This window comes from Bubalus kerabau, chromosome X (genome assembly GCF_029407905.1).
Source record: "Bubalus kerabau isolate K-KA32 ecotype Philippines breed swamp buffalo chromosome X, PCC_UOA_SB_1v2, whole genome shotgun sequence".
NCBI lineage: Eukaryota > Metazoa > Chordata > Mammalia > Artiodactyla > Bovidae > Bubalus > Bubalus kerabau.
The window spans coordinates 88,660,355-88,770,088 of NC_073647.1; the positions used below are offsets into that span (position 1 = coordinate 88,660,355).

The window sequence follows — 109,734 nt, forward strand, 5'->3', positions numbered from 1 at the left end:
AACACATGTCAGTGATACTTGCTTCCAGCGTCCCTCCCTCCCCACAGCACGACTGAACATGTGAGCCTAAAAAAGTGTCCACCACCGCCCCATTGTGTCAGGGAGGAAATTAGACACTGAAGAGACCAGCAAACAGAAGGTAAAACAGAAGGACCCTCCTCGGAAGTGACAGGTGCAAAAGATTAAAACCCTGAAGATAGTACCGACTACATAGGAAGGGGCCTATAGATCTTGAGAAATATAAGCCAGATCAAGGAACTATACGAAAATGAACTGACTTCATACTGCCCACAACACCACCAGAGAAAGTCATAGATATATTTTTACTATTTTTACTATCATTCTTTAATTTTTTTTTAATTTTAAGTCCTCTATTGCTCCTTTAATTTTCGTTTTTATAACCTACTATTATTTTGAAAAGAGAGAGAGAGAGACCCTATTTTTTAAAGCAAACTTTATATATATATATATATATATATATATATATATATATATATTTATAATTTTTGTGACTTTGGGTTTTTTCTCTCTCATTTTATTTAATATTGTATTTTTGAAAATCCAACCTCTATTTTAGATTTTTAATCTTTGCTTCTTGGTATTTGCTATCAGTTTTGTACCTTTAGGAACCCAAGCTTCAGTACTCACATTTACTTGGGAGTGAGATTATTGGCTTGACTGCTCTCTCCCACTTTGTACTCTCCTTTTTATCCACCAAGTTGCCTCTGTCTCCTCACTCACCCTTCTCTTCTTTACCCAACTCTGTGAATCTCTTTGTGTGTTCTTGGCAGTGGAGAACACTTAAGGAACTGATTACTGGCTGGATCTGTCTCTCTCCTTTTGATTCCCCTCTTTATCTTCCTGGCCACTTCTGTCTCCTTCCTCCCTCTTCTTTTCTCTGAATAACTCCGTGAACATCTCTGAGAAGTATAGACTGTGGAGAGCACATAAGGAAGTGATTACTGGCTAGCTTGCTCTCTCCACTTTTGATTCCACCTCATCTCATCCTGGTTACCTCTATCTCCCTCCTCCCTCTTCTCTTCTCCATGTAACTCTATAAACCTCTCTGGGGGTCCCTGAATGTGAAGAAACTTTTCATCTTTAACATAGATGTTTTATCAAAGGTGCTGTATAGATGGAGAAGTCTTGAGGCTACTGTAAAAATAAGACTGAAAACCAGAAGCAGGAGGCTTAAGTCCAAATCCTGAGAACACCAGAGAACTCCTGACTCCAGGGAGCATTAATGGACAGGAGCTCATCAAACACCTCCATACCTACATTGAAACCAAGCACCACCCAAAGGCCAACAAGTTCCAGAGCAAGACATACCACACAAATTCTCCAGCAACACAGGAACACAGCCCTGAGCTTCAAAATACAGGCTGCCCAAAGTCACTCCAAACCCATTGACATCTCATAACTCATTACTGGACACTTCATTGCACTCCAGAGAGAAGAAACGCAGCTCCACCCACCAGAACAACAACACAAGCTTCCCTAACTAGGAAACCTTGACAAGCCACCCATACAACCCCACCCACAGCGAGGAAACTCCACAAACTGCCAGAATACAGAAGGGCCACCTCAAACACACCAATATAAACAAGATGAAGAGACTGAGGAATACCTAGCAGGTACAGGAACAAGATAAATGCCCACCAAACCAAAAAAAAAGAGGAAGAGATAGGGAATCTACCTGATAAAGAATTCTGAATAATGATAGTGAAAATGATCCAAAATCTTGAAAATAAAATGGAAACACAGATAAATAGCCTGGAGACAAGGATGAGAAGATGCAATAAAGGTTTAACAAGGACATAGAAGAAATAAAAAAGAGTCAATATATAATGAATAATGCAATAAATGAGACCAAAAACACTCTGGAGGGAACAAATAGTAGAATAACAGAGGCAGAAGATAGCATTAGTGAGGTAGAAGATAGATGGTAGAAATAAATGAATGAGACAGGAAAAAGGAAAATGAATTAAAAGAAATGAGGACAATCTCAGAGACCTCTGGGACAATGTTAAATGCTCCAACATTCGAATCGTAGGAATCCCAGAAGAAGACAAAAAGAAAGACCTAGAGAAAATAGTTGAGGAGATAATAGTTGAAAACTTCCCTAAAATAGGGAAGGAAATTATCACCCAAGTCCAAGAAACCCAGAGAGTCCCAAACAGGATAAGCCCAAGGCGAAACACCCCAAGACACATTTTAATCAAATTAAAGATCAAACACAAAGAACAAACATTAAAAGCAGCTAGGGAAAAGCAACAAATAACACACAAGGGGATTCCCATAAGGATAACAGCTGATCTTTCAATAGAAACTCTTCAGGCCAGGAGGGAATGGCAGGACATACTTAAAGTGATGAAAGAAAATAACCTACAGCCCAGATTACTGAACCCAGCAAGGATCTCATTCATATATGAAAAAGAAATCAAAAGCTTTACAGACAAGCAAAAGCTGAGAGAATTCAGCTCCACCAAACCAGCTCTCCAACAAATGCTAAAGGATCTTCTCTAGACAGGAAACACAAAAGGAGTGTATAAAGTTGAACCCAAAACAATAAAATAAATGGCAATGGGATCATACTTATCAATAATTACCTTAAATGGAAATGGGTTGAAAATGGAGAGATCACAACAGACAACACAGAAATACAAAGGAACATAGGAGACTACTATCAGCAATTATATGCCAATAAAATGGACAACTTGGAAGAAATGGACAAATTCTTAGAAGAGTATAACTTTCCAAAAATGAGCCAGGGAGAAATAGAAAATCTTAACAGACCCATCACAAGCACGGAAATTGAAACTGTAATCAGAAATCTTCCAGCAAACAAAAGCCCAGGTTCAGACAGCTTCACAACTGAATTCTACCAAAAATATAGAGAAGAGCTAACACCTATCCTACTCAAACTCTTCCAGAAAATTGCAGAGGAAGGTAAACTTCCAAACTCATTCTATGACGCCACTATCATCCTAATACCAAAACCTGACAAACGTGCCACACAAAAAAAGAAAACTACAGGCCAATATCACTGATGAACATAGATGCAAAAATCTTTAACAAAATTCCAGCAGTCAGAATCCAACAACACATTAAAAAGATCATACATCACGACCACGTGGGCTTTATCCCAGTGATCCAAGGATTCTACAATATCCGTGAATCAATCCATGTAATACACCACATTAACAAATTGAAAAATAAAAGCCATAATTTTATTGGATGATAATAGATGTGGAGAAAGCCTTTGACAAAGTTCAACATCCATTTATGATGAAAACTCTCCAGAAAGCAAGAATAGAAGGAACATATGTCAACATAATAAAAGCTATATATGACAAATTCTCAGCAAACATTATCCTCAATGGTGAAAAATTAAAAGCATTTCCCCTAAAGTCAGGAATAAGACATGGGTGCCCACTTGCATCATGACTATTCAACACAGTTTTGGAAGGTTTGGCCACAGCAATCAGAGCAGAAAACTAAAAGGAATCCAAACTGGAAAAGAAGAACTAAAACTCTCACTGTTTGCCAATGACATGATCCTCTACATAGAAAATCCTAAAGATTCCACAAGAAAATTACTAGAGCTAATCAATGAATATAGTAAAGTGGCAGGATATAAAATAAACACACAGAAATCCCTTGCATTCCTATACACTAATAATGAGAAAACAGAAAGAGAAATTAAGGAAACAATTCCATTCACCATTGCAACGAAAAGAATAAAATACTTAGGAATATATCTACCTAAAGAAACAAAAGACCTATATATATAGAAAACTATAAAACACTGGTTAGAGAAATCGAAGAAGACACTAAGAGATGGAGAACTATACCGTGTTCATGTAACAGAGGAATGAATATAGTGAAAATGAGTATACTACCCAAAGCAATCTATAGATTCAATGCAATCCCTGTCAAGCTACCAATGGTATGTTTCACAGACCTAGAACAAGTAATTTCACAATTTGTATGGAAATACAAAAAAACTCGAATAACCAAAGCAATCTTGAGAAAGAAGAATGGACCTGGAGGAATCAACCTGCCTGACTTCAGGCTCTACTACAAAGCCACAGTCATCAAGACAGTATGGTACTGGCACAAAGACAGAAATATAGATCAATAGAACTAAATAGAAAGCCCGAGGATAAATCCACGCACCTATGGACACCTTATCTTTGACAAAGGAGGCAAGAATATACAAGGGAGAAAAGAAAACTCTTTAAAAAGTGGTACTGGGAAAACTGGTCAATCACTTGTAAAAGAATGAAACTAGAACACTTTCTAACATCATACACAAAAATAAACCCAAAATGGATTAAAGATCTAAACATGAGATCAGAAACTATACTATAAAACTCCTAGAGGAGAACATAGGCAAAACACTCTCCGACATAAATCACAGCAGGATCCTCTACGACCCACCTCCCAGAATATTGGAAATAAAAGTAAAAATAAACACATGGGACCTAATTAAAATTAAAAGCTTCTGCACAACAAAGGAAACTATAAGCAAGGTGAAAAGACAGCCTTCAGAATGGGAGAAAAATAATAGCAAATGAAGCAACTGACAAAGAATTCATCTCAAAAATATGCAAGCAGCTCATGCAGCTCAATTCCAGGAAAATAAACGACCCAATCAAAAAATGGGCCAAAGAACTAAACAGACATTTCTCCAAAGAAGACATACAGATGGCTAACAAATACATGAAAAGATGCTCAACATCACTCATTTTCAGAGAAATGCAAATCAAAACCACAATGAGGTACCATTTCACTCCAGTCAGGATGGCTGTTATCCAAAAGTCTACAAGCAATAAATTCTGGAGAGGGTATGCAGAAAAGGGAAACTTCCTACACTGTTGGTGGGAATGCAAACTAATTCAGCCACTATAGAGTACAGTGTGGAGATTCCTTTAAAAACTGGAAATAGAACTGCCATATGACCCAGAAATCCCACTGCTGGGCATACACACCAAGGAAACCAGAATTGAAAGAGACACATGTACCCCAATGTTCATGGCAGCACTGTTTATAATAGCCAGGACATGGAAGCAACCTAGATGTCCATCAGCAGATGAATGGATAAGAAAGCTGTGGTACATATACGCAATGGAGTATTACTCAGCCATTAGAAAGAATACATTTGAATCAGTCCTAATGAGGTGGATAAAACTGGAGCCTATTATACAGAGTGAAGTAAGCCAGAAAGAAAAACACCAATACAGTATACTAACACATATATATATGGAATTTTAAAATGATAACCCTGTATGCAAGACAGCAAAAGAGACACAGATGTATAAAACAGTCTTATGGACTCTGTGGGACAGGGTTAGGGTGGGATGACTTGGGAGAATGGCACTGAAACATGTATAATATCATATGTGAAATGAATCGCCAGTCCAGGATTGATGCATGATACAGGATGCTCAGGGCTGGTGCACTGGGATGACCCAGAGGGATGGTATGGAGAGGGAGATGGGAGGGGGTTTCAGGATGGGGAACACGTGTACACCCATGGGGGATTCATGTTGATGTATGGCAAAACCAAAACAATATTATAAAATAATTACCCTCCAATTAAAATAAATAAATTTATATTTTAAAAAATAATAAAATAGCAGTTCATTATGTAACTTGCTCTAGAAATACATGGAAGAAGTAATAAATAATGATCTGCCATTAAATTTGCCAGCTTTCAGTGTCTCTAAAATCTTAACATAATCTGTGTATGTGTTGGCTTTTACCTGTTTTTGTTTGTTCTGCTATGATTTATATTTAGACAGGCATCTGGTCCAACGACTTCATGGGAAATAGATGGGGAAACAGTGGAAACAGTGTCAGATTTTGTTTTGGGGGGCTCCAAAATCACTGCAGATGGTGATTGCAGCCATGAAATTAAAAGACGCTTACTCCTTGGAAGGAAAGTTATACTAACCTAGATAACATATTCAAAATCAGAGACATTACTTTGCCAACAAAGGTCCATCTAGTCAAGGCTATGGTTTGTCCAGTAATCATGTATGGATGTGAGAGTTGGACTGTGAAGAAAGCTGAGCGCTGAAAAATTGATGCTTTTGAATTGTGGTGTTGGAGAAGACTCTTGAGAGTCCCTTGGACTGCAAGGAGATCCAACCAGTCCATCCTAAAGGAGATCAGTCCTGGGTGTTCTTTGGAAGGAATGATGCTAAAGCTGAAACTCCAGTACTTTGGCCACCTCGTGGGAAGAGTTTCCTCATTGGAAAAGACTCTGATGCTGGGAGGGATTGGGGGCAGGAGGAAAAGGGGATGACAGAGGATGAGATGGCTGGGTGGCATCACCGACTCGATGGACATGAGTCTGAGTGAACTCCGGGAGTTGGTGATGGATAGGGAGGCCTGGCGTGCTGCAATTCATGGGGTCGCAAAGAGTCGAACACGACTGAGCGACTAAACAGAACTGAACACCTAAAGCAACTAGAAAAGGAAGAAATGAAGAACCCCAGGGTTAGTAGAAGGAAAGAACTCTTAAAAAATTAGGGCAGAAATAAATGCAAGAGAAACAAAGGACACCATAGCAAAAATCAACAAAGCCAAAGCTTGTTCTTTGAGAGGATACATAAAATTGACAAACCTTTAGCCAGACTCATCAAGAAACAAAGGGAGAAGAATCAAATCAAGAAAATTAGAAATGAAAATGAAGAGATCACAACAGACAACATGGAAATACAAAGAATCATAAGAGACTACTATCAGCAACTATATGCCAATAAAATGGACAACTTGGAAGAAATGTACAAATTCTTAGAAAAGCACAACTTTCCAAAACTGAACCAGGAAGAAATAGAAAATCTTAACAGACCCATCACAAGCACAGAAATTGAAACTGTAATCAGAAATCTTCCATAAAACAAAAGCCCAGGTCCAGATGGCTTCACAGCTGAATTCTACCAAAACTTTAGAGAAGAGCTAACACCTATCCTACTTAAACTCTTCCAGAAAATTGCAGAGGAAGGTAAACTTCCAAACTCATTCTATGAGGCCACCATCACCCTAACACCAAAACCTGAAAAGATGCCACACACACACACACAAAAAAAAATACAGACCAATATCAATGATGAATATAGATGCAAAAATCCTTAACAAAATTCTACAAAACAGAATCCAATAACATATTAAAAATATCATACACCATGACCAAGTGGGCTTTATCCCAGGGATGCAAGGATCCTTCAATATCCACAAATCAATCAATGTAATAGACTACAGTAACAAATTGAAAATAAAAGCCATATGATTATCTCAATAGATGCAGAGAAAGCCACTGACAAAATTCAACATCTATTTATGATAAAAAAAAAACTCTCCAGAAATCATGAATAGAAGGAACATACCTGAACATAATAAAAGCTATATATGACAAACCCACAGCAGACATTATCCAAAATGGTGAAAAATTGAAAGTATTTCTGCTAAAGTCAAGAACAAGACAAGGGTGCCCACTCTTACCACTACTCTTCAACATAGGTTTTGAAGTTTAGGCCACAGCAATCAGAGCAGAAAAAAAATAATAATAAAAGGAATCTAGATTGGAAAAGAGGATGTAAAACTCTCACTGTTTGCTGATAATATGATCCTATACATAGAAAACCCTAAAGACTCCACCAGAAAATTACTAGAGATAATCAATGAATAGAGTAAAGTGGCAGGATATAAAATAAACACACAGAAATCCCTTGCATTCCTATACACTAATAATGAGAAAATAGAAAGAGAAATTAAGGAAAAAATTCCATTCACCATTGCAATGAAAAGAATAAAATACTTAGGAATATATCACCTAAGAAACTAAAGACCTATATATAGAAAACTATAAAACACTGGTGAAAGAAATCAAAGAGGACACTAATATATGGAGAAATATACCATATTCATGGATTGGAAGAATCAAAATAGTGAAACTGAGTATACTACCCAAAGCAATCGATAGATTCAATGCAATCCCTATGAAGCTACCAACGGTATTTTTCAGAGAACTAGAAGACATAATTTCACAATTTGTATGGAAATTCAAAAAAACCTTGAATAGCCAAAGCAATCTTGAGAAAGGAGAATGGAACTGGAGGAATCAACCTGTCTGACTTCAGGCTCTACTACAAAGCCACAGTCATCAAGACAGTATGGTACTGGCACAAAGACAGAAATATAGATCAATGGAACAAAAGAGAAAGCCCAGAGATAAATTCATGCACCTATGGACACCTTATCTTTGACAAAGGAGGCAAGAATGTACACTGGAGAAAAGACAATCTCTTTAACAAGTGGTGCGGGGAAAACTGGTCAGCAACTTGTAAAAGAATGAAACTGGAACACTTTCTAACACCATACACAAAAATATACTCAAAATGGATGAAAGATCTAAACTTAAGACCAGAAACTATAAAACTCCTAGAGGAAAACATAGGCAAAACACTCTCCGGCATAAATCACAGCTGGATCCTCTATGACCCACCTCCCAGGTTATTGGAAATAAAAGCAAAAATAAACAAATAGGACCTAATTAAAATTAAAACCTTCTGCACAACAAAGGAAACTATAAGCAAGGTGAAAAGACAGCCTTCTGAATGGGAGAAAATAATAGCAAACAAAGCAATGGACAAAGAATTAATCTCAAAAATATACAAGCAACTCCTGCAGCTCAATTCCAGAAAAATAAATGGCCCAATCAAAAAATGGGCCAAAGAACTAAACAGACATTTCTCCAAAGAAGACATACAGATGGCTAACAAACACATGAAAACATGCTCAACATCACTCATTTTCAGAGAAATGCAAATCAAAACCACAATGAGGTACCATTTCACGCCAGTCAGAATGGCTGCTATCCAAATGTCTACAAACAATAAATGCGAGAGAGCGTGCAGAGAAAAGGGAACCCTCTTACACTGTTGGTGGGAATGAAAACTAGTACAGCCACTATGGAGAACAGTGTGAAGATTCCTTTAAAAACTGAAAATAGAACTGCCATATGACCCAGCAATCCCACTGCTGGGCATACACACTGAGGAAACCAGAACTGAAAGAGACACGTGTACCCCCAATGTTCATCGCAGCACTGTTTATAATAGCCAGGACATGGAATCAACCTAGATGTCCATCAGCAGATGAACGGATTAGAAAGCTGTGGTACATATACACAATGGAGTATTCAGATCAGATCAGATCAGTCGCTCAGTCGTGTCCGACTCTTTGCGACCCCATGAAACGCAGCACGCCAGGCCTCCCTGTCCATCACCAACTCCTGGAGTTCACTGACACTCACATCCATCGAGTCAGTGATACCATCAAGCCATCTCATCCTCTGTCGTCCCCTTCGCCTCCTGCCCCCAATCCCTCCCAGCATCAGAGTCTTTTCCAGTGAGCAAACTCTTCGCATGAGGTGGCCAAAGTACTGGAGTTTCAGCTTTAGCGTCATTCCTTCCAAAGAAACCCCAGGGCTGATGTCCTTCAGAATGGACTGGTTGGATCTCCTTGCAGTCCAAGGGACTCTCAAGAGTCTTCTCCAACACCACAGTTCAAAAGCATCAATTCTTCGGCACTCAGCCTTCTTCACAGTCCAACTCTCACATCCATACATGACCACAGGAAAAACCATAGCCTTGACTAGACGAACCTTTGTTGGCAAAGTAATGTCTCTGCTTTTGAATGTGCTATCTAGGTTGGTCATAACTTTCCTTCCAAGAAGTAACCGTCTTTTAATTTCATGGCTGCAATCACCATCTGCAGTGATTTTGGAGCCCAGAAAAATAAAGTCTGACACTGTGTCCACTGTTTCCCCATCTATTTCCCATGAAGTGATGGGACCAGATGCCATGATCTTCGTTTTCTGAATGTTGAGCTTTAATCCAACTTTTTCACTCTCCTCTTTCACTTTCATCAAGAGGCTTTTTAGTTCCTCTTCACTTTCTGCCATAAGGGTGGGGTCATCTGCATATCTGAGGTTATTGATATTTCTCCCGGCAATCTTGATTCCAGCTTGTGTTTCTTCCAGTCCAGCGTTTCTCATGATGTACTGTGCATATAAGTTAAATAAGCAGGGTGACAATATACAGCCTTGACGTACTCCTTTTCCTATTTGGAACCAGTCTGCTGTTCCATGTCCAGTTCTAACTGTTGCTTCCTGACCTGCATACAAATTTCTCAAGAGGCAGATCAGGTGGTATGGTATTCCCATCTATTTCAGAATTTTCCACAAATTATTGTGATCCACACAGTCAAAGGCTTTGGCATAGTCAATAAAGCAGAAATAGATGTTTTTTTTACTGGAACTCTCTTGCTTTTTCCATGATGCAGCGGATGTTGGCAATTTGATCTCTGGTTCCTCTGCCTTTTCTAAAACCAGCTTGAACATCAGGAGTTCACGGTTCACATATTGCTGAAGCCTGGCTTGGAGAATTTTGAGCATTACTTTACTAGCGTGTGACATGAGTGCAACTGTGTGGTAGTTTGAGCATTCTTTGGCATTGCCTTTCTTTGGGATTGGAATGAAAACTGACCTTTTCCAGTCCTGTGGCCACTGCTGAGTTTTCCAAATTTGCTGGCATATAGAGTGCAGCGCTTTCACAGCATCATCTTTCAGGATTTGAAAGAGCTCAACTGGAATTCCATCACCTCCACTAGCTTTGTTCATAGTGATGCTTTCTAAGGCCTACTTGACTTCACATTCCAGGATGTCTGGCTCTAGGTCAGTGATCACATCATCATGATTATCTGGGTCGTGAAGATGTTTTTTGTACAGTTCTTCTGTGTATTCTTGCCATCTTTTCTTAATATCTTGTGCTTCTGCTAGGTCCATACCATTTCTGTCCTTTATCAAGCCCATCTTTGCATGAAATGTTCCTTTGGTATCTCTGATTTTCTTGAAGAGATCTCTAGTCTTTCCCATTATGTTGTTTTCCTCTATTTCTTTGCATTGATCACTGAAGAAGGCTTTCTTATCTCTTCTTGCTATTCTTTGGAACTCTGAATTCAGATGTTTATATCTTTCCTTTTCTCCTTTACTTTTCGCTTCTCTTCTTTCCACAGCTATTTGTAAGGCCTCCCCAGACAGCCATTTTGCTTTTTTGCATTTCTTTTCCATGGGGATGGTCTTGATCCCTGTCTCCTGTACAATGTCCCGAACCTCATTCCATAGTTCATCAGGCATTCTATCTATCAGATCTAGGCCCTTAAATCTATTTCTCACTTCCACTGTATAATTGTAAGGGATTTGATTTAGGTCATACCTGAATGGTTTAATGGTTTTCCCTACTTTCTTCAATTTAAGTCTGAATTTGGCAATAAGGAGTTCATGGTCTGAGCCACAGTCAGCTCCTGGTCTTGTTTTTGCTGACTGTATAGAGCTTCTCCATCTTTGGCTGCAAAGAATATAATCAATCTGATTTCGGTGTTGACCATCTGGTGATGTCCATGTATAGAGTTTTCTCTTGTGTTGTTGGAAGAGGGTGTTTGTTATGACCAGTGCATTTTCTTGGCAAAACTCTATTAGTCTTTGCCCAGCTTCATTCTGTATTCCAAGGCCAAATATGCCTGTTACTCCAGGTGTTTATTGACTTCCTACTTTTGCATTCCAGTCCCCTATAATGAAAAGGACATCTTTTTGGGGTGTTAGTTCTAAAAGGTCTTGTAGGTCTTCACAGAACCGTTCAACTTCAGCTTCTTCAGCATTACTGGTTGGGGCATAGACTTGGATTACTGTGATATTGAATGGTTTGCCTTGGAAACGAGCAGAGATCATTCTGTCGTTTTTGAGATTGCATCCAAGTACTGCATTTTGGACTCTTTTGTTGACCATAATGGCTACTCCACTTCTTCTGAGGGATTCCTGCCTGCAGTAGTAGATATAATGGTCATCTGAGTTAAATTCACCCATTCCAGTCCATTTCAGTTCGCTGATTCCTAGAATGTCGACATTCACTCTTGCCATCTCTTGTTTGACCACTTCCAATTTGCCTTGATTCGTGGACCTGACATTCCAGGTTCCTATGCAATATTGCTCTTTACAGCATCGGACCTTCCTTCTATCACCAGTCACATCCACAGCTGGGTATTCTTTTTGCTTTGGCTCCATCCCTTCATTCTTTCTGGAGTTTTTTCTCCACTGATCTCCAGTAGCATATTGGGCACCTACTGACCTGGGGATTTCTCTTTCGGTATCCTATCATTTTGCCTTTTCATACTGTTCATGGGGTTCTCAAGGCAAGAATACTGAAGTGGTTTGCCATTCCCTTCTCCAGTGGACCACATTCTGTCAGATCTCTCCACCATGACCCCACCATCTTGGGTTGCCCCAAGGGCATGGCTTAGTTTCATTGAGTTAGACAAGGCTGTGGTCCTAGTGTGATTAGATTGACTAGTTTTCTGTGAGTATGGTTTTAGTGTGTCTGCCCTCTGATGCCCTCTTGCAACACCTACCGTCTTACTTGGGTTTTCCTTACCTTGGGCATGGGGTATCTCTTCACGGCTGCTCCAGCAAAGCACAGCCATTGCTCCTTACCTTGGACGAGGGGTATTACTCAGCCATTAAAAAGAATACATTTGAATCAGTTCTAATGAGGTGGATAAAACTGGAGCCTATTATACAGAGTGAAGTAAGCCAGAAAGAAAAACATCAGTACAGCTAATGCATATATATAGAATTTAGAAAGATGGTAATGATAACCCTGTATGCGAGACAGCAAAAGAGAAACGATGTATAAAACAGTCTTTTGGACACTGTGGAAGAAGGCGAGGGTATGATGATACGGGAGAATGCTATTGAATCATGTAAATTATCACGTGTGAAGCCAATCGCCTGTCCAGGTTCAATGCATGATACAGGGTACTTGGGGCTGGTGCACTGGGATGTCCCAGAGAGATGGGATGGGGAGGGATGTGGGAGGGGGTTTCAGGATGGGGAACACATGTACATCCATGGCGGATTCATGTCAATGTATGGCAAATCCAATACAATATTGTAAAGTAAAAAAAAAAAAAAAAAACTATTTCCCCAAAATGTATTATTGAGTTCAACAAAATTTAAAAGCCACAATATCCAAAGAGAAACCATAGGTCTTTTTGAGAACTAAACATAATTTTTAAACTATGATAATTTTAGTAATAACTTTTCTTGGGTCCTTAACTTAAAAAAAAAAAAAAAAAACCTTTTAACGTAAGTATTTCTTTATGAATATACTTTTCGGTTAGAAATGCCATAGTACTTCAGCTGATGACCATGCATTTCCTGTATTCCATGATTTGTAGTGATACCAAGACACTTGATAAAGTATATAGTTACCTCCTCTGACATCATCCTCATCAGAGTGGATATTAGGCCTCAGCTTTCATTAATAACCCAGTATTAATTGGTCATCTTGAAATTTTCTATAGTTCCTTCTCAAATCTATTTATAGACTATATATTCACATTCTCTATCACAAATTATATATACTATCTTGACTAGAAGGACTACTTGTTGATATTTCCTGTAGGTTTCTTTATGTCTTTAAACCATTTATTTGTCCATCATGTGGGCAAGAGGAGGATCTTGATTCTGGTATTCCAATATTTCTTTACAGACGCCAATTTGTCCTAGACTTAGCCTCTCATTTCCTCTTTTTATGAAATAATGTGCTTTACTTTCAAAGATTAATAGAGTAATTTCAGAAAATTTTTTAAAATAGAGAAAATTTATCTTTAAAAATACAAGTCACTTTGTAATCCCACCCAATCAGAGACAGCCATAGGTAAAATCCTAGTATATTTCCATCAAGTCTATTCTCTATGCATATATGTAATCTTCTTCTTCTTCAGTCACTATGTCATGTCTGAATCTTTGCAACCCATGGACTGAAATACACCAGGCTCCCTTCCTTCACTGTCTCCTGGAGTTTGATACTATCTAACCATCTCATCCTTTTATACATATATGTATATATGTACAAAAACTATTAGTCATAATTGGATGCATGCTATATATAATTTTATATTCAGTAATATTTATCCAACAGTGTATCTTGTGTATTTTTTCATGTATTCAGAATTTATTAAGTTCCACTGTTATTCATTACTCCTCATCCTTTGTCTTCCTATACTGAAGTTCTAAACTTTTAAATCAGTCTCTAAGTAGCTTGCTTTATTGAGATTTGGAATCATTTTTGTATTTCAAATGATGTGTTACTTCTCTGTATATTACATTGGTGTGCAATGGAGTCTGCTCAAGGGTTACTTGTGTCTCTTTTGTTTTAATACTGCCTGTTTCAATTAAGTCATCCATCAGGATGGGGAATACATGTATACCTGTGGCGGATTCATTTTGATATTTGGCAAAACTAATACAATTATGTAAAGCTTAAAAATAAAATAAAATCAATTAAGTCATCCAAAAATATTTTCATTTTATACAGAAGTCTAAAAAAAATACTATACTTTGTATCTTCAAAATGTCCCTTTTTCAGATATTAACCAGAACTTCTTTAAGGGTTTTAACTTTAAAATTCTCTTTTCATTCATATAAGTGATAACAGCATATTAAATTTCTGGCTTTTAAAAATTCACTCTTTACATTTATTTTTTTAACTTTTCATTGAAATAAATTTGACATGCAACTGTGTAAATTTAAGAAGAGGTGGCAAGAATACACAGAAGAACTGTACAAAAAAGATCTTCATGACCTAGATAATCACGATGGTGTGATCACTCACCTAGAACCAGATATCCTGGAATGCAAAGTCAAGTGGGCCTTAGGAAGCATCACTATGAACAAAGTTAGTGGAGGCAATGGAATTCCAGCTGAGCTATTTCAAATCCTGAAAGATGATACTGTGAAAGTGCTGCACTCAATAGGACAGCAAATTTGGAAAACTCAGTAGTAGCCACAGGATTGGAAAATTTCAGTTTTCATTCCAATGCCAAAGAAGGTCAATGCCAAAGAATGCTCAAACTAATGCACAATTGCACTCATCTCACATGTTAGTAAAGTAATGCTCAAAATTCTTCAAGCCAGGCTTCAGCTGTACATGAACCATGAACTTCCAGATGTTCAAGCTGGATTTAGAAAAGGAAGAGGACCCAGAGATCAAATTGCCAACATCCACTGGATCATCAAAAAAGCAAGAGAGTTTAAAAAAAAAACATATATTTCTGCTTCATTGACTATGCCAAGGCCTTTGACTGTGTGGATCACAATAAATTATGGAAAATTCTGAAAGAGATGGGAATACCAGACCACCTGACCTGCCTCTTGAGAAACCTATATGCAGGTCAGGAAGCAACATTTAGAACTGGACATGGAACAACAGACTGGTTCCAAATAGGAAAAGGAGTACATCAAGGCTGAATATTATCACCCTGCTTATTTAACTTATACACAGAGTACATCATGAGAAATGCTGGGCTGGAAGAAGCACAAGCTGGAATCAAGATTGCCGGGAGAAATATCAATAACCTCAGATATGCAGATGACACCACCCTTATGGCAGAACGCGAAGAAGAACTAAAAAGCCTCTTGATGAAAGTGAAAGAGGAGAGTGAAAAAGCTGGCTTAAAACTCAACATTCAGAAAACTAAGATCATGGTATCTGGTCCCATCACTTCATGATGAATAGATGGGTAAACAATGGAGACAGTGGTAGACTTTATTTTCTTGGGTTCCAAAATCACTGCAGATGGTGATTGCAGCCGTGAAATTAAAAGACGCTTACTCCTTGGAAGAAAAGCTATGACAAACATAGACAGCATATTAAAAAGCAGAGACATTACTTTGCCAACAAAGGTCCGTCTAATCAAAACTATGGTTTTTCCAGTAGTAATGTATGGATGTGAGTTGGACTAGAAAGAAAGCTGAGCACCAAAGAATTGATGCTTTTGAATTGTGGTGTTTGAGAAGACTCCTGAGAGTCTTTTGGAGTGCAAGGAGATCCAACCAGTCAATCCTAAAGGAGATCAGTCCTGAGTGCTCATTGGAAGCACTGATGTTGAAGTTGAAACTCCAATACTTTGGCCACCGGATGCAAAGAACTGACTCACTGGAAAAGACCCTGATGCTGGTAAAGATGGAAGGTGGGAGGGGAAGGGGATGACAGAGGATGAGATGATTGTATGGCATCACCGAGTCGATGGACATGAGTTTGAGTGAGCTCCAGGAGTTGGTGATGGACAGGGAAGCCTGCCGTACTGGAGTCCATGGGGTCACAAAGAATCAGACATGACTAAGTGACTGAACTGAACTGAACAGCATGTTAGTTTGATACCTTTATATATTGTAATATGATTGCTATTTTAGCAATAAATAACATTTCTACTGTTATATAAATATCATTGATTTATAATGGTTAGAATAATTAAGTTTCAATTAACAAATCTGGTGATTATTATACAATATAATATTGCTATCTATGTACACTATGCTGTGAATTGTGTCTCTAGAACTTATTTACTAATCACTGCAAATTTGTACCCTTAAAGAATATCAGTCCTATCTCTCCATCTCCTATTCCCTGGAAATCACCATTTTACTCTGGATTCATGAGTATGGCTTTTTAAAATTTCAGGTATAACTGATATCATATCGTACTTGTCTTTCTTATCTCTGATTACATCTTACTTATCCCACTTAGCATGATGGTCTCAAGGTCCAAAACATCCATTCTTTATAACTGCATATAGCAACTTGAAAAGCAAAAATATTTTTGATTTTGTGAATTTTTCCATTTTATTCTCCATTATTACCTCTTGTGTCCATTTTTGGGAAAATTTCAGTGATATTTATTCTTTCTAATTCTCATCCTAACTATGTACAGTATTTTTACTAGAATATATTTTTCTCAACCTAAGTATTTCATAGCTTCAGAATGAGAAGATGGCACAATAAATGATAAAATGTTTATATATGACTTCTTTCTCTTAACAGACAATTATCCTTCCTTCAAAATCTTAAAACTTTATCAAATCATGATTATTCAAATGTTATGAATAAGCAGTTCCAGAGTTAAGTAGTTTTGAAAATCTTTTATCTCATAATAGGTGATATATATGCATAGCAGCATAGTGTGTGTATATCTGGCCTGTGTCTAGGTTGTCTATGTGTCTGTGTTATTGATCTTCCACATTCTCCCAGGACTGACCTAAATTCCAGCAGGGGTGGTGGTGGGTACTTGAATAAGAGTAACTCCATTCCTTTGGAAGACTTTATTCAAAGGCAAGTAGTACTATTAAAACAAGAAGACAATTATTAATAGGCCTCCAATTTTATGAAAGGAAATTTTATAGTTAAGGACATTAATAATTGCTCTATTTAACAATAAAAAGGGTTGAAACTTTGCAGAACTCTCACTTGTATCCTGTGGCTTCAGTATGTAAAAGATTATTTTGTTTAAAATTTCTATATATTATCGCTTGTTTTACATTTGTAGTCTGTATATTTATATACTTATTTTCTATCCAAATTCTATTCGTTTTTATTTATATTGTATATGATGTGCCATTCTAAGTTGTTTCAGTCGTGTCTAACTCTGCGATCCTATGGACTGTAGCCTGCCAGGCTCCTCTGTCCATGGGATTCTCCAGGCATGAATACTGGAGTGGATTGCTGTGTGTCCTCCTCCAGGGGATCTTCCAGACCCAGGGATCAAATCCACATCTCTTACATCTACTGCCTTGGCCAGCAGGTTCTTTATCACTGAGCCACCTGAGAAGCCACTATATTATAGATAGATAGAAAGATATAGATAGATATAGATATATTATATAGATAGATAAATATGCTTCATATATATCTCCTAACCTAATTAAATATTCATAAGATAATGAAAGACCTTTGAGGTTAGCTACTATATATTTCCCAGCTCACTTCAAGTTTCAGCTGTCTGTAATAGTTTCAAACAGCATTGATCTCTCCCTTCCCTAGCTAATTCTGGAATTTATTGTCTGTTTCAAATATTTTAATTTTTTATTATATTCAGTTAAGCATTTTGTTTTATATAGGTGACTCCCTTCTTTTTATTTTTTTGATGAATTTTATTATTATTATTATTATTTAATTTTATTTTATTATTTAACATTACAATATTGTATTGGTTTTGCCTTATATCAACATGAATCTGCCACAGGTATACACGTGTTCCCCATCCTGAACCCTCCTCCCTCCTGACTCCCTTCTTTTTAATGTGCAGGCTTATTAATCTTTTTAATAAGATTAATCTTATTAACTAATCTTTAATAATCTTTTTAATGAGATTTAAGTGAATCCTTTTGGATTTTCCACCAAAAAAAAAATTATAATAATGTTATAAATGGTAGTTAGAGTCCAGGGCCAGTACTGGAAATTTATTTGACACGTCATGTAGCTGAAAAGGGCTTTATCTGCAATGACAAAAAATAAGAACATAGCATTCTTATAATTTTAACTAAAACACAGTGACCAAAAACTACATTAAAATCCTTTTTTATTGAAAAGGGTCCTAAGATGGCAGAGGAAAAGGACAGGGAGACCACTTTCTCCCCCACAAATTCATCAAAAGAACATTTGAACACTGAGTAAATTCCACAACACAACTTCTGAATGCTGGCAGAGGACATCAGGCACACAGAAAAGCAGCCCATTGTCTTCGAAAGGAGGTGGGAAAAAATATAAAAGACAATAAGAGAGACAAAAGAGGTAGCTTTTGTCTGTCGGAGCTCTGTCCCAGGAAGGGAGTCTTAAAAAGAGAAGTATCCAAACACCAGGAAACACTCTCACTGCCGAGTCTGTGGCGAGCCTTGGAATCACAGAGGGCAACATAATAGGGAGGAAAAATAAATAAATAATTAAAACCCACAGATTACAAGCCCAACAGTAACTCCCCCAGTGAAGAAGCAGTGCAGATGCCTGCACCCGCCACTAGCAAGAGAGGACTGGGCAGGGAGGCGCGGGCTGCATTGCTTAGAGTAAGGATCGGGCCTGAATGCCCCAAGTGGTGCTGGGAAAACTGGTCAACCACTGGCAAAAGAATGAAACTAGAACACTTTCTAAAACCATACACAAAAATAAACTCAAAATAGATTAAAGATCAAAACTTAAGACCAGAAACTATAAAACTCCTAGAGGAAAACATAGGCAAAACACTCTCCAGCATAAATCACAGCTGGATCCTCTATGACCCACCTCCCAGAATATTGAAAATAAAAGCAAAAATAAATAAATAGGACCTAATTAAAATTAAAGCCTTCTGCACAACAAAGGAAACTATAAGCAAGGTGAAAAGACAGCCTTCTGAATGGGAGAAAATAATAGCAAACAAAGCAACGGACAAAGAATTAATCTCAAAAATATACAAGCAACTCCTGCAGCTCAATTCCAGAAAAATAAACCACCCAATCAAAAAATGGGCCAAACAACTAAACAGACATTTCTCCAAAGACATACAGATGGCTAACAAACACATGAAAAAATGCTCAACATCACTCATTTTCAGATAAATGCAAATCAAAACCACAATGAGGTACCATTTCACGCCAGTCAGAATGGCTGCTATCCAAAAGTCTACAAGCAACAAATGCTGGAGAGGGTGTGGAGAAAAGGGAACCCTCTTACACTGTTGGTGGGAATGAAAACTAGTATAGCCACTATGGAGAACAGTGTGGAGATTCCTTAAAAAGCTGGAAATAGAACTGCCATACGACCCAGCAATCCCACTGCTGGGCATACACACTGAGGAAACCAGAATTGAAAGAGACACATGTACCCCAATGTTCACTGCAGCACTGTTTATAATAGCCAGGACATGGAAGATGAATGCATAAGAAAGCTGTGGTACATATACACAATTCATCAGCAGATGAATGGATAAGAAAGCTGTGGTACATATACACAATAGAGTATTACTCAGCCATTGAATCAGTTCTAATGAGGTGATTGAAACTGGAGCCAATTATACAGAGTGAAGTAAGCCAGAAAGAAAATCACCAAAAGTTCTAAAATCTCGTCTTTTCAATAATAGCCATGCTAACAAGTGTGAAATGATGCCTCCCAGACTTCCATAATTGCACACTTGACTGTGAGTGATTGTCAAAAAGGGTGATCTTTGGGTCAGATCAGATCAGATCAGTCGCTCAGTTGTGTCTGACTCTTTGCGACCCCATGAATCGCAGCACACCAGGCCTCCCTGTCCATTACCAACTCCCGGAGTTCACTCAGACTCACGTCCATCGAGTCAGTGATGCCATCCAGCCATCTCATCCTCTGTCGTCCCCTTCTCCTCCTGCCCCCAATCCCTCCCAGCAATCTTTGGGTCAGGGGAAGTGAAATAGTGAAGTGTCTCAGTCGTGTCTGACTCTGCAACCCCATGGACTGTAGCCTACCAGGCTTCTCCATCCATGGAATTTTCCAGGCCAGAGTACTGTAGTGGGTTGCCATTTCCTTCTCCAGGGGATCTTCCCAACCCAGGGACCAAACCCAGGTCTCCTGCATTGCAGGCAGATGCTTTACCTTCTGAGCCACCAGGGGCAGGGGAAGGATAGTAAAAAAAACTCTAAGTCTGCCATGTTGGTGGCATCACTCCATCAAACATTTCTAAAGTGCCTACTATATGCTCACCAATGCAGAATACAAAAATAGGAAGACTTGCATAATCAGGGGTAAAGCAGGACTTTGACCTCAGGTCCTTAGACTCAGACTTATTGCTATGAAACAATGCAATTTTACATTATTTAGAAAACTAAAATAATTATAATAAGATCATATGTCTTCTTGCAGAAAGATTCAGTTTACCTTATTGGTGGCTTACCCAATTAATATTTATTTCAAGGGAATAAAAAATATACCTTTATCAAGCTAGAAGTTAATTTTAAAAAGCAGCTCTTGGCAAGAGTATATTGTAGAAGACTTTTAATAACTTATTTCCAGTTTTAAAAATATTTGTGACTTTGGAATTGGAATTTAAAAAGGCTGTAGTTTTTCAGTTGCTCAGCCATTTCTGACTCTATGTGATCCCATAGACTGCAGCATGCCAGGCTTCCCTATCCTTCACTATCTCCTGGAATTTGCTCAAATTCATGTCCATTGAGTCAGTGATGCCATCTAACCATTGCATCCTCTATCAACCCCGTCTCCTCCTGTCCTCAATCTTTCCCAGTATCGATGTCTTTTCCAAAGAGTTGGCCCTTCATATGGAAAGGTTGTTTTTGAACCACGAAAAGACGCTGGGATTCTTGGCCTCCGGAGGAGAGGAATTCAATCCAGGGCCAGAGAAGGTTTGATCACTCAGAGCTTTTGTGTAATAAAGTTTTATTAAAGTATAAAGGAGATAAAGCTTCTGACATAGGCATCAGAAGGGGGCAGAAAGAGTACCACCTGCTAGTCTTCAGCTGGATGTTATATAGTCACTAGCAGTTTGTTAATGAAATAAAGGAATGTCTTAAAACTCAGAATGGTACCAGGCCCCTCATCCATAAGATGTATTTGGGGATAATCTTGGCACCAGACGAGTCATCCCAGGCCATAAAACGATTGACTTGAATCTTGTAGAAGGGCAGATTACCATACAAATAGTTTCGTTTACATAGATTAGGGGAACAATGTCTGAGTATAACATAATGGTTTGTCAAGTAGGTTCTGAGCCATTAGGTGGAACTTATTTGAAGACAGCATCTGGGGTAAATGCATAGTACATTAACATAGCTTTAGACAAACATTTCCATAAGAAAAATGCGTTGGTTAACTCAAGGTTTGAGAATAGTTAAGTTCAAATGGAACCAGGTGTCATTATGGCAAAACAGTATTTTAAGAGAAACCTCCTTTTAAATTTAAGAGAGAGAAAAATGTCTGACACTTGCAGCCTATTTCCTCTGTTTGGAGACCCCTGGTCTTCCTGCCTGTTACCCTCACATTCCCCCCTTTTCTTTTAGGAGAAATTGTTGCCTAGGGAAAAGGGGCATTGTTCTCATTCCACAACTGTTTCTGAGCTGACAAGGGGCATTGTCCCTAAATTGGTGAGGCAACATATTCTCCTAACCCTCATACCGAGGATTTCTGATCCAGGGGCCCCAAGTAGTAGTTGGAAGACGCTGTAGCAGTAGCAGGAGTTTGAGCAACCATTTGTAACTTAAAAGCTTTCATGTGACTAGAAACAAATCAGTTACACAGTTACAGATGCATGGAACAAACAGAAAAAAACAAAACAATCAGAATTATTATTATTAAGATAGTTTTCCACCATGGGGAACTAGTTAATGTCTCCCAAAGTGAGGCAATTGAGGCTTCAAAAATATCCATAGCCCCAATCATCTTGTTCATGTGTTTAGTAAAATGAGTAACATTAGTGCTCATATCAGGTATATATGTACAGCATTGGGTATGAATAATGGTACAAGTTTCTCCTTGCACAGTTGTCAGAATATATAAATCCAATCTGTTTTGTAAAACCACCTTTTTAATTTGTGCTTGTCCAGCATTAGAGCTGAAATAACTTTTTGAGAATCTTGTAATGCCTGTTGAGTAAAATTAGTCAAAGCATCCACTCGTAGCATAACATCTGTAGTTCCCAAAGAGGGAACAAACACTGCAGCCAAATAATCATACCAGTGAAATACGGACCTTGCCCACTGAGTTTTAAGGTGGGGTGAATTAGCAGGCTTTTCTGGAAGCTCTGAAAATATAAAGCCGTGAGTAAAGGCTAGACCGAGGGTGCATCTCCCTGTCCAACCAGGGAGAAGCCATGTTCATAGGTAAGAGCCACATGTCCAATAAGTCCCGTTTGGACCAAGCCAGCGTGGCTGAGATAGCCAGTCCCAATTAGTGCCTGGCCAGACAAAGGGAGGACCTGAACTGGGGTTGGAAAACATGGGAATGATTACGTTGCATATTTCCTAAGGCAAAAATCCCAATTGTTTCCAATCATTGTAATTAAGTTGTTGGCTAACTTTTGGGGATGGCGCTGTTTGTTCCCAGCATATAGGGGCAGTAGATATTAGACGTCCTTTTTCAGGAGTTAGCAGTATAACCTCATCCCATATTTGATAAACATCCGGTAAAAAACCATTAGGTATAGACCTATTTGCCTTATGTGTAGCAAAATAGTCATTAAACCGAGACAATGTATAATCAAAATTAAAAGTCACATTATGTCCATAATTAAAGTACAAAGTGTTGCACCAGTCCATTTTAGGGTTGTTAGATGTCATCAGATGAAGAAGAGGCATCACATATGATTGTTGTCAAAGATATTCGCAGACTTGGAGAAAGCCTTTTCCTTGAAGAGGAGATGTCCACCACGGGAAGCCTTCCACTGATGAAGAGGAGAGTGCTCCGCAGACCCAGAAGTTAGACTGATTGTGGAATGCAGCGTAGGAGTGAGCCCAGGAAAGGAAGGCATTGTCTTGAGGATCAAGCGGTAGATTCAGAATTTTTGGAGTCAGCAGAAGTAGGCTCACATAGATTATCAGGCCCATCTGAAAAGTACAAAATCAGAGCAGAGAAAGTAAAGACATAAAATGACATCACTTAGTTCTGGTCAGGGTGCCACCTCTTAACTCAAGTGTGATGTACCCATGAATCAATTCCTGGCACTTTGACAACTGTGGGAGAAGAAAGAATAACCTGGCAAGGGCCTTCTCAGAGGGGCTTAAGGGATGGGCCCCCAGACTCCAATGTTTTTATGAAGACCTTGGTTCCTGGTTCTAATAGAGGCTTGCTTGACTCAGAGGCTGGGTCAGGAGTCGTCTCCCAGAGTTCTATTAATGCCTGTTGGAAAGCTGAGAGATGAGTTACATAACTAATTAATTCCAAGGCTTCAGGGTCTATAACAATGTCTGTGCATAAGAAAGGCCTTTCATAAATACATTCAAAGGGGGACAGTCCCTCCTTTTGGGGGGCAGTTCTAGCCCTCATTAAAGCTATGGGTAGGACTTTAATCCAATTGTCCTGCATCTCTTGAGTTAATTTGCACAGATGTCTTTTGATAATGTCATTAGCTTTTTCAACCTTCCCTGAGGATTGGGGTCTCCAGGAACAGTATAAGTGATATTCTATTCCTAGAGCTTTAGACACCCCCTGAGTTACAGCAGCTTTAAAGGTGGAGACATTGTCGCTCTGAAGGCTCCATGGCAGCCCAAGCCTGGGGATAATTTCATGGATTAAAATCTTTATAACCTCCTTAGCCTGTTGACTATGACAGGGAAAAGCCTCAATCCACCCAGTAAAAGTATCCACCCAAACATGTAAGCAAGAATATCCATTAGCTTTTGGCATATGAGTAAAATCAATTTTCCAGTCCTTTCCAGGATACTTCCCACTTCGTTGTAATCCAGATTTTGTTAGCTTTTCAGTCTTTGTGCTATTTTTCTAACAAACCTCACACCTTTTGATAATGTTCTTTAAAGTATTTATTACATTTTTACCTTCAAACAAATGAGAAGCCATCTGGTAAGTACTCTCTGCACCCAAATGAAAACTCTGGTGTAAACCCTTAAGAATTTTCCACTGAGCATTTTCAGGAATTTTTAATAGTCCATCCTCAGACTGTAACCATCTTTTATCAGTAATCTTTGCTCTTCTTTTCTCATATCTTTATAATTCTTCCTCAGTATATTGTGGTTTTTCCTGTTCCACAGGACCTGTCCAAATCAAAGGCATCTGCAGTGAAGGGGTTTCATAAAGTGGCGCTTTTCTGGCTTGACAGTCAGCCAACTGATTACTTTCCGCTACTCTACCAGGTCGCACAGAGTCGGACACGACTGAAGCGACTTAGCAGCAGCAGCACTCTACTCCCATCCCTGCTGTGTCCTTTGCAATGCACAACAGCTACTTCTTTAGGACAATATATAGCAGTTAAAAGTCTCTCATCTCTCTGAAATGCTTAATAAGTTCTCCTGTTGCTGTTTTAAACTGTCTTTCTTTCCATATTGCAGCATGAGCATGTAAAGTTAAATAAGCATACTTAGAATCAGTGTAGATATTCACTTGCTGCCCTTTGCTTAACTCTAGAGCTCGGGTCAGAGCCACAAGCTCTGCTAACTGAGAGCAATGGTTCCCTAGGGGAGAGATTTTGCTTCTAAAACCTCTTCAGCAGTCACCACAGCATAAACTGCTTTATGCTTTCCATCCAGAACAAAAGAACTGCCATCTGTAAATATTTCCATGTCAGGATTGTCTAATGGAGTATCCATTAGATCTTCCCGAGCTGCATAGTTTAAAGTTAGAAATTGGGAACAATCGTGATTGGGTATTTTATTTTCCTTCTCAGGAAGGAAAGTGGCAGGATTTAAATTTCCACAAACTTTAAGCTTAGTTACTGGTCCTTCTAACAACAATGACTGATATAAGAAGCCAACTGTCTGGCATCCAAATATTAACCCTAAGAGTTTAAGATTCCACTCACATGAGAAGTCAGTACAGTAAGGGTTCATCCATTAATTATTTTTAAAGCTTCAGGTGCTAATAAGGCCACTGCCCCAATTACTCTTAGGCAGTGGGGCCACCCACGTGAAATTATATCTAATTCTCTGCTTAGATAAGCAATAGGTTTCTGGTGAGGCCCTCAGGGTTGTGTCAAAATTCCTAAGGCCATACCTTTTCTTTCAGTGACAAATTAAATTTTGACCCTGTGGGCAAGCTCAAAGTGGGAGCTTATAGGAGAGCAGTCTGAAGAACCTTAAAAGCCTTTTGAGTATCTGGAGCCCAAACCAGTTTGTCGGTTTGGGCCTGCTGAGTCTCAGCTATAAGTTTATATAAAGGCAGGGCAAGTTCCCCATAACCTGGAATCTAAATGTGACAGTAGTCTGTGATTCCCAAAAATCTTCTCAGTTGTCTTAAAGTCATAGGTAGGGGATGATTTAGTTTAGGTTGAATTTTCTCAGAGCCTATGGCCCTAGTCTCTTTTGATATGATTAGGCCCAGATATCTAACAGATTGTTGACAAAGCTGAGCCTTTTCTCTTGATGTCTTGTAAGCGCAGCCTGTCAGAAAGCTTAAGAAATCTTTTGAGGCTCATGAATAAGCTTTTTCTGTCTCAGCACAGAGCAGAATATCATCTACATATTGTAACACCACTATTTCACAATTATTAAAGTTTTGTAGATCTCATTACAAACTTTGTCCAAATATGTGAGAACTGTCACGAAATCTCTGGGGCAAAACTGTCCAGGTTAACAGAAGCTGGCTGTGTAGGGTCTTAAAAGGCAAGTAGAAATTTACTTTTTTCCGCCAAAGGCACTGAATAGAAAACATCTTTCAAATCAATTACTGAGATATATTTTAGCTCGTTCAGGAATTTTAGACAATAGAGTATAAGGACTAGGCACTACAGGGTGTAAAGGAACTACAGCCTCATGTATTATTTGTAAATCTTGAACTAGTCTGTATTTATCATTTGATTTTTTTATATCTAAAATAGGAGTGTTGGATGGACTGTTAAAGGGAATTAATAGTCTCTGTTCCTTTAAATTTTTGATGATGAGTTTTAACTCTTTTAATCTCAGGTTTTAGTGAATACTGTTTCTTATGTGGAAATAAGTGTGGGTCTTTGAGCTTGACAACTACAGGAATAGCATTTTGTGTTCGACCCACAGATCTTTCATCAGCCCACACTCTAGGATTTACATTTTGTTCAATTAAAGGGAGAGAAAGGGAGGGCTCCATATTCATGAAACCAGAGGCATGGACCTTGTTCAGTATATCACTCCCCAAAAGGGGTGAGGGAGACTCTGGTGCAATCAGAAACTCATGTGAAAATAGCACAGAATCTCAGTTACAACTTAAAGAATAACTGAAATAATATCTTTTGGCTCATCTAGACAGTCTCATTACGGAAGCGGATCAGGAAGAAAGTGCGCCAGGGGCTTCAGTAAGCACAGAGTAAGTTGCCCCAGTATCTAAAAGGAAATTGATGGATTGGCCTCCCACAGTTATTAATACTCGAGGTTCCTCAGGTGTAATTAGGATGGGAGCTTGTGTGTAGAACCCCGGGCACCTTCAGTCCTGATTGCCTTGAGAGTCCCACCCCGGAGACCTACGCCTCTGGGGGCAGTCTCTCTTCCGGTGTGGTCCTTTGCAGACTGGACATGGAGCTGGGGGGCGGCTTGGATGCCTGAGGGCAATCCCGCTTGAGGTGTCCCTCCTTTCTACAGTAACAGCAAGCCCATCTCTTTTTACCTGGGTCGCACTGGGCATTTTTTTCAGGCTGTTTAAGAATGGTTTTCATAGCCATTGTGAAGGCTTCTGCCTGTTTCTTTGTCTTTTTTTTTTTTGTCTTTTTTTCTTTTTCTTATATTCCCTACCATAATAGATTGTCTGAGCCAGTTGTAACGAAGTATCTAAAGACTAATTTGGTCCATACGCCTGTTTTAAGAGCTTATGGTGGATATCTGGAGCGGACTAAGTGAGAAATCTATCTTTTAAGATCTCTTTTTCCTCTTCACTTTCGGGATCAATTTCAGGGAATCTGAGAAGGGCTTCTCCCAGTCTATCTAGGAATTTACCAGGAGCTTCCTTTTCCTCCTGTTCTATGTTTGTCAATTTGCCATAGTAGAATGTGAAGTCAAGTGGGCCTTAGAAAGCATCACTACAAACAAAGCTACTGAAGGTGATGGAATTCCAGTTGAGCTATTTCAAATCCTGAAAGATGATGCTGTGAAAGTGCTGCACTCAATAGGACAGCAATTTGGAAAAGACAGCAGTGACCACAGGACGGGAAAAGGTCAGTTTTCATTCTAATCCCAAAGAAAGGCAATGCCAAAGAATGCTCAAACTACCACACAATTGCATTCATCTCACACACTAGTAAAGTAATGCTCAAAATTCTCCAAGCCAGGCTTCAGCAATATGTGAACTGGGAACTTCCAGATGTTCAAGCTGGTTTTAGAAAAGGCAGAGGAACCAGAGATCAAATTGCCAACATCTGCTGGATCATCAAAAAAGCAAGAGAGTTCCAGAAAAACATCTATTTCTGCTTCATTGACTATGCCAAAGCCTTTGACTGTGTGGATCACAATAAACTGTGGAAAATTCTGAAAGAGATGGGAGTACCAGACCACCTGATCTGCCTCTTGAGAAACCTATATGCAGGTTGGGAAGCAACAGTTAGAACTGGACATGGAACAACAGATGGGTTCCAAATAGGAAAAGGAGTACGTCAAGGCTGTATATTGTCACCCTGCTTATTTAACTTATATGCAGAGTACATCATGAGAAACACTGGGCTGGAAGAAGCACAAACTGGAATCAAGATTGCTGGGAGAAATATCAATAACCTCAAGTATGCAGATGACACCACCCTTATGGCAGAAAGTGAAGAGGAACTAAAAAGCCTCTTGATGAAAGGGAAAGTGGAGAGTGAAAAAGTTGGCTTAAAGCTCAACATTCAGAAAACGAAGATCATGGCATCTGGTCCCATCATTTCATGGGAAATAGATGGGAAAACAGTGGAAACACTGTCAGACTTTATTTTTCCGGGCTCCAAAATTACTGCAGATGGTGATTGCAGCCAGGAAATTAAAAGATGCTTACTCCTTGGAAGTAAAGTTATGACCAACCTAGATAGCATATTCAAAAGCAGAGACAATACTTTGCCAACAAAGGTCCGTCTAGTCAAGGCTATGGTTTTTCCAGTGGTCATGTATGGATGTGAGAGTTGGACTGTGAAGAAAGCTGAGTGCCGAATAATTGATGCTTTTGAACTGTGGTGTTGGAGAAGACTCTTGAGAGTCCCTTGGACTGCAAGGAGATCCAACCAGTCCATTCTAAAGGAAATCAGTCCTGGGTGTTCATTGGAGAGACTGAGGCTAAAGCTGAAAGTCCAATACTTTGGTCACCTCAAGTGAAGAGTTGACTCATTGGAAAAGACTCTGATGCTGGGAGGGATTGGGGGCAGGAGGAGAAGGGGATGACAGAGGATGAGATGGCTGGATGGCATCACTGACTCAATGGACATGAGTTTGAGTGACCTCCGGGAGTTGGTGATGGACAGGGAGGCCTGGCGTGCTGCAATTCATGGGATCACAAAGAGTCGGACATGACTGAGCAACTGAACTGAACTGAAAGGCTTAGCATGTGCCTGCCTGAGTCCTTCAAGAATACATCTGACAAAATGACTCTGATCCCATCTTCCTTTAGCTGTGTTGTAGTCCCATTCTGGTTCTGTAATTGGGGCTGCCTGATTTCCAGTGGGGAGGGCAGTTATCTCGTCCTCCCTCTTTCTTCCTGATTCATTACCAAGCCATTTATCTCCATCAGTTCAGTTCAGTCTAAGTTGCTTTTCACAGTTGAGTAGTATTTAAGTTTGTAACTATTTCTTATAATCCTAAGCTAAGAGAATATATGCATTTTCCTGCTAGATGCATTCCATACTTCTTTAAATCTTTCATTTTTGGAAAGCTATATTCACAAGTAAAAAGTCTCCAAAGACTGCATTAAAAAAAAAAAAAAGAAAGAAAGAAAGAAAAACTTGGTAAGGAAATGATGTAAGCAGTGACTAGAATTTTGACATAGTGAAAATTCTTTTGCATCAGTAGTTACCATGGAGATGTAGAACCACAGCAACACACTTCATTTGGAGAACTTGCCTAGCTCCAAGAGGTTTCTTCTTGAGTATCCTCTTTCTCCACCTTCAAAAACATCACATTTTTCTTTCTGATTTTTGTCCAGGTGTATATGGACCCAAGGATCTGGACTGTTACACCATATTTTATCACTTGGTTCCATCTACACATGAAGTATTTGAACCTGGAAAGTATTCTAAGTTTAAAGGTTTGGATTTAAAGCTTTGAGCCATGTTTAAGATACTTGATTTTAGTATCTGAAACAGTTAAGATAAATATCTATGGTCCTATCATTTTAAAAGGTATCTAGTTAATTTTTAAAGCCTTCTACGCAATATGAAGTCTTATTTGGCAGTTATCATAGATTGGAAATTAACTGAACTTGATCTGAGTGAATCAAATGACCAATAACTTGTTTAAATCATTCTTCACACTGTAAAATGCAGCTATCTTTATTTAATGAGTGAAGAGTGAACACTCAAAGCTCTACTCTTAACACTATTCTTTCATTTATGAAAACAAATGATTATTTTGAAATGTTGCCATAAAACAATTTCAGTTAAGTAAACATTTCTGGAGAGAAAAATTATTTGATGGATTTTCCTAGGAATATTTTATCAGGTTTTGTCATTTAAAATCACTGTGATTTAATTTGATTAATCTAAGTTTTCGCTTCCTTTTTAGAAACATCACTTTTTGTGAAATCCAAACTTTTTAGACATGACTGAACATGGGCTTGCATCTACTCTTACTGAAATGCCTCTTTTAACTCCACTGATCAATGGAGATCCTATACATCAGGTAAGGGTAGTTTTGCTTTTTTTTTTTTTTTTTTTCATTAAAACTGTTCAAATTTTTATTGAATTCAGTATTAGCTTTTATTTAGAAAAACTGTGTCACTTTTAATGACTGGTCACTTACTTTGCAAGTTTTTAGTCTTTTTATCAACATCTACTTATCTTCTTAACATTGCTTGAGTGATATTTAACACTACCTTAGGTCCCACATAACCTCCTTTAGTGTGGATTTAGATTCTTTTGTAGCCTTTATTGGTAGGCTCAGAAGTCCTGGAAATGTGTCTTAAAGTTATACGACCCAGAGTTTATTCTGTTGAATGATTTTAAATATGACTCTAAAGCAGATTCAACTTCCTTCATAGTCATTCATAGCTGTAAGTTCAACTTGCTAATATTTAAAAGTATCATTTTGAGCAACAATGACATCTACCCACAGACTTGATCTCCAGAAAGAAAGGGGGTGTGATTCAGATTTAGGATTCACCCATTTAAGATAATCTACTGAAGAAAAGTCATCTACATATGTAATGTAATTTCAGACTTAAATTTAAGACAGTAGGGGAAAATCACTACACCATTCAGGTATGACCTAAATCAAATCCTTTTTGATTATACAGTGAAGTAAGAAATAGATTTAAAGGACTAGGTCTGATAGACAGAGTGCCTGATGAACTATGGACAGAGGTTTGTGACATTGTACAGGAGACAGGGATCAAGACCATCCCCAAGAAGAAGAAATGCAAAAAAGCAAAATGGCTATCTGAGGAGGCCTTACAAATAGCTGTGAAAAGAAGAGAAGTGAAAAGCAAAGGAGAAAAGGAAAGCTATACCCATTTGAATGCAGAGTTCCAAAGAATAGCAAGGGGAGATAAGAAAGCCTTCTTTGGTGACCAGTGCAAAGAAATAAAGGAAAACAATAGAATGGGAAAGACTAGAGATCTCTTCAAGAAAATTAGAGATACCAAGGGAACATTTCATGCAAAGATGGGCTCAATAAAGGACAGAAATGGTAGGGATCTAACAGAAGCAGAAGATATTGAGAAGAGATGGCAAGAATACACAGAAGAACTGTACAAGAAAGATCTTCATGACCCAGATAATCACGATGGTGTGATCACTCACCTAGAGCCAGGCATCCTGGAATGTGAAGTCAAGTGGGCCTTAGGAAGCATCACTATGAACAAAGCTAGTGGAGGTGATGGAATTCTAGTTGAGCTATTTCAAATCCTAAAAGATGATGCTATGAAAGTGCTGACTCAATATGTCAGCAAATTTGGAAAACTCAGCAGTAGCCACAGGACTGGAAAAGGTCAGTTTTCATTCCAATCCCAAAGAAAGGCAATGCCAAAGTATGCTCAAACTACCACACAAATTCACTCATCTCACACACTAGCAAAGTAATGCTCAAAATTCTCCAAGCCAGGCTTCCAAAATACTGTGAACTGTGAACTTCCAGATGTTCAAGCTGGTTTTAGAAAAGGCAGAGGAACCAGAGATCAAATTGCCAACATCCGCTGGATCAAAAAAGCAAGACAGCTCCTGAAAAACATCTATTTCCACTTTATTGACTATGCCAAAGCCTTTGTGGGGATCACAATAAACAGTGGAAAATTCTGAAAGAGATGGGAATACCAGACCACCTGACTTTGGCCACGTGATTGGAAGAACTGACTCACTGGAAAAGACCCTGATGCAGGGAAAGATTAAAGGCGGGAGGAGAGGGGGATGACAGAGGATAAGATGGTTGGATCACTGACCCGATGAACATGAGTTTGAGTAAACTCTGGGAGTTGGTGATGGACAGGGAGTCCTGGCATGCTGCAGTCCAGAGGGGTCGCAGAGAGTCGGACACGACTGAGTGACTGAACTGAATTGAACTGAATGTGAAAAGGTCTCTGTTTTTCTTCAGAGCTTAAAAAAATGAGCAAATATTATACTTCTAGCTTATCACTTTGACATGTCAAAAGCAGCCAGTATAAAAATGACCTTATTAAAATTAAAATTACTTTTTACTAGATGGAGAGTTATCTGGATACCACTGTTGGAACACAGTGTACTACTAATTATTCACAAATGATGACTCATCCCAAGAGATATACCAGATGGCCTTCTTGTCCTCAATACTGGGTACAACAAGTATGTCTGAACTTTTCCTTCAGATAAGTTTAGTTTTCTGTTTTTTATAGTTTTGCAGAATTTTTTTTTTTTGAGGGATGGAATTTGTGTCCTCCATCTCAATAAACCTATTTCCTATGATCCTATTATATTAAGTTTTACTTGGGTGAGGGAGGACCTGCTCTTACTTAGTGCCTAGTTGTACTCTACTCCTTGAGAATTTTGAGACCCCAATTAGTGATTTTGAATATTTTTTTCAAAAAGATAATGATGATTTTTTCATAGATTAATAGAAAATATGCCATTAAAGAATGGTTTATTTCTAGATTATACTGGTGCACGTTAACCCTGGGGAGATCCTCACCATCAAGTCCAACGATGGGAGCATTCAAAATATTCAAGGTCAGTAAAAGTATGTATGTTGTTCGATATCAAATAGAGGTGAATTTAAATATTAGTGTGAGATGATTTTACTAGTAATCTAATCCCCTAATATCCTTTCTTGTTTGAGCCATATTGAGTGCTCTTAAGTTTATATACTTCTCATAGGAGCATAATATCAACAGAGCAACCAGGACTCATCTTGCTAGTGTTAATACAGACCTTCATGTAAAGTACTTATAAAAATTAACAATTAATTGAAGAATTACATTTGAAAAAGTCCAGATTTTGGAACTACTCAAAGCCTTTGACTGTGTGAACCACAATAAACTGTGGAAAATTCTGAAAGAGATGGGAATACCAGACCCCCTGACCTGCCTCTTGAGAAGCCTGTATGCAGGTCAGGAAGCAACACTTAGAACTGGACATGGAACAACAGACTGGTTCCAAATAGGAAAAGGAGTATGTCAAGGCTGTATACTGTCACAAGTTGGAATCAAGATTGCCAGGAGAAATATCAATAACCCCAGATATGCAGATGACACCACCCTTATGGCAGAAAGTGAAGAGGAACTAAAAAGCCTCTTGATGAAAGGGAAAGAGGAGAGTGAAAAAGTTGGCTTAAAGTTCAACATTCATAAAACATTCATAAAACATTCATAAAAGATCATGGCATCTGGTCCCATCACTTCATGGGAAATAGATGGGGAAACAGTGGAAACAGTGTCAGACTTTATTTTGGGGGGCTCCAAAATCACTGCAGACGGTGATTGCAGCCATGAAATTAAAAGACGCTTACTCCTTGGAAGGAAAGTTATGACCAACCTAGATAGCATACTGAAAAGCAGAGACATTACTTTGCCAACAAAGGTTCGTCTAGTCAAGGCTATGGTTTTTCCAGTAGTCATGTATGGATGTGAGAGTTGGACTGTGAAGAAAGCTGAGTGCCGAAGAAATGATGCTTTTGAACTGTGGTGTTGGAGAAGACTCGAGAGTCCCTTGGACTGCAAGGAGATCCAACCAGTCCATTCTAAAGGAAATCAGTCCTGGGTGTTCATTGGAAGGACTGATGCTGAAGCTGAAACTCCAATACTTTGGCCACCTCATGCGAACAGTTGACTCATTGGAAAAGACCCTGAGGCTGGGAGGGATTTGGGACAGGAGGGGAAGGGGACGACAGAGGATGAGATGGCTGGATAGCATCACCAACTTGATGGATATGAGTCTGAGTGACCTCTGGGAGTTGGTGAGGGACAGGGAGGCCTGGTGTGCTGTGATTCATGGGGTCGCAAAGAGTCGGACATGACTGAGTGACTGAACTGAACTGAACAACCACTGATAGTTTTAGACTATCCTCTGATAGGAGACTGGTGAGTGCTTCAGACAACTCATTAATTCATACATTCAACAAGTATTTCATTAATGCCTAGCCTATTCCACCACTAAGCTAAGTTGCTTCAGTCATGTCCAACTCTTTATGACTTTATGGATTGTAGCCCACCAGGCTCCTCTGTCCATGAGATTCTCCAGGCAAGAGTACTGGAGTGGGTTGCCATACCCTCTTCCAGGGGATCTTCCCTAACCAGGGATCGAACCTGCTTCTGCAATTCCTGCATTGCAGGCAGATTCTTCACCACTGAGCCACCTAGGAAGCCCATTCCAGCACTACACTAAACATTTAAGATAGAAAAATGTATAAGAAGGGGGAAATTATTTATATATAACTATTAAAAGTTTGATATCTATATACATGTGTATATAGCAAATGTGCAGCACACAGAATTATTTCAGTAGTAGTACAAAGTTAATAAATATTTACTTCATTTAATATTTTTTACTGGGACTTCCCTGGTGGCTCAGTGGTAATGAGTCCGCCTTCCAATGCAGGAGACAGGTTCAATCCCTGGCCCCAGAGGATCCTACATGCCACAGGGCAACTAAGCCCATGCACCACAACTACTGAACCTGTGCTCTAGAGCTCGTGTGCTGCAACTACTGAAGTCTGCACACCCTAGACCTTGTGCTCAAGAGAAGCAACCACAATGAGAAGCCCACACACCTCAATTATAGAGTAGACCTTGCTTACTACAACTAGAGAAAAGCCTGCATAGCAACAAAGACCCAGAACAGCTAAAATAAATAAATAAATGATAAAAAAAATTTTTAAGATTTACTATTAATTATTTCAAAGTGCAGTGATTGTTTCTGGTTTTATGCCAATTATTTTTCATCTGAAGGTGATTTTGAGCTATGTCTCAAAATGCTTAGAAACATCATTTAGCATTGGGTTCCATATGGCTGCTATATACAGTTTACCATAAACTCATCTTTATTATTTTCCCCCTTATTAACAGCAAATTACCATTCTAAGCCTTGAAAGCCACATATATTTTTACAACTAAGCACTAATTATAATAATTTCAGATAAACAAAAGAATGATGACATATAAATGCCTCTATTCTGTGTTGTATTTTTATTTCCTATGCAATGTGTCTTTAAGATAGTGAGAATAAGTGAGAATACCTGGTACAAATATAAGGTATCACAGTACATCATGAGGAAATGCTGGGCTGGAAGAAGCACAAGCTGGAATCAAGATTGCCGGGAGAAATATCAATAACCTCAGATATGCAGATGACCCCACCCTTATGGCAAAAAGTGAAGAGGAACTAAAAAGCCTCTTGATGAAAGGGAAAAAGGAGAGTGAAAAAGTTGGCTTAAAGCTCAACATTCAGAAAACGAAGATCATGGCATCTGGTCCCATCACTTCATGGGAAATAGATGGGGAAACAGTGGAAACAGTGTCAGACTTTATTTTTCTGGGCTCCAAAATCACTACAGATGGTGACTGCAGCCATGAAATTAAAAGACGCTTACTCCTTGGAAGAAAAGTTATGACCAACCTAGATAGCATATTGAAAAGCAGAGACATTACTTTGCCAACCATAGTCAAGGCTATGGTTTTCCCAGTGGTCATGTGTGGATGTGAGAGTTGGACTGTGAAGAAGGCTGAGTGCCGAAGAATTGATGCTTTTGAACTGTGGTGTTGGAGAAGACTCTTGAGAGTCCCTTGGACTGCAAGGAGATCCAACCAGTCCATTCTGAAGGAGATCAGCCCTGGGATTTCTTTGGAAGGAATGATGCTAAAGCTGAAACTCCAGTACTTTGGCCACCTCATGTGAAGAGTTGACTCACTGGAAAAGACTCTGATGCTGGGAGGGATTGGGGGCAAGAGGAGAAGGGGAGGACAGAGGATGAGATGGCTGGATGGCATCACCGACTCGATGGACGTGAGTCTGAGTGAACTCCGGGAGTTGGTGATGGACAGGGAGGCCTGGCGTGCTGCAATTCATGGGGTCACAAAGAGTCAGACACGACTGAGTGACTGAACTGAACTGAACTGAACTGTGTAGCATTGGGTCCTTTATGTTATGTTGTTCCTTCCAAATTATTTCACTTTGCTAATATTAGCTAAAAGCCTTCATGTGAAAATTGATTTAAGTTTTTTATATAATATCACTATAAAATATATTTTATGATACAGAGTAAAACTTCTATTATTCAACATTCAACTATGATAGGTGAGTAAAATGGGTAAGTAAAAGACAACTATGTGTTTGTGCTAAGTCGCTTCAGTCATGTCCGACTCTTTGCAACCCTATGGACTGTAGCCCACCAGGCTCTTCTGTCCATGGGTTTCTCCAGGCAAGAATACTGGAGTGGATTGCCATGCCCTCCTCCATGGGATCTTCCCAACCCAGGGATCAAACCCGTGTCTCCTGTGTCTCCTACATTGGCAGGCAGATTCTTTACCACTAGCGCCACCTGAAAAGTGAAAAAACAATTATACTGGAAGTAAATACACTAGCTGTGTATTTGGCCAAAATTTTTATGATATAAATTTCACCCAATTCCCGTTATGTGCCTTGGTTATATTTCACCATTTGTGATGAATTTTTATTGATTTATCTGCATTCCTACCTAGTCTCCTATGTAAGTAAACAAGACACAGTTTCAAAATGTCTGACTTGTTAACACTTGGAACTAGTTTTCACTGTGCAAAGTTAAATGGATTTTTTTAACTTATTTAAAATTTTATTAACAATAATTCTCTTTTAGGGCCTGCTGATGTACCTTTGATGTCGCCAAGTGGTACTTTGCCACCAATATATCTTCCTCCTGGTTACATGTCTCAGGTATACTACTGTAGCTTTCTTTGGTATTTAGCACTAAGCCACCATTTAACAGTTCTTTTTACATTACTGTATGATAAGAGAACTTCTAGAATACCACTTATTTATTCACTTTATTGTTATCACGAATGCTAAAAAGCAATTGCAGTGATGTTTAACCAAACCTACCTAGTTCAGTTCAGTTCAGTCACTCAGTCATGTCCGACTCTTTGTGACTCCATGAACCACTGCACTCCAGGCCTCCCTATCCATCACCAACTCCCAGAGTTTACCCAAACTCATGTCCTGTGAGTCTGAGATGCCATCCAACCATCTCATCCTCTGTCGTCCCCCTTCTACTCTGGCCCTCAATCTTTCCCAGCATCAGGGTCTTTTCCAATGAGTCAGCTCTTCGCATCAGGTGGCCAAAGTATTGGAGTTTCAGCTTCAACATCAGTCCTTTCAATGAACACCAGGGCCTTATCTCTTTTAGTATGGACAGGTTGGACCTCCTTGCAGTCCAAGGGACTCTCAAGAGTCTTCTCCAACACCACAGTTCAAAAGTATCAATTCTTCTGCGTTAAGCTTTCCTTTTAGTCCAACTCTCACATCCATACATGACCACTGGAAGTACCATAGCCTTGACTAGACAGACATTTGTTGGTAAAGAAATGTCTCTGCTTTTTAATATGTTGTTTAGGTTGATCATAACCTCCCTTCCAAGGAGTAAGCTTTTATGGATGCAATCACCATCTGCAGTGATTTTGGAGCCCCCCAAAAATAAATTCAGCCACTGTTTCCACTGTTTCCTAATCTATTTGCCATAAAGTGATGGGACCAATGCCATGATCTTCGTTTTCTGAATGTTGAGCTTTAAGCCAACTTTTTCACTGTCCTCTCTCACTTTTATCAAGAGGCTCTTTAGTTCCTCTTCACTTTCTGCCATAGGGGTGGTGTCACCTGCATACCTGAGGTTATTGATATTTCTCCCAGTAATCTTGATTCCAGCTTGTGCTTCATCCAGACCAGCATTTCTCTGCATAGAAGTTAAATAAGCACGGTGACAATATACAGCCTTGACATACTTCTTTTCCTATTTGGAACCAATCTGTTGTTCCATGTCCAGTTCTGATGTACCCTGCATAGAAGTTAAATAAGCATGGTGACAATATACATCCTTGACTTACTCCTTTTCCTATTTGGAACCAGTCTGTTGTTCCATGTCCAGTTCTAGCTGTTGCTTCCTGACCTGCACATAGGTTTCTCAAGAGGCAGGTCAGGTGGTCTGGTATTCCCATCTCTTTCAGAATTTTCCACAGTTTATTGTGGTCCACACAGTCAAAGGCTTTGGCATAGTCAATAAAGCAGAAATAGATGTTTTTCTGGAACTCGCTTGCTTTTTCAATGATCCAGCAGATGTTGGCAATTTGATCTCTGGTTCCTCTGCCTTTTCTAAAACCAGCTTGGACATCTGCAAGTTCACAGTTCACGTATTGCTGAAGCCTGGCTTGGAGAATTTTGAGCATTACTTTGCTAGCGTGTGAGATGAGTGCAATTGTGTGGTAGTTTGAGCATTCTTTGGCATTGCCTTTCTTTGGGATTGGAATGAAAACTGATCTTTTCCAGTCCTGTGGCCACTGCTGAGTTTTCCAAATTTGCTGACATTTTGAGTGCAGAACTTTCACAGCATCATCTTTTAAGATCTTAAATAGCTCAACTGGAATTCCATCACCTCCGCTAGCTTTGTTCATAGTGATGCTTCCTAAGGCCCACTTGACTTCATATTCCAGGATGCCTGGCTCTAGGTGAGTGATCACACCATCGTGATTATCTGGGTCATGAAGATCTTTCTTGTACAGTTCTTCTGTGTATTCTTGCCATCTCTTCTCAATATCTTCTGCTTCTGTTAGGTCCCTACCATTTCTGTCCTTTATTGAGCCCATCTTTGCATGAAATGTTCCCTTGGTATCTCTAATTTTCTTCAAGTGATCTCTAGTTTTTCCCGTTCTATTTCTTTGCGCTCATCACTGAGGAAGTCTTTCTTATTTCTCCTTGCTATTCTTTGGAACTCTGCATTCAAATGGGTATATCTTTCCTTTTTTCCTTTGCTTTTCACTTTTCTTCTTTTCACAGCTATTTGTAAGGCCTCCTCATACAGCCATTTTGCTTTTTTGCATTTCTTCTTCTTGGGGATGGTCTTGATCCCTTTCTCCTGTACAATGTCACCAACCTCTGTCCATAGTTCATCAGGCATTCTGTCTATCAGATCTAGTCCCTTAAATCTATTTCTCACTTCCACTGTATCATCAAAAGGGATTTAATTTAGGTCATACCTGAATGGTGTAGTGGTTTTCCCCACTTTCTTCAATTTATGTCTGAAGTTGGCAATAAGGAGTTCATGATCTGAGCCACAGTCAGTTCCCAGTCTTGTTTTTGCTGACTGTATAGAGCATCTCCATATTTGGCTGCAAAGAATATAATCAATCTGATTTCGGTGTTGGCCATCTGGTGATGTCCCTGTGTAGTCTTCTCTTGTGTTGTTGGAAGAGGGTGTTTGCTATGACCAGTGCATTCTCTTGGTAGAACTCTATTAGCTTTTGCCCTGCTTCATTCTGTACTCCAAAGCCAAATATGCCTGTTACTCCAGGTGTTTATTGACTTCCTACTTTTGCATTCCAGTCCCCTATAATGAAAAGGACATCTTTTGGGGGTGTTAGTTCTAAAAGGTCTTGTAGGTCTTCACAGAACTGTTCAACTTCAGCTTCTTCCGCATTACTGGTCAGAGCACAGACTTGGATTACCATGATATTGAATGGTTTGCCTTGGAAACAAATAGAGATCATTCTGTTGTTTTTGAGATTGCATCCAAGTACTGCATTTCAGACTCTTTTGTTGACTATGATGGCTACTCCATTTCTTCTAAGGGATTCTTGCCCACAGTAGTAGATATAATGGTCATCTGAGTTAAATTCACCCATTCCAGTCCATCTTAGTTTGCTGATTCCTAGGATGTCAATGTTCATTCTTGCCATCTCCTGTTTGACCACTGCCAGTTCGCCTTGATTCATGGACCTAACATTCAAGATTCCTATGCAATAGGCTGTAAGCATCGGACCTTATTTCTATCACCAGTCACATCCACAGCTGGGTGTGGTTTTTGCTTTGGCTCCATCCCTTCCTTCTTTCTGGAGTTATTTCTCCACTGATCTCCAGTAGCATACTGGGCACCTACCGACCTGGGGAGTTCATCTTTCAGTGCCCTATCTTTTTGCCTTTTCATACTGTTTATGGTATTCTCAAGGCAAGAATACTGAAGTGGTTTTCCATTCCCTTCTCTGGTGGACCACATTCTGTCAGACCTCTCCACCATGACCTGTCTATCTTGGGTGGCCCCACACAGCATGGCTTAGTTTCATTGAGTTAGACAAGGCTGTGGTCCATGTGATCATATTGGCTAGTTGTCTGTGATTGTGGTTTCAGTCTATCTGCCCTCTGATACCCTCTCTCAGAGCCTACTGTCTTACTTGGGTTTCTCTTACCATGGACATGGGGTATCTCTTCACAGCTGCTCTAGCAAAGCGCAACCGCTGCTCCTTACCTTGGACGTTGGATATCTCCTCACAGCCGCTGCTCCCGACCCTAGACATGGGGTAGCTCCTCTCAGCTGCCACTCCTGACCCTGGACGTGTGGTAGCTCCTCTCAGCCACTACTCCTGACCATGAACACTCTCTAGACTGTCTTGTAAATAATGCCTTATTCGTCTAATGAATTTGTATCTCTTCATATTCATTAATACTTCATTGCTTTTGTTTGTTTCTATACATTTTAACCAGTCTTAATTATCTACTACAATTGCTACTATAAAGGTTTCTGACAGTGTGTGGGCATTATTCCCTAAAATTACTTAGTATTTTTAGTTCAGTAGTATTTCATTGTCGGTTGTCAGACTACAATGGGCACTTTTTTAAAAATTCATTTATTTATTTTATATGGAGGCCAATTACCTTACAATATTGTGGTGAGTTTTGCCATACATTGACATGAATCAACCATGGGTGTACATGTCATGTGTCCCACCATCCTGAACCGCCCCCCAACTCCCTCCCCACCCCATTCCTCTGGGTTGTCCCAGAGCACCAGCTTTGTGTGCCCTGCTTCATGCATTGAATTTGCACTGGTCATCTATTTTACATATGGTAATATACCTTTCAATTCCATTCTCTCATATCATCCCACCCTCGCCTTTTCCCACAGAGTCCAAAAGTCTGTTCTTTACATCTATGTCTCTTTTGCTGTCTTGCATATAGGGTCGTCATTGCCATCTGTCTAAATTCCACATATATGCATTAATATACTGTATTGGTGTTTTTCTTTCTGACTTATTTCACTCTGTATAATAGGCTCCAGTTTCATCCACCTTATTAGAACTGACCCAAATGCATTCTTTTTTATAGCTGAGTAATAGTCCATTGTGTATGTGTACCACAACTTGCTTATCCATTAGTCTGCCAATGAACATCTAAGTTGCTTCCATATCCTAGCTATTGTAAACAGTACTTCAGTGAACACTGGGGTACATGTTTCTCTTTCAGTTCTGGTCCTTGGTGTGTATGCCCACCAGTGGGATTGCTGGGTCATATGGCAGTTCTATTTACAGTTTTTTTAAGAAATCTCCACACTGTTCTCCATAGTGACTGTACTAGTTTTCATTCCCACCAACAGTGTAAGAGGGTTCCCTTTTCTCCACACCCTCTCCAGCATTTATTATTTGTAGACTTTTTGGTGGCAGCCCACAATGGGCACTTTTTTAAACTTCCTCAAATGTTTATCAAGTACCTAAAATGGGCAGAGAGCTTTGACTCCTATAGAGATTAATAAGATATTACATGGTCTCAGAAATTTTATAATTGAGAATATGTCTTTTTCTATTGCTTGGCTGTGGAGATCAAGAACATAGTAAAGTCAATATGTGTATGTGTGCTTAGTCACTCAGTCATGTCCGACTCTTTGCGACCCCATGGACTACAGCTTTGCAGGCTCCTCTGTCCATGGGGATTCTCCAGGCAAGAATACTGGAGTGGGTTGCCATGCCCTCCTCCATAGGATCCTCCCAACCCAGGGATCAAACCCAGGTTTCCCACATTGCAGGTGGATTCTTTACCATCTGAGCCACCAGGGACGCCCAAGAATACTGACTGGAGTGGTTAGCCTATCCCTTCTCCAAGGGAACTTCCCTACCCAGGAATCGAACTGGGGGTCTCCTGCATTGCAGGCAGATTCTCTACCAGGGAAGCTCAAAAGTCAATATAATATGGTTTAATTCTAAATGGAATTATCTATTTAAGCAATGTCTAACAAAAATATAAATGTATGTGCCCTTTCATCCAGCAGTTCTACATTGAGGAATTTATCCAAAGATGTATTTTTATAAATGTGGAATAATAAATGTACAAGAATTATTTGTGTTTATTTTTGTGTATGGTGTTAAAAAGTGCTTTATTTTCATTCTTTTACAAGTGGTTGACCAGTTATCCCAGCACCACTTGTTAAAGAGATTGTCTTTCTCTTTTTTTTTTAATTTAATTTTATTTTATTTTTAAACTTTACATAATTGTATTAGTTTTGCCAAATATCAAGATGAATCCACCACAGGTATACATGTGTTCCCCATCCTGAACCCTCCTCCCTCCTCCCTCCCCATTCCATCCCTCTGGGTCGTCCCAGTGCACCAGCCCCAAGCATCCAGCATCGTGCATCGAACCTGGACTGGCAACTCGTTTCATACATGATATTTTACATGTTTCAATGCCATTCTCCCAAATCTTCCCACCCTCTCCCTCTCTCACAGAGTCCATAAGACTATTCTATACATCAGTGTCTCTTTTGCTGTCTCGTACACAGGGTTATTGTTACCATCTTTCTAAATTCCATATATATGCGTTAGAATACTGTATTGGTGTTTTTCTTTCTGGCTTACTTCACTCTGTATAATAGGCTCCAGTTTCATCCACCTCATTAGAACTGATTCAAATGTATTCTTTTTAATGGCTGAGTAATACTCCATTGTGTATATGTACCACAGCTTTCTTATCCATTCATCTGCTGATGGACATCTAGGTTGCTTCCATGTCCTGGCTATTATAAACAGTGCTGCGATGAACATTGGGGTACACGTGTCTCTTTCCCTTCTGGTTTCCTCAGTGTGTATGCCCAGCAGTGGGATTGCTGGATCATAAGGCAGTTCTATTTCCAGTTTTTTAAGGAATCTCCACACTGTTCTCCATAGTGGCTGTACTAGTTTGCATTCCCACCAACAGTGTAAGAGGGTTCCCTTTTCTCCACACCCTCTCCAGCATTTATTACTTGTAGACTTTTGGATCGCAGCCATTCTGACTGGTGTGAAATGGTACCTCATAGTGGTTTTGATTTGCATTTCTCTGATAATGAGTGATGTTGAGCATCTTTTCATGTGTTTGTTAGCCATCTGTATGTCTTCTTTGGAGAAATGTCTATTTAGTTCTTTGGCCCATTTTTTGATTGGGTCATTTATTTTTCTGGAGTTGAGCTGTAGGAGTTGCTTGTATATTCTCGAGATTAGTTGTTTGTCAGTTGCTTCATTTGCTATTATCTTCTCCCATTCTGAAGGCTGTCTTTTCACCTTGCTAATAGCTTCCTTTGATGTGCAGAAGCTTTTAAGGTTCATTAGGTCCCATTTGTTTATTTTTGCTTTTATTTCCAATATTCTGGGAGGTGGGTCATAGAGGATCCTGCTGTGATGTATGTCAGAGAGAGTTTTGCCTATGTTCTCCTCTAGGAGTTTTATAGTTTCTGGTCTTACGTTGAGAGCTTTAATCCATTTTGAGTTTATTTTTGTGTATGGTGTTAGAAAGTGTTCTAGTTTCATTCTTTTACAAGTGGATGACCAGTTTTCCCAGCACCACTTGTTAAAGAGATTGTCTTTAATCCATTGTATATTCTTGCCTCCTTTGTCAAAGATAAGGTGTCCATATGTGCGTGGACTTATCTCTGGGCTTTCTATTTTGTTCCATTGATCTATATTTCTGTCTTTGTGCCAGTACCATACTGTCTTGATGACTGTGGCTTTGTAGTAGAGCCTGAAGTCAGGCAGGTTGATTCCTCCAGTTCCATTCTTCTTTCTCAAGATAGCTCTGGCTATTCGAGGTTTTTTGTAGTTCCATACAAATTGTGAAATTATTTGTTCTAGCTCTGTGAAGAATGCTGTTGGTAGCTTGATAGGGATTGCATTGAATCTATAGATTGCTTTGGGTAGTATACTCATTTTCACTATATTGATTCTTCCAATCCATGAACATGGCATATTTCTCCATCTGTTAGTGTCCTCTTTGATTTCTTTCACCAGTGTTTTATAGTTTTCTATATATAGGTCTTTAGTTTCTTTAGGTAGATATATTCCTAAGTATTTTATTCTTTCCGCTGCAATGGTGAATGGAATTGTTTCCTTAATTTCTCTTTCTGTTTTCTCATTATTAGTGTATAGGAATGCAAGAGATTTCTGTGTGTTGATTTTGTATCCTGCAACTTTACTATAGTCATTGATTAGTTCTAGTAATTTTCTGGTGGAGTCTTTAGGGTTTTCTATGTAGAAGATCATGTCATCTGCAAACACTGAGAGCTTTACTTCTTCTTTTCCAATTTGGATTCCTTTTATTTCTTTTTCTGCTCTGATTGCTGTGGCCAAAACTTCCAAAACTATGTTGAATAGTAATGGTGAAAGTGGGCACCCTTGTCTTGTTCCTGACTTTAGAGGAAATGCTTTCAATTTTTCACCATTGAGGATAATGTTTGCTGTGGGTTTGTCATATATAGCTTTTATTATGTTGAGGTATGTTCCTTCTATTCCTGCTTTCTGGAGAGTTTTTATCATAAATGGATGTTGAATTTTGTCAAAGGCTTTCTCTGCATCTATTGAGATAATCATATGGTTTTTATTTTTCAATGTGTTAATGTGGTGTATTACATTGATTGATTTGCGGATATTGAAGAATCCTTGCATCCCTGGGATAAAGCCCACTTGGTCATGGTGTATGATCTTTTTAATGTGTTGTTGGATTCTGATTGCTAGAATTTTGTTAAGGATTTTTGCATCTATGTTCCTCAGTGATATTGGCCTGTAGTTTTCTTTTTTTGTGGGATCTTTGTCAGGTTTTGGTATTAGGGTGATGGTGGCCTCATAGAATGAGTTTGGAGGTTTACCATCCTCTGCAATTTTCTGGAAGAGTCTGAGCAGGATAGGTGTTAGCTCTTCTCTAAATTTTTGGTAGAATTCAGCTGTGAAGCGATCTAGACCTGGGTTTTTGTTTGCTGGAAGATTTTTGATTACAGTTTCAATTTCTGTGCTTGTGATGGGTCTGTTAAGATTTTCTATTTCTTCCTGATCGAGTTTTGGAAAGTTGTACTTTTCTAAGAATTTGTCCATTTCTTCCCTGTTGTCCATTTTATTGGCATATAATTGTTGATAGTACTCTCTTATGATCCTTTGTATTTCTGTGTTGTCTGTTGTGATCTCTCCATTTTCATTTCTAATTTTATTGATTTGATTTTTCTCCCTTTGTTTCTTGATGAGTCTGGCTAATGGTTTGTCAATTTTATTTATCCTTTCAAAAAACCAGCTTTTGGTTTTGTTGATTTTTGCTATGATCTCTTTTGTTTCTTTTGCATTTATTTCTGCTCTAAGTTTTAAGATTTCTTTCCTTCTACTAACCCTGGGGTTCTTCATTTCTTCCTTTTCTAGTTGCTTTTTAGGTGTAGAGTTAGGTTATTTATTTGACTTTTTTCTTGTTTCTTGAGGTGTGCCTGTATTGCTATGAACTTTCCCCTTAGGACTGCTTTTACACTGTCCCACAGGTTTTGGGTTTTGTGTTTTCATTTTCATTCGTTTCTATGCAAATTTTGATTTCTTTTTTGATTTCTTCTGTGATTTGTTGGTTATTCAGCAGCGTGTTGTTCAGCCTCCATATGTTGGAATTTTTAATAGTTTTTCTCTTGTAATTGAGATCTAATCTTACTGCATTGTGGTCAGAAAAGATGCTTGGAATGATTTCTATTTTTTTGAATTTACCAAGGCTAGCTTAATGGCCCAGGATGTGATCTATCCTGGAGAAGGTTCCATGTGCGCTTGAGAAAAAGGTGAAATTCATTGTTTTGGGATGAAATGTCCTATAGATATCAATTAGGTCTAACTGGTCTATTGTATCATTTAAAGTTTGTGTTTCCTTGTTAATTTTCTGTTTAGTTGATCTATCCATAGGTGTGAGTGGGGTATTAAAGTCTCCCACTATTATTGTGTTATTGTTAATTTCTCCTTTCATACTTGTTAGCATTTGTCTTACATACTGCGGTGCTCCCGTGTTGGGTGCATATATATTTATAATTGTTATATCTTCTTCTTGGATTGATCCTTTGATCATTATGTAGTGACCGTCTTTGTCTCTTTTCACAGCCTTTGTTTTAAAGTCTATTTTATCTGATATGAGTATTGCTACTCCTGCTTTCTTTTGGTCCCTATTTGCATGGAAAATCTTTTTCTAGCCCTTCACTTTCAGTCTGTATGTGTCCCCTGTTTTGAGGTGGGTCTCTTGTAGACAACATATGTAGGGGTCTTGTTTTTGTATCCATTCAGCCAGTCTTTGTCTTTTGGTTGGGGCATTCAACCCATTTACGTTTAAGGTAATTACTGATAAGTATGATCCCGTTGCCATTTACTTTATTATTTTGGGTTCGAATTTATACACCATTTTTGTGTTTCCTGTCTAGAGAATATCCTTTAGCATTTGTTGGAGAGCTGGTTTGGTGGTGCTGAATTCTCTCAGCTTTTGCTTGTCTGTAAAGCTTTTGATTTCTCCTTCATATTTGAATGAGATCTTTGCTGGGTAAAGTAAGTATGTCTTGCCATTCCCTTCTGGCCTGAAGAGTTTCTATTGAAAAATCAGCTGTTATTCTTATGGGAATCCCCTTGTGTGTTATTTGTTGTTTTTCCCTTGCTGCTTTTAATATTTGTTCTTTGTGTTTGATCTTTGTTAATTTGATTAATATGTGTCTTGGGGTGTTTCGCCTTGGGTTTATCCTGTTTGGGACTCTCTGGGTTTCTTGGACTTGGGTGATTATTTCCTTCCCCATTTTAGGGAAGTTTTCAACTATTATCTCCTCAAGTATTTTCTCATGGTCTTTCTTTTTATCTTCTTCTTCTGGGACCCCTATGATTCGAATGTTGTAGCGTTTAATATTGTCCTGGAGGTCTCTGAGATGGTCCTCATTTCTTTTAATTCGTTTTTCTTTTATCCTCTCTGATTCATTTATTTCTACCATTCTATCTTCTAATTCACTAATCCTATCTTCTGCCTCTGTTCTTCTACTATTTGTTGCCTCCAGAGTGTTTTTAATTTCACTTATTGAATTATTCATTATATATTGACTCTTTTTTATTTCTTCTAAGTCCTTGTTAAACCTTTTTTGCATCTTCTCAACCCTTGCCTACAGGCTATTTATCTGTGATTCCATTTTAATTTCAAGATTTTGGATCAATTTCACTATCATTATTCGGAATTCTTTATCAGGTAGATTCCCTATCTCTTCCTCTTTTGTTTGGTTTGGTGGGCATTTATCCTGTTCCTTTATCTGCTGGCTATTCCTCTGTCTCTTCATCTTGTTTAAATTGCTGAGTTTGGGGTGTCCTTTCTGTATTCTGGCAGTTTGTGGAGTTCTCTTTATTGTGGCATTTCCTCACTGTGTGTGGGTTTGTACAGGTGGCTTGTCAAGGTTTCCTGGTTAGGGAAGCTTGTGTCGATGTTCTGGTGGATGGAGCTGTATTTCTTCTCTCTGGAGTGTAATGAAATGTCCAGTAATGTGTTATGAGGTGTCTATGGTTTTGGGGTGACTTTGGGCAGCCTGTATCTTGAAGCTCAGGGCTGTGTTCCTTTGTTGCTGGAGAATTTGCTTGGTATGTCTTGCCCTGGAACTTGTTGGCCCTTGTGTGGTGCTTGGTTTCAGTGTCGGTATGGAGGCCTTTGATGAGCTCCTGTCAATTAATGTTCCTTGGAGTCAGGAGTTCCCTGGAGTCAGGGTTTGGACTTAAGCCTCCTACTTCCAGTTATCAGTCTTATTTTTACAGTAGTTTCAAAACTTCTCCTTCTATACAGCACCATTGATAAAACATCTACATTAAAGATGAAAAGTTTCTCTACTGTGAGGGTCACTCAGAGAGGTTCAAAGCGTTACATGGAGAAGAGAAGTGGGAGGAGGGAGTTAGAGGTGACCCAAATGAGATGAGGTGGAATCAATAGTGGAGAGAGTGGGCTAGCCAGTAGTCACTTCCTTATGTGCACTCCACACCTGGACCGCTCAGAGATGTTCACGGAGTTATACAGATAAGAGAAGAAGGAGGCAGGAGACAGAGGTGGCCAGAAGGATAAAAGGGGGAAATGAAAAGGAGGGAGACAGATCCAGCCAGTAATCAGTTCCCTAAGTGTTCTCCACCGTCTGGAACACACAGAAATTCACAGAGTTGGGTAGAGTAGAGAGGGGTTAGGGAGGAGATACAGGCGACCTGGTGGAGAAAACAGAGAGTCCAAAGGGAGAGAGAGCAGTAAAGCCAGTAATCTCGTTCCCTAGTGAAAAATGGGTCCTGAAGATTGGGTTCTTAAAGGTACAAAATTGGTAACAAATACATAAAAGCAAAAATTAAAAATCTAGAGTAGAGTTTGGAATTTCAAAAATGTGATGTTAATGAAAAGAAGAAGGAAAAGAAAGAGAGAAAAAACGAACAAAGAAAAACAAACAAGGTTGTGAAAATTATAAAGAAACTACAGGTACAAAATTGATAACTATTGTCTTTCTCTATTGCATATTCTTGCCTCCTTTGTCAAAGATAAGGTGTCCATAGGTGCGTGGATTTATCTCTGGGCTTTCTATTTTGTTCCATTGATCTTTATTTCTGTCTTTGTGCCAGTACCATACTGTCTTGATGACTGTAGCTTTGTAGTAGAGCCTGAAGTCAGGCAGGGTGATTCCTCCGGTTCCATTCTTCTTTCTCAAGATTGCTTGGCTATTCAAGGTTTTTTGTAGTTCCATACAAATTGTGAAATTATTTGTTCTAGCTCTGTGAAAAATACCATTGGTAACTTGATAGGGATTGCATTGAATCTATAGATTGCTTTGGGTATTATACTCATTTTCAAAAATAAACTCAAAATGGATTAAAGATCTAAACATAAGACCAGAAACTATAAAACTCCTAGAGGAGAACATAGGCAAAACACCTTCCGACATAAATCACAGCAGGATCCTCTATGACCCACCTCCCAGAATATTGGAAATAAAAGCAAAAGTAAACAAATGTGATCTAATTAAAATTAAAAGCTTCTGCACAACAAAAGAAAGTATAAGCAAGGTGAAAAGACAGATTCAGAATGGGAGAAAATAATAGCAAATGAAGCAACTGACAAAGAATTCATCTCAAAAATATACAAGCAACTCCTGCAGCTCAATTCCAGAAAAATAAACGACCCAATCAAAAAATGGGCCAAAGAATTAAATAGACATTTCTCCAAAGAAGACATACAGATGGCTAACAAACACATGAAAAAATGCTCAACATCACTCATTATCAGAGAAATGCAAATCAAAACCACAATGGGGTACAATTTCATGCCAGTCAGAGTGGCTGCGATCCAAAAGTCTACAATAAATGCTAGAGAGGATGTGGAGAAAAGGGAACCCTCTTACACTGTTGGTGGGAATGTAAACTAGTACAGCAACTATGGAGAAGAGTGTGGAGATTCCTTTAAAAACTGGAAATAGAACTGCCTTATGACCCAGCAATCCCACTGCTGGGCATACACACTGAGGAAACCAGAATTGAAAGAGACACATGTACCCCAATGTTCATCGCAGCACTGTTTAGAATAGCCAGGACATGGAAGCAACCTAGATGTCCATCGGCAGACGAATGGATAAGAAAGCTGTGGTACATATACACAATGGAGTATTAGTCAGCCATTAAAAAGAATACATTTGAATCAATTCTAATGAGGTGGATGAAACTGGAGCCGATTATACAGAGTGAAGTAAGCCAGAAAGAAAAACACCAATACAGTATACTAATGCATATATATGGAATTTAGAAAGATGGTAACGATAACCCTGTATGTGAGACAGCAAAAGAAACACAGATGTATAGAACGGTCTTTTGGACTCAGTGCGGGGGGGGATGATTTGGGAGAACGGCATTGAAACATGTATAATAAACATCATATAAGAAACGAATGGCCAGTCCAGGTTCAATGCAGGATACAGGATGCTTGGGGCTGGTGCACTGGGATGACCCAGAGGGATGGTATGGGGAGGGAGGTGGGAGGGGAGTTCAGGATGGGGAACACATGTACACCCATGGTGGATTCATGTTGATGTATGGCAAAACCAATACAATATTGTAAAGTAAGAAAAAGAAAAAGAAATTTAAAAAAAAAAGAATTATTTGTTATAATACTGTTTGTAATCACAAAAGGCTGGAAACAACCCACAAGCCTGTCAATGGAGGACTGTTGAAGTATATCCATTTAATAAGATAATGGGGAGCACTAAGCAAATAAGCAGCAATGCAAAAAAAAGAGGGGGGGGAAGCCCTATGTATGATATAGAAAGATCTTCAAGTTATATTTCTACGTGTAAAAAACAAACTACAGAATGTGCAAATAATGCTCCCTGTATGTAAAAAGGAGAAAAAGCAAGAATCTCTATTCTTATTTGCTTGCAAGGCATAAAGAAATTCTGGAAGTTTTCATAAGAAACCAAGAACAGTAGCAATCTACTGGAGGGAAATAAGGTTTAGGAGGGAAACTCTTCATGTATTTTTTATACATTATGGTTTTAAACCATGACAATATATTATCTATTGTCAAAAGTTATATTTTTAAAAAATGTACAGAAAAGGAAGAAATATCTTGCCTCCCGCTTGACATAGTTTTACTTCATTATTGGTGTTTGATCCTTTATGGTTTTACAGCACAGAATAAAAATCTAAAACATAGTAGGAAAATGCTGATTTTTATGGATTCTAATATGTTTATGACTCTGTTTTCCGTCTTAGGTGGTGGAAGAAAATGGGATTCGAAAAATTATCATTGTGCCTCAGACAATCGACTACTACACGACCATGTCTGCTCCTATACAAGTATCACACTTCACAGCACCAACTTTTATGTATCCACAAGCCACTCAACTGATATATCCCACATCTCAAGGGGAATTTCTGCCACCTTACATTCAAGAGCCTGTGCCACAGCAGCTGCCACCACCACCACTGCTGCCACCACTACCACTGCTGCCACCACCACCACTGTTGCCACCACCCCCACTGTTGCCACCACCACCACTGTTGCCACCACCCCCAGCAGCATTTATGTATCATGAGCAACATGGTAGTATATAATATTCTTAAACAGGGGAATTTTTTAGTTTGTTAAAATTAACAGCTGTGGGCAACTATTAAAATTTTAAAAATAGAAGACATATTTCAGTAAATGATTGCATTTCATGCATATATATTATAATGGATAATAAGAGGCATTGGTTTATGTCTTATGCAAAATGCCCATAAACAGAATTTTCTATAAATTTTTTGTACTTTGACATAGCATGTGATTTATGATATTTATTTTACTGACTGGATCTATAGAATCATATTGAAAAATCATAAAAGAATGTTTTCATTATTAATGGCATACAGTGGTATTATAAAAGACACATTATAATCATCTTAAAAACCTTAAAATTTGGAAGTAAAGTTACTCCCTAGGAAAACACTATCTGTATTTGCTCATGTTTTTCTTTCTGTATATTTCAGTACCTAATAAATACACACATTAACCTAACATCTGTATTAAAGCAAAGTAGATTTTTTTAAGTAAAGCATGGTTTATGAGTGCTTTTGGTGGTTTGAAAAAGATTTTAAAGATTTAGAGATATGTAATTATTGTAATTATTAGGCAGTATTTGTTATTTCTTTTAGAAACCTATTCCCATGGAACAGCTAATTATAACCAACTTGATGAAAGGGCTGGTAAAATGGAAGAACATATGAAGAAAGAAATGCAAGAAAGCCAGATTGATGGACACAGAAATAGCTGTATGATTACCAACACCTCACTGCTTTTGAACCAAGCTAATGATTATTCCAGTATTCCTGGTACTTTGAGCACTTACACTGTGGACTATGCTCCAAGCACCTGCACTGCTGACAGTACTTCAAGTACCTACACTGTGGACAATACTTCCAGCACTTACACTGTAGACAATGTTCCATGCACCTACACTACCAAAGACACTTGGAGTACCTGCACTGTGAATAATGCTCTGAACATTTACACTGCTGACAATACTCCCAGTACTGACCCTGTTGACCACCCTCCAAGCACTTATATTACTGACAATACTCCCTTGAATTCTTCCATTGACCATGCTTCTAATATTTCCACCACAGACACTGATCTGCACCCTTCCACCAGTGAAAATAGTGTTCAGAGCCCTTCCAGCATTAATTATGCCTCCAAGACTTCCACCTCTGACAGCACTCCCACACCACCACCTATTGACAGTACTCCAAGCTCTTCCATTCCTGACAGTGCTCCCAACCCTCCCATCTCTGAAAGTGCTCCAAGTATGTCTGCCACCGATGTTGCTCTCAATACAGCCAATGCGACCAGCACTTCCAATGCTGCTAGTGCTCATGTTGAAATTAGTCATGGAAACAAATGCATCAACCCAGGAAGTGAAGACATCAAGCAGAAACCAGGTGGAAAACGAAGCAAGAGTCCATCATCAAATACTGCAGAAAAAGGTAAGGTGAGGATTTTGGTTTTGTCACCAGTGAACAGACATCCTAATGTTAGGAGTCTCAGGGCATTTTAAATATCTAGGTGCCATTTTCTGCTTCCATTTCTGGTTGCCTTTTTTGTACCCTTACTTCCCAATTCTTAATAAAACCACAATTAGGCTGCCTTTTTAAATTATGGAGAAATGACCATCTTCATACAAAACATGTCAGGTATCTTATATACATATCACATAATTTTTTCTAGTTATCTTCCAGTAAAACATTGAAAATTACTCTATCATCCTAAAAAGTTCACATGATTTTATTTTATTTTTTTTTATTTTTAAACTTTACATAATTGTATTAGTTTTGCCAAATATCAAAATTGAGGACTTTAGTTCACCTTTTGTTAGAGTTTATTTAATGGCATACGTTTTAGACTGCTTTCTTATTTTAAAACTTTTAATGTAAAATGCTAATAGGTGTTAGTAGATCTCTTGGGGATGATATATTTGTAGTTGGGTAATGGGCATCTACCTTTATCTTGTTTTTGCCAATGTAATATTTTGTTTTGGGTTGCTTTTCTACTTTTAGAATGCAGAACAGAACATGGAAAGTCTTGCTGTTTCAGCATTGAGAAACCTGTAGTAAGTAACTAAAGAGAATATTTAAGTATTTATTTTCATTTGCTTTGTCACTGTAAAACATGAAAATTCACTGATATTGTTCCCTAGCACAATTTTAATTTGAAGCCTTTACCTGGATATAATTTCATAATCTTCTTTAGCTGTTAAGTACATAAAGATCCAGTGTGGCATTGTTAAAGATAATATTAATGGCTCATTGTTTAGTCACAGTATTTAAGCACCTAATATGAAAAGAATGATATACTTAGCATCAAACAAGGTTTAGGGAAAGATTACCCCATAAATTACAGATTATAATTTTTAAGTATCCTACTTGAATTCTTGTTATTTGTTTTAGGTTTCTGATATTCAGACAAGCTCTGCTGTTATTTCATGGAAGACACATGGCTCTGAGAAATGCAATCATACTAAATCTCCTGTAACATTTGAATTAGAAATATCTAACAGTGGTAAAAATGGAAAATATATAAATGTATATATGTAAGTCTCTTTTTAATCATCTCTCATTTCTCATAATTCAATTCAAATATGCTCTCTAAACCTTAGCTTATACCTAAGCTAAGTACTAAAGATTTTTCTGCAGTTTTTTTCAAGCTTTGGGTGTAATTTTCTACAAAAATAGTTTTATAAGTGGTGGTAGGTTGCTGGGTCGGTTCACAAAATTCACTGAACCATAGGTATTTTCGAGCTGAAGGGAACCTTAGATATCAACTGCTCCATTCTCTTCAGTTTACAGATGTCGTATATGACAAGTTTAGACTTGGGAAAGAAAGATTTCCTCTAATTCTCCCTTCTCTTTTTTCACTTAAGGAAACATGATGGTAGGCCTTTATGTACACAAGAGAGGTATTTGCATTGCAATGGAAATATAAGACTCGGGCTTTCCCAGGAATTTCATTACAGGAGCTCATTATAATGCAGAACTATGATAGCATAAGGAGAAGGAAATGGCAACCCACTCCAGTCTTCCCGCCTGGGAAATCCCTTGGACAGAGGAGTCTGGTGGGCTACAGTCCATGGGGTTGCAAAGAGTCAGATATGACTGAGCGACTGAGCACTTGGCACATGGTAGCAGGAGAATGAGTTTAGGTATGTGCTTAGAAGATAGAAACAGGACTAGAGAGAATACAATGGAGGACACAGTAAGAGCATAACCAAACACTTCCAACACCTTCTCAACTGGATAGGGACATGCAATCTGAAAGAGAACAAGCTGAGAGAAGCACAATGGAAAGGAAATCCTACATAGGAAAGAAAGAGAAGTTCTTTTGCCTACTAAACAACTAAGCAAGAAATAAGTCAGAGATCTCGAGCTGTCTTACAGCACTTTAAAAATCATAAACATCTTAAATTTTATTTGCTAGAATTTATCATCTTTATTCAGAGACGAAGTGAAAATTTAAATGTAATTATGTAAAGTTTTATTTCTTTTATAATTAACAACTAGAAATTTTAATTTAAAAATTATAATACACAATCTTCTATATTGAGTACAGTGATGAAAAGATGTAAAATGTGATGAAAAGCTATGTATAAAATTAAGTTTTGCATGAATTTACATAATAGTCTTTTTCTGGTATTATGTATTCCACAAAAGTCATTGTTTTTTATAAAAATATACTTTGTCTATTCCTCTTATCACCCTACAACCTTGAGAGACCTTCGCTTAGAAGCATAGGTCTTTGCTTAGAAGTAACAATCTTTTAGCTCTTTTCAGAGGCTATTTCAGGGTTTAGAAGCTCAGGAAGCTCCTTGAGGTGGTAGAGTACACCAAAGTACTTATGAGTATTTACTCAGGAAGATGTAGGTATAGGAGCACAGCCACTTTATCCACTGTAGCAGATAGGTGGCCACCCCCAAAAGACTGCTCTGTGTGAACAAATAAATTGCATGATGCACAGTGTCTTTGAGGCTTTTCATATGAACATAATTTAAAATAAGCTAGTTAAAGACAAATCTGTATTATTACAGTGTGAAGAAGCTGTAGCAATAAAATAAAATTCCACTTCCTAGAGGTATATTAACTTGGCATGCAAGTAAAGAATTTTGAATTATTAATATCACATATTTTGCATTCTTATAAAATCTGTTAAAGTTATCTAAACTTAAAGGAGAATTGTGCTTCTTTATCAGTTGAATATATAAGATTAAGATTGTTACTTAGCTTTTAAATGTGTGTGAGATCTGTTATAATCAAAGGTTATCTCCACAGCGGTGATGAATTTACATTTACTCTACTTGATCTACAGCCATTCATGGCCTATTTTGTAAGGTAAGTACTCCATCCTACACAACCTCCCTCCATCATATAGCCAGTCCCACTCCTGAGTCTGTATCAGTTCACTACCTATGATTCCTATAGTCAGTCTTGCTACTTGCTAACAGAGTGGTCTTTCATTCAAGTTTCAAAACAAGCCCCTACAAATCCAGCATTAGTTCACTTTCTTTCATTTAAAACAGGTAAGAGGGTGGTTTGGGAGCCATTATTTGCAAAGATACAGCTTCGTTCAATTGGAAAATTTTTTATTATTAGCTCCTAAGAAATGTATCTGGAAACTCAAGTGTGCAATTTAGTACATATGTTAGGATAAATATTTGAATGCTTACAACAATTGTCATTACATTTTTAGAATTACAACTGTAAGAGGCTCAGCACACAGAACTGTGTCTAAAGTGGTTAGCTTCACAACTCCAGGTTTCAAACCAGACCCTCCACTTGCACCCAAACTGATTAACCGATCCAAGAGCAGCCTGAATTTACAGTGGAAAGTAAGGATTTTACTGCCAAAAGTACCTCAAAATGTTTTTTAATTTAAAAACATTCTTTCTACTTTGTCTTGAATGTTAAATATGAAATTTTGCATGCTTCATCTGACCTATTTCCCTAGCACTTTTCCATCTCCATAATCATCTTTCTCTTTCTGTCTATATAAAGCATCAAGTAAATGATAAATGTCAATCAGAATTTCAATAACTAATGAAAGTTGAAATGTCAATTTCTATAACCTAAATACATTTGTAATTGTGGCTACCAATAAGTCTTCCTCTCAATTTACTTTGAGTACTAACTTTCTTCCTTGCATAAAATTTAGGAAGCACAACAAAACATAAAATTTGGCATGTCCTATAGACTGTAAAAAGTACATTTTAGCTTTAATATCTGAATTACTTCAAAAATAAAATGCAAACAGATTAATTTTACAGTGATTTACTTTAGTTGTATATATGTGTGTGTGTCTGTGTAAAAATAGCTCATCATAATTTTATCTTTCTGATATTTTTAGGGTTCCAATGGTAATGGTTCCAAAATAAACAGCTTCTTTTTGGAATGGGATGAGGTAAGCAGTTTTACTTTTTTAAAGCACTTATTTGTAAATTATTAATATTATGAATTTTTATTTGAAACATTTTATAATGTTCTAATATTTTATATATATTATTAAGGGCAAAGGTGAAGACTTCAAAAGTTGCTATATAGGAACCATGAAACAGCACAAGATCCTTAAACTGAATGCTTCTACAAAATATTCATTCAGATTAGCTGCAAAAAATAAGTTCGGCTTGAGGTACATTGAACTACTACAATATTTAAAAGTCTATACTTCAGTAAGAACTTGAAACTAATTTTTCCGTCTTCATTTATTTTTCAGTGATTTCAGTGAAATAGCAGTCTTCCATACATCAGGAATTCTGCCTCCAACACCTTCACCCCCTAAGCTGAAAGAAGCAGGAATCTGTAATTTGTCCCTAGAATGGTGTGCCCCAACTAACACAAATCCAAATGACAGTCTTACTTATGTACTAGAAATGGAGGAAGCAGGATTTGTAAGTTTTTCTTTCATATCCTTTAGTCTTCAACTTCAGTCTTAGGTATATTTTATATGCATTTTACTCTGAAAAAAATAAGATTTTATTAATTTAATTAACTTACTTTGATCAAAGTACATGATTCCTGAGTCTCAGTGTTCTGGATGGGACCAGTGCAGAGCCAAGGTTAAGCAAGCCTATACAGGAAGATCTTAAGGTATCCAAGTCACTACAAATAAGGTAGAAGCAGCAACAGCCGTAACAACAGAACAGAGACTCAGAGAAGTGTGTTAGTTCTTCAACTTTGCACCTATCCTGGACAAACTTGCATGGTCACACAGCTGTCCTACATACTTCACCAGGGCAAGCCATTTCCTCATCTCCCTGAATCTTTGATGTGGGTGGAGGGCAAATTGTTTCATTCCATTCCAAACTTTCAAGTCTATACTGAATAGACTAGTCAACTTAAAAAGCAACTGTAACTTTTATGTTATGTATATTTTACCACGTTTTAAATAAAACAACTAATTAGATTTTTTGTGTAAGTAATATGTTAAGTGTAAGTAATATGTGTAAGTAATATGAAAGTGCCTTCATAGGCCTTTACAGAGAAGTAAAATACGCTACCTGTCCAGATAAGCCTGGATCCCCTAAAAAACCATATATAAAGGGAAAGATCCATGCACACAGAGTAAAAATTGGATGGGGTAAGTAATGTTTTTCTATTGTAAAACTTACTCTAAATATTAACTATTGAAAAAAAAATCTTCCTCTAATTGCCCTCAGCTTTACAAAGTAGTAAAACATTAAAACATTATCTCATTACATCCTGAAAAAAGGAGCCCTTTAAAGTAGAAATTATCTCTATTTTTTTTTATACAGAGAAACTGAATTTCAGAGTCTAAGGGGCTTTCTCAGGACCACCCAGATGGAAAATAAGTTGAAGTTGGAACTGGAACCCAGGCCTATCTCATTCCTAAATCCATTGTCTTTCATTTCCAGGGGTTAGGTTTTAAACCTCAATACAATGGAGAAGATCTTTCATGCACTATAAGAAATCTTCAGAGAAGTACTACATACAAATTCAGGGTATGTGGCTATAATGTATAACTTGTATCATATTTTAATATAAAAGTATACACTTCACTAAAGATAAAAATGAGTGTCCTATGGGGTTGAAATGAAACCTTTTTGTATTTAGTTCTCAGAAATTTTCAAGTAACTTGCTTTACAGTGTTATTTACAAACTGCACATTTTCAAATCACACATTTATTTCCAATGGTCAACCAAAGTATTCTCTTCTACTCAAGCAGATCTTTGCCTGCAATGCAGAAGGAAGAAGCAACCCCAGTAGAGAAGTAAAATATGCTACCTGTCCAGATAAGCCTGGATCCCCTAAAAAACCATATATAAAGGGAAAGATCCATGCACACAGAGTAAAAATTGGATGGGGTAAGTAATGTTTTTCTATTGTAAAACTTACTCTAAATATTAACTATTGAGAAAAAAATCCTCTAATTGCCCTCAGCTTTACAAAGTAGTCTCTTAATCATTTGTATATTAAATATTTTACCATATAAATGTTCCATTATAAACTATGTTCTTTTTTCTAGTTCTCTATTACTATCTCATTAATTCATATATGAACAAATTACTGAACTTTATATGAGCCTTTAAAATTATGGTTATTACAAGTAAGATTATATCTAATATAGAGGCTGTAATTAGGACACCCTGATGATAAATATCAACTTGACAGGCTATTATACAAATTATTTTGCCTCTAAACTGGAAAAATCCACTTTAAGGTACATACAATTAGCATTTCAGTCTCTTCCAAAGAACTTTAAAAAGTTACTTAAGTAACATTCTAACAATGTAATTTGATTATGCTCTTATGATCTTTATTAATATCTGAATATTAATATCCTGTTAAGTTCCATGTTTGCATTTTTCTTCCATGAAAAATCTTACTTTATGAGATAGCATTGCAATGAAAGACTTTTAAGTTTACTCAAGAATAATTTTAATTTTATTTCTCTTTTTCAGAACCACCCGAAGATAATGGTGGGACAAACATTTCAAGTTACAGTTTAGAAGTTAGGGAGAATTTGGATGGTAAGGCATCATAATTTTTTAATGTTTCATTCTGAAATAATTTTAGACTTTCCTAGAAGCTGCAAAAAATAGTATAGAGAATTCCCATGTGCAACCTTCACTTAGCTTCTCCTAATATTAATATATTAGTGCAATATCATAGAGCAATTATCAAAGCCAGGAAATTGTCACTGGTATAATACTATTAACTAAACCCCAGAACTTACTTGGATTTCTCCAGGTTTTGATAACAAATCATATTTACTAACTGATCTAGTATGATTTTATGGTTAATTCTATGGGTAATATAATTAATTACTGTAAGTAGGTGATTGGACAGTAGTTAACTTCCAAAATGGTATATACATGAGATAAGATTTAAAAGCTACCTATAAAAATTGGACAAATTTGCTTCTATCCCTTCAGTGAATTTCTGGAACATAATCTACAATGGAACCACAAGGGAATTTCTATACAATCACCTGCAACCTGGTACTACATATAAATTAAGAGTCTTTTGCACTTCACCTATAGGCCATAGCCAGGTGAGAAAAGAGAGAAAGAAAAGTTTTTAAATTGAGTATTGAAATGAATTCTATAATATTACTAAACGTTTTACAAAATTAAACTTGAATTCAGTAGCCATAAGGTACTTTGTATTTTTCTTAGCCTTCAGATATATTGACTGTTCAGACACCTAATCTTTCTCCTGCATCTTGCCGTCCTCCACCCTTGAATGGTAAAGTGCAGTCCAAAGAAACCAACATCCAATGCAGTAAGGCTTCTTCTGTGATTTGAATTACTGACTTAAATTTCCTGTTTTGTAACTTCTGATTTTTATATTGATATATTCAGTTGGCCAAAAAGTTTCTTTGGTTTTAAGTAAAAATTAAAGACACATTTTTCATTTTTACCAAGAACTTAATTGAACAACATGTTCACAGTTTTGTTCCACTGCCTTCTGCCATTTTTCAGGCAACTTCATAACTCCATCTTCCCAAAACTTTCTTTTTGAGCAAAAGACTGTTCCAGGTGCCTTTTACAGTATTCCAGGGAATTGAAATTTTTTCTATTAAGAGAATTTTATAAACACTGAAATAAATGGAAATCTCAAGGTGAAATGTCTGGTAAATATAGCAGATGAATTAGGACTTCCCTGACAAGCTGTAACTGTTTTTGCCTGGTCACCAAAAAATGTGCAGTCTTGTATTATACTGATGGAAGATTATATGTTTTCTGTTGATTAATTCTGGTGCTTTTCATCAAGTGTGGCTTTTAGTTGGTCTAATTGAGAGCAGTACTTATTGGAATTAATCATTTGGCTTGCCAGAAGGAGCTCATAATACAGGACTCCCTTCCAATCCCACCATGTACACATCACCTTCTTTGGATGAAGATGCCTTTGGTGTGGTTGGTAGTGGTTCATTTCACTCAACTCATGATCTCTTCCATTCCACATTATTGTACAGTATCCACTTTTCATCATCCATCACAATCTGTTTTTAAAACAGAATGTTTTCATTATGTTTAAATACAGAATCATGTGAGGAATTATGATCAAGAAGGTGTTTTTCTGCTTAACTTTTGTGGACCCCAAACATCAAAGTGATTAACATAACCAAGCTGGTGTGATTTTCAACACTTGATTTGGATATTTGGAGTATGTCAGCTATCTACCACGTGGTATATAACATTGATTGTTCTCAATGTTTCAATTTGATCCCTATCAACTTCAGCTGATCTACCAAATGTGGAGCATCATGGAGGAAGAAATCTCAAACAAGAAACTTCACAAACCACTTTTGATATGTTCAATCAGCCACAGAATCTTCTCCATATACTTCACATATCTTTTTTGGTGTTTTTACCTTTTTTGAAATAATAAATCATAATATGCTGAAATGTTGCTTTTTTTCTTCCATCTTCGACATTAAAATAGCTACAAAAACTCACCAATTTCATTGTCTTATTAAATGCATGCTGATATGATAGCTGTTACAATACAAGCTTACAAAATTGTTTTCAATGAAGTTAAAGGCAACTAAGCTCTTGTTCAAGCTGGTTTTAGAAAAAGCAGAGGAACCAGAGATCAAATTGCCAACATCCATTGGATCATCGAAAAAGCAAGAGAGTTCCAGAAAAACATCTATTTCTGCTTCATTGACTATGCCAAAGCCTTTGACTGTATGAATCACAATAAACTGTGGAAAATTCTGAAAGAGATGGGAATACCAGACCACCTGACCTGCCTCTTGAGAAACCTATATGCAGGTCAGGAAGCAACAGTTAGAACTGGACATGGAACAGCAGACTGGTTCCAAATAGGAAAAGGAGTATGTCAAGGCTGTATATTGTCACCCTGCTTATTTAACTTATATGCAGAGTACATCATGAGAAACGCTGGGCTGGAAGAAGCACAAGCTGGAATCAAGATTGCTGGGAGAAATATCAATAACCTCAGATATGCAGATGACACCACCCTTATGGCAGAAAGTGAAGAGGAACTAAAAAACCTCTTGATGAAAGTGAAAGTGGAGAGTGAAAAAGTTGGCATAAAGTTCAACATTCATAAAACGAAGATCATGGCATCTGGTCCCATCACTTCATGGGAAATAGATGGGAAAACAGTGGAAACAGTGTCAGACTTTATTTTTCTGGGCTCCAAAAGCACTGCAGATGGTAATTGCAGCCAGGAAATTAAAAGATGCTTACTCCTTGGAAGGAAAGTTATGACCAACCTAGATAGCATATTGAAAAGCAGAGACATTACTTTGCCAACAAAGGTCCATCTAGTCAAGGCTATGGTTTTTCCAGTAGTCATGTATGGCTGTGAGAGTCGGACTGTGAAGAAAGCTGAGCGCCAAAGAATTGATGCTTTTGAACTGTGGTGTTGGAGAAAACTTGAGAGTCCCTTGGACTGCAAGGAGATCCAACCAGTCCATTCTAAAGGAGATCAGTCCTGGTGTTCATTGGAAGGACTGATGCTAAAGCTGAAACTCCAGTACTTTGGCCACCTCATGCAAATATTTGACTCATTGGAAAAGACTCTGATGCTGAGAGGGATTGGGGAAAGGAGGAGAAGGGGACGACAGAGGATGAGATGGCTGGATGGCATCTCCAACTCGATGGGCATGAGTTTGAGTGACCTCCGGGAGTTGCTGATGGACAGGGAAGCCTGGCATGCTGCAATTCATGGGGTCACAAAGAGTCAGACACGACTGAGCAACTGAAATGAACTGAATTGAACTGAACTGAACTGAAGCTCTACTAGAGCCATCTTACAGAAAATAAATGAGCATTTTGGCCAGCTCAATATTAAATCTATTAAAACAGAATAAACGGTTTTCTTTTAGTGCAAAATCAAATAATGTCTAGAAAGTTATTTCTTGGTAATTAAAATCAGAAAAAATTTAAATGGGAATTAAAAAGTTAACTAACACAAATTGGTATAATTTGAACTTTTTGTTACTTTAGCATAAAGTAACTTTTATATGTTTAACATATCTTCTTAAATTATATTGTGTTTTTAAGTACCATCCTTAAAATTTGCAATTTTTAAGTTAATTTTGTATATTTTTCAGATAGTAGGAAGTTGCTAAATAACACAGGGAGCCTAGTCTGGCACTCTGTGATGACCCAGAGAGATGGAATGAGGGTAAAGAGAGAGGGGAGACAGCAGGAAGGTATACATATGTGTGTGTGTGTGTATATACATATATATATATATATATATATATACACACACATACATATATGTACATGCATAATTATGCTGAAGCCTGTCATGCTGCAGTCCATGGGGTCGTGAAGAGTTGGACATGACTTGGCAACTGAAAAACATATAATTATGACAGATTTGCATTGTTATATGGCAGAAATCAACACAAAAATTGTAGTTTTTCATCCATTAAAAAAGAAAAATTTAAAAAAATGTATATTTTTACAGACAATTCTCCTACAAAAGGAAACTCTGAAGCACTTACAAATGTCAAAAAGGCAAATGGCAACCAAGATGATGCACAAGGGCACTCTGGCTCAGAAGTGAGATGCACAGTGAGTAAATTCATTCCTAGAGAATTCAGTTTCTGGTTAAAAGCAACAAATAAATCTGGGGAAACTAAATTGTTCAGCTAATCATTTGTAGTTCATTTCACTTTGGATGAATACATGCTTCTACTTCTTATCAAGGTGGGGAGTGAACATACCTGCACAATCATTTGTATGTCTGCTTATTTGTTTGTTTGTGTTTATTTGTAGTCTGGATCTCATTCAGTGACATGTGAAACTGCTCCAGTCCCAAGCCCTCCTACTCAATGTGGTATACCTGTTCTAACCTGCAAGAGTCCAACCTGTGTTGTTGTTAGTTGGGAAGTAAGATCTCAGTTTATTAGTTTTGATGATATAAAAGCACAGTAATTGGTTTAGAAATTGCTTTTAAAGTCTATAACTCCCCAAGGGTTCAGAGTCTAGATTAGGGTTCCATAAATCTTGGACCATGATTTTAGAACACACCTAAGACCTGTTGCTAGTGCTATTAGAAAGGCAAAGGCTATAGTAATCCTGCTTTCCAAATCTTATATTTTTGAAGGATAATAAATTTAGAAAACCAAAGATACAATCAATATGCAACCAATTGAATTTTTAAAACTAAAATAAAAGATAGTAAAATTAAATCTATTTATAGTTTTTTTAAAGTTTCATTGGGAAACCTCTGGTAGTTTGTTTGCATATAACCACAGTATGACACATAAGAAATGTGACTGTGAAGTAATGAAGATTTTTTTTTAAATGTACATCCATTTGAATATCTTCCCCTTCAAACTAATCAAACTCAAAAAGAATTGGCCTAGTTATTAAGCCCCCTAGGTGTCTTTGATTTTTTTCTTCCCTTTTCCCCAAATTCTAGTAGAGAATTTTTAGCATTAACAAAAAAACCTTTAGTCTGATAATAATAAATGATTACCTATAATGAAAGAGAATGCAAAAATATAAAGAGAGAGATATGAATCACTTTACTGTACACCTTAAATGAACACATTATAAATCAACTATATTACAATAAAAAATGTTAAAAATAATAATAAGTGATTGATCTGTTGACACCCCTGTATAAAAGCCAGACAGTACTGGGCTTTGTGTTTGATCCCACTAGTATGTTGAATTATCCAATCCTTTCTCTTAATTTTATTTGAGCCATTTAACATTAATTACAGTGTTCAACATTATGTTTATTTCTGTACTTGTCTATATTTCATTCCATTTAATAGATTATAGGCTTTGACACTGAAAGGATCATATTGTTACTTTCCATAGTATTGAGTAGTGACTCCTTATAAAAAGAGCTAAATTTTTTGTTTTTGTTGCATTTTTCAGATTCCTGTAGGTAATGTTGCTGAAATCACTGATTACAGATTAGAGTGGGGACAAACTGAAGATTCAATGCACTTGATTTACACTGGCCCTTGTCTGAGCTATGAAGTTAAAGGTCTCATTCCTGCCACTATGTATTTTTGCAGAGTTCAGGTAATCCTAACAGTTCTTCCAATGTAAGCAAAGTATTAAGCTATGTTATTCACATTCATAATATACCATTTCCAGTGTAAAGACCAGAAGGGAGTCTTTACAGACTTCCAAATCTTAAATATTCATCATATCCAGCAACAACATTCTGGGTTCCTTTACCTTGCTTTTAAAGCCTCACATGATCTGGCACCTACTTTCTCTTTTTAAATTTATTTATTTTTTAATTGAAGGATAATTGCTTTACAGAATTTTGTTGTTTTCTTTCAAACATCAACATGATGTCACCTACTTTCTATTTCAACTTGATTTGACATTATTTTCTCTTCAGTTCTATATTCCCCAAATTTCCCTGAACTCACTTGAAATGCTTTTATAAAACACTGAATTCTGAACCTCCACTCAGACCTACTGCATCAAATTTTTTAATCCAGAAATCTACTAATCTGTATATTATAAAAGCACCCAAAGTGATAATTATCATTAATTAGGAAAAACTGCACAAACCATACCAAACAAACAAGTCTACTGCCACCCCAAGTATGTTTTGTACATTTGTTCATACTGGTTGTTTGGCTATCTTGTTCCATAAAGCCAAGCTTCTGCATGAATGCTTCCCTGAATACCTTAGGTGGAAGTGATCCCTTCATCTGCTACTAGAATTTAAAAAATTATAACTTTAAGGTTTGGGGAAACAGCCTACATTTAGAATTACCTGATATGTTGTCCATATAGTGTTAAGCCATCAAATCCTAGGAACCCTAATTCTGGTACCTGAGCTGCATGTTCCAAATTGCCTTTCATAACTGGAAGTTGAGGGGTTTTTTAAATATTTTTTTAGAAAAGAATCTTTTGTAATATTTTTGGATACCCTTATTATTGTATTAGAAAAATGCTCTCACAATATATATTTATTAGACAGCCACCACAATAGTTCAAAGAATAGGGGAGTTTATGAACATTAAGGTTGCTTTAGTGGGTCAGACATTAATGGTGAGACATTAATTAATTTAAAAGATATTAGAGAGGTAAAAATCAATGGATTAGCTTCTAGCCAAGACAGAGTACCCCCATAATTCCCAGGTCTTCCCTCTTACAACCAAAAAATCCTGAGCATAATACAACAAGCAAACATGGGAAAACTCTGAATGGTGGAAAGAAAGAAAAATGTGGAAGGAAAAAAATCCTGGGGAACTCACAACTTGAATAACACAGTGGTGAGCCCTTGGACTTCCTTATCATCTCCCATATAGCCCAAAAAGGGTGTGAGAGAAGTCTCCAACTCAAAATTTCCAAAAGGGACAGACAGAACAAAAACTCCAAGAAAAGCCTCTTTCACCTAAGCCCCAGCAAAATGACTGGCAATAGGGTAGCCTAACAGAAGAAAATATTGTTCACAATACCCACTTTACTCCACCCAAACATCAACAGAAAAATTACACATATCCCTATCCTTCCCCACCCCTGAAATTTCAACAGGCCAAGTAGGAAGCTGACTATCCAATTTACCCCAGAAGCAAGCAGCATGCTCTAATTTCTCTAGCCAAAGTTATCAGTTTTGGCAGGGCCAAGCAGGTAATTAATCTTCCATCCTCTGCCTGGCAGAAGCAGGCAGTACTCTGCTTCCATTCCCCTGCTAATTGGTGTCAGTATGGCCAAGCAGGGAGCTTCCAGTCTTCCATACCTCTCTCATGGAAGCAGGCGGCAGCTCTCTAATTCCCCTGTAAGAATAGTGTTGGCAAGCTCAGCCTCCACCCCCACCCAGCAGCAACATACTGAACAAAGTGGTATGATTCAGGCTAGTTAGCTCTCTACTTTCCTCCTGCCTCTGTGTCAGTGAGACCCAGAGTGAAGCTGAACTTACATGTCCACCTACTGGCACTGAGACTGAAAGACAATATGGGAAGCAGAGCTAGTCAGCACTCAGGCCCACCCGCCTTCACCTGCTGTCAATAGGTTCCAGTGGAGACCTCAGTCTCCATATCTTCTCACCCATTAGAGAGGGATCTAGGTGTTGAGAAAGCTATGCTATTTGGTGCCTCAGCCTCCCCATTCTCTTCCCTTGGTGTCATTAAGACCCAGCTGGTAGCTGAGTTTACACTTCCACCCTTAATAAAGACAGGTGTTAGTGCTACACTTCCCTTCTCCATGGTATTGGCACAACCCGATGAGGAGTTGAGTTTATACCCACACTCAGAGACAGTGATGCAGTATAAATAGTTGCCCTACTTTTCCTGGAAAGAAATCAAAGGGGCCTAGACAAGAGCTGAACTTACACCCTACCCAACTTTTGCACTATACCTCTGGAAGGATACAGTCTACTAAATTCTGTTCAATTTAATCAGTCAGTCATGTCTGACTCTTTGCAACCCCATGGACTGCAGCATGCCAGGCTTCCCTGTCCATCACCAATTCCGAGAGCCTACTCAAACTAATGTCCATTGGGTTGGTGATGCCATCCAACCATTTCATCCTCTGTCATCCCCTTCTCCTCCTGCCTTCAATCTTTCCAAGCATCAGGGTCTTTTCCAATGAGTCAGCTCTTCGCATCAGATGGCCAAAGTTTTGGAGTTTCAGCTTCAACATCAGTCCTTCCAATGAATATTCAGGACTGATTTCCTTTAGGATGGACTGGTTGGATTTCCTTGCAGTCCAAGGGACTCTTAAGAGTCTTATTCAACACCACAGTTCAAAAGCATCAATTCTTTGGTGCTCAGCTTTCTTTCTAGTCCAACTCTCACATCCATACATGAGACTGGAAAAACCATAGCTTTTGACTAGACGAACCTTTGTTGGTAATGTTTCTGCTTTTTAATATGCTGTCTAGGTTGGTCATAGCTTTTCTTTTTTTAATTTCATGGCTGCAGTCACCATCTGTTTTTTGTTGTCTTTTTTTAAACAGTCTACTAAAATATGATTAAATGAGATCCAGGTCTCATAGTATAATATTCAAAATGTCCAGAATAAGTAATCATTTGTCATAACAAGAACCAGGAATATCACAACTTCAATGACAAAAAAACAACAGACTCTGTGAAATAAGTCAGAGGTTTAAGTTATCTGAAAAGGGCTTAAGCAGCCATCAAAAAAATATTCTGACCAGTATTTATGAGTTATCCTGAAACAAATGAAAAAATATTAAAAATCTAAACAAAGAAATAGAAGTTGTAGAAGAAAACCAAATGGAAATTACAGAACTTAACAATACAATAACAAAATAAAAGCTTGATTGGATGGGCTTAAGAGTAGAGCGGAGATGATGAAAGATATAGTCAGTGAACTTGAGGACAGATAATAGAATTTACCCACTCTGAACACCAGGAAGGATTTAGAAAAAAAGAAAAAAAATTAATGATTTCAGAGATATATGAAATAACAAAATACCTAATGTTCATATCATTAAACCCCAGCAGGAGAGAAGAGAAAGAGTAGGAATGAAAAATTATTCAAAAAATAATAAAAAGCATTCCAATTTTGGGAAAAACATAATCCAAAATATTTTAAAAGATGGACAAATCCAAAATAATATAAACCTGAATAAACCCACACAACTAAGCCACATCTTAACTAAATTCTGGAAACAAAAAAGAAAGAAAAATATCTTAAAAGTACCCAGAGAAAAATGGTATATTACTTATAGGTGAACATCAATCCAGATGACAAAGGATACCTCATCTGAAACCATGGAGACCAGCAAGAAATGGCACAACATTTTTCAAGTAGATAGGAATTGGCAACTGCAAACTATATCCAGTAAAAAATATTCTTCAGGAATGAAAAGAAAATAAAGACATTCTCAGATGAAGGAAAACTAAGAATTTGTTGCCAGCAAAACTACCCTAAAAAATATCTACAGAAAGTACTCTAAATAAAAAGGAAAAGATAACAGAATAAGGTTTAGAACTTCAGGAAATAAATAACATTGGGATTTTGACTCAAGATGGTGACATATGAGTCCTGAGCTCACCTCCTCCCACAGGCACACCAAAACTATAGCTATACAGTAACAACTCCCTCTGAAAGAAGTCCAGGAATATTCTACCCAGCAAAGTTATCCTTCAGAATTGAAGGCAAGATCAAGAGTTTTCCATGGGAAAAAAAAAATTCACAGGATGGGAGAAAATATTTGTAAATCAAGGGACTGAAAAGGGATTAATTTCAAAAATATACAAACAGCTCATGCAGCTCAATATCAAAAAAGCAAACAACACAATTAAAAAATGGGCAGAAGATCTCAATAGACATGTCTCCAAAGAAGACATACAGATAGCCAACAAGCCCTTGAAACGGTGCTCAATGTGGCTCATTCTTAGAGACATGCAAATCAAAACCACAATGAGGTATCAGCTCACACCTGTCAGAATGGCCATAGTCAAAAAGTCTACAAACAATAAATGCTGGAGAGGGTGTGAAGAAGAGGGAACCCCCCTACGCTGCTGGTGGGAATACAAACTGGTACAACCACTGTGGAGAACAGTGTGGAAGTTCCTTTAAAAACTAAAAACAGAGCTACCATATGATCCAGAAATCCCATTTCTGGACATATATCCAGAGAAAACCATAATTCAAAAGGATACATGGATGCCAGTGTTCACTGCAGTAGCCAAGACATGGAAGCAAACTAAATATCTGTCAACAGATGAATAAGATAAACAGGATGTGGTAGATAGATAGATATAGATATAGATAAAATGGAGTATTATTAACACTGAGTCATCAAAACAAATGAAGTAATGCCATTTGTACAACATGGATGGACCTAGAAGTTATCATACAGTAAAGTAAGTCAGACAAAGACAAATATCATATGATAACAGCTACATGTGCCATCTAAAAAAAATGGTACAAATGACCTTATTTACAAGACAGAAACAGACAGACTCACAAATTCTGAAAACAAACCTATGTGTACCAAAGGGGAAAAGAAGCAGAGAAGGATAAATTAGGAGGTTGGGATTAACATATACATACTACTATATTTAAAATAGATAACCAACAAGTACCTACTATATAGCATAGGGAACTCTACTCAATACTCTGTAATAACCTATATGGATAAAGAATCTGGAAAACAATGAATATAAGTATATGCATAATTGCATCACTCTGCTGTACACCTGAAACTAACACACATTATAAATCAGTTATACTCCAATAATTTATTTTGTTTTTATTTTATTTTTATTTGGAGGATAATTGCTATACAGTGCTATGTTGGTTTCTGCCACACAACAACATGAATCGGTCATAAGTATACATATATCCTCACCCTCTTGAACTTCCCTCCCGCCCCCTCATCCCACTCCTCTAGGTCATCAAAGATCACCTGGCTGAGCTTCCTGTGTTACACAGCAACTTCCCACTAGTTATCTATTTTATGCATGATAACATATATGTTTCAATGATACTCTCTCAATTCATCCCACTCTCCCCCTTCCCCACAGTGTCCACAAGTCCACTCTACATCTGTGTCTCTATTCCTGCCCTGCAAATATGTTCATCAGTACCGCTTTCTGGATTCCATATACATGTGTTAATATACAATATTTGTTTTTCTCTTTCTGACTTACTTCACTCTGTATAACAGTCTCTAGGTTCAGGAGCCTCAATTCAACTGACTCAAATTCATTCCTTTTATGGCTAATATTTCATTCTATATATGTACCACATCTTCTTTATCTATTCATCTGTCAATAGACATATGGGTAGCTTCCATGTCCTGGCTATTGTAAATAGTGCTGCAGTGAACATTGGTGTCCATGTGTCTTTTTGAATTATGGTTTTCTCAGGGTATATGCTGAGGGGTGGGATTGCTGGGTCATATGATAGCTTTATTGTTAGTTATTTAAAGAATCTCTATACTGTTCTCCATAGTGACTATATCAATTTACATACTTACCAACAGTGCAAGAAGGTCCCCTTTTCTCCAAATCCTCTCCAGCATTTATTGTTTGTAGATTTTTTTATGATGGCCATTCTGACTGGTGTGAGGTGATTGTAGTTTTGATTTGCATCTCTCTAAAGCTCAACATTCAGAAAACTAAGGTCATGGCATCCAGTCCCATCACTTAATGGCAAATAGATAGGGAAACAGTGGAAACAGTGGCTGACTTTATTTTGGGGGGCTCCAAAATCACTTCAGATGGTGACTGCAGCCATGAAATTAAAAGATGCTTATTCTTGGAAGGAAAGTTATGACCAACCTAGACAGCACATTAAAAAGCAGAGACATTTCTTTACCAACAAAGGTCCGTCTAGTCAAGGCTATGGTTTTTCCAGTAGTTGTGTATGGATGTGAGAGTTGGACTAGAAAGAAAGCTGAACACCAAAGAATTAATGCTTTTGAACTGTGGTGTTGGAGAAGACTCTTGAGAGTCCCTTGGACTGCAAGGAGATCCAACCAGTCCATCCTAAAGAAAATCAGTCCTAGGTGTTCATTGAAAGGACTGATATTCAAGCTGAAACTCCAATATTTTGGCCACCTGATGCAAAGAGCTGACCCATTTAAAAAGACCCTAATGTTGGGAAAGATTAAAGGCAGGAGGAGAAGGGGACGACAGGATGAGATGGTTGAATGGCATCACTGACTCAATAGACATGAGTCTGGGTAAACTCCAGGAGTTGGTGATGGACAGGGAGGCCTGGAGTGCTGCAGTTCATGAGGTTGCAAAGAGTCGGACACGACTGAGTGACTGAACTGAACTGAACTGAATAATGAGTGATGTTGAGCATCTTTTCACGTATTTATTGGCCATTGATATATCTTCTCTGGAGAAATGTCTGTTTAGGTCTTCTGCCCACTTTTTGATTACATTCTTTGTTTTTCTGGTATTGAGCTGCATGAGCTGCTTGTATATTTTGGAGATTAATCCTTTGTCAGTTTCATTTGCTATTAATTTCTCCCATTTGAGGGTTGCCTTTTTAGCTTGTTTATAGTTTCCTTCACTGTCCAAAACCTTTTAAGTTTAATTAGCTCTCATTTCTTTATTTTTGTTTTTATTTCCATTACTCTAGGAAGTGGGTCAAAGAAGATCTTGCTGCAATTTATTTCAGAGTGTTCTGCTTTTTTTCCATTAAGAGTTTTAATGGCCTTACATTTAAGTCTTTAATCCACATTAAGTTTATTTTTGTGTACAGAGTTATGAAGTGTTCTAATTTCATTCTTTTACACATAGCTCTCCAGTTTTCAAAAACCACTTATTGAAGAGGCTGTCTTTTCTTATTGTATATTCTTGCCTCCTTTGTCAAAGATAAGGTGCTCAGAGGTGTATGGGTTTATCTCTGGGCTTTCTATCTTGTTCCATTGATCTATATTTCTCTTTTTGTGCCAGTATCATACTGTCTTGATTACTGTAGCTTTCAGGGAGGTTTTCCAGACAAATAAGGGCTAAATGCGTTTATCATCATAAGTTCAGCCTTATAATAAATGTTAGATTTCTTTAAGCTGAATGAAAAGACACTAATAAGTAACATGAAAACATATAAAAGTATAAATCTCACTGTTAAAAGTAAATAAACAGTTACATTAAGAATACTCTAATGTTGTAATAGTGGTGAATCAGTCACCTATATCAAGAAACCTATATATCTAATATGAATATTAAAAAACAAAAGTACTAAAAATAAGTATAACTATAATAATTTGTTATCAGATACATAAGATTAAAAGATGTAAAATGGGACATCAAAAACATAAGATGGGGAACAGATTAAAAATACATACCTTTAAGTATGTGTAAAAACTTAAGTTGCTATTAACCTAAAATAGACTGTTATAAGAAGTTTTACATAAGCCTTAAGGTAATCACAAAGCAAAAACATGTAATTGTCATCTAACTGCTAAGTTGTGTCCAACACTTTGGCAACCCCATGGACTGTAGCCTATCAGGCTCCTCTGTCCATGGAATTTCCCAGGCAAGAATATTGGAGTGGGTTGCCATTTCCTTTTCCAGGTGATATTCCTGACCCAGGGATCAAACCTGAGTTTCCTGCATTGGCAGGTGGATTCGTTACCACCAGGGAAGCCCCTCAAAATGGTTACAAAATATGAAGAGGAGGAATCTAAGTATATTACTACAGAAAGTCATCAAATCACAAAGAAAAAAGCAAGAGAAGAAAAGAGCAATGGAACACAAAACAGAAAGAAAACAATTGCCAAAATAGCAGTAGTAACTCCAAAGTTATCAATAATTACAAATACATTAAATTCTCTAGTCAAAAGGCATAGAGTGGCTGAAAGGGCAAAATTGCAATAACCAACTGTATGATAACTACAAGAGACAATCCAGCTTTAAGGACACATATAAACTGAAACTGAAGGTATGAAAAACAAAAATCCTTGCAAATGAAAAACAAAAGAAGCTATACTTATATCAGAGAAAATAGACTGGAAAGCAAACACTACAAGAAAGGTCAAAGAAGGATATTATATAATGAAAAAGGGTCAGTCCAACAAGATGATATAACATTTATAAATGTTCATGCACTCAACATAGAGCCCCTAAATATATAAAGCAATACTAACAGACCTGTCCCCTTCATGGATCACAGCCTTGTCATGGTGAAGGGGCTTGTGTAACTCAATGAAGCTATGAGCCATGCTGTGCAGGGCCACCCAAAATGGATAGGTCGTAATGAAGAGTTATGACAAAACATGGCCCACTAGAGTAGGAAATGGCAAATTACTCCAGTATTCTTGCCATGAGAACCCCATGAACAGTATGAACAGGCAAAAAGTTTTGACACCAGAAGATGAGCCCCCAGGTCAGAAGGTGTCCAATATGCTACTGGGGAAGAGTGGAGGACAATTACTAATAGCTCCAGAAAGAATGAAGCAGCTGAGGAAAAGCAGAAATGACACTCAGTTGTGGGCGTGTCTGGTAGTGAAAGTAAAATCCAATACTGTAAAGAATAATATTGCATAGGGATCTGGAATGTTAGGTCCATGAATCAAGGTAAATTGGATATGGTCAAGCAGGAGATGATAAGAGTGAACATTAACATCTTAGGAATCAGTGAACTAAAATGGATAGGAACGGGTGAACTTAATTCAGATGACCAGTATATCTACAACTGTGGGCAAGAATCCCTTAGAAGAAATGGAGTAGCCTTCATAGTCAACAAAAGAGCCCAAAATGCAGTACTTGGGTGCAATCTCAAAAACAACAGAATGATCTTGGTTCATTTCCAAGGCAAACCATTCAACATCACAGTAATCCAAGTCTATGCCCCAACCATTGATGCTGAAGAAGCTGAAGTTGACCAACTCTATGAAGATCTACAACACTTTCTAGAACTAACATCAAAAAAAAAAAAAAAAAAAAAAAGACGCCCTTTTCATCATAGGGATTGGTGGGCAAAAGTAGGAAGTCAAGAGATACCTGGAGTAACAGGCCAAAAGTTTGGCCTTGGAGTACAAACTGAAGTAGGGCAAAGGCTAACAGAGTTTTGTCAAAAGAATGCACTGGTCATAGCAAACACCCTCTTCCAACAACGCAAGAAACGACTTTCCACGGACATCACCAGATGATCAATACCAAAATCAGACTGATTATATTTTTGCAGCTAAGGATGGAGAAGCTCCATATAGTCAGCAAAAACAAGATCTGGAGCTGACTGTGGCTCAGATCATGAACTCCTTATTGCAAGTTTAGGCTTAAATTGAAGAAAGTAGGGAAAACCACTAAGCCATTCAGGTATGACCTAAATCAAATCCCTTATGATTATATAGTGGAAATGACAAATAGATTCAAGGGATTAGAACTAGTAGACAGCATGCCTGAAGAACTATGGATGGATGTTTGTAACATTGTATAGGAGGTGGTGACCAAAACCATCCCAAAGAAAAAGAAATGCAAGATGGCAAAGTGGTTATCTGAGGAGGCTTTACAAGTAGCTGAGAAAAGAAGAGTAAAAGGCAAAGGAGAAAGGGAAAGATATACCCAACTGAATGCAGAGTTCCAGGTAAGGTAAAAAGATTGAAATACCAAGAATCTTCTCTAACTAGGAAGCAATTACAAGAAGAAAATGGAAAAAGCTCAAATATATGTGGAGATTTAACAACATACTACTGAACAGCCAATGGGTCAAAGAAGAAATCAAAAGAGAAATCTAAAAATATCTTGAGACAAATGAAAAAGGAAATACAACATACTAAACATGTGAGATTGGGCTTCCCAGGTAGTGCTAGTGGTAAAGAATCTGCCTGCCAATGCAGGAGACATAAGAAATGTGAGTTTGATCCCTGGGTCAGGAAGATCCCCTGGAGGTGGGCATGTCAACCCACTCCAGTATTCTTGTCTGGAGAACCCCATGGACAGAGGAGCTTGGCAGACTACAGTTCATAGGGTCCAAAAGAGTCAGACACTAATGAAGCAACTGAGCATGGACACAAACATATAAGATGCAACAAAAGCAGTTTGAACAGGAAATAAGAAAACAGATTAATATTAACAAGAAGATGAAGGAAATAGCAAAGATCAAAGTGAAAATAAATGAATTAAAGACTAAAATGTCAATAGAAGACATCAGTTACTAAGAACTGATTTTTGAAAAGATAAACAAAATAGACAAACCTTTACCTAGACTTATTAAGAAAATAAGAATGAGAATACAAATAAATAAAATTAGAAATGAAAGAGTAGACAACTGATACCACAGAAACATAAACCATTATAAGAGATTAATGTGAACAATTGTACACTAAGTTAAACAACATAGAAATAATGGATACATTCTTAAAAACATACAACCTACTCAGAATGAATCATGGTGATATAGAAAATTTTAATGACCAATGATAAATAATAATTGGATCAATAATTGAATACCTCCCAACAAAGAAAGGTCCAGCACATGATGGCTTCACTGGTGAATTCTACCAAACATTTAAAGAAGAATCAATACCAAACTTTCTTGAACTCTTCCCAAAAAATAGAAGACGAGGGACACTTCCAAAATCCATTTTATGAGGCCAGCATTTTATGAGGCCAGCATTCCCATGATCCAAAAACCAGAGAAGAAGAAAAAATTACAGGCCAGTATGCTTGAGGAACATAGATGCAAAAATTATTAACAAAATATTTGAAAACTGAATTCAACAATATGTTAAACAAGTCATACACTATAATCAAGTAGGATGTATTCCAGGAATGCAAGGATGGTTCAATGTCAGCAAATCATTCAGTGTGATAGACCACCTTAATGAAATGAAGGATAAAAATTGTATGATTCTCTCAATAGATGTAGAAAAAACATTTGATAAAATTCAACATTCATGCATGGTTAAAATTAATTCTCAGCAATTGAAGTAGAGAGAAAATATACCTCAACATAATAAAGATCAAATATGGCAAGTCCACAGTTAACATCATATACACCAGCGAAAAGCTGAAAGTTTTTCCTCTAAGATCAGGAACAAGATAAAAGTGACCACTCTTGCCACTTCTGGTCAACATAGGATTGGAAGTCCTAGCCTGAGGAATTAGGCAAGAAAAAGAAATGGCATCCAAATCATAATGGAGGAAGTAAAACTGTCTCTATTTGCAGATGACATGACATTATATAAGAGCACACTAAAGACTCCAGCAAAAAAGAAAAAAAAATTCGAATTAAAAATTGAACTCAGTAAAGTTACAGCATACAAGATAAATGCACAAAAATTAGTTGCATTTCTGTACACTAATAACAATGTGTTAGGGAAACTAAGAATCCCATGAACTACTGCATCAAAAAGAATAAAATACTTAGGAATAAATTTAACAGAGGTGAAAGATCTGTACACTGAAACTATAAGACACTTACGAAAAATTGACGAAGACACAAGTAAGTAGAAAGATATTCCATGCTCATAGATTGGAAGAAATAATATTAAGATGTCCATTACCCAAAGTAAGTGACAGATCCAATGCAATCCCTATTAAAATTCCATGTCATTTTTCATAGAAATACAACAAACAAATCTAAAATTTCTATGAAACCATAAAAGACTCCAAACAGCCAAAGCAATCTTGACAAAGGAAAAAAAGTGGAGGCATACTTTGTGATTTCAAACTATATTACAAAGTTATAATAATCAAAACAGTATCATATTATAAACTTCAGCTGTAATATTAATAAGATCTTAGAAATGTAAAAGACAGTTAGAATTGGACATGAACAACAGACTGGTTCCAAATAGAAAAAGGAGTATGTCAAGGCTGTATATTGTCACCCTGCTTATTTAACTTATATGCAGAGTACATCAAGAGAAACGCTGGGCTGGAAGAAGCACAAACTGGAATCAAGATTGCCGGGAGAAATATCAATAACCTCAGATATGCAGATGACACCACCCTTATGGCAGAAAGTGAAGAGGAACTAAAAAGACTCTTGATGAAAATGAAAGAGGAGAGTGAAAAAGTTGGCTTAAAGCTCAACATTCAAAAAACTAAGATTATGGCATCCAGTCCCATCACTTCATGGCAAATAGATAGGGAAACAGGGGAAACAGTGGCTGGCTTTATTTTGGGGGGCTCCAAAATCACTTCAGATGGTGACTGCAGCCATGAAATTAAAAGACGCTTACTCCTTGGAAGGAAAGTTATGACCAACCTAGACAGCATATTAAAAAGCAGAGACATTTCTTTACCAACAAAGGTCCGTCTAGTCAAGGCTATGGTTTTTCCAGTAGTTATGTATGAATGTGAGAGTTGGACTAGAAAGAAAGCTGAGCACCAAAGAATTGATGTTTTTGAACTGTGGTGTTGGAGAAGACTCTTGAGAGTCCCTTGGACTGCAAGGAGATCCAACCAGTCCATCCTAAAGAAAATCAGTCCTGGGTGTTCATTGAAAGGACTGATATTGAAGCTGAAACTCCAATATTTTGGCCACCTGATGCAAAGAGCTGACTCACCTGAAAAGACCCTGATGTTGGGAAAGATTGAAGGCAGGAGAAGGGGACGACAGAGGATGAGATGGTTGGATGGCATCACCGACTCAATGGACATGAGTTTGGCTAAACTCCAGGAGTTGGTGATGGACAGGGAGGCCTGGCATGCTACGGTTCATGGGGTCGCAAAGAGTTGGACATGACTGAGCGACTGAACTTATTCTGACTGAATTGAACTGAATGTAAAAGAAAATGACTATATTTGATAACACTATCATATAATTGAAATTCGCCAAAAGAGTATAATTTAAATTTCCTTTCCAGAAAAGAAGAAAAAAGTGTGAGGTGGCAGATGTAGGAATCCTCTCATAATGTATATTTATATCAAATCACCATAACATACCATCTAAATACTGTAATAATTTTATTTGTCATTTATATCTCAATAAACCTGAAAAGTAAAATTGTAATGGGTTAAAAACAGGGATAAATATAGTAGAATACCCTTCCTCTCACAGGTTCTTAAAATATATTTGATGTTTGAGGCAAAAATTATAACACCATCTGTTGTGGTGCTCAATAAACAAGGAGGAAATACTCGAGAAAATCATATTTTTTTAATGCGGAAGGTGGAGGTACCTAAGTTGAAGTAGTGTTTCTGGGCCTCACTCAAAGTGGTAAAACATTAATACCCACAGACTTTAATAACTTACATATGTACATTTTAATACCTGGGAAACTACTAAGAAAACTTTATAGAGTAACATACACAAAAATAGTGTAAATAAGTGAAATCAAATTAGTTTTCCAAAAAGTATTCAAGTTATCCCATACAAAGGTAAGAAATTAGCCAAGGAACTTGTGACTTGAACTCCAGAAATGTTCAGGGAGGAGGGAAGTGGTCTGTTAACCAGGCTTCAGTTTCACAGGTCCCTATTCCCACTCCTTGCCATTAAAAAATCTGCTGAGGCCAGAGACACAGTGAGCTGTGACACACACTGTCACACAGTGACATAGGGGGAGGTGTCCCTTGAGGTATTAGGTCATCACCTGCCAAGTAAGAAATAGAGGAAAGAGAAACAGAAGTAACAAACAGGAAAATTAAAGGCAGACTTAAGCTCTAGCATACTAATTATTAACTTTAATGTAAAACAGCCTAATTATACTTATTAAAAGCAGAAATGGCATAATGACTCAAAAAAATCACAGGCCAATATTCTGTCTATAAGAAACTTACTTCAAATACAATAACATAAGAAAGTTGGAAGTAAAAGGGAAAAAGATATATCATGTAAACATTAATAAAACAAAAAAGCAGGCGTGATTACATGTATATAGATAATGAAGACTTCAAAACAAAGGAATTACTGGAGACCAAAAGATACATTAGTAATGCTAAAAGGATCAATGCACCAAAACACATAAGCATCCTAAACGTGTATGTATCGAGCAACAGAGCCTTAAAATATATGAAGCACAAAGTGATAACCAGAAAGGAGAAATTAGGCAAATACACACTTACAATAGGGAACTTCAACACCCCTCTCAGCAACTGATAAAACTACTAAGTAGAAAATGACCAAGGATAGTGAACAACTGAACAACACAGTCAACCAACAGGATCTAATAGACATATTTAGCACACCACCCAACATCAGATTACATACTCTTTTCAAGTATCCATAGCACATTCCCCAAAATAGGCCATATCCTGAGCCATAACAATGTAAAATAATTGAAATCATACCAAGTGTGTGTTCTGACAATAATGAAATCAAACTAGAACTCAGCAACAGAAAAATAACAGGAATGTCACTGAAAACAGGCAGAAGTTAAACAATACACTTCTAAATAATCCATTTACCAAAGAGGAAATATCAGAATAAAAAATTTAATACATAGAATTGAATGAAAGTGAAAATACAGCATACCAAAATAGGTGGGATACACCTAAAGCAGTGCCAACAGAGAAATTTATAACATTATACACTTATCTTGCAAAAGAAAAAAAGAGACTCAAATCAATAATCTAAATTCCTACCTTAATTAGTAGACAAAAGAGTAAAATGAGCCAAAAGCAAGCAGAAGGAAGGAAATGATCAGAAGTCAATGAAATAAAAAACAGGAGAACAATGAAGAAAAGTCAGTGAAACAAAAAGTTGGTTTTTGAAACCACTTGCAAGACAAAGATAAAAAGAGCAGATACAAATCACTAAAAGAACAAAACATCAGATATCACTACAGATTTGCCAGTCATTAAAAGCATAATTAGGGATGACTGAGCAACTTTACACTCATAAGTGCAATACAGAAAAAATGGACCAATTTCTTGAAAACCACAATCTGCTAAAACTGAGCCAAGATGAAATGGACCATGTGAATACCCCTATAGGTTGTCATCAAAGAAATATTCATAAATAAAGAGGCCCTGGAAATGAAATCTCCAGGCCCAGATGGTTCCACTGGAGAATTCCACAAAGCATGTAAAGAAAAATTAACATTAATTTTAAATCTCTTACAGAAAATGGAAAATGAAAGAGCTCCCACTTCATTTTATGAGGACAGTATTACCCCAAAACCAAAATCAAAGATAATACAAAAAAAAAAAAAAAGAAATCTGCAAATAGATTATTAATAGATTGTTAATTTAGGAACACATTTTTAAGAAAAAAACCTTTAACAAAATGTTGGCATTTCAAATCTGACATTGTATAAAAGGAATTATATACCTTGACCAAGTGGAATTTATGCCAGGTATGCAAGCCTGGTTCAAAATTGGTAAATCAACCAACGTGATGTACTATACAAACAAGTTGAAGAAGAAAAAATCGTATGATCACATCAATTGACCAAAAATATGTTTGACAAAATCCAACAACCATTCATGCTTTTTTAAATCTCAAAATTAGGAATGGATGGGGGCTTCCTAGCTTGATAAAGGCCATCTACAAAAAACCTATAACTAACATCATATTTAATGGTGAAAGGCGATTTCCCCAAGACTAAGAACAAGACAAAGGTAATCTCACCACTCTTACCCAACATAAAACCAGAAATTTTCAGACACTGAAATAAGATGAGTAAAGAAAATAAAAGGCATACATGCTATAAAGGAATAAATAAAACCATCACATTCTGCAAATAACATGTTTATCTACACAGACCATACCAGGAAAAGTACCAAAAAAACCTCATAGAACCAATATGTGAAGTAAGCAACATCTTCATGACACAAGATCAACACCCCCAGATCAATCACATTTCTATATACTAACAACAAATATGTAAAAACAGAAATTTAAAGCACAATAACATTTACAATAACTCTAGAGAAAATGAAACATGTAGGTATAATTCCAACAAAACATGTACTGTACATATGTGCTGAACTTTACAAAATGCTGATTAATCAAAGACCCAAAGAACTAGAGAGACATATTGTGATGAAAAATTGGAATACATGACATTGTAAAGATGTTTAATGTTTAATTTCCCCAAAATGATTTATAGGTTTAATATAAATCCTATCAAAATCTAAGCAAAATTACTGATAGATACCTACAATCTCATTCTAAAATTTATGTGGAAATTCACAGCATCTAAAATAGATCACTCAATCTTGAAAAACAAAACTAAGGTGGAAGAAACCACTCTATCTAATGTTAAAAACTTACTGTATGGATATAGTAATAAAGACAGTGTAGTATTAGTGAACAGACAGACACATAAGTCAATGGAACAGAATAGAGAACCGAGAAATCAACCTACACAAGTATGCCCAACTGATTCTTGGCAAGATGCAAATAAGTTAAGGACGCCCTTTTCAAAAAATTATGAATATATAGCCAAAAAAACATAAATCTCTCACCTTATATTTATAAAAACTAACTCAAAATGGACTATAGAAAACTGAAAATTAAAACATAAAACTTTTAGAAAACATTACAGGAGGATATCTTCAGGATTTCCTGAAGCTAGGAAAAGAGTTCTCAAACTTGGTATCAAAAGCACAAACCATAAAATGAAAATTTGATAAATTTGAGCTCCTTAAACTTAAAAACTTACTCTGCATAATCCCCTGTGGAGAAGATAATAAAGCTATGCTACAGGCTCGGAGAGAATCTTTACAAAACACATATCCGGCAAAGGAGTAATATCTAGAATATATAAAGAACTCTCAAACCTCAACAGTTTTAAACCCAAACAACCTAGTTAGAAAATACAGTTCACAGAAAAGAATATACAGATGGCAAATAAGCACATGAAAAGATTTTCAACATCATTAGCCATTAGAGAAATGCATGATGAGATATCATGACCCACCTATCAGAATGGCTAAAATAAAAAATAGTAAAATTAATAAATAAAAATAGTGATAACACTAAATGCTGGCAAAGACATGGAGAAACTGAATTACTCATACATTTCTGATGGGAATTACATCCACTCTGTCAAAGAGTAAGGCAGTTTCTTACAAAACTAAACATACACTTAACTATATTGCAACATTCTTGGGCACTTAGACAAATAAAAATATATATCCACAACAAAAACCTGTACATGGATGTTCATAGAACTTTTATTTGTAAGGACAAAAAATTAGAAACAGATCAGATGTCCTTCAACAAGTAAATGATTAAAGTAACTATACTACATCCATACCATAGCTAACTATTTGAAAATAAAAGGAATCAAACTATTGATGCACACAACAGCTTTTATGGATCACAGAATTATGCTGACTAAAAAATACCTATCTGAAAAATTCACATACTGCTTTATTCTGTTTACATTTTTGTAAATAATGTTTTTGAAAAAACATAATTATATTTATGAAGAACAAATTACTGGTTGTTAAGGCTTAGAAAAAAGGGGGAGGGAGAAAAGATCACTGAGGCTATAAAAGGGTAAATTGTGATAGAGCTTCTGTCTTAACTGGGTTGATGATTACATGAAGCTACACATGTGATAAAATGTCATAGAAATAAATATACACACAAATAAGCACATGTAAAATTGGTGAAATCTGAGTAACATCGATGGAATGTATTAATGTTAATTTCCTGATTATAATATTGTGCTATAGTTATGCAAAATATTACCTTTGGGGAAAGTGGGTGAAGGATACACTAGAATCTACAATGATCTCAAAATAAAAAATTTTACAAAGTTGATGAAACTTGAATAGATGTGGATTTGGGGCTACCACCAACAGAGATAGAAACTACAAGTTAAAGAAAAGGAAGAAAGTTTGATGACACCGCCCTTATGGCAGAAAGTGAAGAGGAACTAAAAAGACTCTTGATGAAAGTGAAAGAGGAGAGTGAAAAAGTTGGCTTAAAGCTCAACATTTAGAAAACGAAGATCATGGCATCTGGTCCCATCACTTCATGGGAAATAGATGGGGAAACAGTGGAAACAGTGGCAGACTTTATTTTGGGGGGCTCAAAAAAAATTAAAAGACACTTACTCCTTGGAAGGAGGGTTATGACCAACCTACATAGCATATTCAAAAGCAGAGACATTACTTTGCCAACAAAGGTCCATCTAGTCAAGGTTATGGTTTTCCCAGTGGTCATGTATGGATGTGAGAGTTGGACTGTGAAGAAAGCTGAGCGCCAAAGAATTGATGCTTTTGAACTGTGGTGTTGGAGAAGACTCTTGAGAGTCCCTTGGACTGCAAGGAGATCCAACCAGTCTATTTTGAAGGAGATCAGCCCTGGGATTTCTTTGGAAGGAATGATGCTAAAGCTGAAACTCCAATACTTTGGCCTCCTCATGCAAAGAATTGACTCATTGGAAAAGACTCTGATGCTGGGAGGGATTGGGGGCAGGAGGAGAAGGGGACGACAGAGGATGAGATGGCTGGATGGCATCACCGACTCGATGGACGTGAGTTTGAGTGAACTCCAGGAGTTGGTGATGGACAGGGAGGCCTGGCATGCTGCAATTCATGGGGTCACAGAGAGTCGGACACGACTGAGTGACTGAACTGAGCTGAACTTGATGGGATAAATGAGTTTGGTTTGGGTATATTTTTCCTGAACTGTCCATATTAGCCCTCTTCATTTACCTTCCCAGTTTTAGACTCTTCACCTTCTTAAATATGCAACCTACAGATTTCCGTGTATATGTCAGCATCTTAGAACCATATTGTTTCATACTGCAATATATAAATGTATCAAATCAATGTTATACACCTTAAACTTACACAATGTTATGTGTCAATTATATCTAAAATTTTTATTCCATATTGTTAGAATTGGAGTTTAAGAAAGTTTATTTTGTGAATTTGTATATACAAAGAAATGAGAAAACTAATCACCTGTGATTCCCATTCCCAATGTTCTCTCTGCTTCCTCTTAAGAGAGATCCATAAAAATTGTAAAGAAGGGCAAGATGGCATGCATTCTTGCAAATGTGATGTCACTCAGGCAAGGCCTGGTTTCTTGGGTATGAGAAGATCTCACATGTGAAAATAAAGCCACAAGCAAAATCCAAACCACATACACACAAAAAAAATGAAAATTTGTTTCTATGCAACAAAATGGTTTATGTACAAAAGCAAAGTAATAATGAATCTCTAACAGAATATACTTTTTCAGGCTGTAAATATAGTTGGAGTTGGAATGTTTGGAGAAACTGGCATAGTAACCACACCAGCAACTGTACCGGCAGTAGTAACAGTGTTACAAGAATTTGAAAACAAAGTTCCTGCCAAATTGGCATCATCTTGCATCGCTATTCAATGGGAGGAACCAGATTGCCATGGTTCTGCAATCACCGGCTATAACATTGAATATGGAGACAGAAAAATTTTGACTGTTAATAGAGTAACAGAATGTCTTCTGAAAAATCTACAGCCTGATACCACATACAGGTAAGGTACACATATCTTACTTGCTACTGCTAAGTCACTTCAGTCATGTCGGACTCTGTGCGACCCCATAGATGGCAGCCCACCAGGCTCCTCCATCCCTGGGATTCTCCAGGCAAGAACACTGGAGTGGGTTGTCATTTCCTTCTCCAATGCATGAAAGTGAAAAGTGAAAGTGAAGTCGCTCAGTCTTGTCTGACTCGTAGTGATCCCATGAACTGCAGCCTACCAGGCTCCTCCATCCATGGGATTTTCCAGGCAAGAGTACTGGAGTGGGGTGCCACTGCCTTCTCCATATATCTTACTTAGGTAGATGGAAAGCTTTTTGAGACTTTTGAGCAGTTCTACATTTGTAGGTTTATACAATCTACATAGCATTTTCTTTGAAACAGATTTCTATTGTTTTAGAAAAATTGGGCATTACTAAGAGTCAGTTTCTCCCCCTCATTAAGAATTGTCAATAGTGACTGTGCAAATTCAAGATTTTTGTTTCAGAAATTTGTCTCTAATAATTAGTATAATATTATAGTTAATATCCTACATAGAGTTACTAGGGGGTTAACTTAAATGTAGAAATGTATTTTCTTTTCTAAATCTAAATTAATACAGTTTTTTTTTCTCACCACTAGAATCAGAATTCAAGCTATCAATCATTATGGACTAAGCCCTTTCAGCCAATCAATAAGAACCAAAACCAAGCCACTGCCACCTGAGCCTCCACGACTTGACTGTGTGGTCTATGGGCACCAGAGCCTCAAACTGAAATGGGGTAACTCTTCAAGCAAAAGATTACTTTCTAACCTTACACGCTATAATTTATTAATGGGAGATCGATCTGACAGGTAAACTATTTTTTACTATTTAGCATGTATCATAATAAAAATAATTAAAAATTTCCTATTTTAATTCATAATCCAAAGTGGTTTCAATGAACTAATAAAATTTAAAGCATCCCATTAACATGCTAGCAATACTTTCTTAAATTCTTACTGATAATTCAGCTGTCTATTTTTGCCTCTTTCAAAACATTTCTTCCCTTATACAACAGATATTAATACTATGGAATATAGAGTTACCAAAGAAATATGAAAGCCTGCACCTTCACATTGTGATATTTACAATTTGATTTTTTTTTCTTTAGTGTTTTACCTTTATGGCTTCAAGATTATTTATTTAGGGCTTATTGTAATTTTAAAAACAGTTTTAAGTCAGTCATATAGAGTTATTTGTACCTGTAGGCCAGTTGATTAATAATATTGCTTCCTTTCATCTCGATTCCCACTTCCAGATTTTCTATTATTTATCATGGACCTTGTCAAAGTCACAAGGTACAAAGATTGAGTGAACATACGCAATATAGATTTAAAATCCAAGCATGTAATGAAGCTGGTGAGGGGCCACTGTCTGGTATCTATACTTTCACTACAACCAAAACCCCACCAGCCACACTTAAAGGTAAGTATTGTAAGCCATGATAATGAAGACTATGTTAATTTGAGTTCCAGTAGCTCATATATAAAATTTCACAGTAAGGTTTATTTTAAATATTCAAAAATAGAACACCAAAATTACTTAATTACGGATTAAAAGGGCAAGATAAAATTTAATGATGTCCCAGAATCATGATTTTTTATATTTTAATTTTATTGGAGTATAGTTGATTTTTAAAATGTTGTGTTAGTTTCAGGTGTAAAGCAAAGTGATTCAGCTATACATATATATATACATACATATATATATCCACTCATATATATAGTGGATATATATATCCACTATACATATATCCACTCTTTTTTTAGATTCTTTTCTCATATAGGTTATGCCAGAAAACTGAGTAGAGTTCCCTGTGCTATTCAGCAGATCCTTGTTGTGTATCTATCTTATATTTAGTAGTATGTGTGTATTCATCTCAAGTTCCTGATTTATCCCTTCCCCCCATGTTTTCCCTTTGGTAGGCATAAGCCTGCTTTCCATATCTGTAAGTCTGTTTCTGTTTTTGAAATAAATTCATTTGTCTTTTATAGATTAAATTGCATATATAGTGATATTATAGAATATTTGTCTTTCTCTTTCTGACTTAACTTCACCTAGCATGACAGTCTCTAGGTCCATTCATGTTGCTGCAAATGGCATTATTTTATTCTTTTTATGACTGAATGAGCTTCCTTGGTGGCTCAGTGTCAAAGAACATACCTGCCAGTGCAGGAGATGCAGGTTCAATCCCTGGGTCAGGAAGATCCCGTGGCGAAGGAAGAGAAGGAAATGGCAACCCACTCCAGTATTCTTGCCTGGGAAATTCCATGGACAGAAAAGCCTGGCAGGCCACACTCCATGGGGTCACAAAAGAGTTGGACACAACTCTTAGTGACTAAACAACAACAAACAATACTCCACTGTATATATGTACTACATCTTTATCCATTCCTCTGTCGATGGCCTTTTACGTTGCTTCCATGCCCTGGCTACTGTAAATAGCACTGATATGAACATTGGGGTGCATGTATCTTTTCAAATTATGGTTTCCTCCAGATATATGTCCAGGAGTGGGATTGCTGGAACATATGGTAGCTGTATTTTTAGTTTTTAAAGGAACCTCCAAACTGTTCTCCATAGTGGATGTACCAATTTACATCCCCACCAACAGTGTAGGAGGGTTCCCTTTTCTCCACACTCTCTCCAACATTTGTTTGTACACTTTTTGATGATGGCCATTCTGACTGGTGTGACATGATACTTCATTGTAATTTTGATTTGCATTTCTCTAACAAATAGTGATGTTGAGCATCTTTTCATGTGCTTTTTGATCATCTGTATGTCCTCTTTAGAGAAATGTGTATTTAGATATTCTGCCCATTTTTTTTTTATTGGGTTGTTTTTTTGGAAATTGAGCTGCATGAGCTGCTTGTATATTTTGGAGATTAATTCCTTGTTGGATGCTTTGTTTGCAAATATTTTCTCCCATTCTGTGGGTAGTCTTTTCATATTGTTTATGGTTTCCTTTGCTATGCAAAATCTTTTGAGTTTAATGAGGTCCCATTTGCTTATTTTTGTTTTTATTTTCATTATTATAGGAGATGGATTGAAAAAGATACTGCTGCCATTTGCATCCAAGAGGTTCTGCCTATATTTTCCTCTAAGAGTTTTATAATATCTAGTCTTATATTTAGATCTTTAATCCATTTTGAGTTTATTTTTGTGTATAGTATCAGAGAATTTCTAATTTCATTCTTTTACATGCAACTGTTCAGTTTTCCCAACACCACTTATTGAAGAGACTGTCTTTTCTCCATTATATATTCTTGTCTCCTTTGTCATAGATTAGGTGACCACAGGATTATGGGTTTATCTCTGGACTTTCTATCCTGTTTCATTGATCTATATTTGTTTTTGTGCCTGTATAATACTATTTTGATTACTGTTGCTTTGTAGCATAATCTGAAGTCAGGGAGCCTGATTCTTCCAGCTCTATTTTTCTTTCTCAAGCTTGCTTTGGCTATTCAGGGTCTTTTATATTTCCATACAAATTGTAAATTTTTTTCTTCTAATTCTGTCGAAAATGCTATTTTATTTTTTTTAATTTTATTTTATTTTTAAACTTTACATAACTGTATTAGTTTTGCCAAATATCAAAATGAATCCGCCACAGGTATACATGTGTTCCCCATCCTGAACCCTCCTACCTCCTCCCTCCCCATTCCATCCCTCTGGGTCGTCCCAGTGCACCAGCCCCAAGCATCCAGTATTGTGAAAATGCTATTTTAATTTGATCGAGGCTGCATTGAATTTGTAAATTACTTTGGGTAGTATAGTCATTTTCATAATATTGATTCTTCAAATCCAAGAATGTAGTATATTTCTGCATCTGTTTGTGTAATCTTTGATTTTTTTCAAATCAAAATTTGATTTTTTTATTTTATAGTTTTCAGAGTACAGGTTTTTTGTCTCCTTAAGTGGGTATTTTATTCTTTTTGTTGCAAGAGTGAATGGAATTGCTTCCTTAATTTATCTTTCTATTTTTCATTGTTAGTGTGTAGAAATACAAGAGATTTCTGTGTATTAATTTTGGGGGTTTTTTTGTCTTTGGGAATTTTTTTACTCAGCATAATTCTTTGGAAATTCATTCAGCTGGGTGTGTATATAGCAGTAGTTTGTTTCTTTTTGCAGCTGAGCAGTATTCCATGATATAGAATAGCCACAATTTTTTAAAACACTCATCCAAAGAAAGATACCTGGTTGTTTCCAGTTATTAGCTATTATAAATAAAGCTTCTATAAGTATTCATTTATAGGTTTTTGTCTGAGCACAAGTTTTCATTTCTCTGGGATAAATGCCTAGGAATGCAATTGCTGGAAGTTGGGTATTTAATTTTTAAGAAACTGCCAAATTGTTTTCAAGGAGGCTGTGCCAATTTATTATATATCCCCACCAGTGATGTATGAGCAAGCCAGTCTCTACACTTTCTCATCAGCATTTGGGATTGTCATTATTTTTTATTTAGTCATCCTAATAAGTGTGTATTGGCATTCAATTGTGATTTTAATTTGCCATTCCCTCATGGCTAATGATGTTGAACATATTTTCTTGTGCTTATTTACCATCTGGGTATCTTCTTGGGTGATATGTCTTCATAATTTCTCCCATTTTCCAATTGGATTTTTTGCTTACTATTGAGTTTTGAGAGCATTTACATTCTAGATATTAGTCCTTTTTTGGATATGTGGCTTGATAATATCTTCTCTCACTTTGTAGTTTTTCATTCTCTTCACAGGGTCTTTTGCTGAGCAAAAGACTTAAATTTTGATGAAGTTGTTTTCCTTTATTGTGTTTTTGGTGTCAAGTCTAAATTCTTTGCCAAACTGTAAATCTGGAAGAATTTTTCCCACAGTGTTTTGTTTTCTTTTTTTCCTAAAGGTTTCATAGGTATAGGTTATACATTTAAATCCATGAGCTGTTTTGAGTTAATTTTCTTTTTTTTTTTCCCAATGTATTTTAAATGTATTTATTTTAATTGGAGACTAATTACTTTACAATATTGTAGTAGTTTTTGCCATACATTGACATGAATCAGCCATGGGTATACACGTGTTCCCCATCCTGAACCCCCTTCCCACCTCCCTCCCCATCCCATCCCTCTGGGTCATCCCAGTGCACCAGCCCTGAGCACCCGGTCTCATGCATCAAACCTGGACTAGCGAACTGTTTCACATATGATAATATGCATGTTTCAATGCTATTCTCTAAGACCATCCCACACTCGCCTTCTCCCACAGAGTCCAAAAGACGGTTCTATACATCTGTGTCTCTTTTGCTATCTCGCATTTAGGGTTATCGTTACCATCTTTCTAAATTCCATATATATGCATTAGTATACTGTATTGGTGTTTTTCTTTCTGGCTTACTTCACTCTGTATAATAGTTTTCAGTTTCATCCACCTCATTAGAACTGATTCAAATGTATTCTTTATAATGGCTGAGTAATAGTCCATTGTGTATATGTACCACAGCTTTCTTATCCATTCATCTGCTGATGGACATCTAAGTTGCTTATAGGCTATTATAAACTGTGTGTGTGTGTGTGTGTGTGTGTGTGTGTGTGTGTATAGGCTATTATAAACAGTGCTGCCATGAACATTGGGGTACACATGTCTCTTTCAGTTCTGGTTTCCTCAGTGTGTATGCCCAGCAGTGGGATTTCTGGGTCCTATGGCAGTTCTATTTCCAGTTTTTTTTAAGGAATCTCCACACTGTTCTCCATAGTGGCTGTACTAGTTTGCATTCCCACCAAAAGTGTAAGAGGGTTCCCTTTTCTCCACACCCTCTCCAGCATTTATTGCTTGTAGATTTTTGGATAGTAGCCATTCTGACCAGTGTGAGATGGTACCTCATTGTGGTTTTGATTTGCATTTCTCTGATAATGAGTGATGTTGAGCATCTTTTCATGTGTTTGTTAGCCATCTGTATGTCTTCTTTGAAGAAATGTGTGTTTAGTTCTTTGGCCCATTTTTTGATTGGGTCGTTTCTTTTTCTGGAATTGAGCTGCAGGAGTTTTTTTGTATATTTTTGAGATTAATTCTTTGTCAGTTGCTTTGTTTGCTATTATTTTCTCCCATTCTGAAGGCTGTCTTTTCACTTTGCTTATAGTTTCCTTTGTTGTGCACAAGCTTTTAAGTTTAATTAGGTCCCATGTGTTTATTTTTGCTTTTATTTCCAATATTCTGGGAGGTGAGACATAGAGGATCCTGCTGTGATTTATGTCGGAGAGTGTTTTGCCTATGTTTTCCTCTAGGAGTTTTATAGTTTCTGGTCTTACGTTTAGATCTTTAATCCATTTTGAGTTTTGTGTGTGTGTGTGTGTGTGTGGCGTTAGAAAGTGCTCTAGTTTCATTCTTTTACAAGTGGTTGACCAGTTTTTCCAGCACCACTTGTTAAAGAGATTGTCTTTTCTCCATTATATATTTTTGCCTCCTTTGTCAAAGATAAGGTGACTATAGGTGCATGGATTTATCTCTGGGCTTTCTATTTTGTTCCATTGATCTATATTTCTGTCTTTGTGCCAGTACCATACTATCTTGATGACTGTAGCTTTGTAGTAGAGCCTGAAGTCAGGCAGGTTGATTCCTCCAGTTCCATTCTTCTTTCTCAAGGTTGCTTGGCTATTCGAGGCTTTTTGTATTTCCATACAAATTGTAAAATTATTTGTTCTAGTTCTGTGAAAACTACTGTTAGTAGCTTGATAGGGATTGCATTGAATCTATAGATTGCTTTGGGTAGTATACTCATTTTCACCATATTCATTCTTCCAATCCATGAACATGGTCTATTTCTCCATCTATTTGTGTCATATTTTATTTCTTTCATCAGTGTTTTATAGTTTTCTATATATAAGTCTTTTATTTCTTAAGGTAGATTTATTCCTAAGTATTTTATTCTTTTTGTTGCAATTATGAATGGAATTGTTTCCTTAATTTCTCTTTCTGTTTCCTCGTTGTTAGCGTATAGGATTGCAAGGGATTTCTGTGTGTTGATTTTATATCCTGCAAATTTACTGTATTCATTGATTAGCTCTAGTAATTTTCTGGTGGAGTCTTTAGGGTTTTCTATGTAGAGGATCATGTCATCTGCAAACAGTGAGAGTTTTACTTCTTCTTTTCCAATCTGGATTCCTTTAATTTCTTTTTCTGCTCTGATTGCTGTGGCTAAAACCTCCAAAACTATGTTGAATAGTAGTGGTGAGAGTGGGCACCCTTGTCTTGTTCCTGACTTTAGGGGAAATGCTTTCAAATTTTCACCATTAAGGATAATGTTTGCTGTGGGTTTGTCATATATAGCTTTTATTATGTTGAGGTATGTTCCTTCTATTTCTGCTTTCTGGAGGGTTTTTATCATAAATGGATGTTGAATTTTGTCAAAGGCTTTCTCTGCACCTATTGAGATAATCATATGGTTTTTATCTTTCAATTCGTTAATGTGGTGTATTACATTGATTGTTTTGCGGATATTGAAGAATCTTTGCATTCCTGGGATAAAGCCCACTTGTTCATGATGTATGATCTTTTTAATGTGTTGCTGGATTCTATTTACTAGAATTTTGTTAACGATTTTTGCATCTATGTTCATCAGTGATATTGGCCTGTAGTTTTCTTTTTTTGTGGCATCTTTGTCTGGTTTTGGTATTAGGGTAATCATGGCCTCATAGAATGAGTTTGGATGTTTACCTTCCTCTGAAATTTTCTGGAAGAGTTTGAGTAAGATAGGTGTTAGCTCTTCTCTAAATTTTTGATAGAATTCAGCTGTGAAGCCGTCTGGTCCTGGGCTTTTGTTTGCTGGAAGATTTCTGATTACAGTTTCAATTTCCATCCTTGTGATGGGTCTGTTAAGGTCTTCTCTTTCTTCCTGGTTCAGTTTTGGAAAGTCGTACTTTTCTAGGAATTTGTCCATTTCTTCCAAGTTGTCCATTTTATTGGCATATAGTTGCTGATAATAGTCTCTTATGATCCTTTGTATTTCCATGTTGTCTGTTGTGATTTCTCCATTTTCATTTCTAATTTTGTTGATTTGATTCTTCTCCCTTTGTTTCTTGATGAGTCTGGCTAATAGTTTGTCAATTTTTTTTTATCTTCTCAAAGAACCAGCTTTTGGCTTTGTTGATTTTTGCTATGGTCTCTTTTGTTTCTTTTGCATTTATTTCGGCCCTAATTTTTAAGATTTCTTTCCTTCTACTAACCCTGGGGTTCTTCATTTCTTCCTTTTCTAGTTGCTTTAGATGTAGAGTTAGATCATTTATTGACTTTTTTTTGTTTCTGAGGTAAGCCTGTATTGCTATGAACCTTCCCCTTAGCACTGCTTTTACAGTGTTCCATAGGTTTGGGGTTGTTGTGTTTTCATTTTCATTCATTTCTATGCCTATTTTAATTTCTTTTTTGATTTCTTCCACCTTGTTTTTTATTCAGAAGCGTGTTGTTTAGCCTCCATAGTTGGAATTTTTAATAGTTTTTTTCCTGTATTTGACATCTAATCTTACTGCATTGTGGTCAGAAAAGATGCTTGGAATTATTTCCATTTTTTTGAATTTACCAGGCTAGATTTACCAGGATCTGATCTATTCTGGAGAAGGTTCCGTGTGCACTTGAGAAAAAGGTGAAATACATTGTTTTGTGGTGAAATGTCTTGCGGATATCAATTAGGTCTAACTGATCCATTGTGTCATTTGAAGTTTGTGTTTCCTTGTTAATTTTCTGTTTAGGTGATCTATCCATAGATGTGAGTGGGGTATTAAAGTCTCCCACTATTATTGTGTTATTGTTAACTTCCCCTTTCATATTTGTTAGCATTTGCCTTACATATTACAGTGCTCCTATGTTGGGTGCATATATATTTTATAATTGTTGTATCTTCTTCTTGGACTGATCCTTGATCATTATGTAGTGTCCTTCTTTGTCTCTTTTCACAGCCTTTGTTTTAAAGTATATTGTATCTGATATGAGTATTGCTACTCCTGCTTTCTTTTGGTCCCTATTTGCATGGAAAATCTTTTTCTAGCCCTTCACTTTCAGTCTGTATGTGTCCCCTGTTTTGAGGTGGGTCTCTTGTAGACAACATATATAGGGGTCTTGTTTTTGTATCTGTTCAGCCAGTCTTTGTCTTTTGGTTGGGGCATTCAACCCATTTACATTTAAGGTAATTATTGATAAATATTATCCCATTGCCATTTCCTTTGTTGTTTTGGGTTTAAGTTTATACACCCTTTCTGTGTTTCCTGTCTAGAGAAGATTCTTTTGCATTTGTTGGAGAGCTGGTTTGGTGGTGCTGAATTCTCTCAGCTTTTGCTTGTCTGTAAAGCTTTTGATTTCTCCTTCATATTTGAATGAGATCTTTGCTGGGTAAAGTAAGTATGTCTTGCCATTCCCTTCTGGCCTGAAGAGTTTCTATTGAAAAATCAGCTGTTATTCTTATGGGAATCCCCTTGTGTGTTATTTATTGTTTTTCCCTTGCTGCTTTTAATATTTGTTCTTTGTGCTTGATCTTTGTTAATTTGATTAATATGTGTCTTGGGGTCTTTCGCCTTGGGTTTATCCTGTTTGGGACTCTCTGGGTTTCTTGGCTTGGGTGGCTATTTCCTTCCTCATCTTAGGGAAGTTTTCACCTATTATCTCCTCAAGTATTTTCTCATGGCCTTTCTTGTTGTCTTCTTCTTCTGGGATTCCTATGATTCAAACGTTGGGGAATTTCACATTGTCCCAGATGTCCCTGAGGTTGTCCTCATTTCTTTTAATTCTTTTTTCCTCTCTGCTTCATTTATTTCTACCATCTATCTTCTACCTCACTTATCCCATCTTCTGCCTCCGTTATTCTACTGTTGCTTCCCTCCACAGTGTTTTTGATCTCATTTATTGCATTATTCATTATATAGTGACTCTTTTTTATTTCTTCTAGGTCCTTGTTAAATATTTCTTGTATCTTCTCAATCCTTGTCTCCAGGCTATTTATCTGTAACTCCATTTTGATTTCAAGATTTTTGATCATTTTTACTATCATTATTCTGAATTATTTTTCAGGTAGACTCCCTATCTCCTCCTCTTTTGTTTGGTTTGGTGGACATATATCATGTTCCTTTGCCTGCTGGGTATTTCTCTGCCTTTTTCATCTTGTTTAGATTGCTGTGTTTGGGGTGGCCTTTCTGTATTCTAGCAGTTTCTGGTTCCTCTTTACTGTGGAGGTTCCTCCCTGTGGGTGGGGTTGGATGAGTGGTTTGTCAATGTTTCCTTGTTAGGCAAGCTTACATCAGTGTTCTGGTGGGTGGAACTGGATTTCTTCTCCTTGGAGTGCAATGAAGTGTCCAGTAGTGAGTTTTGAGATGTCTATGGTTTTGGTGTGACTTTGGGCAGCCTGTATATTGAAACTCAGGAGTATGTTCCTGCATTGCTGGAGAATTTGCACGGTGTGTCTTTCTCTGGAACTTGTTGGCTCTTGGCTGGTGCTTGCTTTCAGTGTAGGTATAGAGGCTTTTGGATGATCTCTTATGAATTAATGTTCCCTGGTGCCAGGAGTTCTCTGGTGTCCTCAGGTTTGGGGCTTAAGCCTCCTGCCTCTGGTTTGCAGTCTTCTTTTTACAGTAGCCTCAAGACTTCTCCATCCAAACAGCACTGATGATAAAACTTCTAGGTTAATGGTGAAAAGATTCTCCACAGTGAGGGACACCCAGAGAGGTTCACAGAGTTACAAGGAGAAGAGAAGAGGGAGGAGGGATATAGAGGTGACCAGGAGGAGAAGAGGGGGAATCAAAAGGGGAGAGAGCAATCTGGCTATCTCCTCCCTATCTCAGTAAATAATTCCCTATGTGCTCTCCACAGTTTGCAACCCTCAGAGAGGTTCACGGAGTTACATAAAGAAGAGAAGAGGGAGGAAGGAGATAGAGGTGAGCAGGAGGAGAAGAAGGGGGTGATCAAAAGGAGAGAGATAGATCTAGGCAGTACTCTGTTCCCTAAGTGTTCTCCACAGCCCATAACACACACAGAGATTCACAGAGTTGGGTAGAGAAGAGAAGGGGAAAGGAGGAGATAGAGGTGGCCTGGGGGAGAATAAGGAGAGTCAAAAGGGGAAGAGAGTAATCAAGCCAGTAATCACACTCCTAAATGGGTACTGAAGGTTGGATTCTTAAATGTACAAAATTGATAACAAATACCATAAAGCAAAGATTAAAAATCTAGAGTAGAGGTTAGAGTCTCAAAAATACAATATTTTAAAAAATTACAAAAAGTGTAAGAAATATATATGAAGTTTGCTTTAAAGATAGGGGTTTTCTTTTTTGCAAGGTAATCAGATCAGATCAGTCGCTCAGTCGTGTCTGACTCTCTGCGACCCCATGAATCGCAGCACGCCAGGCCTCCCTGTCCATCACCAACTCCCGGAGTTCACTCAGACTCATGTCCATTGAGTCAGTGATGCCATCCAGCCATCTTATCCTCTGTCATCCCCTTCTCCTCTTGCCCCCAATCCCTCCCAGCATCAGAGTCTTTTCCAATGAGTCAACTCTTCTCATGAGGTGGCCAAAGTACTGGAGTTTCAGCTTTAGCATCATTCCTTCCAAAGAAATCCCAAGGGCTGATCTCCTTCAGAATGGACTGTTTGGATCTCCTTGCAGTCCAAGGGACTCTCGAGTTTTCTCCAACACCACAGTTCAAAAGCATCAATTCTTCGGCACTCAGCCTTCTTCACAGTCCAACTCTCACATCCATACATGACTGCTGGGAAAACCGTAGCCTTGACTAGACGGACCTTTGTTGGCAAAGTAATGTCTCTGCTTTTCAATATGCTATCTAGGTTGGTCATAACTTTCCTTCCAAAGAGTAAGCGTCTTTTAATTTCATGGCTGCAGTCACCATCTGTAGTGATTTTGGAGCCCCGAAAAATAAAGTTTGACACTGTTTCCACTGTTTCCCCATCTATTTCCCATGAAGTGATGGGACCGGATGCCATGATCTTTGTTTTCTGAATGTTGAGATTTAAGCCAACTTTTTCACTCTCCTCTTTCACTTTCATCAAGAGGCTTTTTAGTTCCTCTTCACTTTCTCCATAAGGGTGGTGTCATCTGCATACCTGAGGTTATTGATATTTCTCCCGGCAATCTTGATTCCAGCTTGTGTTTCTTCCAGCCCAGCGTTTCTCATGATGTACTCTGCATATAAGTTAAATAAGCAGGGTGACAATATACAGCCTTGACATACTCCTTTTCCTATTTGGAACCAGTCTGTTGTTCCATGTCCAGTTCTAGCTGTTGCTTCCTGACCTGCATACAAATTTCTCAAGAGGCAGATCAGGTGGTCTGGTATTCCCATCTCTTTCAGAATTTTCCACAGTTTATTGTGATCCACACAGTCAAAGGCCTCGGCATAGTCAATGAAGCAGAAGTAGATGTTTTTTCTGGAATGCTCTTGCTTTTTCCATGATCCAGCAGATGTTGGCAATTTGATCTCTGGTTCCTCTGCCTTTTCTAAAACCAGCTTGAACATCAGGAAGTTCACAGTTCACATATTGCTGAAGCCTGGCTTGGAGAATTTTGAGCATTACTTTACTAGCGTGTGAGATGAGTGCAATTGTGCAGTAGTTTGAGCATTCTTTAGCATTGCCTTTCTTTGGGATTGGAATGAAAACTGATCTTTTCCAGTCCTGTGGCCACTGCTGAGTTTTCCAAATTTGCTGGCATATTGAGTGCAGCACTTTCACAGCATCATCTTTCAGGATTTGAAATAGCTCAACTGGAATTCCATCACCTCCACTAGCTTTGTTTGTAGTGATGCTTTCTAAGGCCCACTTGACTTCACATTCCAGGATGTCTGGCTCTAGGTCAGTGATCACACCATCGTGATTATCTTGGTCGTGAAGATCTTTTTTGTACAGTTCTTCTGTGTATTCTTGCCATCTCTTAATATCTTCTGCTTCTCTTAGGTCCATACCATTTCTGTCCTTTATCGAGCCCATCTTTGCATGAAATGTTCCTTTGGTATCTCTGATTTTCTTGAAGAGATCTCTAGTCTTTTCCATTCTGTTGTTTTCCTCTATTTCTTTGCATTGATCGCTGAAGAAGGCTTTCTTATCTCTTCTTGCTATTCTTTGGAACTCTGCATTCAGATGTTTATATCTTTCCTTTTTTCCTTTGCTTTTCACTTCTCTTCTTTTCACAGATTTTTGTAAGCCCTCCCCAGACAGCCATTTTGCTTTTTTGCATTTCTTTTCCATGGGGATGGTCTTGATCCCTGTCTCCTGTACAATGTCATGAACCTCATTCCATAGTTCATCAGGCACTCTATCAGATCTAGGCCCTTAAATCTATTTCTCACTTCCACTCTATAATCATAAGGGATTTGATTTAGGTCATACCTCAATGGTCTAGTGGTTTTCCCCCACTTTCTTTTGGCAATAAGGAGTTCATGGTCTGAGCCACAGTCAGCTCCTGGTCTTGTTTTTGCTGACTGTATAGAGAGCTTCTCCATCTTTGGCTGCAAAGAATATAATCAATCTGATTTTGGTGTTGACCATCTGGTGATGTCCATGTATAGAGTCTTCTCTTGTGCAAGGTAATAGTAGGTTATAAAAATGAAAATTAAAGGAGTAATAAAGGACTTTAAAAAAAGAAAAAATATTTTTTAGTTTAAAAAAAGTGATAGTAAAAAATATATCTAGGAATTTCTCTGAAGCTGTTGCGTGCAATGTGGGGTCAGTTCAGTTTCAGATAGTTCCTTGTTCCAGCTTATAATTCTCAAGATCTATAGGCCCCTTCCAATGTAGTCTGTGTTAACTACAGGGATTTTAACCTGTTGCACCTGTCACTTCCAAAGCTGTTCCCTCTGTTTATTTTGGCTTCCTCTGTTTGCAAGTCTCTTCAGTGTCTAATTTCTGCCCTGACACAAGGGGGCGAAGGTGGTCTCTTGTTTAGGCTCACTTGTTCAGTCGTGCTGTGGGGAGGGAGGAACACTGCAAACAAATATTACTGGCGTGTGTGGGGAGTGCTCACAGTGTCTCTGCCACACTAAGTTTGCCCGCACTCATGGCCTGTGTGCTTTCCCAGTCTACACTGCTCAGGCCCCAGGTTGCTCTGCGGGGGGGCGGGGGTGGGGGTACCTGGGTTGCATGCACTTCCCAGGTCTAAGCCACTCAGGTTCAGGTTCTTGGGTACTCCACAAAGGCGCAGTTTCTGTTGGGCCTGCGTTTTGTGTCTTTCCCTGGTCCAAGCAGCTCAGGCAACCAGGTGCTTGGCAAGTGCACTCTTCGCAGGCAACGAGTGCATCTTATTATGTCCCCGGTCCCAGCCGCTCGAATTCCTGGGCTGCAGCGGGCGTGCCCATCTCTGGTGTGTCGTGTGTCTTCCTGGAAGCTGATCTCTGGCTGCGACCCTCCCGGCAGATGTCAACCATCCAGAATCCCAGGCTTGGGATTGTGCAAGCCTGTGCAAACTATGCAAGCTTGTTCACAGTTTGGTAGGGGATGCCATCTCTGGGGCCGAATTTGCCCCTTTCCAACTCTGGCTGGCACCCACCTGCCCCCTGCCTCCGGCAGGGGATGGGCTAGTCCGCAGCCTGCTAGCTCTCCTTTGGTATTTGCTCAGTCCTTTGTTCTGTGAGCTGGCCAGCAGTGCCTTAGATTAGGGCTTTTCGCAGGATAGTTCCTCTTTTTTTTTCCTCTCTCTCTCTGGCTATCCCACAGTTTAGGTTGCTATCTCACGTTAGCTCCTTCAGATTGCCCTCAGGACATTCAGGTCTGGTCCTTACCCTAAGCAGTGCAGCCCGCTCCTCCCCGTTCAGCCCCCCTCTTGCTGGTGGCAGATGCAAGCCTCTGGGGTACTTCTCTGCTGGGAGTTGCCGTTAGGCATGTAATCTGTGGGGTGTTTTTTTTTTCTCCTGGTTATGTTGCCCTCCAAGATTCCGAAACTCCCCACAGACCTGCCGGTGAGAGGGTTTCCTGGTGTTTGGAAACTTCTCCTCTTTTAAGACTCTCTTTCCGGGACAGATCTCTGACCCTAACTCTTTTGTCTCTCTTTTTATCTTTTATATTTTGTCCTACCTCCTTTCGAAGACAATGGGCTGATTTTATGGGTGTCTGATGTCCTCTGCCAGCATTAAGAAATTGTTTTGTGGATTTTGCTCAGCGTTCAAATGTTCTTTCAATGAATTTGTGGGGGAGAAAGTGGTCTCCCTGTCCTATTCCTCCGCCATCTTAGGACTGCCCCCTGTGTATTAATTTTGCATCCTACAACTTTACTGAGTACATTGATGAGCTCTAGTAGTTTTCTAGCAGCATTTTTTATGTATAGTATCATGTCATCTGCAAACACTGACAGTTTTACTTCTTCAGAATCATATTTTTTACATATTTTGAGATAAACTAATCCAGCCAATCACGCTATAACTAGTGCCATTTTGAGAGGAAGAAGCTGAGTCCCCAAAATGGTAACTTAGCTAAAGAACACTATGAACCAGTGGCAGAGGCAAGATTAGTACTGTAGGCTCCTGATTCCCATCATAGTTTCCTTTCCATTTTATCTATTCTTTCTCAAATGGATTAACACACAAAGTGCATCAACTAATAAGCATGGTTATACTGATTAAAGCTGAGAAACGCCCACATAAATTTAGTATTAGGTACATATTTGTACATATTTAGTACAAATTTTTTAGCTTCGTATTTGGTAATTAGTACACATTTGATAGGGCTTCCCTGGTGGATCAGTGGCAAAGAATCTGCCTGCCACTGTAGGAGACCTGGGTTTGATAACTGGATCAGGAGGGTCCCCTGGAGAAAGAAATGGCAATCCACTCTAGTATTCTTGCCTGGAGAATCCCATGGACAGAGAAGTACGGTGTTCTACGATCCTCGAGGTTGCAAAAGAGTCAGACACAACTTTATGACTAAACAAACACAACAACATAACAACATATTTGATAATTTCTCAAACTCTGAATTTAGTTCTCCTTATAGGAGTAAAATAAAGTGTTGTTGGTAATACATAAAGAGGCCGAGTAGTCATGAAAGCTCAAGCTTTGAGGATTTTTTCCTTACCAGTTGTGAAGTTCAGTTGCTTTAATCCATCCACACATGAGTCCAAGCACTGTTATGAAATGGTTTTCACTGTAAAACTAACTGGAACATATTGCAATTAAACATGATTTAGATCACAATACCTTGCTCTCTTTCTATATATTTAAGCCCCATTTTCCTCAAACGTAGAAAGATTAAGAACATGGAATAAAGATGCTACTTTCCTACTAAGTTTCTGTCTTTCTTTCCTAAGTCAGTTTCTACCCTACTTTCCTCACACATTTTCTGTGATCTTAAAATTATTAATGACTGTGAGGATTCTTCCAAATGTATGATACATCATATAAATACAATGCAAGAGATTATATCAGTAGGGATTCAACCAGAGTAATAAAAGTTGTAAACTTCAGTTCAGTTGCTCAGTCATGTCCAACTCTTTGCGACCTCATGGACTGCAGCACGCCAGGCTTCCCTGTCCATCACCAACTCCCAGAGTTTATTCAAACTCATGTCCATTTAGTCGGTGATGCCATCCAACCATTTCATCCTCTGTTGCCCCCTTCTCCTCCTGCCTTCAATCTTTCCCAGCATCAAGGTCTTTTCCAAAGAGTCAGTTCTTCACATCAAGTGGTGAAACTATTGGAGCTTCAGCTTCAGAATCAGTCCTTCCAATGAATACTCAGGACTGACTTCCTTTAGGATTGACTGGCTGGAGCTCCTTGCAGTCCAAGGGACTCTCAAGAGTCTTTGCCAACACCACATTTCAAAAGCATCAATTCTTCTGTTTTCAGCTTTCTTTACAGTTCAACTCTCACATCCATACATGACTACTGGAAAAACCATAGCTTTGACTAGATGGACTTCTGTTGGCAAAGTAATGTTTCTGCTTTTTTTTTTTTTTTAAACTTTACAATATTGTATTAGTTTTGCCAAATATCGAAATGAATCCGCCACAGGTATACCTGTGTTCCCCATCCTGAACCCTCCTCCCTCCCCATACCCTCCCTCTGGGTCGTCCCAGTGCACCAGCCCCAAGCATCCAGTATCGTGCATCGAACCTGGACTGGCGACTCGTTTCATACATGATATTATACATGTTTCAATGCCATTCTCCCAAATCTCCCCACCCTCTCCCTCCCCTACAGAGTTCATGTTTCTGCTTTTTAATATGTTTTCTAGGTTGGTCATTGCTTTTCTTCCAAGGAGCAAGCGTCTTTTAATTAATGGCTGCAGTCACCATCTGCAGTGATTTTGGAGTCCCAAAAAATAAAGTCTGTCACTGTTTCCATTGTTTCCCCATCTATTTGCCATGAAGTGATGGAACTGGATGCCATGATCTTAGTTTTCTGAATGTTGAGCTTTAAGCCAACTTTTTCACTCTCCTCTTTCACTTTCATCAAGAGGCTCTTTAGTTCTTCGCTTTCTGCCATAAGGGTGATGGCATCTGCATATCTGAGGTTATTGATATTTCTCCCAGCAATCTTGATTCCAGCTTGTGCATCTTCCAGCCCAGCGTTTCTCATGATGTACTCTGCATATAAGTTAAATAAGCAGGGTGACAATATACAGCCTTGACGTACTCCTTTTCCTATTTGGAACCAGTCTGTTGTTCCATGTCCAGTTCTAACTGTTGCTTCCTGACCTGCATACAAATTTCTCAAGAGGCAGGTCAGGTCATCTGGTATTTCCATCTCTTTCAGAATTTTGCCCAGTTTATTGTGATCCACACAGTCAAAGGCTTTGGCATAGTTAATAAAGCAGAAATAGATGTTTTTCTGGAACTCTCTTGCTTTTTCCATGATCCAGCGGATGTTGGCAATTTGATCTCTGGTTCCTCTGCCTTTTCTAAAACCAGCTTGAACATTTGGAAGTTCACGGTTCATGTATTACTGAAGCCTGGCTTGGGGAATTTTGAGCATTACTTTACTAGCGTGTGAGATGAGTGTAACTGTGCGGTAGTTTGAGCGTTCTTTGGCATTGCCTTTCTTTGGGATTGGAATGAAAACTGACCTTTTCCAGTCCTGTGGCCACTGCTGAGTTTTCCAAATTTGCTGGCATATTGAATGCAGCACTTTCACAGCATCATTTTTCGGGATTTGAAATAGCTCAACTGGAATTCCATCACCTCCACTAGCTTTGTTCGTAGTGATGCTTTCTAAGGCCCACTTGACTTCCCATTCCAGGGTGTCTGGCTCTAGGTGAGTGATCACACCATCATGATTGTCTTGGTCGTGAAGATCTTTTTTGTACAGTTCTTCTGTGTATTCCTGCCACCTCTTCTTAATATCTTCTGCTTCTGTTAGGTCCATACCATTTCTGTCCTTTATCGTCCCCATCTTTGCATGAAATGCTCCCTTGGTATCTCTAATCTTCTTGAAGAGATCTCTAGTCTTTCCCATCTGTTGTTTTCCTCTATTTCTTTGCATTGGTCTCTGAGGAAGGCTTTCTTATCTCTTCTTGCTATTCTTTGGAGCTCTGTATTCAGATGCTTATATCTTTTCTTTTCTCCTTTGCTTTTCGCTTCTCTTCTTTCCACAGCTATTTGTAAGGTCTCCCCAGACCGCCGTTTTGCTTTTTTGCATTTCTTTTCCATGGGGATGGTCTTGATCCCTGTCTCCTGTACAATGTCACGAACCTCCATCCACAGTTCATCAGGCACTGTATCTATCAGATCTAGTCCCTTAAATCTATTTCTCACTTCCACTGTATCATCATAAGGGATTTTATTTAGGTCATACCTGAATGGTCTAGTAGTATTCCCTACTTTCTTCAATTTAAGTCTGAATTTGGCAATAAGGAGTTCATGGTCTGAGCCACAGTCATCTCCATGTCTTGTTTTTGTTGACTGTATAGAGCTTCTCCATCTTTGGCTGCAAAGAATATAATCATTCTGATTTCGATGTTGACCATCTGGTGATGTCCATGTGTAGAGTCTTCTCTTGTGTTGTTGGAAGAGGGTGTTTGCTATGACCAGTGCATTTTCTTGGCAAAACTCTATTAGTCTTTGCCCTGCTTCATTCCGTATTCCAAGGCCAAATTTGCCTGTTACTCCAGGTGTTTGTTAACTTCCTACTTTTGCTTTCCAGTTCCGTATAATGTAAAGGACATCTTTTTGGGGTGTTAGTTCTAAAAGGTCTTGTAGGTCTTCATAGAACCGTTCAACTTCAGCTTCTTCAGCATTACTGGTTGAGGCATAGACTTGGATTACTGTGATATTGAATGGTTTGCCTTGGAAACGAACAGAGATCATTCTGTCGTTTTTGAGATTGCATCCAAGTACTGCATTTCAGACTCTTTTGTTGACCATGATGGCTACTCCATTTCTTCTAAGGGATTCCTGCCCACAGTAGTAGATATAATGGTCATCTGAGTTAAATTCACCCATTCCAGTCCATTTTAGTTTGCTGATTCCTAGCTTCTCTTCTTTTCTCAGCTATTTTTAAGGCCTCCTCAGACAACCTTTTTGCCTTTTTGCCTTTCTTTTTCTTGGGATGGCTTGATCACTTCCTCCTGTACAATGTTACGAACTTCCGTCCATAGTTCTTCAAGGCACTCTATCAGATCTAATCCTTTAAATTTGTTTGTCACTTCCAAAGTTGTAAAAGATATTACTAGAAAATAAAATATTTTTATTAATTGACAATTTTAAGTGCTTAAAGATTTTATTACAAGCATTAAGATGCTGGTGATACAGCAAAAGTTTTTACAATAAGAACTAAAAATATATATCACTTAGATTAATCTTACATGGGTTGCCTTTTACTGACCATATAAAACTGTATGAGAGATTTCAATGTTTTCAAGACCACCTGTGCAAAGTAGAACCATCTAAGCTGAAATTCTCTTTTTCTAGCACCTAAATTGCACCACTTGAATAACAATACTTGTGAGGTCAAATGGGAATCTTTGGAGCCAATAAATGGAGATTCCATAGTTTACAGTCTTAAGCTCATCAGTGGAAGTGGAACTGAGCTGGTAAATTCTTATAAATTTTGTCTTTGTAATTTATAATTTTACATCCTGCTGGGGACTGAGCTCTTGTCAAAGAGTACAATATTCTTTTATGATGTTGAAAGTAACTAAATCTTATCCAAAAATCCTATCTGGTCCTAAATATATATGTGCATAATACTTGGGAACAATTTGTTTATGTATTTAACTTAATATTATTGGATGTAGTTATTTTTAGATTCCACTAACCATATGCCCAAGCCATTTCAAACCGAATGGAATTTAATGTTTAACAGTTAACAGTCTTTGTTATTTGTTATATTGAAGAAAATTACACCTAAATAGTACTGGGATGTCAAGATATTAGAGACTGTAACAGTAAACTTTTATTTTGTTGTGAACATATTCATGCAATGTTTCCTGTTGTCAAAAACCTTTTTTTTTTTGTAAGAAAATATAATTTTAATTTTGACTCTTTTTCATTTAGATTTACAAAGGACCGAACACATCATTCTCCTTTTCCAACTTTCTCACAAATTCACATTACTACTTCAAAGTCTGCGCTGGACGTCAATATCAGAATTCTGCTGGGATACAAGAGCTCTGGGGACAATGTAGCCCAAGTGCTCTTTTCTCAACCTATAAGCAACAGCCAGGGCCTGGTAAAGATGTTAGAGGAAGGCAGGGAAGCAGCCCTAGTGAAGGGAAACATGAAAAACCCAAGATAGAGATGAGTGATGATACCTTTGTTCTGATCCTTGTGATAGGATTTGCACTAATTGCTATTCAATGTGCTGCTATGATTCAGTACCTCCTTATCAACTAATCTATTTTTACACATTTTCAACTTTTTTAGGAAGTTCTAAAACAAAGTACATCAAATATAGAAATTGCTAGATGCATCTCAGTTCTTAAAAGTAAATTTTATTGGGTAGAAATCCTTATGAACTTTTATCTGACATCAAAAGAACTGCCTTCAAGACATTCGTTTTTAATTTTAAAAAAAGAAATTCATTGTGAGAGTAGAAGAGATTTTTTTTTTAGAAAGTAAGTATATTTTAAATTTGAGAATTTTAGCAACACTCCACTATTATGTAAAATGACCTAAAACCTCTCTTGAAAACTATTCCCTGTCTTAATTTTTCAAATGAATATTTTGCAAAGTTTTAAGAGTTATGAGAGGATAAAAGCATTTCCGAATTTTATACAGAACAAAGTGGTAAAAATCAATTCTACATGTCAACTTACATTCATATGAAATAATAAAAAGTATCTACCAACTTTATGTACTGTACTGTAATTTTTTCAAGGTAACATACTCAGCTGTTTGGCTTGTGCTCTGATAATTACTTTGATAGTGGGAAAGTACTAATTTACAGCACTTTGGGAGTGGAAGTAGGGAAGTAGGAAGCCATTTTATACCATTCTAAGCTCTTTCAAATACACTCAGTGTCAATTATTCTGTAACTGGAATAATTAAATATGATACATATGATTATTCATATTTTACATGGAATATTTAAATGATTTATTCTCAAAATTGATGCATTCATATTTATTTCTAGTTACAAATGAAGCATCTCTCTCTATTCTCACAATATTTCAGGAACTGTTTTGGCCATCTTGCAAAGGAGATGTTACCCTCTCCAAAGAATATTTCTTCAGTTCAGTTCAGTTCAGTTGCTCAGTAGTGTCTGATTCTTCGCGACCCCATGAATCGCAGCACGCCAGGCCTCCCTGTCCATCACCAACTCCCAGAGTTCATTCAGACTCACGTCCATCGAGTCAGTGATGCCATCCAGCCACCTCATCCTCTGCCGTCCCCTTCTCCTCCTGCCCCCAATCCCTCCCAGCATCAGAGTCTTTTCCAATGAGTCAACTCTTCGCATGAGGTGGCCAAAGTACTGGAGTTTCAGCTTTAGCATCATTCCTTCCAAAGAAATCCCAGGGCTGATCTCCTTCACAATGGACTGGTTGGATCTCCTTGCAGTCCAAGGGACTCTCAAGAGTCTTCTCCAACACCACAGTTCAAAAGCATCAATTCTTCGGCACTCAGCTTTCTTTATAGTCCAACTCTCACATCCATACATGACCACAGGAAAAACCGTAGCCTTGACTAGACGGACCTTTGTTGGCAAAGTAATGTCTCTGCTTTTCAATATGCTATCTAGGTTGGTCATAACTTTCCTTCCAAGGAGTAAGCGTCTTTTAATTTCATGGCTGCAGTCACCATCTGCAGTGATTTTGGAGCCCCAAAAAATAAAGTCTGACACTGTTTCCACTGTTTCCCCATCTATTTCCCATGAAGTGATGGGACCAGATGCAATGATCTTCGAATATTTCTTACCTTTATTGAAAATGTTTAAATATTATCTCTATTTCAGTTTGCTCTTTGTGTTTCAAAAATGAAAATCATAAGTTGGCCCATTTTCACATGGGCTAATTTTGGCATACCCAATGATATTATATTTCATTGGGTATTGCACTGATATGTGGTATGTTACAGAAAATTTATTTAGGTGGTTGCTGTTCAATTTAGAGCTTGATGTATTGTTTAAATATGAAAAACATAAAACAGTTTTCTTCAAAAGTAAATTGTGATACAATATTAATCCACATTCTAAACGAACATTACCTTCATATTTTAACATTAAAGAATACTAAAAATGAAATTTTTAATGTAATAACTTGTTATATATACCACAGAAATAATATTTTAAAGCCTATTTTTAAAATATATCTTATCAGTCTTTCTTTGCCTACAAGCAAACATTTCCTTAAAATTTTACCTAGTGGAAAATATTTTAAAGGTGTATTTAAAATCTTACCTATATAGTAATTTGCTTTTAATGGAAAATGGAAAATTCTCTCAATTTAGAATACCTTGTGAGATTGATAATTAAACTGAATACACTTTAATCTGCTAAAAGTAACTGTTTTGCAGCTTTTATATTTCATATACCTACACTCATCAAACTAATATAGAACCTAAAATTTACACTTATTTAAGTATTACTATCATAGGAAACATTTTAAATACCAATAAAAATAACAAAATTATTCCCCTGCTATTTTTGAAATGGGACTTGTACAAGTTTATTTGGAATAATTATCCCCTTGATATTACATATTTATCTCCTCCTCTAGAAACTAGAAAAATTACAACCAGTTTAAGATGTCTTTTTTTTAATTTATTTTTAATTGAAGGATAATTGCTTTACAATATTCTGTTGGTTTCTGCCATATATCAACATCAATCAGCCATAGGTATACATATGTCCCCTCCCTCTTGAACCTCCCTCCCACCTCCCACCCACCTGACCCATCAAGGTTGTCACAGAGCACCAGACTTGGGCTCCCTGCGTCATACAGCAAAATCCCACTGGATATCTAATTTTACATGTGGTAATGTATATTGTTCAATGCTACTCTCTCAAGTCTTCCCACCCTCTCCTTCCCACCTTGTGTCCACAACTCTGTTCTCTTTGTCTGCATCTCCATTGCTGCCCTTCATATAGATTCATCAGTACCATCTTTCTAGATTCCATATATATCTAGATGTCTTTAACTGGCTGTTACAACATTGTTTTATAAATCTTGTTTCTGACTTTTTTCTAATTCTAGGGCATTGTATATTCTGAATATCAGAAGAATAAGGTTCTAGTCTCATCTCTGCTACTAACAAATTTTATGACCTAAAGAAAACCCAAAAAAATAAACTCAAATGGATTAAAGACTTATATATAAAGCCAGAAACTATAAAACTCTTAGAGGAAAACATAGGCAGAACACTCTTTAACATAAATTGCAGCAAGATCCTCTTTAACCTACCTCCTAAAGTAATGGAAATAAAAACAAAAATAAACAAATGAGAACTAATTAAATTTAAAAGCTTTTGCACAGCAAAGGAAACTATAAAAAAGGTGTAAAGACAATACTCAGAATAGGATAAAATATTTGGAAATAAAGCAACTGACAATGGATTAATCTGCAAAATACACAAGCAGCTCATGCAGCTTAATATAAAAAAAGAACAACTCAATAAAAAAGAGGGCAGAAGACCTAAACAGACATTTCTCCAAAGAAGACATGCTGATGGCTAATAAACACATGAAAAGATGCTCGGCATCACTCATTATTAGAGAAACACAAATAAAAACTACAATGAGGTATCACCTCACACAGGTCAGAATGACCATCATCAAAATATCTACAAACAATAAATGCTGGAGAGGATGTGGAGAAAAGGGAACCCTCTTACATTGTTGGTGGGAATGTAAATTGATAAAACCACTACGGAGATTCCTTTAAAAACTAGGATATTGATGTATGGCAGAAACCAACACAATATTGTAAAGCAATTGTCCTCCAATTTAAAAAAAAAAATTTAAAAATAGGAGTAAAGCTACCATATGACCAGCAATCCCACTCCTTGGCATACACCCTGAGAAAACCATAATTCAAAAAGACACATACAATTATGTAGTTTAAAAATAAAATAAAATTTAAAAAAAAAAGACACATACATCCCAATGTGTCTTTTTGACACACTCTAATACTTTGGCCACCTGATGCAAAGAACTGACTCCTTGGAAAAGACCCTGATGCTGGGAAAGATTGAAGGCAGGAGGAGAAGGGGACAACAGAGGATGAGATGGTTGGATGGCATCACCAAGTAGATGGACATGAGTTTAAGCAAGCTCGAGGAGTTGGTGATGGACAGAAAAGCCTGGTGTGCTGCAGTCCATGGGGTCACAAAGAGTTGGACATGACTGAGCGACTGAACTGAGTTGATCCCAATGTTCATTGCATCACTATTTACAATAGCCAGGACATGGAAGCAACCTAGATGTCCATCGTCAGATGAATGGATAAAGACGTTATGGTACATATAGACAATGGAGTATTACTCAGCCATAAAAAGGAATGAATTTCAGTCAGTTGAACTGAGGTGGATGAACCTAGAGCCTGTTATAGAGTGAAGTAAGTCAGAAAGAGAAAAACAAATATTGTATATTAATGCATATATATGGAGTCTAGAATAATGGTACTGATTAACTTATTTGC

At 37.5% G+C, this 109,734-nt stretch overlaps 1 protein-coding gene across 1 annotated transcript; it reads left to right on the forward strand.

Moving 5' to 3' along the window:
* The first annotated feature begins 30,270 nt into the window (after window positions 1–30,270).
* Window positions 30,271–105,493, forward strand: LOC129640091 (fibronectin type III domain containing protein 3C1-like). The gene is made up of 26 exons (XM_055565333.1): window positions 30,271–30,351; window positions 32,364–32,483; window positions 32,789–32,864; window positions 36,964–37,040; window positions 51,143–51,473; window positions 52,064–52,891; window positions 53,462–53,514; window positions 53,852–53,994; window positions 55,727–55,786; window positions 56,145–56,283; window positions 56,799–56,852; window positions 56,959–57,080; window positions 57,165–57,339; window positions 58,324–58,410; window positions 58,636–58,774; window positions 59,372–59,440; window positions 59,846–59,964; window positions 60,089–60,194; window positions 63,366–63,472; window positions 63,677–63,790; window positions 64,793–64,942; window positions 84,413–84,687; window positions 85,314–85,526; window positions 85,973–86,139; window positions 104,570–104,691; window positions 105,155–105,493. The coding sequence occupies exons 1-26, from the start codon at window positions 30,271–30,273 to the stop codon at window positions 105,491–105,493; spliced, it is 4,266 nt and encodes a 1,421-aa protein (XP_055421308.1).
* Window positions 105,494–109,734: the final 4,241 nt, after the last annotated feature.

Excerpts from the sequence above, each read along its gene's own strand:
- LOC129640091 (XM_055565333.1), top strand. The coding sequence starts at position 30,271 with ATGACTGAACATGGGCTTGCATCTACTCTTACTGAAATGCCTCTTTTA. Across the intron at positions 37,041-51,142 it reads CTCCTGGTTACATGTCTCAG|GTGGTGGAAGAAAATGGGAT; the intron begins GTATACTACTGT and ends TTTCCGTCTTAG. Across the intron at positions 59,965-60,088 it reads CACCTATAGGCCATAGCCAG|CCTTCAGATATATTGACTGT; the intron begins GTGAGAAAAGAG and ends TATTTTTCTTAG.